The following is a 144,179-nucleotide window of genomic DNA, read 5'->3' as shown; positions in this document are numbered from 1 at the left end:
AGCGGAATAGAAAATATGATCCCAAAAAAGTGTATGTATATCACACGTACACAACCACACTAGGCCCCAATTACTATTGTTTGTACCCCTAAAAGGCTAGGAGTAGGGGGAGTATGGAACAGGCAGCACCCTCAAACCTTCAGAAGTATGAGATGAACCCCAACAACTTGGAAAGGTGGATCTCTCTCACACGTACCAACACAGACTATCCCCCAATTTAACTGATCCCCAGAGGTTTTTGATTAAATAGCGGAATAGAAAATATGATCCCAAAAAAGTGTATGTATATCACACGTACACAACCACACTAGGCCCCAATTACTATTGTTTGTACCCCTAAAAGGCTAGGAGTAGGGGGAGTATGGAACAGGCAGCACCCTCAAACCTTCAGAAGTATGAGATGAACCCCAACAACTTGGAAAGGTGGATCTCTCTCACACGTACCAACACAGACTATCCCCCAATTTAACTGATCCCCAGAGGTTTTTGATTAAATAGCGGAATAGAAAATATGATCCCAAAAAAGTGTATGTATATCACACGTACACAACCACACTAGGCCCCAATTACTATTGTTTGTACCCCTAAAAGGCTAGGAGTAGGGGGAGTATGGAACAGGCAGCACCCTCAAACCTTCAGAAGTATGAGATGAACCCCAACAACTTGGAAAGGTGGATCTCTCTCACACGTACCAACACAGACTATCCCCCAATTTAACTGATCCCCAAAGGTTTTTGATTAAATAGCGGAATAGAAAATATGATCCCAAAAAAGTGTATGTATATCACACGTACACAACCACACTAGGCCCCAATTACTATTGTTTGTACCCCTAAAAGGCTAGATGAGGAGTAGGGGGAGTATGGAACAGGCAGCACCCTCAAACCTTCAGTATGAGATTGTGTTCACTGTACCCCACAAAGATTGAGTTCACTGCACCCCACAATGATTGTGTTCACTGCACCCCACAAAGATTGTGTTCACTGCACCTCACAAAGATTGTGTTCACTGTACCCCCCAAAGATTGTGTTCACTGCACCCCACAAAGATTCTGTTCACTGTACCCCACAAAGATTGTGTTCACTGCACCCCAAAAAGATTGTGTTCACTGCACCCCACAAAGGATTTTGTTCACTGCACCCCAAAAAGATTGTGTTCACTGCACCCCAAAAAGGATGTTGTTCACTGCACCCCAAAAAGGATTTTGTTCACTGCACCCCAAAAAGATTGTGTTCACTGCACCCCACAAAGGATTTTGTTCACTGCACCCCACAAAGATTGTGTTCACTGCACACCAAAAAGGATTGTGTTCACTGCACCCCAAAAAGATTTTGTTCACTGCACCCCAAAAAGATTGTGTTCACTGCAGCCCAAAAAGATTGTGTTCACTGCAGCCCAAAAAGATTGTGTTCACTGCAGCCCAAAAAGATTGTGTTCACTGCAGCTCACACACAGAAAAATGGATGTGGATCACTGACACCTGCCTATCTCCAATCCCACACCACACAGCAATATCGATTGTAGTTTGTAGAACACAGTTTCCCTAAAATTCAGCAGACTCTGTCCCTAACAGGATTGAGAAGAGATCGTAGATCAGGATTGAGTGCAGATTCACCCCACCCCCCACACAGCAATATCGATTGTAGTTTGTAGAAGACACTGACCCTATATAATTCAGCAGACTCTATCCCTAAAATGCCTACAACTCGCCCTGCCTAAACACTCCGACCTGTCCCTCAATTCTATCCGGACACAAATGGTTTTTTCCTGCCTATCTTTCCCTAATCAGCAGCCAGCACGTTGATGTGTGCTCTGTCCCTGAATCTAAGCAGCATAATGACGCCGCTGCGGCTGCCTCGAACTTATAAAGACTTGGTCACATGCTTCAGACGGCCAATCACAGCTACTGAGACATTTGCAGGCATGGCTGGGATGGCTTAAGGCACACCAGTTAAACGATTGTTGATTGGCTGTTGAAAGCCCGCCATGAAAAGAGCGCCAAAGCATGCAAAACCCGGAAATAAAACGACCGAACACGGATTTTTACCCGAACATACAGTAAAGTGTCCGTGTCCGTGTTCGGGTACAAAAAATCCAATTATTCGGTACGAACACGAATAATACAGTCCGTGTTCGCTCAACACTAGTGATTTAGGGTTGTTTGTATCGTCCTGGCAATTTAGCACCTCACAAAATGTGATATGATATGAAAGTAGGAGCTGCTTAAAAGATGCACAAATTCCAATATTTATACCAGTGTGTAGATGCTATAATTTCCACACAAACTAATTTATATACACCTTTTTGAATGTTTTTTTTTTTTGTTACTAAAAACATGTAGAAGAATGCATTTTGGCCTAAATTTATGAAGATTTTATTTTATTGGATATGTTTTATAACAGAAAGTAGAACATTTTTAATTAATATACACCTTTTTTGAATGTTTTTTTTTTTTTTGTTACTAAAAACATGTAGAATAATGCATTGTGGCCTAAATTTATAAATATTTTATTTTATTGGATATGTTTTATAACAGAAAGTAGAAAAAAAATGTTGTTTGTTTATAGTGTAAAAAACGAATTAATACACACCTTTTTTGAATGGTTTTTTTTTTGTTACTAAAAACATGTAGAATAATGCATTTTGGCCTAAATGTATGAAGTCTTTATTTTATTGGATATGTTTTATAACAGAACGTAGAAAATATATATATATTTTTTTTTGTTTATAGTGCAAAAAATTAAAAACCCAGTGATGATCAAATCTCAATTTGTGTGAACAAAGTTATATAAATTTAATTTGAGTACAGTGTTGCATGACTGAGCAGTTTCCAGTTAAAGTAGCACGGTGCTGAATAGAAGAAAAAAAAAAGTCCTGTCATGAAGGGGGTTAAACCTTCTGGAGGTCAAATGATTAAAAAACGTTTAGTAACGAAACAAAACTTATCCAAACACCAGCAAAAAAAGACACAGCAAATGTGAAGATACAAGCGAATCATAACCAAATGATAAAATACCTAACTAGCAACCTAACTAGCAGGAAACAAATAATTAATCAAACTACCTATATACAGTATACACAGAAGGCAGAGTAAGAATAAAGAGGTGTCTTCAATAGCAGAGCCAGGGTCATGTACAGAGATTTAGGCAGGAGGAGCAGGAACAAGTCAGGACAGAAAGAGGGTATGCAGGAGCAGGTTCAAGCAGGCAGGAGAAGGATCAGGAACAGCAACAGTGAACAGCATAATAGGTCACGAGGAGAAAAGAGCAAGGGGCACACAGGCAGAACACTAAGGCAGGATGGAGTAGCAGAGAATGGACTAAATACTCTCCCAGCAGTCAGCATCAGGTAATGACTAATTTCTAGGAACTTCTGGCTGCAGAGAGACACCCACTGGTGGACACCAAAACTACAACATACAGGTCCAGGAACCACAGTGCCAACAACAGTTGATCAAATTCCTCACAATATACATACAAATTAATGAAAGATATCTGCTGTGCCAGAAGCTCTGCACTGGCACAGATAGCATATTCTCCTTTTCAATCAGTGAGGCATACATAATCAAAATGTACTGGGTTCTAATTCATGCCTGCACTCCACTGCAGATCTTCTGCAGGTGATATGTGTTGATACAGACATTGGGACAGTCTTGGATCTTTAGAGGGCTCTTGTATATGACTTCTGCATGTTTACATGATGGAAGGTAGAGTTGGAGCAGAAGAAGGAGGAGACATGGTAACTTCATGATAAGGAAATTGCACAATATTTTAAAGTGCCACCCTCCACTGTGTAATAAACAAAACAAACAAAAATGCACTGAATGGAAAAAGGCATTTTGCCCACTGAAGAAAATCAATGTTAGCGCTAGGAAAGTGGGGAAGGGGGTTTAGTGGTCATCAACACCCATGTTTGCTAAATATTCACATAACCAAAGCATTCTCTTATCATTTTAATTTCAAATATGGAACTTTATTTATTTTACATAACATTCACATCTTGTGAATGATGGTTTTCTATGTGGCTTTTTGTGTCTTGCACTCCAACATTTTCTATCTATCTATCTATCTATCTATCTATCTATCTATCTATCTATCTATCTATCTATCTATCTATCTATCTATCTATCTATCTATCTATCTATCTATCTATCTATCTATCTATCTATCTATCTATCTATCTATCTATCTATCTATCTATCTATCTATCTATCTATCTATCTATCTATCTATCTATCTATCTATCTATCTATCTATCTGTCTATCTATCTGTCTATCTGTCTATCTGTCTATCTGTCTATCTATCTATCTATCTATCTATCTATCTATCTATCTATCTATCTATCTATCTATCTATCTATCTATCTATCTATCTATCTATCTATCTATCTATCTATCTATCTATCTATCTATCTATCTATCTATCTATCTATCTATCTATCTATCTATCTATCTATCTATCTATCTATCTATCTATCTGTTTGTCTATCTATCTATCTATCTATCTATCTATCTATCTATCTATCTATCTATCTATCTATCTATCTATCTATCTATCTATCTATCTATCTATCTATCTATCTATCTATCTATCTATCTATCTATCTATCTATCTATCTATCTATCTATCTGTCTATCTGTCTATCTGTCTATCTGTCTGTCTGTCTGTCTGTCTGTCTGTCTGTCTGTCTGTCTGTCTGTCTGTCTGTCTATCTGTCTGTCTGTCTGTCTGTCTGTCTGTCTGTCTGTCTATCTATCTGTCTGTCTGTCTGTCTGTCTGTCTGTCTGTCTATCTATCTCTACATAAATGCAACTATGTATATATATATATATGTATGTATGTATGTATGTGTGCGTGTGTATATATACACCGTGTGCACAGTTATAAGGCAAGTAAGTATTTTGACTAAATCGTCATTTTGTATGCATATTGTCCAACTCCAAGCTGTATAAACGTGCCCATTGGAATGCTTATTGGATTTAAGCATATCAGGTATTTGTGTAATGAGGGAGGGTGTAGGCTAAGGAGATCAACTCCCTATTTTAAGGTGGGCATAATTATTAGGCAGCCTCTTTTCCTCAGGCAAATGGGCCAAAAAAGAGATTTAACTGACTCTGAAAAGTCAAAAATTGTAAAATGTCTCTCAGAGGGATGCAGCACTCTTGAAATTGCTTAGATATTGGGGCATGATCACAGAATCATCAAACGTTTTATTGCAAATAGAAAACAGGATCACAAGAAATGTGTTGAAAAAAAATGATGCAAATTATCTGCCAAAGATTTGAGAAGAAGCTACCAGGAACCCATTATCTTCCAATTCTGTCATATTCCAGAACTGCAACCTACTGTACCTGGATTGCCCAGACGTACAAGGTGTTCAGTGCTCAGAGACATGGACAAGGTAAGGAAGGCTGAAACTCGACCACTACTGAACAAGACACATAAGTTGAAACGTCAAGACTGGGCCAAGAAATAGTTGACCTTTTCAAAGGTTTTATGGACTGGTGTGATGAGAGTTACTCTTGATGGACCAGATGAATGGGCCTGTGGCTGTATCAGTAATGGGCACAGAGCACCACTTCAACTCAGATGCCACAAGGTGGAGGTGGGGTACTGGTATGGGCTGGTATTATTAAAAATTAGCTAGTTGGATCTTTTTGGGTTTAAGATGGACTCAAAATCAACTCCAAAACCTACTGCCAGTTTTTAGAAGACACTTTCTTCAAGCAGCGGTACAGGAAACAGTCTGCATCTTTCAAGAATGAAATTTATGCAGGAAATTGCTTTATCGCATGCGTCCATGTACTCCATTGCATGGTGAGCCAGTAAAGGCATTAAAGATGAAAGAATAATGACATGACCCCCTTCTTCACCTGACCTAAACCCTATTAAGAATTTGTGGTCCCTTCTTAAATGGGAGATTTACTGTGAATTATAACAGTACACCTCTCTGAACATTGTCTGGGAGGTTGTTGCACAAAAAGTTGGTCGTCAACAGATAAGGAAACTGACAGACTCCAGGAATGGAAGGCTTATGACTGTTATTGAAAAGAAGGGTGGCTATTTTGGTCACTGATTTTTTGAAATGTCAGAAATGTTTATTTTTACATTTTGAGTTGTTTGTTTATTATTCTCACTCTAAGTGCCGATTCACACTGGTGGGATGTGGGAACCCTACGAATCCACTCTGGGTTTCCTCATCGCACCTGACTTGCAGGTAGTTCAGACTGCCTTATGCGAACTGCTGGGAGTGTCAATACAAAGTTAACTTCTTCATGCCTTCGCTATAGCCGAAAGACCGCTGCAGCATGGGCCTTAATTGCCGGGAGGGCGTACATGTACATCCTCCCGGAAACACGATCCCCACGGGCGCGCATCAGGGAAAATCTGTGTTGGCCGTGTCCCTTGGACACAGTCAATCACAAATCGTGGTAACTGGCCAATCACAGCGGCCATTTACCACGTGATTGGCATGTCCAATGAGAGATTATCTCAAATGTAAACCCATGAGATCATTTCTTATTGACAACTCTTCTTCCTCATACAGAGACCACGTGTGAGGAGGGAGAGAGATCTGTTCAGCACAGTGAGTGATTTTACACAAAATATAGTGCCCAGACAGTGCCCCAGTACCCAGACAGTGCCCATTAGTGTCCCAGTGCCCAGACAGTGCCCATCAGTGTCAAAGTGTCACAGTGCCCTGTGTCACAGTGCCCATCAGTGTCACAGTGCCTATCAGTGTCACAGTGCCCACCAGTATCACAGTGCCATCAGTTATAAGTGCTATCAGTGTCACTGTGTCATCAGTGCCACAGTGCCCACTGTGCCATCAGTGTCACCGTGCCATAAGTGCCATCAGTGTCACGTGTCATCAGTGTCACCGTGTCAAAAGTGCCTACAGTGCCACATTGTAATCAGTGTCACTGTGTCAACAGTGTATACAGTGCCACAGTGTAATCAGTGTCACTGTGTCATTGGGGCTATCAGTGTCATCAGTGCTAATAGTGTCATCAGTGCTGCAGTGTGATAAGTGCCATCAGTGTCACTGTGTTATAAGTGCCATCAGTGTCACATGTCATCAGTGTCACTGTGTCATCATTGCCCAAAGTACCATCAGTGCCCACAGTGCCTACAGTGCCACAGTGTCATAAGTGCTACCGTGTCATCAGTGTCATCAGTGCTGCAGTGTCATACAACCATGTCTAAGCAATTATTTTCAGCTGAGGAGGAGTACAATATTCTTAGCGTGGCCGACGAGAGCAACGAGGAGTTCTCTGCTTCTGATTCTTCTTCAGATTCGGATTCTGACTCTGATGTAACTTACAAGCCAGTCTTAAGCAGTGGGACACTGACAGACTCAGAGGAAGAAGATCGTCTGCCCGCCAAACAAAGGCGTTCTGGAGAGGAGGTAGTGGCATTAACCGGTACCGCAGGGCCATCCACCAGCACCATAGTACCTCGGCAAGAAAGGCCAAGTACTAGTGGTGTGTCACCTCAGCCCCAAAGGGGCCCTTCAGAACCCCTTGTGGCTTACTCCAACTCAGGAGAAGTGATCACCCCCCCCTTTAACTGCCCAGCCAAGAGTCCAGGTGAACACTGAGAACTCCAATAGATTCCTTTAATTATATTTTTTACAGAGGACCTGCTATCATCAATTGAAGCCCAGTGAAACCTGTATGCACAACTATTTATTTTGAGTAACCCAATGTCCTATTATTCCCATCCCTATGAGTGGAGAGACCTAACAGTGGAGGAGTTTAAGGTTTTTTTGGGCCTCACATTCAGTATGGGACTCACTAAACCCCATCCACCACATGCCAATCTACTCCGCAGTAATGCCCAGAACCAGATATTTAATGATAATGAGGTTCCTACATTATAACGACAATACCCAGTGCCCTCCCCAAAATGACCCACCATATGACAGCTTTATAAAATTCGGTCACTTCTAATTTATTTTTCAGAAATATTCCCCCAGTTATTTACCCTGGACCAACATATATGCGTGGATGAGTCGCTTTTCAAATTTACCGGCAGGCTGGGCTTCAAGTAATTTATCTCCAGCAAAAGGGCCCGCTATGGGGTGAAAGTGTACAAATTATGCGACTGAGCCACAGGGTACACATATACCTTCATGGTGTATGAAGGGAAGGACACCCAGCTGCATCCCCCTGAATGCCCAAAAAAACGCCTGCAACAAAAACGCCCAGGTGTGTTGTTGCAGGCGTTTTTTTGGGCATTTTTTGGGCGTCTTTGGAGGCAGGCATAACATCTGAACTTCTGTATAGGGGTATATATACACACACACATATATGTATATATACACATACACACATATAGGTGTGATAGGAGCGGAGCCACATCCCTGCAAATAATTTCATTAGCGCATGGATGGGGTTCCGCTACTTTTACACCTATATGTGTGTGTATGTGTATATATACATATATGTGTGTGTGTATATATACCCCTACACAGAAGTTCAGATGTCATGCCTGCCTCCAAAGACGTCCAGAAAAAGCCCAATAAACGCCTGAAACAAAAACGCCTAGGTGTAAAAGTTGCGGAGCCACTACCCTGCTCTACTGCAATTCTAATACAAACAATCTTTTTTCTATGGCGGTCACCCTGACATGGAAGAGTTTGGTCACCCTGCCATAGAGTCAGTTCACCCTACACTACACTACGGTCACCCTGACACTTAACACTTTCCCTACAGAAACTAGATTATTGAATCTAACTATAGTGGAAAATAGTACCCTAACTACACTAGATATGCCTTTCCTCACACTAATAATTGCTAAATGACACTTTTGAAGCAGGAGTAACAGAACTGCTTCCACTCTCTTCCACAGCCCTGTATTAAAGTGCTAGAGATTTGGCGGGGCTATCTTATATACTGGGGGGCGTATTCACTTCTGATTGGCCTCTGGACCCCCTAGTCACTCCAATCACATTCCTAGCATCCTCCTGTCCCCTCAACTGGCTTTTACTGATGGTTCTGGTCTAATCACGGTCTTTTAAAGCCCAGTTCCTGTCCCATTGCATTTTGGACAGTTCTGGTTGCCGAATTCCGAACTTTTTCAGCAAAAAGTTCAGAATTCGGGCGAATTTCGAACAGTCAATGTTCGGGTTGAACCGATGGTCGTCCCGAACCGTTCGATCATCCCTACTAGTCACTCCAATCACATTCCTAGCATCCTCCTGCCCCCTCAATTGGCTTTTACTGATGGTTCTGGTCCAATCATGGGCTTTTAAAGCCCAGTTCCTGTCCCATTGCATTTTGGTCGGTTCTGGTTGCCGAATTCCGAACTTTTTCCGCAAAAAGTTCGGAATTTCCGACGATTTTCGAACAGTCAATGTTCAGGTCGAACCTATGGTTGACCCGAACCGATCGATCATCCCTAATAGCCACTCCTGAAAAAAAGTTACCATCTTTATGTACAGTAGATAACTTCTACACAAGTTTGCCCCTGTTCCGCAACCTTCACAGGAAGAATACTCCTGCATGTGGCACCGTCAGAAAGAACGAGAAGGGCTTTCCTCAAAAGCTCATTAATATGGAGTTAAGAAGAGGGGAGTGGTGAGTCTGCGGAACAAGGAAATTCTCGCAGTGAAGTCGAGGGAAAGAAGGGAGTAGGGTTGAGCGAACACGGACTGTATTATTCGTGTTCGTACCGAATAATTGGATTTTTGTTACCTGAACACGGACCCGAAAACGTTACTGTATGTTCGGGTAAAAATCCGTGTTCGGTCATTTTATTTCCGGGTTTTGTATGCATTGGCGCACTTTTCATGGCGGGCTTTCAACAGCCAATCAACAAGCGTTTAACTGGTGTGCCTTAAGCCATCCCAGCCATGCCTACAAATGTATTAGTAGCTGTGATTGGCCATCTGAAGCATGTGACCAAGTCTTTATAAGTTCGAGACCGAGCGCCGCTGCGTCATTATGCTGTAGTTCAGGGACAGAGCACACATCGTGCTGGCTGCTGATTAGGGACAGACAGGCAAAAATCATTTGTGTCCGAATAGAATTGAGGGACAGGTCAGAGTGTTTTAGGCAGGGCGAGTTGTAGGGCATTTTAGGGCGAGGCTGCTGATTTTTAGGGTCAGTGTTCTACAATCGATTTTGCTGTGTGGGTGGGGTTTGCAGTGACCGATCTTATCAATCCTTTTAGGGAGAGGCTGGAGATAGGCAGGTGTCAGTGTTCCACATCGATTTTGCTGTGTGTGGGGTGCAGTGAACACAATCTTTTTGCCCACTGAGGAGGAGGGAGAAAAGTATTTTCTATCAGTCACTGTGTGCAGCGTTTTTCCTTCAGTGCTGCTGTGCTGACTGTGATAATACACTGCTGTGTTCACATGTGCTATTATTGAGTGATTTCAAAAGTTATACACTTTTTTCTATTCCACTATTCAATATACACCCTTGGGTTAAAAAAATTAAATTGTGGCATAGTCTGTACTAATCTAGTTAAAAATTACAAACTTAAAAGGGGAATTTTTTTTTCCCCTCCATAGTCTGCAGCAGAGCTGGTCCACATCGATTTTGCTGTGTGTGGGGTGCAGTGAAAACAATCTTTTTTGCCCACTGAGGAGGAGGGAGAAAAGTCTTTTTCATCAGTCACTGTGTGCAGCGTTTTTCCTTCAGTGCTGCTGTGCTGACTGTGATAATACACTGCTGTGTTCACATGTGCTATTATTGAGTGATTTCAAAAGATATACACTTTTTTCTATTCCACTATTCAATATACACCCTTGGGTTAAAAAAATTAAATTGTGGCATAGTCTGTACTAATCTAGTTAAAAATTACAAACTTAAAAGGGGAATTTTTTTTCCCTCCATAGCCTGCAGCAGAGCTGACTGATATAAAACACTGCTGTTCACATGTGCTATTGATAAATCACACCAATTTTATATCATATTTTCTATTCCGCTATTCAATAAAAACCTTTGGGTATAAACAATTAAATTGCGGGATAGTCTGTGTTGGTACGTGTGAGATACACCTTTCCAATTTTTGGGGTGCATCTCATACTTCCGAGGATTTGAGGGTGCTGCCTGTTCCGAACTCCTCCTACTCCTCATCTTGCCTTTGGGGGTACAAAAAATAGTAATTGGGGCCTAGTCTGGGTCTGTACGTGTGAGATACATACACCTTTTTTTTGATAATATTTTCTATTCCGCTTTTCAATAAAAACCTTTGGGTATAAACAATTAAATTGCGGGATAGTCTGTGTTCGTACGTGTGAGATACACCTTTCCAATTTTTGGGGTGCATCTCATACTTCCGAGGATTTGAGGGTGCTGCCTGTTCCAAACTCCTCCTACTCCTCATCCTGCCTTTGGGGGTACAAAAAATAGTAATTGGGGCCTAGTCTGGTTCTGTACGTGTGAGATACATACACCTTTTTTTTGATAATATTTTCTATTCCGCTATTCAATAAAAACCTTTGGGTATAAACAATTAAATTGCGGGCTAGTCTGTGTTGGTACGTGTGAGATACACCTTTCCAATTTTTGGGGTGCATCTCATACTTCCGAGGATTTGAGGGTGCTGCCTGTTCCGAACTCCTCCTACTCCTCATCCTGCCTTTGGGGGTACAAAAAATAGTAATTGGGGCCTAGTCTGGTTCTGTACGTGTGAGAAACATACACCTTTTTTTGATAATATTTTCTATTCTGCTATTCAATAAAAACCTTTGGGTATAAACAATTAAATTGCGGGATAGTCTGTGTTGGTACGTGTGAGATACACCTTTCCAATTTTTGGGGTGCATCTCATACTTCCGAGGATTTGAGGGTGCTGCCTGTTCCGAACTCCTCCTACTCCTAATCCTGCCTTTGGGGGTACAAAAAATAGTAATTGGGGCCTAGTCTGGGTCTGTACGTGTGAGATACATACACCTTTTTTTTGATAATATTTTCTGTTCCGCTTTTCAATAAAAACCTTTGGGTATAAACAATTAAATTGCGGGATAGTCTGTGTTCGTACGTGTGAGATACACCTTTCCAATTTTTGGGGTGCATCTCATACTTCCGAGGATTTGAGGGTGCTGCCTGTTCCAAACTCCTCCTACTCCTCATCCTGCCTTTGGGGGTACAAAAAATAGTAATTGGGGCCTAGTCTGGTTCTGTACGTGTGAGATACATACACCTTTTTTTTGATAATATTTTCTATTCCACTATTCAATAAAAACCTTTGGGTATAAACAATTAAATTGCAGGATAGTCTGTGTTGGTACGTGTGAGATACACCTTTCCAATTTTTGGGGTGCATCTCATACTTCCGAGGATTTGAGGGTGCTGCCTGTTCCGAACTCCTCCTACTCCTCATCCTGCCTTTGGGGGTACAAAAAATAGTAATTAGGGCCTAGTCTGGTTCTGTACGTGTGAGATTCATACACCTTTTTTTTGATAATATTTTATATTCCGCTATTCAATAGAAACCTTTGGGTATAAACAATTACATTGCAGGATAGTCTGTGTTGGTACGTGTGAGATACACCTTTCCAATTTTTGGGGTGCATCTCATACTTCCGAGGATTTGAGGGTGCTGCCTGTTCCAAACTCCTCCTACTCCTCATCCTGCCTTTGGGGGTACAAAAAATAGTAATTGGGGCCTAGTCTGGGTCTGTACATGTGAGATACATACACCTTTTTTTTGATAATATTTTCTATTCCACTATTCAATAAAAACCTTTGGGTATAAACAATTAAATTGCGGGATAGTCTGTGTTGGTACGTGTGAGATACACCTTTCCAATTTTTGGGGTGCATCTCATACTTCCGAGGATTTGAGGGTGCTGCCTGTTCCGAACTCCTCCAACTCCTCATCCTGCCTTTGGGGGTACAAAAATAGTAATTGGGGCCTAGTCTGGGTCTGTACGTGTGAGATACATACACCTTTTTTTTTGATAATATTTTCTATTCCGCTATTCAATAAAAACCTTTGGGTATAAACAATTAAATTGCGGGATAGTCTGTGTTGGTACGTGTGAGATAAACCTTTCCAATTTTTGGGGTGCATCTCATACTTACATACACCTTTTTTTTGATAATATTTTCTATTCCGCTATTTAATCTACACCTTTGGGTAAAAACAATTAAATTGCGGGATAGTCTGTGTCGGTACGTGTGAGATACATACACCTTTTGATATCATATTTTCTATTTCGCTATTTAATCAAAACCTTTAGGTATAAACAATTAAATTGCGGGATAGTATGTGTCGGTACGTGTGAGATACATACACCTTTTGGTATCATATTTTCTATTCCGCTATTCAATCTACACCTTTGGGTAAAAACAATTAAATTGCCGGATAGTCTTTGTCGGTACGTGTGAGATACACCTTTCCAATTTTTGGGGCGCATCTCATACTGCCGAGGATTTGAGGGTGCTTCAGTCTGCCTCCTGCCTGTTCCGAACTCCTACTACTCCTCATCCTGCCTTTAGGGTACAAAAAATTGTAATCGGGGCCTAGTTTGTGTTTGTACGTGTGAGATACACCGTTTTGTAAAATTTCTCCTATTCCGCTATTCAATATACACCCTGTTTGAGTGTATAAAATTAAATTGCGGGATAGTCTGTATCGGTACATGTGAGATACACCTTTTTAAATTTGTTTGGCACATCTCCTTCTACCGCCGAGGAATGCAGGGCTCTTCAGTTTGCCTCCTGTTCCCAACTCCTCCTACTCCTCTTCCTCATCCTGCCTTTAGGGTATAAAAAATAGTAATCGGGGCCTAGTTTGTGTTTGTACGTGTGAGATACACCGTTTTGTAAAATTTCTCCTATTCCGCTATTCAATATACACCCTGTTTGAGTGTATAAAATTAAATTGCGGGATAGTCTGTATCGGTACATGTGAGATACACCTTTTTAAATTTGTTTGGCGCATCTCCTTCTATCGCCGAGGATTGCAGGGCGCTTCAGTTTGCCTCCTGTTCCCAACTCCTCCTACTCCTCTTCCTCATCCTGCCTTTAGCGTACAAAAAATTGTAATCGGGGCCTAGTTTGTGTTTGTACGTGTAAGATACACCGTTTTGTAAAATTTCTCCTATTCCGCTATTCAATATACACCCTGTTTGAGTGTAAAAAATTAAATTGCGGGATAGTCTGTATCGGTACATGTGAGATACACCTTTTTAAATTTGTTTGGCGAATCTCCTTCTACCGCCGAGGATTGCAGGGCGCTTCAGTTTGCCTCCTGTTCCCAACTCCTCCTACTCCTCTTCCTCACCCCGCCTTTAGGGTACAAAAAATTGTAATCGGGGCCTAGTCTGTGTTTGTACGTGTGAGATACACCGTATTATAAAATTTTTCCTATTCCGCTATTCAATATACACCCTTTTGGAGTGTAAAAAATTTAATTATGGCATAGTCTGTATCGGTACGTGTGAGATACACCTTTTAAATTTGTTTGGCGCATCTCCTTCCACCGCCAAGGATTGCAGGGCACTTCAGTTTGCCTCCTGTTCCCAACTCCTCCTACTCCTCTTCCTCATCCTCCCTTTAGGGTACAAAAAATTTTAATCGGGCCTAGTCTGTGTTTGTACGTGTGAGATACACCGTTTTCTATCCTTTTTCCTATTCAGCTATTCAATATACACCCTTTTGGGGTAAAAAACATAGTTTGCATATTTGACTGTGAGATACACCCGTGCGATACTGTTGTTGTTTTGTTCCGCTATTCAATAAACACCTTTCTAGGGCAAGATCATAAATTACAGAAATATGAGGAGACCGTCAAATAGGGGCCGTGGCCTGGGTTGTGGTGCTGCTGGTAGAGCTCCTGTTGCAAGGAGAGGACGTGGTCGATCTGTGCCAGCTACACGCACAAGTGAAACACCTTCCTCAAGTGTGAGTAGGCGACAGAACCTGCATCAGTATTTGGTAGGGCATCATACGCCTCTAGAAGTGATGAGGCCAGAAGAAGTAGAGGCGATAGTAGATTGGTTTGCTGCTGACAGTGCCTCCAGTTCCTTCACATTGTCTCCCACCCAGTCTACTGCAGAAAGGTCAGAGTTGGAGCCTGCAGCCAATGTCCAACCGTCTTTTACTTCACCCCCTTGAAAATCAGGCAAGCAGTCTGAGCCCCAAGCCATACAGCAGTCTCTTCTTCTTTTTGAGGACTCTGTCAGCAGGGTTTCCCATGGCCATCCACCTAGCCCTGCCCCAGAAGTGGAAGAGATTGAGTGCAGTGATGCCCAACCACTTATTTCTCAAGATGAGTACATGCAAGGACCATCGCAGCACGTCTCCGATGATGACGAAACGCAGGTGCCAACTGCTGCGGCGTTCAGAATTGTGGAGACCGACAAGGAGGGCAGGGGTGAAGACTGGGTGGAAGATGATGTGGAGGACGATGAGGTCCTCGACCCCACATGGAATGAAGGTCATGCAGGTGACCTGAGTAGTTTGGAGGAAGAGGCGGTGGTCGCACAGAGCCACAAGCACAGCAGAAGAGGGAGCAGGGTGCAGAAGCGGAGCGGCCGTGCCCTAGACACTACGTCTGCTACTGCCCAACGCAGCAAGGGAACGAGCGCAGCAAAGCCAGCTCAAAAGAGTTCTCTAGCATGGAAGTTCTTTAGAAAATGTGCTGATGACAGGACACAAGTGGTTTGAACCCTGTGCAATCAGAGCCTGAAGCGAGGCATAAACCTTCTCAACCTGAGCACAACTTGCATGATCAGGCATCTAAGTGCAAAGCACGAGCTGCAGTGGAGTAGACACCTTCAAAACCAAGAAACGTCTCTGGCTCATCCTGCTTCCTCTTCTGCTGCAGTCTCGGCCGCTCCATCCACATCTGTAGTGATACCGGCACCTGCCACCCCGCAAACAGACGATCTGTCAGCAACACCACCACCTGGGTCGCCAACCATCTCCACAATGTCCCGTGGAAGCGTTCAGCTTTCCATCTCCCAAACACTTGAGAGGAAGAGGAAGTACCCCCGTACCCACCACGATCCCTGGCCCTGAATGCCAGCATTTCAAAATTCTTGGCCTTTGAAATGCTGTCATTCCGTCTGGTGGAGACGCACAGTTTTAAAAACCTTATGTCGGTGGCTGTGCCCACAGTACATCGTGCCCAGCCGCCACTACTTTTCCAGGCAAGCCATCCCTTCCCTGCACAACCAAGTGGGGGAAAAAATCAGGTGTGCACTGCGCAACGCCATCTGTGCCAAGGTCTACCTAACTACCGATACGTGGACCAGTAAGCACGGTCAGGGGCATTATATCTCCCTAACGGCACACTGGGTAAATGCAGTGGCGGATGGGCCTGAGGCGGATAGCAATTTCGCGCATGTCCTTCCACCACCGAGGATTGCAGGGCGCTTCAGTTTGCCTCCTGTTCCTAACTCCTCCTACTCCGCTTCCTCATCCTCTACCGCCTCCTCATCCGGTCAGCGTAACACCTTCACCACCAACTTCAGCACAGCCAGGGATAAACGACAGCAGGCAGTTTTAAAACTTGCCTGTTTGGGGGAAAAACCACACACCGCGCAGGAGTTGTGGAGGAGCATGGAACAGCAGACAAATGAGTGGTTGCTGCCAGCGAGCCTCAAGCCCGGCCTGGTGTTGTGGGATAACGGGCGAAATCTCATAGCAGCTCTGGGCCTAGCCGGTTTGACGCACATCCCTTGCCTGGCGCATGTGCTGAATTTGGTGGTGCAGAGGTTCCTTAAAAACTACACCGTTATGTCAGAGCTGCTGCAGAAAGTGCAGGCCGTCTGTGCGCACTTTCGGCGTTCTCACCCTGCTGCTGCTCGCCTGTCAGCGCTGCAGCGTAACTTCGGCCTTCCCGCTCACCGCCTCATATGTGACGTGCCCACAAGGTGGAACTCCACCTTGCACATGCTGGAAAGACTGTGCGAGCAGCAGCAGGCCATAGTGGAGTTTCAGCTGCAGCACGCACGCGTGAGTCGCTTTGCGGAACAGCACCACTTCACCAATAACTGGGCCTCCATGCGAGACCTGTGTGCCTTATTGCGCTGTTTTGAGTACTCCACCAACATGGCCAGTGCCGATGACGCCGTTGTCAGCTTAACTATCCCACTTCAATGCCTCCTTGAAAAAACAATTCGGGCGATGATGGAAGAGGATGTGGCACAGGATGAGGAGGAGGAGGAGGAGGATGAAGAGGTAACATTTCCAAGGCTTTCAGGGCAGTCATTCGGAAGGGGCTCCGAGGGTGGGTTCCTGCACACACAAACGCCAGGGACACAATTGTCCAGCAGGGGCACAGTTCTGGAGGATGAGGAGGATGAGGAGGAGGAGATGGAGGAGGAGATGGAACCATGTTCACAGCAGGGTGGCACCCAGGCCAGCTCATGACCATCACTGGTGCGTGGCTGGGGGGATACAGAGGACACGGACGATACACCTCCCACAGAGGACAGCCTTTCGTTGCCTCTGGGCAGCCTGGCACACATGAGCGATTACATGCTGCAGTGTCTCCACAACGACCGCCGAGTTGCCCACATTCTAACTTGTGCTGATTACTGGGTGGCCACGCTGCTGGATCCCCGTTACAAGGACAACGTACCGTCCTTAATTCACTCACTGGAGCGTGATCGCAAGATGCGCGAGTACAAGCGCACGCTGGTAGACGCGATGCTGCTGGCATTCCCACCTGACAGCGGGGCCACAGTGGAAGCACAAGGCAGAGGAGGAGGAGGAGGAGGAAGAGGTCGCCAACGCAACCAGGTCACCGCCAGCACCTCAGAAGGCAGGGTTAGCATGGCCGAAATGTGGAAAAGCTTTGTCAGCACGCCACAACAAACAGCAGCACCAGCAGCTCATATGGAACGTCTTAGCAGGAGGCAGCATTTTACCAACATGGTGGAGCATTATGTGTGCACACGCCTACATGTAGTGAATGACAGGTCTGCCCCCTTCAACTTCTGGGTCTCCAAATTGGGCACATGGCCTGAGCTTGCCCTTTACGCCTTGGAGGTGCTGGCGTGCCCTGCAGCCAGTGTATTATCTGAACGGGTATTTAGCAAGGCTGGGGGCGTTATCACAGACAAGCGCAGCCGCCTGTCCAGAGACAATGTGGACAAGCTCACGTTCATTAAAATGAACCAGGCATGGATCCCACGGGACTTTTCCGTACCTTGTGCAGAATAGCGATGGATACCGACCTTACCCAGCCATTGTTCTATTTTTGCTCTTTCTCACTCTTTTGGGGAGTACCCTCATTTAAAATTTCTGAAAAAAAGCAGTGTTGGCTACCTCGTCCTCCTCAGGGCCAGATAAACATAGGGGCTATTGGAGCTGCAGCTCCTGGCCCCTACCTTAATATAGGCCCCGGGTTGGCCATATTCACTGTTACCGCTCTTCTGTCACTTGTAAACACAGAAGTCTAGCTTCTATGCTCGCTTCCCCAGGCAGCTCCCTCAGAACCTCCCCACACAGCACGAAGGCCGGACAAGGAGGGACATTTGCCAATGCATGGATGTGTTTATGGGCTTCAGAGACAGCATCCCATGTTGAATTAGGCATGCATGGCTTCACCCTTCCTCCTCTGGGTGCATGCCAAGGCACGGCCCTTAAGGCCCTTCAAAATCCTCAGCACCAAGCCCATGATGCTCTTAATCCGGCCCTGGTCCTCCTCCACCGCCGCTTCCACCTACACCACCCATAGGTGTGCGCAGCCTATTGCATTAGGGTGTGCACCCCAAAGTTTAAATACACATGCATGTGTTTGCCTACATGTACATGGCCCCGATACATTACTCTCCCTGCTGGCAAAGTGAAATAGAGCAGAGCAGGTCCGAGGGAGATCTTTCCCATCTCCTCACTGGCAAACAGAGCGATAATGCTAATGTACCCTAGGTGATTAGGGTGTGCCCAGGTACACCCGGCACACCCTGTGCGCACGCCTATGACACCGCCACATCCACCACCACCTCAACCTCCCTCCTACTCCATATGGGCCTCGTCCTTCAGAGATGAAGAACATTGTTTTATTTTTTTGTTTTTTTTGGTTGTTTTAAGTTATTTCCCTTTCCACATTTGTTTGCAGAGCACTTGCCATGCTCTTAACTACGTTTTGCTGCCATTTGCAGCACTCTAGCCCTTTCCATTGGTGTTTTAGAGCCATTTTAGTGCCTGAAAGTTCGGGTCCCCATTGACTTCAATGGGGTTCGGTGTCCGGGGAAAGTTCGGCAAAAGTCCGGGACACGGACCCGGACTTTTTTTTCAAGTTCGGCCGAACCCGCCAAACACGGACATCCAGGTGTCCGCTCAACTCTAGAAGGGAGGTCTACATGCTGTCTTCAATCCACAATAACACCTACGTGGAAATCTCCAGAAGGAATGGCCCAATCCAAAAGCCAACATGTGTCCACGAATACAATTTGTTCATCAGGGGAGTGAACTTCAATGACCAGATGCTCGAACCCTATCTTGCCACAAGACAAACATTCCATTGGTATAAAAAAAGTCTCAATTTATTTTTTTAATTTGGCCATATACAACTCCTATATAATCTACCGCAAATTTACCGAAACCCCCCAACTCTTTCTTGGCTACCAGGAGGAAATCATCACAGCTCCTATATTCCTGAATGGCCCACCAGAAAACATTAGATCAGAAGTGATAAGCAGACTCTCTGAACGCCATTTTCCCAATATTATCCCTCCCAGTCCAACAGGCCAAAAGCGTCAGAAAAAATGTGTGTGTGTACCAGAGGAGGAGTTAGAAGAGACACCTCTTTTTATTGTCCTCAGTGTCCTTCCCAAACAGGCCCCGGCATAGGTGATGGCTTTCGCCGTTACCATACTTCTCTACATTATTAATGAAGTATGGTAAACGTAATCCTCAATTCCTGCCATTTACCTTCACATCCCTTATGCCACTGCATGCTCCTGAACTGACCCTGGCCTGTTTTTCAACCACGCCTTTGCCTGCTGCTTTTGTACATACCTCTGCCTGCTCCAGAACTGACCCTGGCCTATTATTTAACCACGCTTCTGCCTACTGCTTCTGTACATACCTCTGCCTGCTCTGGAACTGACCCTGGACTGTTTGACCATGTTTTTTGTCTGCCTCTTGGACTGATCTTGTACCCTGCTACTGGAGTAATGGGATTCATAACACAGGGGTCTCACATATGTGAGGTGCTCCAGAATTGTTTTTTTTGGATGAACAAAAACACATTTTTTTGTTTTCTTCTTCCCAGATTATGGTCTTGAGACTGGAGGCTTCAAAGAGATTTGGGTGGGAGAAGCCTCTTCCCCTGTCCTCATTCTGTCCTGATCGAGGCCCTACTTCTGCCTGCAGGACGTACTGCCATCATGCCTCTGCCTGCCGCATTAACTGACTGCACCTCTACCTGCTACCTGTACTAAACCACATTCCTGCCTACTACCAGGACCAATATTGTGTCACTGCTGACAATATCTCTGCCTGCACTGACACTGGACTGTATATGGACAGTATCCCTGCCTGTTGCCTGGACAATTGCGTTCACTGTTGCTGACCAAATCTCTGCCTACTGCTTAGACCAGTGCTCGCCTCCTGTGGACAACTGCACTACTAAAGCCACAGGTAAGCTTTTGTTTACCCTTTGCTCAGCAGAATGTATTTTGGGGTGTAATTCATGGTATGTGCATGCTATGTGTCCCTACAACACCTGACGGTGTTCCTTGTATGTTGGGCATCTGCATGTGACCAGGCTGTGAAAAAGTCTCACACATGTGGTATTGCCATACTAAGGAGGAGTTGAAGAATGTATTTTGAGGTGTTATTTTTGCTATGTACATGCTATGTGTTGGAAATATCTTATAAATGGACAACTTTGGGTAAAAAAAACGAGTTTTAATTTTTTTTCCACATATTCCAAAAACGTCTGGATAAAAATTACATTTTCAAAAGACTCATTATGCCCCATAGATTATATGTTGGGGTGTTTGCTTTCCAAAATGGGGTCATTTTGTGGGCGTTTCCCTTGTCCTGGTTCTCCAGGGCCTTCAAAAGAGGAATAGGTAATCAACAAGTTAGATGTGTAGTTTATGCTCTTACAACACCTGATGGTGCTCCCTGCATGTTGGGCATCTCTATGTGGCTAGACTGTGAAAAAGTCCCAAACATGTGGTATCACCATACTCAGGAGGAGTAGCAGAATGTGTTTTGAGGGGTAGTTGCAAGTATGCATATGCCATGTGAGAGAAATAACTTGTTGGTAATGGCAATTTTGTGAAAAAAATAATAATTTTGCAAAGAATTGTGGGAAAAAATGTCAATTTCGAAAAACTCACCATGCCTTTTACTAAATACCTTGGAATGCCTACTTTCCAAAAAAGGGGTGATTTGGCTGGTATTTGTACTTTCCTGGCTTGTTAGTGTCTCAAGAAATTAGGCAGACAGTACATGAGGTGTGATCAATTTTCAATGATTAGCACCATAGCTTGTAAACTCTCTAACTTTCACACAGACCAAATAATATACACTTATTTTGGCTATTTTTTTTTTTCCAATAAAAGTTTTATTCAAATGAAATGAACAATAATACAGCGATAGTCAACATACATCGAATACATATAAAGTAACACTCTTCTTGGTACATAAAATTAGCATAGGTTTCTAGAACTTAATACAAATGTTGGGGGGGGGGGGGGGGGGTGGAAGAAAGGCAAGAAGAAATACAGGATCAATTTAGACCATCATTTATAAGATACGACATAGCTCTTCATATGACAGTTTGTATCAAAAATGTTTAAAACTGTGTAGCCAATTTGTTTGAGGAGAGATAGCCCCACACATCCCTGGTGTAGGGGGGGGGGGGTATCTCCCTGTAAAGATAGAGTTTGAATTTCACAAGGGAAAAAGTATACTACCCCTAATATATATGCGGATTTCTTGTAAAATGTGTTATGTTTGTTGTAAGATAGTCCCGTCTTTAAGTTCTGTGTATTGGTTTGTGGTTCGGAAGTGCAACCAACATGCTCAAGTCTGGTAGAATTTTGTTGGTGTATCTTTGCCAATATTTATGAGTTCCTCCATTTCTGCAATCTTGTTGATTTTTTTTAAACCATTCCTTCATTGAGGGAATGTGTTGTGAGCCCCAGTGAATGGGAATACACAACTTGGCAGCATTGATCATGTGTAGGGGAAGCGTATTGCAGTATGCAGATATTGGGGTGTCAGAATGGTGTAGTAACAGTTGCTCTGGGGTATAATCTAGAGCCATTGTGGAGACTTTGGTCGTTATTTGATGCACTTGTGCCCAAAATTTTTGGATATGTGGGCAAAAGGGTACCTTCCTCCCTGGAGCATCTCCAACATTTATCTGAGTTCTCAGAGTTGAATTTATGTAGTAAAGTTGGTGTTCTATACCATCGGGACAGTGTTTTGAAGTTGTTTTCTTGTGTCAATACGTTAATGGATCCCTTATGTGCAATACTGAAAATGCGTTCCCAGTCGGATTCTGATAAATCCATACTTACATCCTTCTCCCATGCGAGACACACCCTCCCTTCTTTCGAGGAAGTGTTTATGAAGAGCATATTGTGCGTCAAAGAGACAACATGTCTTAGGGGGGCGGATTGAGAGCAAAGGGTTTCAAATGGGTTGGGGTGAGTTGTCGTGACAATGAAGTGGAGTGGTCGGAAGTTGTGAGGAAATGTCTTATTTGATGGTATAGCAGGGTAGGGAAAGAGTCTTATGACAACTGAGTGGAAACATAGGCAAAATCTCGGAAAATGCCTCCTGAGAAAATGTGTTTAGCAAGTAAGTGCTTAAATGGCCAGTTATTTTTAAAGAGGGATAAGTCCATTCCTGGGGGGAAGGCTGGATTGTTATTAATTGGTGTAAGGGAACCTGGGTTAGAGGAAAGACCACATTTCTTGGAGACTTTCTTAAAGACTTGGAGTGTTGGGCCAATGAGTGGGTGTTTCTTGAGTAACGGCGGTATGTGACCTGGCTTAATCCAAGGAGTATTTTCTAAAGGAAGGTGGGAAAATGCTCCTTCAAGGGGAACCCTATCTTTGAGGGTGGCATGCACCGACCAGTCCACAATTCTGGATAGGGGACAGGCCCAATAATAGTTCTGTAGGTCAGGGATATGTAGTTATGTAGGTCAGGCGATGCCACCTTTCTGCTTAAGTCTTATCAGTTGGTCAAGGCTGATCCTTGGTCTTTTATTGTTCCATAGGAACCGTGTACACAATGAACTATTTTGGCTATTTTTACCAAAGAAATGTAGCAGTATAAATTTTGGCCAAAATTTATGAAGAAAAATTACTAATTTGCAAAATGTTATAAGAAATAGTTTTTTTTTTTTTAGTTTTCGGTCTTTTTTTATTTTTAGCGCAAAAAATAAAAAACCCAGTTGTGATTAAATACCCCCAAAGAAAGCTCTATTTGCATTAAAAAAGGACAAAAAATTAATATGGGTTCAGTGTTGCATGACTAAGTATTTGTCATTCAAAGTGTGAGAGCACTGAAAGCTGCAACTTGGTCTGGGCAGGAGAGGGGTTTAAGTACCCAGTAGACAAGTGGTTAATGACACCCCCCGGATTAGTTTGAACTGTCAATTCAGAAAGGAATCAGGTTGCCAAGGCGTGAACACCCATGCGATCCGATTCTAGTGCGGACCAAAAAAAGGGTCCGGCAAGACTTTGGTCCAAATGCAATGCAAATTCAGCCATACAATCTGTATGGCTGAATTCACATTGCACAAACATTGCATGTAATTTTCATAGCATCTCATTTCATGTGGTGCAAATCACAGGCGATGTCTTACATCGCTATAGTGTGAACCAGCACTAACAGATGAAAAGAAACAAGTGAGATAGGAACGTTTTCCTTTTTCATTTAGTTGCATAATAAATCTGCACACTAATAGTTGCCCAATAATTGTGCACACATAGATATTCTCCTAAAAATGCCAAAACCTCACTTTTACTTTTCTAAATATTCAGGTTTGACGTTTATTAACATTTTGGCTTGACCAAGAGCACTGTAGTTGTTCAATAATGAAACGAATCCTCAAAAATACAACTTATATACAAAAAAAATACAGTATATAGACATATACATACAGTATACACATTAAACACTGTTACTAGGTCTGTTAAAAGACTTACTTGTTTATAAAAAAGGTGTCTCACCTTTGTTGCTGTTCTACTAAAGAGATTTCTAATGGCTATATGCTGAGAATTCTTTGAATTGCTCTTGGAACAATACTCCCCAGTGGCATACACAAATGAGATTCCGACACAGTTAAGGGGAAAAGGGCACACTTTAAATTGGCTGGCACTGAGCTCTAACACAGGGGAAATGGTAGCCAGTTATCAGATTGAAAATCATTTGGAGCTGCCGCTCAACAAAATTATGCCTGGGGCTCTATGCGTGGTACTTTAGTACAGTGTGTTAAGCCTGGATCAAAATTTCACCTAGGAAATTTTTGCACAGCAATTATAGGTCAATATCTATTTGTGTGATTACAAAAGCTGGCAACCAATGCTTGCCATATGATTACAGTTTTCTCAAATGCGTGCATTTGTTTACTTTTTTTTTTTTAAAAGAGGTAAAATGCCAAAAGAGTTATTTTTAAATTGTGAGCAGACAAATGGCCTAAGGATTAACATACTGTATGAGCTTTACAATGCTGGGGTACTGGGTTTTATTCTCAGGAGGGACTCGTTAATTACATTTTTTTTTCTTTTGTTTTTTTTGTCATATTTACTTAAGTACAGTATATTCCAGGGCAAAAAAAATAAAAAATATTCTGCAATACACTTGTGAGACTTGTGAGAGGAAATGTGTCAGCCCTACACAGCTGTTGTTCAACCACTAAAGGCCCGTACACACGTGCAGATTGTCGGCCGAAAAGCTTCGGCAGACGACCGATCGGCCGATTGTAGGCTTGTTAGTATGATGCTTCCGACAGCCGACAGCGCACTTTCGGCCGAACAGAATCTGTCGTGCAAGCATTAAAATTGTTGTAGGCCGACACCAGAACGGCCGATTGTTCGCCAGTCAGTACAGAATTTGGCCGACACACATCTACAAATCTCAGCACGCATGATCGGAACCAAATAAGGTCCCGGAAGAATTTTCTCAAGTAAACTCAACATTTGATCCAGAAAGAACTTTCGGCTCGCGGCAGTCCAAAAAATAAGTAAAATGCGGAGCACATGCTCATCTTGATAAATGTGAGAAGAAGGAAGCTGCTGCTCATAATGCAATACTTTTCAAATAAAAAGGCATGTGTTCTATTATGATGAAGATAATGTTTGTCTATTCTATCTGTTCTATCAAATTTTAGAATTAAATAATTTTAACTCTTCACCATTATCTTTGTATTTTGACTTCAAAGATCTAACTATTGATATGTCCCTTTATTCTTTTATGAATTAATGTATAAAACATATTTTTTTGGTTATGCACAATATTAAACATGTTAACAAATTAAGATACGCCATTTTTTAAGTGCAATCTTATTTATTTTTTTAAATCAGAAAAAAAACAAACTGAAAACATTAATACTCTCCGTATTATAAAAATAAACATAAAAAAGGTCCATTTGGACAAAATTGACTTAGAAAATCAGAAACAGGGGTAAAATAAATAACAGGGTACAAAAATTATAACTGCTGATAACTGTAATCAGGCTGCCATGATGGCATGTTGGTATCATGCTGGCCATATTGCCACTGGCCATGTGGCATTTGGCGAGGTGGTGGCTGTTGTGGAGGTGGAGGTGGAGGGCACGGGTGCTCCTCGCACGCGTGGCTGTGCTCCGTAAGGAAGCCCCTTTCCACCTTTTGCAGCACATCCAAAATAATTTTTTGGGCATAGTGCCGCTGCAGTAGCTCCACCTGCCCTAAAATTTTGCCCGTCATATTCCCGAAGGACTCATGTGCTTCAGGTTTCCTACGGAGGGCTATGGTGGCCTCACTTATGAACTGGTCTGTGATCTCATCCACGTGTTTCCTTTTTTGCCTCCGTTTGGCAGGAGGTGGTGGAAATGATTCCAAGGGCTCCCCATGCTCCTGGCTGCAACCTGGCTCCTCCTCAGTGATACTTCCCTGTTGATGAAATGAACAATTGATTAGAATGTTATAGTGTATATAAAAATGCATGTTTGTTATATTATTGTGAACAAATAGCAGACTTTACATACAGTGGCGTATCTAGGGTCTCCAGTGCCCTTGTTGAGGAGCTGTATTTGGCAACAACCCCCCCCCCCCCCAAGATCAATGTAAAAATGTACCCCCCCCCCCCAAAAAAAATCTAAAAGGGCATTAAATGTTTCTCATTTGTCCCTTGTTTGCCCAGTGTAGAGCTCTCTAGTGGGCAATCATTGTTTCAGGAGTGAAAAACAAGAAAGAGAGGGGTGAGAGATAGAGAGAGGGAGAGAAAGAGGGGGTGTGAGAGAGAGAGGAGGGGGGTTGCAGAGAGAGGAGGGGGGTTGCAGAGAGAGAGGGGCCTGAACTTGCAGAGGGCTTGATGTAGGGCATTGAGGGTGAAGCATTGCAGGGAAACAGGAATAAGGAAGCCACCTGCCTTGCTGACCTGGAATGAGAGACCAGAGACATGGAAGCAAGGATGGATGTATCATTTGCAGGAGCTGTTAGTTTGTTAGTTTTGTTAAAAGAAGGTTGAGCCTGAGGAATGCTGAGGCTACAGCAGTGTTTGTTAGGACTGGAGGTGTGCTGGGGATGCAGCAGTGTTTGTAAGACCGGAGGTGTGCTGGGGATGCAGCAGTGTTTGTAAGACCGGAGGTGTGCTGGGGATGCAGTGACAGGCAGTCTCAGTCTCCTGGCCTGTTGGCTCAGCTGCTCTCAATGTTTTACACCTGCATGAAGCACCTCTCAATGTTTTACACCTGCATGAAGCACCTCTCAATGTTTTACACCTGCATGAATCCGCCTGCAAACTGGGGGTTCTGGGGTGTGCAGGCTGAGTGGATTGTTAAAAAAATCACTAAAACAATGCCAATGTTTTTGCGACCCACCCCCCCTTGGCCTGCGCCCCTGGTGGTTGCCTGTCATGCCAACCCCTTGCTATGCCCGTTTACATAAAGGGTCAATTATGGTTTAGCTTATAATTTTGTTACATGATTACATTTTTATCAGACAATATATTGTGAAATGCCAGACCTGAGTCAAATTGCCCTCCAGGATATCTTCCTCCTGGCTGGGATCAACAGAGACTGAGGCCTCTGACAAAGTTGAAGGCAGCGTGGAAATTGATGTCCTGGATTCCGCTGTATCTGCCAGGAATCGCAGGTTGTCAAAGTACCACAGCCGTGGTACAGGGAAATTCTCTGCAGCTGCTCCAGACTTTGTGGCCTCTTCAATTTTTTTGACATCTCGCCTGTAGGCAGTTCTTATGCTATTTATTTTTCTTTTTATATATTCTATATTTGCCATCGGATATACGGGCTTGTAGAAGGCCACTAGATGTTCATAGGCCTGTTGTTTAAGATGCTTATTTTTGTAGTCTGCAGATTTTACTTGCCACAAACAGGGCAGTTGCCTGTACTCCTCAATAAACTGGAGCAAAAATTCGTGGCTGGTGAAAGTGTCCACCATAATGCAGTACAGTATATGCCTGCAAGACACAACACAACACAAAACATATTAAAATAGCATGTATTTTGGGACATAATAAAGATATTCCTAATAAAAGCTGTATAGGACCCAAAACACACACTTTCTAATCAAATAGTCGTACCTTTGTTTGCGGTGAAGAGTCGTGATTCGCCGATCGATCGTGCTCCAACCAACGATATGTCCGCTAGCGAATCGTCGACCGAAAGATCTGGCATCCTTTAAATACAGCGTATGCGTCAACTCCTCCTCCAGTGGCGGGCTTGTGCAGGGGTGTGTACATGCCGAAGATCAGGCCTACATGCGACACACACACACCTGAGGCGGTGGAACAATCTTTGGCAAGAAACATGTCTGAAAGATCTGAGAGTTCAACTATTGTGGGCCGAAGTGGTTGGGCCACCAGAAAAACCAGAGCTACACCCATGACCAAGGGGGAAATGGTGGAGATGGTAGGAATCCTAGAAAGGATGGATTATGATGGGAAGTTGGATAATTACGATCGGCCCAATGCCAGGAAAGAGCGCATCATGGACAAGGTGGTGGCCTGTTTAAATAAAAAATATGGTGTGGAGCGATCCAAAGATCAAATTAGGAAACTATGGTCCGACCTCAAACATCGTGAGCAGGATCAGCTTGGGCAAATCCATCGTATTCTGAAAAAAAGTAAGTTTTTTTTTTTATCATGCAATATGTTTATTTGAAATTTGGTGTATGTTGTATTAACATGTCTAGATTATAATGTCTATATAAAAAGTACTATTACTCATTTTATTGATCATGTCGTGATTAGATCGATCTATTGTTGATTTTTTAGTATATTACATTAAAAGACAGGAAGCCATAGTTAAAAATATATGTATTGTGTTGCAACGAACGTTCTTTCCTGCACAAATTTTCTCTGCAAACATTCCTATTAATCACATATTATCATTCTATTATTCAAACCTTGAAATAGGAGAAAAAAGAAAACAAAAAGCCAAAGAATGGGAAAGGAGGAGGAGAGGTTTGGCAGCTCCATCTGCAGTGGAGGAAGAAGCTGAGGACATGGGCCCAGATGCTGGCACACATTCTCCAAAAGGTAATTGGTTCCTATGCACAGTCAAACATTAACCACTTTAGAACCGCTCACAGTAATACTACTGCTGCAGAGTGGTTCGTTATCGTCCAGCGACGTAGTATTAACGTCGTTGGACACTCCCCCTTCTGGGCGGCGCTTGCGCGCCGCCGGAGGCTCGCTCCCGCTGTTTTCATTCACAGCGGGAGTCGGGCCAGGGGAGGAGCAGCGGCGATCGCCGCTGCTCTTACCCGATCGTCGGGGATCGAGTCTGGAGATCCGCCCGCTGTGTGTAAACACAGCGGGCGGATCTCCATAGTGACAGGGAGTGACAGATCGGACTGTTCAGCATAGCTGGACATCCGATCTGTCCATGACTCACACAGTCACCTCCCCCCCTACACGTCAGTAAGCACCAGGCATACATTAACCCCTCCCTCTCCAATAAAATTAACCCCTTCCCTGCCAGTGTCATTTTTACAGTAACAGTGCATATATATAGCACTGATTACTGCAGTAATGTCACTGGTACCCCCAAAAGTGTCAAAAATGTCAGTCAAGGGTGCGATCTGTCCGCCGCAATGTCGCAGTCCCGCAAAAAAAATCATAGATCGCCGCCATTACGCGTTTAAAAAAAACACCAAAAATGACAGAAATCTTTCCCTTTGTTAGTAAACGCAATAACTTTTGCGCAAACCAATCAAAATACGCTTATTGCGATTTTTTTTACCAAACATATGTAGCATAAAACAAATTGGCCAAAAATTTTTAAAAAAATTGGTTTTTACATCTTTTTTGGGGGGAATTTCATATAAAAAAATGTTAAAAATATTGTTATTTTTTCAAAATAAACGCTCTTTTTTTGTTTATAGCGCAAAAAGTAAAAATCGCACAGGTGATCAAATACCACCAAAAGAAAGCTCTGTTTGTGGGAAAAAAAGGAGGTAAATTTCGTTTGGGTACGGCGTCGCACGACCGCGCAATTGTCAGTTGAAGTCGCACAGCGCCGAATCGCAAAAAGTGGCCTGGACGGAAGACAGCAAAATCCTCCGGTGGTAAAGTGGTTAATGTACCATATTTTTAGTAGATAACCATGTACATGTCTTAATATTTGTTCCTAAAATAGCTATCAAGCAGGGCACCATGTCCTAACAAATGTACCTCTTGTGACTTTTATGATATGGCAACTTTTTTGTATTATGTAGATCAAGACATTCTTCCAGAATTAATACTGGTGGAGCCAACAAGTGACCAGACACCAGAGCAACATGAAGTTTGGTAGGCACAGATTTTTGGGTAGTGGGATCATAGAAATATGTGTATTTGCAATGATTGTTTAACCTTATATTCTTGTATTCCCTTACAAATTTACATTGCAGATGTTCCCTCATGCGAGGATTTGGCATCTCCAGCCAGGTCAGATGTTAACACATCCGAAACCACATCTCCTGCAACTTGCCAAGCAGCGTTGCCGGCACATCAGAAAATTTGGAGGATCCTGGACCAAGTGTCGGAGAGCCAGTTGTGTGCCCACGTAGGTTTTTTCATAATGATTTTTATCAGTGTTATTTTTAGCCTCCAATTGTCAACACTAGTTCCCTATGGGAGCCTCTTTATTTGAATGGAAGTCGCACCGTAAGTCGGATTAGGATGCTCTGACTTGCGGGGCCACTTGCGCTGTGAAGATTATTGAGGGGGAACTACACAGAAAAATTGAATAACCCACCGTGGGTGTCCCCCCCAAGTTCCCAAGCAGGCCTTTTGTGTGTGGTATTGAGTTTGAGGGTAGGCCCACAACAAAAAGACAGCGTGGGTTACCCCCAAAACCCATACCAGACCCTTATCCAAGCATGCAGCTTGTCAGGCCAGGAAAGGGGACGAGCAAGCGGACCAAACCCCCCCTGGACCACAGCAGGACACATGCCCTCAACATGGGGGGGGTTTTGTTGCTTTGGGCCAGGGGGGGCTCTGCACCCCACACCCAAAAGCACCTTGCTCCCATGTTGAGGAGGCCAAGGGCCTCATCCCCACAACCCTGTATGGTGGTTTTGGGGGGGTCATGCGGCCAGGGGGTTCCCAGGACTTTGGAAGCAACCTTTAACAAAGGGTGGCCCCCAGATACCAGACCCCAATCCCTATGTGAATGGGTATGGGGTACATAGTACCCCTACACATTAACCACATAAATGGAAGTGTATGTGAATAACGACAGGAGACGTTTCTGAAATGTTCTTAACCACTTAAGCCCCGGAGGATTTGGCTGCTAAAGGACCAGGGTTTTTTTTGCGATTTTTTACTGCGTGACTTTAACGGACAATTGCGCGGTCGTGCGACGCTGTACCTAAACGAATTTGACGTCCTTTTTTTCCCACAAACAGAGCTTTCTTTTGGTGGTATTTGATCACCTGTGCGATTTTTTGATCACGCGCTATAAACAAAAAAAGAGCGTAAATTTTGCAAAAATAACAATATTTTTCACATTTTTTTATATGAAATTCCCCAAAAAAAAAAGTAAAAATCAAAATTTTTTAACATTTTTCGGCCAATTTGTTTTATGCTACCTATGTTTGGTAAAAAAAATCGCAAAAAGCGTATTTTGATTGGTTTGCGCAAAAGTTATCGCGTTTACTAACAAAGAGAAAGATTTTTGTCATTTTTGGTGTTTTTTTTTTTAACGCGTAATGGCGGCGATCTGCGATTTTTTTTTCGGTACTGCGACATTGCGGCGGACAGATCGGACCCTTGACTGACATTTTTGACACTTTTGGGGTTACCAGTGACATTACTGCAGTAATCAGTGCTATACATATGCACTGTTACTGCAAAAATGACACTGGCAGGGAAGGGGTTAACTTTATTGGACAGGGAGGGGTTAAGTGTGTCCTAGGGGCGTACTTTCTACTGTGTAGGGACATTCCTATTGGTGTAAAAGCAAAGATCAACCGTTCTACATAGTAGAACGGTCAGATCTTCACTTTTACACAGGGAGAACTGACAGGCAGCTTGTTTACACAAGCTGCTCTGCCTTTCTCCCTTCACAGGAGCGATCGCAGTGTGACTGGCGGACATCGAGTCCGCCGGTCACACGCACTGACTTGCCTGTGAACGAGCCGCGGCGGGCGCGCGCCTCGGCGGGAGCGCGCCCGCCCGCGATAGGCTCGCTAGTCAGTGACAGGCGAGTGACGTACCGATACGTCACTCTGCCTGGCCGGGGCTGACCGCCGCAGTATATAGTCGTGCGGCGGTCGGCAACCGGTTAAATATCTTCATCCGGTCTTCTCCACTCTGCTCTTTGGATCTTCTCCTCTCCACTCTTCTGCTGTCCAATCTTCTGCTCTTATGTTGTCTGCTCTTTTGCCGTAGGCTCTTCTTCTTCCTCCTGTCCTCCTCCGATGCTGTTGCCGTGGATTCTGCCCGTCTCTGGTCTCTGCAGCTTAATATATATACATTACAGCCATGCCCTCTCAATGACGTCATCATGCGTTCACACCCCTAATGAATATATAGTAAGCTCAGGAGACCGGCAGAATCATCAGCAACAGCATCGGAGGAGGACAGGAGGAAGAAGAAGAGCCTAGTGGCAAAAGAGCATAAGAACATGGTAGGTATTAACTCGAGAGTAATTTAAGATAAACTGGACCAAATGTTTCTCTATTATGACCTCATGTAGGTGATTCACATTGACTCTGTTGTATTTTTTTTTACAGATCATGTTTTACATAGTTGCACTTTAGCAAAATTGACCCGTGAGGCTCTACAATGCTGCTCAGACCTAGAATAAATAAAGGAGACTGCAACGGCATTACAGAACAAAATGCGCGATTTTGTGGACATGATTGGCAAATGTTAAACCAAAATTTTAATAAGTTTTACATTTTTTATTGGGATGTTCCTGATGTTACACATTTTTTATAATCTTTTATGGCATTTTTATTACACTCAGATGTTAAGAGTGTACCCAAGTTTGGTAAAAGCACTTTACAACACCCTAACCCTAACCCTGTGAATGTTTGTTACTAAAACATTTTTACATTCAACAATGTGTGTTCAATTCTTTATTTGACTTTCGTTGGTTGTGTAAAGAAGCACTAAATGTACGATGGCTGTCCTATTCACATATTTACATGTTAATGAAAGCATTTTGGACACTGCCATATGCGAGTTGCTGGAGGTGTCAATGAAACGTTAAAGATCCCACCAGTTTTAACGCATATCACAGTGCGATCTGACATTTCACACAGGATCGGATCACACAAGTGTGAACGACTGTGCGATCCTATCCTGATGTGGCTGAATAAATGCATCATGTGTGACTTTTGTGCGAGTGCAGTGCGATTGAGCCATACAAACTGTATAGCTGATTTTGGCCTGAACATCTGATCGCATGTAATAAAGGAGCAGTGCGCTCTGATATTACATGCCATCAGATGTGCAGTGTGAATTGAGCCATACACTTTGTATGGCTACATTTGCACTGAACACGCACACAAGTCACACATGACCCTTTATTTCTGATGTATCTGGATTGGATCGCACAGTGCTTCACACTTGTGGAATACAATCCTGTGCAAAAAGTAAGTGGCGGGTCACGCTTATGCGATGCAGGAAGGCTGCAAAGTCGCAGACTTCCCGCATCGCATAAGTGTGACTTAACACTCAAGGTATTAGCAGTCCTAGGATTCAATATGGCATTGATATTGCCAGTAGAAATCAGTGTAGGGAGATCAGTGTAATCTATAGTGTATTGCTTGTTCGTTGCTCTAGTTCACTTTCCATTATCTATATATAACACTTTGAGATGAACAATGATCAAGTTTCACATAACACTGACATATCCTAACATTGGTGGGCAGTGAGAAGGATGTCATAAATGAACACAACATAACAGGTATAGGTATGTTGTTAATACCCTAATGTATTATATGAAATATATAGTATGGGCACCTTCTGTACAATGACCACCAATGTAAGGTGACATTAGATGAACCTTGGGTGTGACCTAGTTCTCAATGTGAGAGGGTTTGTGGAAATTTTATGGGGTGCAGAAGGCCTTTGTATTTACACCACTGGCTAAAAAATAACACATGGCCATCATCACTTTGGATCAGCTGGTGAGAGACTACAGTAAAGAAACACACTGATGAATGTATTAACCCTTCCAAAGTCACACATATATAACACATGATTAACCCAAAAAATTATGTTTGGTATATGTGCCCAAATGATTAGAATCCACAATACAGAATCATTGCAATTTTGGTTTAATGTGTTGAAAAATCTGATATCTCTGACATTTATCTTGTGTGTCAAATCTTTAACAACATTAACGTGTGTGTGACATTGATTGCTGCCAGGACACAGCTCCTCTCCCCACGAAATATTCCAGATATTCCTGGCGGATCTGACGGGCCCTCTGTAATGCCAATCCTGAGCGTCCAACTTGCATTGAGGTCATGGACTCCATTTGGTCACGAGGTTGTGCCTCTCCACTTGTACCTGGCATAGCAGGGTCAGTATCCAGTTGCTGCATAACATAATTTTCTGCATTCCTTCGTAGGAAGTTGTGCAAAATGCAGCAACACAGGACCACCTTATCAACTTTGTACAGTGCCAGGTGTATGGACGTCATGAATACCCGGGAACCAGTTGGCCATTATCCAGAAGGCATTCTCCACAACTCTACGAGCTCTGGACAACCGGTAGTTGTAGATCCTTTGGTCGGGGGTGAGGTTCCTCTGAGGGTAGGGCTTCATGAGATGCTCCCCAAGTGCAAAAGCATCATCTGCGATAAAAACAAAGCTCATACCCTCAACGGTTTGCTCCCTGGATGGCAGGTTCAGAGTGCCGTTATGAAGACGACGAGCGAACTCCGTCTGCTCAATAACTCCCCCATCCGAATTGCGGTCATTTTTGCCAATATCCAAAAAAATAAACTCATAGTTTGCATTAACTATGGCTAGCATGACTATACTAAAAAATCCTTTATAATTATAATAAAATGTGCCGGAATTCGGAGGGGGGACAATGCGGACGTGCTTCCCATCTATAGCACCCCCACAATTGGGAAAATTCCATTTCTCCAGAAATTGAGCAGAAATCTCCAGCCATTGCTCTGCGTTTGAAGGAAACAAGATTTAGTGCTTGAGCACATCATATTATTAATTACACACACAGTTGTCTGTTAAATGCTTATGCACCTTTTTAAAAATATAAACAACAGGAAGGCAATCGTTTGGATTTGGGGATGTAACATCTACATACATTTATTTTACACCTCCTATTGTTCTTATATTGTAAAGGGCCATACACACTATAAGATTCTCTGAAGACTTTTTCCTTCAGATTTACCTTTTCTATGTAGTGCAAGGGCCTGCCAGATTGTATAGGATTTGAAAGTGTTTGTTTGACCTCATATTATCTGGTTTTGGTAAATCGTAAGGAAAAATTGTTTTGAAAATCTTATAGTGTGTATGACCCATTATACTCACCAGCTAGAGCTGAGATTTACAAACTACGGCCCTCCAGCTGTTGCAGAACTACACATCCCATGAGGCCTTGTAATTCTCTGACATTCACAGACATGACTAGGCATGATGGAAATTGTAGTTCCTGAACAACTGGAGGGCCATAGTTTGAAGACCTCTGAGCTAGAGCTTTGGTATATGCTGAATTTTAGATTTAGCATGTCGGTGGGGGGATGGGTAAGTAAAACTGGGCATTTATACATCAATAAGGGCTTGTGGTCAGTGAAGGTTTTAACATCATTACTTAAACATACACAATCATAGGTGGGAATGGATGGACTGATGTATTTAAGATAAATCATAAACTAGGTACTAAAACATTGGCCAAGGAATAATTGTTTGAGGGAAAGTAATAAAATGACACAAATTCAAAATACTGTTAACACGCAATGCGTTTAGGGACACATAGGAGAGAGGTTAGTGGGTAATTTTACAAATGGTTAAGATAATCTACATCTTTACTACTATGTGCATGCGTACAGAGGGTAGTTACAAAATAATGGCCTGTGTAAATTGCTGTACATCCAAAAACATCATAATTCGGGTGAAATGACTAATACATGTAATGTAATGTAAAAAATAAAACATACCTTGATATAGTCCTTCTGCAAGACCTTGATGATAGCAGAGCAGGTCTCAGGGATAATGATACCAAGTGCTTGGGGGAGATGCCTGTGGTGAACTTCAGATCCTGCAGGCTTCTCCCTGTTGCAAGATACCTCAACGTCGCAATTAACCTTTGCTCAGGAGTAATTGCAACCCGCATACAAGTATCCTGCTTCAGAATATAGGGGGACACCAGAGCAAGAAGACGGTAAAAGATGGGATCCGTCATCCTCAAATAATTCCTGAAGTCATCAGAATTATTTTCCTGGAGCTCCCTCAGCAAGGACATGTGGGAAAATTGATCACGGTTAAGCAACCAATTTTTCGTCCAGGAGGTCCGGTTCTTCTTCCTCTTGCTCATACGTCGCCTCAGAGCCAAAACTCCAACGCTAAGTACAGCAATGGTCGAATCCTCGGTCTCCATAATAAATTCTCGAACGATGTCTCGGAAAATAGCGAAATGTCGTCAACCAAACAAATGCTACCGAAATCAGAGCGAGATGCCCAGAAGGGTCACGGCCAAACACTCACTTCCTCTTTTGTAGCGGCGGACGTGCGTGGAACGTGCGTTGAACGTTCTGATGTCATTTTCTGTCGGCAGACAAAAGTCCTGGGCAAGTTTTGAGCACTTTTCAACAGACAAACAACAAACACGACAGCCGTGGACATTTGACGGCCAATCGGTGGGCCAACGATCGGTACGAGTGTACGAGGCATAAGGCTGGCCATACATTATACAATTTTCTTTTGTTTTATTACATTTCCTTTAGATTTACCTTCAACTATGTAGTGAAAGGGCCTGCCTGATTGCGCAGATTGGCAGTGGATGTGGTATGCAGGAAAACATAAGACAACATTGGAGAACATGCCTCAATGAAAAGTGAACAAGTCAATCTGTAAAGTTAATGGTGTGGTGCAGGGTTGCAATTTTCAGCTTATGGTAAGAACTACAGCATTCAGTGTTTGCAGTATATAGGCCATTAAAAATATATTTCTAGTTCCTTTACCATTTTTAAGTATGGGGATTATGAGAATTCATGATATAGGCAGTGACAAAATCTTTTTAGTTTATGAAGATGATGCAATCCCTTTTTATAAAGCTGAACACTTTTGAGCTTTAGTGGAATCTTGTTATTTGCCTTTACATTTCATTGAGCTATAGGCTTTCTAATTCTTAAGAGGTCATTATTTTAATCACTCAGCTCTTTGCTTGAAACATGTCAGATTCACTTTGGTGTAAAGTGAAAATGTGTAAGAAGAAGCCATTAAAATTGTGAAAGGCTAAGCCAAAATGAAGATACCAAACTGTAAAAGAGGGAAGCGCACGCAGACCTCGGATGTTTTATTGAAGGACAATACAATACAATAAAGTTGCACTCACATTTTAGTCCTAGAAGGACAAGCACATCAGCATCTATACGGTAGCTTCCAGGGTGGGACCTGACGCATTGTCCATAGCAACCAGCAGAAGGTATCACATCCCCTTGGATCCCTCCACTCCATAGCCCTACACTGCGTATAGCCTCGGCCGAGGCTTAGGCCAGCCTATCCAGCGGTGAATGACGGCGGGCGGGTGCGCAGGCGCACTTGTAAGTTGTGATCCGGTTGGGGGGGGGCCAGAAGCAGGAAGTGGCTGAGAGCGGGCTAGAGCGGCGTTCGCCGCAACAGACGAGTCTGGAGGTTACCCCAGAGGGACAGGAGGAGCTGGAAGCTTCCGTATAGATGCTGATGTGCTTGTCCTGCCAGGACTAAAATGTGAGTGCAACTTTATTGTATTGTATTGTCCTTCAATAAAATGTTATCATCCGAGGTCTGCGTGCGCTTCCCTTTTTCACAGTTTGGTATCTGCTATTTGTCCGCCACCCAGTGGAGCACAAGAGGAGCTGCAGCGACCTGGATATACTTTATTTCAACACACAAACTGTCACAAGTAGGGATTGGACTCAGGATCAGCGCCAATGACTGGTGAAGTATACTCTCATATACATGTTGGAGCCTGATATGTATATGGATTCTTGTTGTTTGTAAGCCAAAATGAACAAAACAAATTCCTACTAGAGTTACAGTAGAGTACCACTTTTACTCTTGTGTTAGGTATTCATTTTTTTCTTTTTATTTATTCATAGTTTGCTATCATATTCCAGGATCTTTAACCACTTTAGCCCTGGAGGATTTGGCTGCTTAATGACCAGGCCCCTTTTTTTAACTTAGCACTGGGTGAATTTAACTGACAATTGCGTGGTCATGCAATGCTGTACCCAAACAAAATTTATATTCTATTTTTCCCATAAACAGAGCTTTCCTTTTGGTGGTATTTGATCACCTCTGCGCTCTTTATTTTTTGCCATATTAATAAAAAAAGAGCGAAAGTTTTAAGAAAAAAATAAAATTTTCAAATTTGTCTTTTAAAAAATATTCAATATACTCAATTTATGTTATAAATTTTGGCCAAAATGTATTTAGCTACATGTCTTTGACAAAAAAAGTCTCAATGAGCGCATTTTTATTGGTTTGCACAAAAGTTATAGCGTCTACAAACTATGGTGTAAATACTCAAATTTATTCAGCTTTTACTTTCTGAATGCCTATCTCAGTTCATGAAGTGCTAAAATGGCAACCCCCCCCCCCCCAAATTACCACTTTTTGGAAAGTAGACATACTAAGGAATGTCCTTAGAGGCATGTTGAGCTCATTGAATATTTAATGATTTTGTCACAGGTGTTTGAAAAATGACTAAAAAAACATTTTTTTTTTTTTTTTTACACAAAGTTGTCATTGAAATGATATATTGCTCACGCATGCCATGGGTACATTACTCCCCAAAATATATTTTTTTGCTTCTCCTGAGTACAGGGATACCACATGTGTGAGACTTTTTGGGAGCCTAGCTGTGTACGGGACCCCGGAAACCAATCACCACCTTCAGAATTTGAAAGGGTGTAAATTTTTCATTGCATTTTCTCACTACCTACTTTTTTTTCTCTGGCTGCTTGCTGAATTTTAGCTATGCTGCACCTGGCACACAGGTTTTTTTCTACTAATGTCCTCCCACCCTTTTCTTATCACATACAACACTAACATATGAAAAAGACAAGTAATCTGGACACATTTTTATATATTTATATATTTAAATTTTATTTTCTTGATTAGATAACTTGGTCACTGATGTGATGAAATCACTGGCACACAGGTGTTTTCTACTAATGTCCTCCCACGCTTTTCTTATCACATACAACACTAACATCTGAAAAAGACAAGTAATTTGGACACATTTTTATATATTTAAATTTTATTTTCTTGAATAGATAACTTGGTCACTGATGTGATTAAATCACTGGTTCTTCTATTCCTTCTGTGGGATTTTTTCTCCTCCCCCCCACTCTTTGGACCAAGTGGCGTTTACCCGCCTCAGCCCTGGATCAGGCGTATATCCACGGTGTACTCAGCGACGGGAGACTATGCGATTTTTCTCTGCGATTTTCTTTGTTGTTTTTAATATGTAAGTATCGGAGCTTTCGATTTTTTGAGGGAACTTATCGGTGTGTTTCCTTTATCCGTATATGATCTTTTTAGTCTAAACTAGCCCTTATTTACAGAAAATTTGTACTAAGCTCCTGAAGAGTGGATGATAACTCCACGAAACGTGTAGAGCCATAAAATATGAAATATGAAGATTTATCAGGACATGGATTACGTAATATGTATGAAAGAGCCCATGAGCCACTGGATGTATTCTTGCTATGTATTTGATATATATATGCCTTTGTATGATATTTGTATCTGCTATTATATATCTATTTATTATGTGTATATGCCTAGCAAGACATTTCCTTTACTACCTCTTGTATGTCCATAGCTGGATTGTCTGTATCTGTACTGTGAATATGTGAGATTCTATTTATTGATTATTGCTGCATGATCCATTCTTTTATCGTGCAGCAAGAAATAAACCAATATTCTGAAACTATTTTATTTTTATTTTTTTTTATTTTCATTTGGATATCTGCAATAGCAACCTAAGGCTCCTTTCACACGGCCGCTCCGTGTGAAAGGTCCGCTGCGGGACTTTTTTTTTTTTTTTTCCACGGAGCGGATGACATTTCTGTCATCCGCTCCGTGTGCCCGCATATCATCCCATCCGTTTGCGGATGATATGCGGACATAATGTATGTCTATGGCACTGCGGGTGTCAGCGGATGACACCGCTGACATCCGATTTTCCTTCCTTTCCGTTTTTTACACGGAAGGAAAAATAGGGTTCTGTTCCGTTCATAAAAACGGAACAGAACTGACAGGAGGAAAATCGGATGTCAGCGGATGGTATTCCGCTGACACCCGCAGTGCCATTCACTTACATTGATGTCCGCAAATCATCCGCAAAAAAATAGGATGATTTGCGGACACACGGAAAGCAGCGGAGCGGCCGTGTGAAAGGACCCTACCTCATATAAAGTCCCACTATCCTTACGCCCCCCCTGTTGTATACAATATTAGGGATGGAGGTGGTTGCTGTGATGCTTCAGATCATTTACTTTTTCATACATATGTATTAGGGTGGAAGACACCCGACCCCTTCCCTTTTTCTGATCTGTAGCATTACTTTTGGTTAACACACCTATTTTTTGTCCCTGATGCATATAACTTTATATTTATTTTTTTTTTTTTATATACATTTTCAACAAACTATATTACATATGATATTTACATTTTTTATGCCGTCGGCCCTTATGGGATCGAGATTACACTGTGGCTGCTTGTTTCTGGGGCTGCGATGCTCGGTCTGCCGCCCTGTCCTCTGCTCTATATTCCTGGGCTGAGGGCGGGGCTGTCATGCTGAGCATCGGCGTCATGATGAGCCCAGCCTGTGATCCATTGGTGGATCACTGGGTTAGGGCTGCTATTCCATCTCTGGTTGCTGGGGGTGTAATATGTGGTGAGTGGTTTCCGGCCTATGCCGGATACCATGTTCACTCCTTTACCACCCCTCTCTGTGACGGCTACATGGCGCTGGCGGTGATCCGCCCTGGCTCATGGGGGTATAAAGCTGTGGAGCTTGGACACCTCTCTTTCATGGTTTGAATGCACTAAGACTATCCCTGCAGCACGGTTGTCTCCTGAATTACTTTGATATTGGTGAGATTACTATCCTGTCATCTATTGCACTTCCACTTTTTCCATGCCTTGCACTTTGCTTTTCTCTCCCCCCCTTTTTTTTTTTTTCTCTGGCTGCTTGCTGAATTTTAGCTATGCTGCACCTGGCACACAGGTTTTTTTCTACTAATGTCCTCCCACCATTTTCTTATCACATACAACACTAACATCTGAAAAAGACAAGTAATTTGGACACATTTTTATATATTTAAATTTTATTTTCTTGAATAGATAACTTGGTCACTGATGTGATGAAATCACTGGTTCTTCTATTCCTTCTGTGGGATTTTTTCTCCTCCCCCCCCCCCCATTCTTTGGACCAAGTGGCGTTTACCTGCCTCAGCCCCGGATCAGGCGTATATCCACGGTGTACTCAGCGACAGGAGACTATGCGATTTTTCTCTGCGATTTTCTTTGTTGTTTTTAATATGTAAGTATCAGAGCTTTAGATTTTTTGAAAACTTTTGAGGGAACTTATTGGTGTGTTTCCTTTATCCGTATATGATCTTTTTAGTCTAAACTAGCCCTTATTTACAGAAAATTTGTACTAAGCTCCTGAAGAGTGGATGATAACTCCACGAAACGCGTAGAGCCATAAAATATGAAATATGAAGATTTATCAGGACATGGATTACGTAATATGTATGAAAGAGCCCACGAGCCACTGGATGTATTCTTGCTATGTATTTGATATATATATATATATGCCTTTGTATGATATTTGTATCTGCTATTATATATCTATTTATTATGTGTATATGCCCTACAAGACATTTCCTTTACTACCTCTTGTATGTCCATACCTGGATTGTCTGTATCTGTACTGTGAATATGTGAGATTCTATTTATTCTATTTATTGATTATTGCTGCATGATCCATTCTTTTATCATGCAGCAAGAAATAAACCAATATTCTGAAACTATTTTATTTTTATTTTTTTTATTTTTATTTGGATATCTGCAATAGCAACCTACCTCATATAAAGTTCCACTATCCTTACGCGCCCCCCCCCCCCCTGTTGTTTACTTTCTGAATGCCTATCTCATTTCATTAAGTGCTAAAATGGCAACCCCCCCCCCCCCCCAAATTACCACTTTTTGGATAGTAGACATCCTAAGGAATGTCCTGAGAGGCATGTTGAGCTCATTGAATATTTAATGATTTTGTCACAGGTGTTTGAAAAATGACTGAAAAATACATTTTTTTTTTTTTTTACACAAAGTTGTCATTGAAATTATATATTGCTCACGCATGCCATGGGTACACCCCAAAATATATTTTTTTGCTTCTCCTGAGTACAGGGATACCACATGTGTGAGACTTTTTGGGAGCCTAGCTGTGTACGGGACCCCGGAAACCAATCACCACCTTCAGAATTTCAAAGGGCGTAAATTTTTCATTGCATTTTCTCACTACCTATAATGGTTTAGGAGGCCTTGAAATGTCAAGATACCACAAATTCCCCCCCCCCCCAAATGACCCCATTTTGGAAAGTAGACACACCAAGCTATGGGTCAGATGGTGAATGCACCGACAAGAAACAATGCGGTACTTGACCTACTGATTACCAACAATACAGACCTGCTCACGGATATAGAAATACGGGACAACTTAGGGAACAGTGACCATAGGTCAATTGGTTTCAGTATTAATTACAGTAATAGGAAACACAAGGGTAATATAAGGACACTGAATTTCAAAAGAGCCAATTTCCCTAAACTGCGCTCGCTGCTAGAAAATATCAAATGGGATAGAACCCTGGGAACAAAGAACACGGAGGAAAAATGGGAGTGCTTCAAGAGCATACTTAACAAGGGGGTGGGCCAGTGCATTCCACGGGGAAATAAATTTAAAAGAGCAAAACTAAACCCTGGGTGGCTAAACTCCAACATAAAAATGTATATTAGAGCTAAAGAAAAGGCCTTCAAAAAATACAAGACTGAGGTGTCATTGGCAGCATTTAAGCACTACAAAGAGTGTAATAAGAAATGTAAAGACGAAATCAGGGCAGCTAAAATAGAACACGAGAGACATATAGCGGAGGAGAGTAAAAAGAACCCCAAGAAGTTCTTTAAGTATATAAACAGTAAGAAAGCGAGGCCAGAACACATTGGCCCCATAAAAGATGATAAAGGAAAAATGGCCACTGAGGACAGAGAAAAGGCGGAAGTGTTAAATAATTTCTTTTCTTCAGTCTTCACAAAGGAATCGGGGGGCTACACGAACCCCGCTTGTAAGGCCGAACTAAATAATACACCTCAGGAAGTGCTGCCATGGCTAACAGAGGATAGACTTAGAGCTAAACTAGAGAAACTTAACATAAATAAATCCCCGGGACCGGATGGCTTGCACCCAAGGGTTCCTAATGAGCTCAGCCAGGTGATTGCCAGACCATTATTCTTGATCTTTAAGGATAGTTTACAGACAGGTATGGTGCCAGCTGATTGGAAAAAAGCCAACGTGGTACCAATATTTAAAAAGGGGCCGAGATATATCCCGGGTAACTATAGGCCGGTCAGCCTAACATCAGTAGTCTGCAAAATTTTGGAGGGGATGATAAGGGACCACATACAAGACTTTAGTAATGAAAACGGTATTATAAGTAGTAATCAGCATGGATTCATGAAAAATCGTTCATGCCAAACCAATCTATTAACCTTCTACGATGAAGTGAGCTGCCACTTAGATAAAGGTAAGCCTGTGGATGTGGTGTATCTGAACTTTGCAAAGGCCTTTGACACCGTTCCCCACAAACGCTTACTGTACAAACTAAGGAAGATAGGTATGGACCATAAGGTGAGTACCTGGATAGAGAACTGGCTCCAGGGGAGAGTCCAGAGGGTGGTGATTAATGGGGAGTACTCTGATTGGGCGGGTGTGGAAAGTGGGGTCCCCCAGGGTTCTGTCCTGGGACCAATCCTGTTTAATTTATTCATAAATGATCTAGAGGAGGGGATATCTAGTACAATCTCAGTATTTGCAGATGATACTAAATTAGGCATGCCAATATCTTCTATGCAGGATGTGGAAATCTTGCAAGCAGACCTGAACAAAATAACGGGGTGGGCAACTACATGGCAGATGAGATTTAATGTAAAAAAATGTAAAGTAATGCACTTGGGGGCCAGAAACCAGAAAGCAAGCTACTCACTAGGGGGGGAACCTCTGGGTGAGTCTAGGATGGAAAGGGACCTGGGGGTACTGGTAGACAACAGGCTTGGAAGTGGCATGCAATGCCAAGCCGCTGCAAGCAAAGCCAACAGAATACTGGGTTGTATAAAAAAGGGGATTCACTCCAGAAATAAAGAGATTATTCTTCCACTCTACAAGACTCTGGTCCGGCCACATCTGGAGTATGCTGTCCAGTTCTGGGCACCGGTCCTCAGGAAGGATGTGCTGGAACTGGAGAAAGTCCAGAGAAGGGCAACAAAAATAATTAGGGGAATGGAGGACATCAGCTATGAGGAAAGACTACAAGCACTGAACCTATTCTCTCTGGAGAAGAGACGATTGAGGGGGGATATGATATCAATGTACAAATACTGTACTGGCGACCCTAGCATAAGGAACAAACTATTCAGAGAAAGGAGATACAATAAGACACTTGGCCACTCACTAAAACTTGAGGAAAGGCGGTTTAACCTTAAAGTTAAAGGGTTCTTCACTGTAAGAGCGGTAAGGATGTGGAATTCTCTTCCGCAAGCAGTCGTATCAGCGGGGAGCATTGATAGTTTCAAAAAACTATTGGATGGACACCTTAAAGACCACAACATACAGGTTGAACTGGATGGACTTGTGTCTTTTTTCAGCCTCACTAACTATGTAACTATGTAACTAATTTGCTGAGAGGCATGTTGAGTCCATGGAATATTTTATATTTTGCCACAAGTCCCGGGAATATTATTTTTATTTTTTTGTTTTTTACACAAAGTTGTCACTAAATTATAAATTACACCATTAGAAAACCTTAAGGTGGTGATTGGTTTCGGGGTCCCGTACACAGCTAGGCTCCCAAAAAGTCTCACACATGTGGTATCCCTGTACTCAGAAGTAGCAGCAGAATGTATTTTTGGGTGTCATTCCACACATACCCATGGCATGTGTGAGCAATATATAATTTAGTGACAACTTTGTGTAATAAAAAAAACAAATTGTCACCTTCCCGAAACTTAGGGCAAAATATAAAATACTCCATGGACTCAATATGCCTCTCAGCAAATTGCTTTGGGTGTCTACTTTTCAAAAAGGGGTCATTTGGGGAGTGTTTGAACTCTCCTGGCATTTTATGCTCAATCTTAGCCACACATCACCCATTCTTCTAACCACTTGAAAACCAAGCCTTTTCTGTGACTTTTTGTTTACATGAAAAAATATTTTTTTTACTAGAAAATTACTTCAAACCCTCAAACATTATATATTTTTTAAAGCAGAGGCCCTACAGAACAAAATGGTGGATGCTGCAAATTTTTTTGTCACACGGTATTTGCGCACAGATTTTCCAAACGCAATTTCTGCAAAAAGAAATACATTTTTTAAAAATGTAATGCACAAATACACTATATAATTCCAAATTGTTTTGTAAAATTTAAAAGATGATCTTATGCTGAGTACATAGATACAGTGCCTTGCGAAAGTATTCGGCCCCCTTGAACTTTTCAAACTTTTGCCACATTTCAGGCTTCAAACATAAAGATTTAAAACTGTAATTTTTTGTGAAGAATCAACAACAAGTGGGACACAATCATGAAGTGGAACGAAATTTATTGGATATTTCAAACTTTGTTGACAAATAAAAAACTGAAAAATTGGGCGTGGAAAATTATTCAGCCCCTTTACTTTCAGTGCAGCAAACTCTCTCCAGAAGTTCAGTGAGGATCTCTGAATGATCCAATGTTGACCTAAATGACTAATGATGATAAATAGAATCCACCTGTGTGTAATCAAGTCTCTGTATAAATGCACCTGCACTGTGATGGTCTCAAAGGTCAGTTTAAAGCATCATGAAGAACAAGGAACACACCAGGCAGGTCCGAGATACTGTTGTGGAGAAGTTTAAAGCCGGATTTCGATACAAAAAGATTTCCCAAGCTTTAAACATCCCAAGGAGCATTGTGCAAGCGATAATATTGAAATGGAAGGAGTATCAGACCACTGCAAATCTACGAAGACCTGGCCATCCCTCTAAACTTTCAGCTCATACAAGGAGAAGACTGATCAGAGATGCAGCCAAGAGGCCCACGATCACTCTGGATGAACTGCAGAGATCTACAGCTGAGGTGGGAGACTCTGTCCATAGGACAACAATCAGTCGTGTACTGCACAAATCTGGCCTTTATGGAAGAGTGGCAAGAAGAAAGCCATTTCTTAAAGATATCCATAAAAAGTGTAGTATAAAGTTTGCCACAAGCCACCTGGGAGACACACCAAACATGTGGAAGAAGGTGCTCTGGTCAGATGAAACCAAAATCAAACTTTTTGGCATCAATGCAAAACGTTATGTTTGGCGTAAAAGCAACACAGCTCATCATCCTAAACACACCATCCCCACTGTCAAACATGGTGGTGGCAGCATCATGGTTTGGGCCTGCTTTTCTTCAGCAGGGACAGGGAAGATGGTTAAAATAATGGGAAGATGGATGGAGCCAAATATAGGACCATTCTGGAAGAAAACCTGATGGAGTCTGCAAAAGACCTGAGACTGGGACGGAGATTTGTTTTCCAACAAGACAATGATCCAAAACACAAAGCAAAATCTACAATGGAATGGTTCACAAATAAACATATCCAGGTGTTAGAATGGCCACGTCAAAGTCCAGACCTGAATCCAATCGAGAATCTGTGGAAAGAACTGAAAACTGCTGTTCACAAACGCTCTCCATCCAACCTCACTGAGCTCGAGCTGTTTTGCAAGGAGGAATGGGCAAAAATTTCAGTCTCTCGATGTGCAAAACTGATAGAGACATACCCCAAGCGACTTACAGCTGTAATCGCACCAAAAGGTGGCGCTACAAAGTATTAACTTAAGGGGGCTGAATAATTATGCACGCCCAATTTTTCAGTTTTTTATTTGTTAAAAAAGTTTGAAATATCCAATAAATTTCGTTCTACTTCATAATTGTGTCCCACTTGTTGTTGATTCTTCACAAAAAATTTCAATTTTATATCTTTATGTTTGAAGCCTGAAATGTGGCAAAAGGTTGCAAAGTTCAAGGGGGCCGAATACTTTCGCAAGGCACTGTACCAAACATGACATGCTTTAAAAATTGCGTACGCCTGTGCAGCGGCAACAAACTACGTACATTTTTAAAAGCCTTTAAAAGTCTTTACAGGTTACCACTTTAGACTTACAGAGGAGGTCTACTGCAAGAATTACTGCCCTCGAGCTGCATTAGGGGTGATACCTCACATGCATGCTGCAATTGCGGTCTACATATGACACTAGACCAACGCTTGCGTGCCTTTACGCGCAAGCACGGGAGGACAGGGGGGCTTGATTTTTTTTGCTTTTTTGTTATTTTGACAACTTTCCTTTCTTTTTTTTTTTTTTTATCATTTTTAATGTTATCACAGTGAATTTAAATATCCCCTATGATAGCAATCTGTAGTGACATGTACTCTTTTTAAAACAAATTGGGGTCTTTTAGACTGACCTTAACGAATCTAACCACACCAAGATTGGTGTGATAAGATGCTTTTCCAATTTCCCAATGGCTTGTTTATTTCTGACGAAACAGAAGTCATGAAATGCTCATAGCTTCCAGTATGTTAGGCCATAGAGATGATTGGAATCATTCTCGTCTCCAGTCAGCTCTATTGTTAGATAACTGAACCACTGGCTGCACTCTGGGACAAGAGAGCCTTGTAAAAGCAGTCTAGCGGCTAATTATCTGCTAGGTTTGCTTTTACATGTAAGCTGACCGCTGGCTGTAGAAAACGATACCAAGATGATGCCTAAATCTGCAGGCATAATCCTAGCATAACCACTCAAAGTCCAGCAATGTACCAATTGCTGTTCGTTGTTTGGCATATAGTGTAGGTTTTTTTTTTTCATGAAGCCTGTGGGCTGAATGAAAAAAGAGAACCTAACAGAAATCTCTGCAAGAAAATTGTGTAGTATACCCACCATTAGCTGCCCAAACATCCAAACCCCCTTCCTAATGATGGGTATACATGACAAAATTCCATGTATACCTAAGTGCTGCCATCAGAGATTTCCATATATGCTGAGCACAAACGCTGTTTGTATGAGAATATATAAAATCAGTGTGGCAGCCGATGAGTGTACCTGCAAGGCAAACTGGTTAACAATAGAATGAAAAACAATAACAAAGTACAGTAAAAGTACAGTAGGAAGAGTAGAAGAACAGAAAATAACTCAAACAACAACTATTTTTGGCTTTTTTATTTTATATTTTTTTGTAAATTTTTTTGTAACTTTTTGTAATTTTTTTTTGTAATTTTTTACACTTTTTTTTTTTGAACTGCAACTTTCCAGGTTAGGGCCTTTCATAATGTCGATAGCCATCGAACATCTTTCGAGACCCTGTGTTAGTGTGCCCTAAACTGTGTCGTGCTATACCCTGTGCTAATATTCCACTAGTGTGTGGTAGCGTTGGAAACATTCCCCGATGCAGAGACCAGATTGGTCAGGACAGAAGGGACAATAATAGCAGGTGTCACGCCTAAATCCATGCCTACTACAGACACAACATCTTCTTTGGGGATGTCTTTGGGTAGGGGTACTCGGAAGGACATGTGGAAAATGCCTCTCATGCAGCCAGCTCACTGCTGGTAGGGGAAGTTGGGCAGGAGCATCTCCTGGATACAGGTAGGCTCCGATGATCTCTTCCTGGAATTCTAGGAAGGATCCAGCTTGTTCTGATGCTTTGTATAGCACAAAGGCGTTCAGCATAGCCAATTGGAATAAATAAACAGACACTTTTTTGTACCAGCGTCTGGCTTTATGGGCAACTAAGTACGGCGCCAAAAGCTGGTCGTTAAGGTCCACCCCTCCCATATTAAGGTTATATTCATGGACATAGAGGGGTTTCTCCAAAACACCAGTTGCCGTAGTAATTTGGACCGTCGTGTCTGCGTGAAGGGAGGACAGAACGAAAACATTCCATGTATCCATCCACTTCACTGCAAGCAATTTGTCCGTTTTCAAGCAAGCTCTCTCCCCCCGACAAAGACAGGAATTTACAAGCCGTTGCGGGAAACCCCAGCAATTAGGTCGCATGGTGCCACATGCGCCAATTTGTAATTCAAGCAAGTGACTAAAATTTGGCACGCTTGTATAAAAATTGTCCACGTACAAATGGTACCCCTTTCAGAATAAGGGTGACACCAAGTTCCAAACTATCTTGCCGCTGCTCCCTATGTAGTCTTGGCAGTTGGGGACTACACAGTGCTATCTTTTCCCTCGTAAATCTGGAAACTAACTGTATAGCCTGTGGCCCTGTCACACAGCTTATACAGCTTGACCCCATATCTGGCACGCTTTCTGGGGAAATACTGCTTCATAGCAAGGCGACCAGTAAACTTAATCAGGGACTCATCAATGCAGACAACTTGTTGGGGGTAAACAAGGCTGCAAACTGCTGATTGAAGTGGTTTACGAGGGGCAGAATTTTGTGGAGCCAATCATATTCAGGGTCTCCCCGAGGACTACAGATTTCATTGTCGTTGAAGTGCATCTCGCCCTGGACATGGAAGCAGAGAACACATGCATATGGTAAATTGGGTTAGTGGACCAATATAACCGCAACTCACTCATTTTGGTTATGCCCATGTTTAAGGAGAGGCCCAGAAAGGTTTTAAACTCGGAAACCATTATAGGTTTCCAGCCAAATGGTCTGGCAAGGGCTGAATTTGGGTTGTCGGCGATTAATTGACCAGCATATAAATTGCTTTGGTCCACAATATATCTGAAAAGATCTTCCGTGAAAAATGGCTCAAAAAAATTCAGGGGAGTAAAATTGTCGGTTTCCATGTGGATTCCAGGTTAAGGAGTGAATGGGGGAAGTACCGGCACTGTAGTATCAGTGGGCTGCCAATTAGGATATGCCAGCGCATCAGGGAGGGCACTATGGGCTCAGTCTACGGGCCTGTCTTCGAATACGCGGTGGCTGAGGGCCACTATTTGTGCTAGCCACCGCACCAGCTTCAACTGCACTTATGGGACTCGCCATGTCACCAAGTGATACTGCAGTGCCAGTTTACCAGAAGGTTGAGCGGCACTAGTACCGACACTCTGCTCCATAAGAGCACCCTGTGATTCCTGCACCTAAGCAACTCCAGAATGGGGTCGGGTACGCCTGATCTCAACGGGACCCATCCGTCATCAGAGCTGTCTGTCAGGGAGCCACTGCTCTCTTCAGGTTCGTATACTGACCCTGATTCTGCCAGTGAGACTTCCCCATCACTCTCATCTGACATGGTCAGTATACTGTAGGCCTCTGCACTACTGTACCACCGTTTGGTCATTTTAGCAACTAAATTTACAGGTACAGTAGTGTGACTCACAGGTAAAAAAGCACCTGGTGGTCAAGGACTATTTCAACCGGTACCAAAAAAAACTGCTAGTGCTAGCAGGGATCAGGCCTGACTCTGCTAACACAGCGGTTTTGTGTTTTCTGGAAGTAGCAGTAATCTATTGATTACTGCACTTGCCTGGGTGGGGTGGGGTGGGGTGGGGTGGGCTGGGCGGAGGGGCTAAATGCAGGGGCTGGCAGGAATCAGTGCTGATCGTGCAAACACTGCATTTTGGGAACACTAAACTATGGAGACGCTAGTATAGTTCTGATCAGATCAGATATTGATCTGTTCAAACACTATACTAGCAATGGAGGTGTATGTGTGTGTGTATGTGTGTGTATGTGGTAATCAAGGGGTTAACTAATATTTCTAACTATGCACCGGGGATCTGTGCTGTCCTAGACTGACGCTAACGCTAACTAATGTCACCTGTGACACTAATAATGGTGATCAGAAAAAAAAACTGTACACTATAAAAGTGACACTGTGACAGGGCAATGAAGGGCTTAACTGGGGGTGATCGGGGGGATCAGGGGGTTAAATCTTTATGGGGGGGTGGCGGGTATCCTAAGCCTAAAAGTAACGGTCGCAAGCGCTAAACCAAGTCACAAATCACACTAATACAGAAATATAGGCAAATGCTATTTACTGTCTATAGTGTGCAATGTGACAGGCGGTGTAGGGGTTAACAGGGGGTGATCAGGTGGTTAAATCTTTATTGGGGGGTGGTGGGGACTCTAAACCTACTTGGGACAGAAATTAACTCGCTAGGGCTAACTGAAGTCACAATCACACTATCACAGAAATACAGAAAACCACTATATTACCTGTATATAGTGTGCAATGTGACAGGGGGGAATGGGTTAACTGGGGGTTATCAGGGGGTTAAATCTTTATTGGGGGTAGGCGGGTATCCTTAGCCTAAAATAAAAGGTCGTAAGCGCTAAACCAAGTCACAAGTCACACGAATACAGAAATATAGGCAAATTCTATATACTGTCTATAGTGTGCAATGTGACAGGGGGTGTAGGGGTTAACTGGGGGTGATCAGGGGGTTAAATCTTTATTGGGGGGGTGGCAGGGACCCTAAACCTACTTGGGACAGAAACAAACTCGCTAGCGCTAACTGAAGTCCCAATCAAAAATCAATTTAAAACCAATTTAAAACCAATTTAAAAAGATCTTGATCTTCATCTGTATTCAGTAATTAAAGTGCCACAGTGCTCCACACTCCACACATGTGCTCCTAGTGACTGGTGCCAAAATAGCAGCTCACCTCAAGGATAGACTCCAAGGAGTCATACACGCATAGATATTGTTTAGATCAGCAGCCTATTTACTCCACTCCTTCCACTTTAACTGCCCTCCGAGTGCGATAGGGATCATAGCAGAACTGTTTTGGGATACAAGATAAGCTACAAGAGCCCAGAAATACAGTTTCAGTCTCTGGAGAGTCCACCCTTGTTTACACCTGTGGTCCACTTCATACTAGCTCATATGAAATGAACTTATGAAGTATGAAAAAACTTTTTTGAAATTTAATGCGCAAAAACACAATATATTGCCCAATTGTTTGGTACAATATAAAAGATGCTCTTTTGCTGAGTACATAGATACCAAACCTGACATGCATTAAAATTGCGCATGCCCGTGCAGCGGCAACAATCAACATACATTTTTAAAAGCCTTTAAAAGCCTTTACAGGTTACCACTTTATATTTACAGAGGAGGTCTACTGCTAGAATTACTGCCCTTGATCTGACAATCGTGGTGATAACTCACATGCATGGTGCAATTGCTGTTTACATAAGACACAAGAACGATGTTTGAGTCCACATTTGCGTGCAAATACGGGGGGAGAAAGGGTGCTTTAATTTTTTTTTTTTTTTTACACCGTCTCTTTATTTTTATTTTTTTTATCACTTTTATAGTTATCGCAGGGAATGTAAATATCCCCTATAATAGTGACAGGTACTCTTTTTTGAACAAATTGGGTCTATTAGACTGTGGATCTCTCCTCTGTCCTTAAAGCATCTGACCACTCCATGATCGATGTGATAAGATGCTTTCTTAATTTAAAAATGGCACTGTTTATATCTGGCTAAACCGACGTGATAAAATGCCCGTAGCTTCCAGTATCTTAAGCCACAGAGATTATTGTAGCTGTTCTGATCTCTGATCAGCTCTATGGTCAGCTGGCAGAACCAAAAGCTGCATTCTCAGGTTACCCAGTGGGACAGGAGAGCCAGAGAAAACCGTAGAAGGAGGCGGAGGAGTCCCCTCCCACTGCTTGTAAAAGCAGTCTAGTGCCTAGTTAGCCACTAGGGTTGCTTTTACATGAATGTCGACTGCCTGCTAAAAAGAAAAATACCAAGATGAGGCCTAAACCTGCAGGCCTCATCCCGGTATAACCACTCAAAGTCCAGTGAGGTACCAGTACGTTGCTGGTCCTTGTTGGACATATTTTATAATGTTCTTTTTTTTCATGCAGCCTGTGGGCTGAATGAAAAAAGAGAACCTAACAGATTCCTCCATTCACATCGATAGATATTGATGAAGAAATCTCTGCCAGAAAGGGTGTGGTATGCTCACCATTAGATAGCCCTGAATTCACCCACTTGTAATAGTGTTCTTGCAGCCCATGCGACGAACGAAAAAAAAAGAACATAACAGATTCCTCCATTCACATTATTTGATGTGGATGAAGAAATCTCTGCCAAGAAAAAAGTAGAAAAATATATTGTGAATCATAGGGGAGATCTGCCCTCTGTGTCCACCCCACCCCCTATGCTTCATCATATACGCTCTTTTTTTTAACTGCAGTGGTGAAATCACCTCCTACAGGGCTGAAATCATTGACTTACATATATGCTGAAAGCAAACACTGTTGCTTTTAAGATAAGCAGATCAGTGTTGCAGCTGATGGGCATACCTGTAAAGCAAACAATGATTAACAATAAAACACAGTAACAATAAAATATTACAATATAATAGTATACAGTACAGTAAAACAGTAGAATGGGGGTATCTACCAAACAAACTATGGATAACAATGAAAAATGGTAACAATAAAACATTATAGTATAGCTTTTTATTATAAATTACAGTGAAAAGAACTGTTTTTTTTAACTTTTTTTTAACTTTTTTTGTAACTGTAAAAAACTTTAAACATTCCAGGCTAGAGTCTCTTAAAATGCTATAGCCATCTAACATCTTTTGAAACCCTGTGTGAAAGCGTGCCCTAGACTGTGCCATGATGTACGCTATACTAATACTCCAATAGGGTGTGGTAGCAACGGAAACAGTCCCTGATGCAGAGACCAGGTTGACCAGGGACAAAAATGGCGGGTGTCCCATCCATATCCACATTTTCTACAGACACAACATCTTCTTTAGGGTGCTCTTTGGGTAGAGGTACCAGGGAGGACATCCGGAAAATGCCTCTCATGCAGCCGGCTCATTGCATCTGGATTGTGAATTTGGGCCACAGCACTTTTTGGAAACAAAATGGCTGTGATGATCTCTACCTGGAATTTTAGTAAGGATCCACTTCTTTCTGACGCTTTGTATAGCACATGAGCATTCAGCAGAGCCAATTGGAATAAGCATACAGAAGCTTTTTTCTACCAGCGCCTGGTCTTATAGGCAATTAAGTAGGGCACCATCATCTAGTCGTTGAAGTCCACCCCTTCCATGTTAAGGTTGTAGTCATGGACACAGAGGGGCTTCCCAATAACACCATTCGCCGTTGTAATTTGGACTGTCATATCTGCGTGAATGGAAGACAGAATAAAACATTCTGTGTGTCCTTCCACTTCACTGCAAGCAATTTATTACACTTTAAGCAGGCTCTCCCCCACCCCATCTTAGTCAGGCATCTACAAGCCGTTGGGGGAAGCCCCATCGATTAGGTCCCATGGTGCCACATGCGCTAATTCCAGAATCAAAAAGGTGAGTAAAAAGTGGCACACATGTGTAATAATTGTCCAGGTATAAATAGTACCCCTTTCTGAATAAGGGTGACACCAAGTCCCAAACAATCTTGCTGCTGCTCCCTATGTAGTCTGGGCAGTCACAGGGGTCCAAGCTGCTATCTTTACCCTCGTAAATCCGGAAATTACATGTACAGCCAGCTGTCCTGTCACAGAGCTTATACATTTTGACCCCATATCTGGCATGCTTGCTGGGGAGATACTGTTTGAGAACAAGGCGGACAGAAAACCTAATTAGGGACTGATCGACACAAACAGTTGTTGGGGAGTATACAAGGCTGCAAATTTTTTGGTTGAAGTGATTTATGAGGGGCCAAATTTTGTGGAACAAATCATATCCAGGGTCACCTCAAGGAAGACAGAGTTCATTGTCATTGAAATACATGAACCCCGAGATTTGCTGATATCTAGTCCTGGCCATGGCAGCAGAGAACGCGGGCATATGATAAATTGGATCAGTGGACCAATATGACTACAGCTCACTCTTTTTTAGTAATGCCCATAATGAGGGTCAGACCCAGAAAGGTTCTAAATTCATAAACAGTGATACGTTTCCATGCAAATTCTCTGGAAAGGGTCAAATTTGGGATAAATTGATCGACATAAAAATTCCTTTGGTCCACAATAGATCTGTACAGATCTTCCATGGAAAACAGCTCATAAAATCCACTGTTTCCACCTGAATTCAGAGTTGGCCAGTGCATGGAGGAAGTAAGGGGCACTGCAGAAGTGATGGGCTCCCAATCAGAATTTGCAAGCGCATCAGGAAGGACACTATGGGCTCTACGGGCCTGTCTTTGAATTCTTGGTGGCTGCAGAACACTACTTGTGCTAGTCACTGCACCAGCTTGAACTGCCCTTATAGAAACCACCATGTCACGAAGTGTTACTACAGTGCTTGTTTGTTTACGGCCAGGACATACTAGGCCACTGGTGATCACCAGTTCACCAGAAGGTTAAGTGGCACTAGTACTGACACTCTGCTGCTTATGTGAACCATGAGATTGTTGCACCTCAGTAACGGAAGAACAGGGTCGGGTACGCCTGACCTTAGCAAGGACCATTACTCTGTTGTCAAAGCTTTCTGTCAGGGTGCTGCTGCTCTCTACAGGTTCGAATACTGAGCCTGATTATGATAGTGAGGTTTCCCCATTGCTCTCATCTGTCATGCTCAGCATCGTGTAGGCTTCTTTACTAGTGTACCTCTGTTTGGACATTTTGGCCAATAAATTTATATGTACCTAGTGAGACTCACAGGAAAAAAAGCACATGGATGTCGGAGACTGTTTGAACCGCTACAAAAAAATTGATCTGCTAGCGCTAGCAAAGATCAGGCCTGACTCTGCTAATGCTGCAGTTTAGTGTGCTGTGTATCAGAAGTGACAGTGATCCACTGATACTGCACTTCTTTGAGGGGGGCTGAGGGGCTAAACGCAGGTGCTGGCAGGTGTCGGGGCTGATCCTGCTAACGCTGCATTTTGGAAACACTATACTATACTATTAGGGACGCTAGTATAGTTCTGATCTGATCAAAGATATTGACCCATTTAGACACTATACTAGTAATGGAGGTGTTTAGTGTGTGTGTTACTGAAAATCAAAGGGTTAAAATGCCGCTGACACTAACTGTGCCTGGACCTGTAGATTGATCGGTTCTGAAACAAATCCGATCACTGGCGAGATGGCAGGCGCAGATGCGAATGTGCCTGCCCCCCACTTGTGGGCATGAGCAACGTACAGGTACGTCGATTCGCACAGCTTTGCCACCTTGCTGCACTAAATCTGCAGCGGGCGTTCAGCAACTAGTTAAGATGTTTTCAACATTGTGTAATTGTTACTATTTCATACAATGTATTTTTTCTCCCATGTATGCAGAGTACATGGACCGCAATAATATGTAGGTTATTTAACATATGTCAGTACTATATAATTATTATACAGGATTTATACAGTGCCAAGAGTTTTCACACTTTAAAATATAGAGTTAAACAGAACAGTTACGATACAGTTAAATATAAAAGGATTAGTAGGGCCCTACACTTGGAGCTTACAATCTAAATGGAGGGGGATGTGGTACAAATAGTATTAGCTTTGGGGGATGATCAGATGTAGGTGTCTGAAGTACAGCTTTTAGGTGGAGGTGGGGTATGCTTCCCTAAATAATGTTTTTTTAAAAGATGTAGCATAGGAGGAGGTAACAAGGTAGCAAGAGATTGTGAGGAAGGAAAGCGGACAATTTGGGCAATATATTTAAATGAGGTTGATGATATAGCAGGGGGACCAAATGATCCGAAAGCAACCCTGACTGGGTTTGCCGATGTTCCTGGCTGCATCAGAGGTAAGGACATAATTTGACATGCATGAAACTAAGGTCTAAAATGGAATCTAGCATAGGACTGTGCAATCCTCCTATCCACTTTTGTCCTGAAGCCCTCAATGATGGACATTTGGTGGTGAGTGATAAGTATATTTTGAAAGCTATTATACGGGCATATAAAAAGGCAGTTTCACTCAAGAGGCATACTTTTCTGGTGTGAGTGGCTCCATGTGGGCACACACAATTGGACACTAGTAGCTCTGGTTTCATTGGCAGCTTTTGCATAAAACACTATCTTGTTTCTTTCTTTGGAATTTATTTCTTTGCAATTTCTCTAAAGGAAAGACCTACACTTTTAAGGGTTATAATGGTCTGTCCGTCTCGCTTTTTAATTGCCTTTTGCTCACCATTTTGAGAGCAATATACAACTTCCTGCAGTACAATATTGCTTAAGAGGGTGTAGTAACAAAGAGAGCTTGTAAGTAATCAACAAAAGTTGGGACACCTGTAGAAATTGTTAGCGAAAACTTTCAAGGCTCAATATACTTACATAGCTGCAGAACAACTGTGAGTTGCTAACCCATTACTTCTTCCCTAAAAAAGGCCTTAGTGTGGAACTCTGAAATGTACATTATTTTTTTCACCTGTGGCAGTTTACTGCTTACCTTAGTATCATTTCAGGTTATTCACTAGACTTAAACTGTAAAAATGGCAATAAAAACTGAAAAATGGAGGTGTTCAAACATTTTTGACCGGTAGTATATTGCAAGCTCAATTTTAAACATATTGAGTTTTAGAAACTGGTGTGACATCAATAATGATATCAAAAACATACCTAAATCCACAGCTCCAATAAAGACTCATCCCTCCATGTCATAGACAACCTGGGTGCTGGCCACTTTAGTCAGTCTCCACTCCCCATCAGAAGTATTAAAAAATTTATCAGCTGTACTCCACTTTTAGCTCCTCTTGCTGTATTTATTGTCAACAAAATGACTGCATACAACAATGTTTCCACCTTAGAATCAACCTTCCTTTATGCATTTCACTACTCCTGGCTTGCTCACAAGTATAGGGGAACTGAATTTGTTGGCTAATAATTACAGCAAGAGGACCCAAGAGTAAAAATCATATGTTGTAAATATGTGATACGTGTGGAGAGTGAGCTGGGGAGTAAAGAGATAGATCTCGGTGTCAGCATATAGGTGGTATTGGGAACCATGAGAGGTTATCAACTGGTCAAGGGAATAAGTGTAGGGAGGGAATAGAAGTGGTCCAAGGACAGAGCTTTGGGGTAATCCAATAGAAAGAGGAAGTGCAGCCGAGGAGATAGAGTTGTAGGTGACACTGAAGGTGTAATAAGATAAGTAGGAGGGGAATCAGGAAAAAGCAGAGTTGTGGAAGAGTTGAAATGGCAAAGGTTTCTACAGGTAACTGTTTGCTGGTTGGAGGCATAGGGGGTTGGAAACTGGAAAAAGCTGAAACTGTTAAGGTTATGTGTGGAGAGAAGAAAAGAGGTAATAAGAAGGTTGGGGGAGTGCAGTGGTGGTAGAATATAGGGTTAAGGGTTTTGCCATCAGAGTGAGTAGTGGTTTGTGTCCATTGCATTAGTTTAAAGAAAAAGCTTAGGTTGAGTAGATGAGAGGTGGCTGAGGTGTTAACATTGACTGGAATGTCAAAGTCACCTAGAATGTTGGTAGGTATTTCAGAGGAGAGAACGCAGGGTAGCCAGGCAGAGAAGTCATCAAGAAAGTGCGACACTGGTCCAGGAGGCCAATTAATGACTGCAATCCCTCAGAGAAACTGGGTAAAATAAGCAAATACAGTTTGCTTCAAAAGAGCAGAGGAACAGAGAGGGAGGTGTAGGAAAAATCTTGAGTTCCTTTGTGGAGAAAGGAGAAGTCCACCTCCACCTCTTTTTTATCCACTGTTTCTAGGTGAGTCCAGTGGAGGTCATCAAGGTAAAGGACAGCTGGAGAATCCAATTCCTGAAGCCAGGCTTTAGTAGTAGCAAGTAGGTTAAGGAAATTAGAAAGTAAAAGGTAATTGATAGAGGCAAATTTGGAGACTGATCTGGCATTCCAGTGGGCACACGAGAGGGGGATTGGCTCATGGAAGCAAACTCCCAGTTCTGAGGTGAGCGTTAGATGGTTGAGAGCTAGGGTTTTGTGCAATATCCCCAGAAGCTAGGTTTAGCAGGAGGGTAATGAAGGTGAGGTAGGTGTGGGATTTATATGAGGGCACATGCCCCATTGATTTGGAAGTTGTGAAACTGTGCGGGCTCAGAAAGAGCTGTATGGTTAATAGATAAGTGTGTATACTTAGTGTAACAATCAGAGGGTAAGACCACCTGGAACTGTAAACTCAAGAACTCTACCGGTCCAATGGAACAACTAAAATGGTGTACCCGGGTACTGGTCCTCATAGATGATGGAGCAGTGTTGCTGCATGCAAACAGAGGTAAGCCATAGTCGTAGGGTCTAAGGAGCCACCAGATCATATCCAAAGCCACTGGAGCTGTGGATGTTCTGCTGCGAAGCAGCCCCCAGATTGTGGCTTCTAGCACACCCGTGCGGGCACAGTGCAACCAAATAGCATGCTGGAAGGACACGGGGTACGCAAAGGAGACTAGGAACCAAGGGAACCTACTGCAGCTAGCTAGGAAGGAACGCCAGAGGAGAGGACAAAGGGAGCAAGAGTAAGGTGCACGAGAGAGGGGGATTTTGAGCAACGGTGCAGAGAGAGAATCAGTAAGCTGGAAAGAACTGCAGACAAACAATGACAAAAAAACTTTGCTGAGAAAGACACACACAGCAACAGGAAATAAAGGGATCCACGGACAGAAACCAAAGGGAATATAACCGCATAGCCAAAGGGAAAACACTGAGATCAAAGACAGGATCGAACAACACACAGAATATAGGAATACTCAGATGCCGGCGAAAACCACAGGAACAGAAGGGTCCAGCTTCCACGTAAAGACACGTTGCTTGAACACTAACACACAGGCTCAAAGGCTTTATAATACCTAGGTTCAGGGTGGATAGGCAGGAACCCGAGCAGGTCAGACAGGAGACAAAACCTGTCACTGGATCAGTGTGCATGAAAGTGTGACATTTAGAATTTCTAGATATTAGGATTGTCCAGTGCAATGGTTGTAATATATCAGTCAGCCTGATAATGTATAGGATGAGAACAAGCTAAATATAGGTACTCAAAGATATACCCCTAATATCACATATATGTGTGAAAAATGTAAAAAAAGCCACAAAAAGGGTGGGATTATACCAGTAAAGGGCTACTGGAAACACTGAGATAAAAACTTGATTTAATACTCAACCACCCAACCTAAGCAAATATAGCGAATATAACCAACACTCACTGGGCTACAAAAAATGTATAATCTTTAATGATCAAAAAACAGAACAATTGCAGACCAAAGAGTCTGTGCAGGGTAGCAAATTCTTAAAATGGTACCAAAACTCACATCACACACACCTAAAAAACATGCACGTAACTACCCTTAACACTCCACATATACAGAAAGGCCCATATGCATTAATGTAGAAAACAATAGTAGTGGTAATAGTGAAGAGGGTAAATGTTCAATGGGTTGGGGATAGGATCCCCATACTATTGGAAAGGGGAGGGACTCAATGGGGTACTGAAAAGTCTCATTTTCACTGATAAATTGCTGTTGAAGAATATAGATGGTGACCTTGATTAGATCCTGGTTGATGAAATATATCAAATCTGTGGTAAAGGGAGTATCTGTATGTGGAACAGAGGAGGCATACCGTTCACCAAAGAACAATGTCATAAATTAAGCCAAAAAACATATGATGCGTAGTTTTCTGTGAGCTGTGTGAACAAAAATCTTCCCTCGCACATCACAGACATAATAATCCATAGTGTGTCCTCCAAACGAACAGGAAAAAGGACCTTCAGGTCACTTCAATGAGATGACTAAAAATGATGGATTAGATAAGTGAGGGTATACTCATCCGTCCAGTGATTCCATAGGGAACATCCAAGCCATCAGTTGTCATGCAGATAAGTACAAGTCCCAAATATCCGTAGTCCATTATTCCATCAACAAAGAGGGGTGACAAAAGGGGTTGATGGTGTGTACGCCTGACCGGTTTCGCTTGGCACAGGCCGGCTGCCTCTGAACAAACAGGGCAGCATTATACTTTGCTAGCATTGTAGGCAACAGGGAGACGTTGTCACTTTGCCATTAATGGACAAAAGTGGCAGTGTGTCTTTAAAACCACACATTTATTAACAGAACAATATCACAAAATACAGAGGTTCTACATTGATTGTGAAATGTAAACATTTTTAGATAGTGATCATGATAAAACATGGCTTATTGAGGAGATCTCCTGAACTGTGGGCTAGTGATAGTTATTAAAATGTTGATTATACCTTTGACCCTAGGTCTAAAAAAATAAATAATACATTCTTTTCAGGGGTATGATTTCAACTAAGAACTAAGATCTAAGATAGAAGAGACAAAGCCAAACCTGGCTGGCTAAACCATAGCGTTAGAAATCTTATTAGGGGAAAAAAATTGGCCTTCAGGAAATATAAATCAGAAGGCACAGTATTGGCTTTCGACCAATACAAGGAGGCAAATAAGAAGTGTAAACACGAAATCAAGATGGCTAAAATAGACTTTGAGAGACAAATAGCGGAGGATAGTAAAAAAAACCCAAAGAAATTCTTTAAGTATATCAACAGCAAAAAAACTAGGGCAGAGCATATTGCACACATAATTAACGATGATGGGAGGATGATTACAGAAGACACTGAAAAAGCAATCATGCTGAATGCTTTTTTCTCGTCCGTCTTTACACAGGAAAAGGAGGGGTACATTGACCATGACTGTATGGTTAGTAGTAATACACAGGACTTGCCACTATGGCTAACAGAGGGTGAAATCAGGGAAAGGCTGGATAAACTTAACACAAACAAATCACCAGGCCCGGATGGCGTACATCCGAGAGTACTCAAGGAACTCAGTAAGGTTATATCCAGACCACTGTTCCTGATCTTTGCGGACAGTATTAGGACAGGAGATGTACCAGGGGAGTGGAGGAAAGCTAACGTGATTCCGATATTCAAAAAGGGTCAGAGGCAAATCCCGGGAAATTATAGGCCTGTCAGTCTGACATCAGTAGTATGTAAACTTCTGGAGGGGATGATAAGGGACTATATCGTAGAGTTTGCTAAGGACAACAGCATCATTAGTAGTAACCAGCACGGGTTTACAAATGGGCGTTCTTGTCAAACCAATCTCTTAACATTCTACGAGGAGGTGAGCTGTGAGCTAGATAGGGGCAGACCAGTGGATGTGGTGTACTTGGATTTCGCTAAGGCGTTCGATACAGTTCCCCATAAGCGCTTAATTTATAAAATAAGGTCTGCAGGTATCGACGGCAGGGTTTGCTCTTGGATACGGAACTGGCTAAAAGGGCGTGTCCAAAGGGTGGTAATAAACAGCGCATACTCAGACTGGTCTGAGGTAGTAAGCGGGGTCCCCCAAGGCTCAGTCCTAGGACCAACCTTGTTCAATTTATTCATAAACAGCATTGAGGACGGGATCTGTAGTTCAATATCAGTTTTTGCAGATGACACAAAATTAGGCAGGGCAATAACAGCACAGCATGAAGCAGATATCCTACAGAATGACCTGGACAAAATAACGGAGTGGGCAACGACTTGGCAAATGAGGTTTAACGTGGAGAAGTGTAAGGTTTTGCACTTGGGGACTAGCAACATAAAAGCACAATACACGTTAGGAGGGGAACCCCTGGGAGAATCAAAAATGGAGAAGGATCTGGGAGTATTGGTGGATGATAGACTAGGCAACAGCATGCAATGTCAAGCGGCAGCTGCCAAAGCCAGCAGAATATTAGCATGCATAAAGAAAGGGATGTATTCCAGAGATAAGACTATAATCCTTCCACTTTATAAAACTCTGGTCCGACCGCATCTGGAGTATGCTGTCCAGTTCTGGTCACCAGTCCTCAGAAGGGATGTGTTGGAGCTGGAGAGGGTCCAGAGAAGGGCAACTAAACTAATTAGGGGATTGGAGGACCTTGATTATGAGGAGCGTCTGCAATCGCTTGATTTATTCTCCCTGGAGAAGAGACGCCTGAGGGGGGACATGATAGCAATTTTTAAATATCTCAATGGGGATCTAGGCTTAGAAGAAAAGCTGTTCAGTCGCAGGGATTGCATGAGGACTCGGGGGCATACAATGCGATTAGAGGAGAAGCGTTTTAACCTCAGGCAATGTGGGGGGTTCTTTACTGTTAGGGCTACAAGATTGTGGAATTCTCTACCACAAGAGGTGGTTTCTGCAGGTAATATGGTGGCTTTCAAAAGACTTCTAGACGTACATCTCAAGGATCAGAACATTCAGGGGTATGCGAGATGATTACAGCCACACACACCTACACAGGTTGAACTGGATGGACTATTGTCTTTATTCAACCTCACCTACTATGTAACTATGTAACTAAGTGGCACATCATAAAAAGGGAAAGTAAAATCCCCTGATAAAGTCACGTGACGGTGACGACATGCGTAGGGAAGCTGATTGAATCAGAATAGTTGCCGGAGGACCAGCCGACTGTCTTATGCGTTGTATGCCGATGTGCGGCTTCATTGATTGTGAGTTTTAGCATTTTTTACTTAATACATTCTGTATAAAAACAATATTACACTATTGGAGTCCCTCTTCCTCCCCTATACCTATCCGGGAATCCTCCACTCTGGAGCACACACTCGCCACTAGGATAGCCACATGTAAACCACAGAGGACATCCCTTGGAACAGCGAGGAAAAAGCGTGAGGACCTTGGAGCACTGATCTATTGTGGTGCTGGAGTTTATGCTGTTAGCTTACAGCAGTAAGCAGGGCTGCTGATAGGGGGGGACCACCAGCCCTTTTGTAGGGGGCCCGAGCACACAGGGGGGCCCACACAGAGAGGGGGATTAATGATGGACAACAAATACAGAAATCTTCCTCCAGCACCTGAATCTGATCTGTCCCTCTCCCTGCTATCAGCTTTTATCTGTTGAGAGACAGTTGTCCCTCACTAATCCCATATGGAAAGAAAATATATTTCCAATATATTTAGGGAACAATTTTTAGAAATATATTGAATATGGCCAAAATTGTAGCATTTCAAATATATTTCCAATATATTTGGGGGAAAAAATATTTTTTTAAACAAAATATATTTTAAATATATTTTTCTTCCATTTGGGAATCCCCCTCCCTTGTGTGGGCCCCCCCTCCTAGCACTTATCTCTGCTCAGGAGTTTATTTGTAAATTGTAACTTTGTTTCTCTCTCTCTCTGTCTCTCTGATCACAGAGCTCCAACTGCCCAGCCTGTATATTTTTCTCATCTTCTTTTTTATTTAACATAATTTTTTTTTTTTTTAGATTTAGCAGGAATTATGCAAGTTATGTTATATTTGTGTCTGATAATAGTGATTTTGTTGTAATTTTAGCTAAATATATCTTTAATATTTTCTTGGGGGGGCCCTGCCAGGTAGTCTGTACGGGGCCCCGCAATTTCTAACAGCAGCCCTGGGAGTAAGGTAAGCAGGTAGTGGGGCTACACTTATCCAGGATCCCTATGCCCTCTCTCCCAACCCTTTGTCTAGTCTTCACTAGAGATGTACCGAACTGTTCGCCGGCGGACAGTTCCCGGCGAACTTCGCATGTTCGCGTTCGCCTCGGCGGGCGAACATATGCGATGTTCGGTCCGCCTCCTATACATCATCATTGAGGCAAACTTTGACCCTGAACCTCACAGTCAGCAGACACATTCCAGGCCAATCAGCATACCTCCCTCCCAGACCCTCCCACCTCCTATAAATAAGCAAGGGCAGCATCCATCTTAGATCATTTCTGAAGCAGTGTGTTAGTGAGAGCAGGGAGAGTGCTGCTGCTGCTGCTGTTAATAGCTAGGGACAGTTGTTAGTCAGTGTTCCCGGTCTTGTTAGTCAGTGTTCTTGGTACACTCCTGCTGTAAGGACAGCACCCCAAAAAGCCCTTCCTAGGGCTGGTATTTGAGGGTTTTTTTTGGATATATATATATATATATATATATATATATATATATATATATATATTGTCCCCAAAAAGCCCTGTTTAGGGCTGGCATTTGTGTAATTTTTTTGTTCTGTGATATATATATAGATATATATATATCTATATATATATTGTCCCCAAAAGCCCTTTTTAGGGCTGGTATTTGAGTATTTTATATATATATATATATATATATATATATATATATATATATATATATATATATATTGTGCACTGCAGTTGCCTGCCCGCTGTGTGTGAGAGGCCACAGACCCACCACAGACTGTATTGTGTGCACACCACACTCATTTCAGGTGGCACAGGCACAGTACCTTGCATTTTAAAAAATATTTTTTTTTTCCTCTGTCATAATTGCAGTGAGTGCTGTGTCAGGTCCACAGAGTGTACTGTACCCACTGCAGTGCCCACCACTGATATATATACGGTGGCACAGCATCTTGTTGCAAATTGAAAAAAAAAATATTTTTTATTATTGCAGTTGCCTGGGCTGCCAGTGACTGTCAGGTCCACAGAGTGTACTGTGCCCACTGCAGTGCCACTGCCCACCCACCACTGATATATACGGTGGCACAGCAGCTTGCAAATTAAAAATATATACATTTTTTTTATAATTGCAGTTGCCTGGGTGCCAGTGACTGTCAGGTCCACAGAGTGTACTGTGCCCACTGCAGTGCCACTGCCCACCCACCACTGATATATACTGTGGCAGGCATGACTTTTTTTAGATTAGTGTCTGGGGGGGGGGGGGGTCTAAAAAGCGTACCTGTGAAGTTTCAGCTCTGTAGCATGTCCAGAACCAGAAAAAAAAAGATCATATAGGTGTAAAAGGGGTTCCCACCATCCCTGCTCTACTGAAAAATTATCTTTTTTTCTGGTTCTGGACATGCTACAGAGCTGAAACTTCACAGGTACACTTTTTAGACCCCCTAGACACTAAATCACACAAAAAAGTTCTTAAAAATTGTAATTTTTGATAGAGAGCCAATTATTGGAAAAAAAAAAAACATTCTTTGGATTTAGTGTCTGGGGGGTCTAAAAAGTGTACCTGTGAAGTTTCAGCTCTGTAGCATGCCCAGAATCAGAAAAAAAAGATCATATAGTTATAAAAAGGAGGGTTCCCACCATCCCTGCTCTACTGAAAAATGATCTTTTTTTTCTGGTTCTGGAAATGCTACAGAGCTGAAACTTCACAGGTACACTTTTTAGACCCCCCCAGACACTAAATCACACACAAAAAAAAAGTTCTTAAAAATTGTCATTTTTGATAGAGAGCCAATTATTGAAAAAATAAAAAAAAACAAAAAAAAATTTCTTTGGATTTATTGTCTGGGGGGGGGGGGGGTCTAAAAAGTGTACCTGTGAAGTTTCAGCTCTGTAACATGTCCAGAAACAGAAAAAAATAGAATTAGGGTTAGGGCTAGGGTTAAAGCTAGGGTTAGGGTTAGGGCTAGGGTCAGGGCTAAGGTTAGGGTTATTTTTAGTGCTTAGGGTTAGAGGGTTAGGGTTAGAGGGGTAGGGGTAGGGTTACTAACTCTAACCCTAAGTATCTCACCGTAACCCTAACCCTATCCCCTAACACTAAACCTAACCCTAACCCTCTAACCATAACCCTAACCCTCTTACCTTAACCCTAACCCTCTAAGCCTAGCCATAAAAATAACCCTAACCCTAATCCTAACCCTAACCCTAACCCTAACCCTAGACCTAACCCTAACCCTAGCCCTAACCCTAATTCGTAATTTTTTATTTTTATTTTTTTTAAATTTTTCCAATAATTGGCTCTCTATCAAAAAGGACAATTTTTAAGAACTTTTTTTGTGCGATTTAGTGTCTGGGGGGTCTAAAAAGTGTACCTGTGAAGTTTCAGCTCTGTAGCATGTCCAGAACCAGAAAAAAATTAGAATTAGGGTTAGGGCTAGGGTTAGGGTTAGGGTTAGGGCTAGGGTTAGGGTCAGGGCTAAGGTTAGGGTTATTTTTAGTGCTTAGGGTTAGAGGGTTAGCGTTAGAGGGGTAGGGGTAGGGCTACTAACTCTAACCCTAAGTATCTCACCGTAACCCTAACCCTATCCCCTAACACTAAACCTAACCCTAACCCTCTAACCATAACCCTAACCCTCTAACCTTAACCCTAACCCTCTAAGCCTAGCCCTAACCCTAACCCTAACCCTAGCCCTAACCCTAACCCTAGCCCTAACCCTAATTCATAATTTTTTTCTGGTTCCGGACATGCTACAGAGCTGAAACTTCACAGGTACACTTTTTAGACCCCCCAGACGCTAAATCCAAAGAAATTTTTTATTTTTTTTATTTTTATTTTTTTTTAATTTTTCCAATAATTGGCTCTCTATCAAAAAATGACAATTTTTAAGAACTTTTTTTGTGTGATTCAGTGTCTGGGGGTCTAAAAAGTGTACCTGTGAAATTTCAGCTCTGTAGCATGTCCAGAACCAGAAAAAAAAAAATAGAATTAGGGTTAGGGCTAGGGTTAGGGTTAGGGCTAGGGTTAGGGCTAGGGTTAGGGCTAGGGTTAGGGTTATTTTTAGTGCTTAGGGTTAGACTGTTAGGGTTAGAGGCGTAGGGGTAGGGTTACTAACTCTAACCCTAAGTATCTCACCGTAACCCTAACCCTAGCCCCTAACACTAAACCTAACCCTAACCCTTAAAGCCCAGTTCCTGTCCCATTTTGGTCGGTTCTGGTCTGTTTGCGGTGCGTTAAACGGGGAGTTTGGTCTGTCACTGTGAAGCGGGCGTAACCCTTACACTACCTGATCGATACAACATCATACCTGATCGTATACACACACTTGATGTTTTAAAGCACATTATTCCAAACAATTTAGGAATGTTAGGTGATTTATTCCCTTTATGGATTAAAACCCGACTCTGCGTCAACTACGTAATTTTCCATGGGAGTTTTGCCATGGATCCCCCTCCGGCATGCCACAGTCCAGGTGTTAGTCCCCTTGAAACAACTTTTCCATCACTATTGTGGCCAGAAAGAGTCCCTGTGGGTTTTAAAATTCGCCTGCCTATTGAAGTCTATGGCGGTTCGCCCGGTTCGCGAACATTTGCCGATGTTCGCGTTCGCCGTTCGCGAACATTAAATTTTATGTTCGCGACATCACTAGTCTTCACCATTATTGGAGTGAGAGATTTATCAGTTTCTTGAAAGAGATAGCCGGAGGGTGCTTCATCTATTTAACCCTTCCAGAACTGCTTTCTATGAACTTTTAGAGTCATCAGTGCAATTTATTATATATTTTGTCTAATACCAAGAGGACTCTGTTGACTGGTTATTAGAAATCATTTTAGCTGCCCTCTTAGCGAAATATGTGATCCATCTACCAGTCCCAACATTATTTGTTTCAAGTGAATACCTGTTAGAACTTTTAAAATTCACTGCCACTATTATTGAAGCATTATCAGAATACTTATCTCTTGGTTATTCATTTCATCTTTATGTATTTATGTCTACAATTTAAGTCTTTTTATATGTATTTTATTCACAGGATTTAAGATACAAATATTTCTTATTCCATTCACTGTGCCCCAATGTTTCACTTACATCCACAAGGTTTTAAAATATAACTCCTCTTTTAACTGTACTGGTACACTTCCATCACATCTATATACTTTTTGGTCACCTTTCTACTCTTAGTAGTTCCTGCACCAAAGCACTTTTATATATAAATTGTTTCACTGTCCACCACATATATTGTACGTTCCTTCTGCAACTGCACTAGAAATCCTTTATTTGATTGTATTAGAAATCCTGCACATCTGTCTTGAATAGCGCAGCATCATTTTTTTTTCTATTTTGTCTGCTTTATTTGACATTGGGGATTTGTCAATCTTGGTGTTTGCGGCTGTTCTCATATAAATACTCTTGGAGTGTGATAGCGCTGGGTACCCCCCCCCCCCCCCATTTTTTTAAAGTAAAATCTTTGTTTTAGCTTACATTACGATTCCAACTTTCCTTGTTAGTAATTTGAAATTCCGTAGGCTTATTATAATTGTGAGGTTGTTTATGCTAAGGTCCCTGCAGCATAAATAAACCAATACAATAAAGTAGATTCAATAAATCGTGCAGGCTTTTGCATTGTTATACTGATACAGAGTTCTGTGGATGTTTTACACACACTTAGGTATACTGTACATTTAATGTGTATTTACACTTTTGCAGTCAAATTTGAGAAAATCCCACTATATGTTTTATGTATTCCATTCACATCACATAACTAAAAATAATTCTAAAGATAGATCTAGATCTTTAAGCTTTTGTAGGACAGACAGGGGTTGATTTACTAAAACTGGAGAGTGCAAAATCTGGTGCAGTTCTGCATAGAAACCTATCAGCTTCAAGGTTTTTTTTCTGCCAAAGCTTAATTTAACAAGCTGAAGTTAGAAGCTGATTGGCTACCATGCACAGCTCCACCAGATTTTGCACTTCCAAGTTTTAGTAAATCAACCCCACAGTGTTGGATGACTCCATGCTGCTCAGTGTGGGATCGATACACTGATCCCTGCTGAGCAGGCAGGTGACAGCTCCCTCTCCGCTCTGTGTGCGGAGAGGGAGGTGTCAAAGCCCCGCTGCTCTCTATGGGGGAATCGGATGAGAGCGGACCTATTGTCCACTCTCATCCAATCCCATCCGATCTGATCCGATCCCCTGGACGGATGGAAAATAGGGTTTCCATCCATCCGGATTTCACGGACAGACATGTCTCCGCTGACATCCGCTGCCCCATAGGGATGCATGCAGGATCCGATCTGATCGGATAGTTCGTGTGAAAGGGGCCTTAGTGTACAACCAATAATGAGATCTGCCAGCACAGTTTGGACAGGGTTAACTATGGTAAACATTAACTGCTGAACCCCTGTCCTCTAATGCTGAATAGCAGTGGAAAGCTTTATTTCTGGAGTTTTTTTGCTTTATGAAAGAGAACATGTAATACATGCAGTACAGATATTACCCCAATGTGGCTGCAAAAGTTTAAATACACTTTAGGGATCTGCCACAAAGCACAGACTATTTTAATGGAAAATGATAAACCTTGCACCAATAGAATAAATCCAGACAATTGTTACCAACATGTTTTGCATCCAGCTCATCAATTTCTGAGGCATTTCTATAAAAATTAATTGGTGTCAAATAATGTTCAAAATGGTGTATTATTGCAAAGAACTTTAAAAAAGCGTTAAGCTGCTGAGCATTGGTTTCCACACCAATTGGAACACTGTGAAAAACTTATTGCAAACAGATTAAAAGAGATGCTGCCGGGGGCGTGGACTGGAGCGGCATGAGGTAGGACGCTGTTGAGGTAAGCTCCGTCGGCCGAATCTCCTAATCTCACTAATCCTGCACCCCGATATCCTGAACCGCTTCCCGGCACCTCTTGAAGCCCCGCTGAAGCCGCAGACCATGTCGCCGCTGAAGAAATCCACGGATGTCACCGCTAAACTTGACAAATTCCGCCGCCAGCACAAGTGTGACCAGGCCCAAGATGGCGCGGGAGCGGGAGCCGAGACAGAGCGGGTTCTGGACGCTATAGCACAGTGTCAGGCATCCCTCACCACTAAAATCGAGGAGGTGAAAATAGACATGTCTCTAGTCCTCCAAGATCTCCAGAAGGTGAGGGAAAGGGTGACCGAAGCTGAGCAGCGGATCAGTGGGGTGGAAGATGCCCTGCCCCCCCTTCAGCACACCTCTGATGCCCTCCAGCTCCAAGTGACCCAATTGCAATTAAAGCAGGATGACATGGAAAACCTTCTTAGGAGATGCAATATTAGATTGATTGGTCTCCCTGAGGGGGCAGAGGGGTCCCATCCATCAGACTTTCTTGAACAGTTGCTGATAGACACATATGGCCGTGAAGCTTTCTCCCCCACTTTTGTGGTGGAGCGGGCACATCGCCTTTCAGGCAGACCACCGCCCCAGGACAGAGATACTATCCTTAGGCTCACTAGAGAAAAGGGTAACATCCCCTATGGCAATGGCAGGCTAGCAATCTTCCCGGACTTTTCTGCTGAGATCCAGAAGAAACGTAAAACCTTCATTGAGGCTAAACGACGACTCCGCATACGACACATAAAATATGCTATGCTGTACCCAGCCTGCCTCCGTGTTGAAGGGGATGACAGAGTGCACTTTTTTGATGACCCTGAAGCTGTTATAGCATGGCTGGAGCGCCTTGAGGCTCGAGCTTGATTGCACCTCGTGCCTCCCCCTGAGGATTTGCTTCCAAGACGCTGTTCTGGATTCCTGGATGTATCCTGCATTCTAGCCTGCCTCCTCCTGTTCTCCCTGGACCCTGCTGCTCCCTTCCATCTTTGGATTCACCCCCTCGGATGCCTGTCCCGTTCACTGTGACCACCTGCAACAGTCTAGGCCCCCCTGTTGGGAGGCAGTTTTTGTTTTCCTTCTTTTTCTACATTTTTCTGCACTGCCGGGGACTATATACTGCCCTTCTTACCACCCCTGGGAATACCCTGACCCGGCAGGCTGTGAACAATCCTTGCAGGCCATTGGAGCACCTGCATCAACCTTCCCCTATTGTGTATCGTTCTTCCCCTGTTCCCCCCCAAGGTTGTTGTTTTTTCTTCTGCCCTTTTTCTCTGTTTTTATTTTTGCTGTGTCCTATTTGTATGCCTTGCTGCCCAGAGAACTTTCGCTCCCAGAACTCCCCAGTCATGGACACGCCAGCTGTCCAGTCTGCTGTTGCCGAGTGGGGCAGGAGGCCTTCCTGGTCGTGTCGGTGTTCCCTACCTGGAACACCGACACGACCAACATCGGTGTTCCCTACCTGGGACGGAGATGGCTTTCCTGTTTTCCTGATGTTTTTCCTCCCTGTGCTGGTCTTCATGTTTCCATGTTCCTGGGGATTTGTCAACATGGTTGGTTGACTAGTTGGATGGGGTTCTCTTAGGCCCGCACAGGTTGGGGTTTGTGCAGGGCGGGGTGGGTGGGTGTTCAGTCTTTATTAATGCATTTTCCTTGTTGTTTTTTTATGCCTTTTGATCTTTTGCCATCTCTACTAATGTGTGTAGTGCTTACTTGTCATTATATATCTAGCAGTTTGTGTAAGTTACATGTGGGTGCCGGCGGTGGAGGTGGGGGAATATGTACTGTAATCACTGGTCGGGGGGTATCCCTGGAGCTCATGTGCCTGATTATGTTTGTCCCTCCTGATGGCCAGGCTTAAATTTCTTACTTGTAATGTCCGTGGACTCAGGGATAAGATCAAGCGCTCACTAGTATTTGCTGTGCTCAAACAGCATAGAGCTGATGTGATTGTGTTGCAGGAGACGCATCTGGACGGTGCTCTGCAACAGGCCCTAAAACGCCCGTGGCTCGGCTGGACGTTTCACTCCATGTATACCTCCCACTCCAGGGGAGTTGCGGTTTTAATTGCTAAATCTGTCCACTTTGAGCTCCGGGGATCCCTCATAGACCCTGCAGGAAGATTTGTTTTTCTGAACGTGTTGCTTTTTGGTGATCCCTACCTGCTTATGGCGTTTTATGTCCCCCCTCCCTTTTCATCCACGATACTCCTTGAGGGACTGGATTTCATGGTTCAACACCCCCAGGTCCCTGTGATCTGGCTTGGGGATTTTAATAACACCATGAACCCCAGCCTGGACAAGATGCACGTCTCTGGACCCCCTGTGCCCCCTCCCACTACCACAAGGTTCGCCCGCCTGATGGCGGAATTTAATCTCATTGACTCCTGGCGTGTCAAATACCCTTCCCTTCTGGCCTACTCGTTCCACTCCTCTGCCCACGGCTCAATGCCCCGCATAGATCTTATTCTAATTTCCTCCTCGCTGCTACCTAGATTGTTAGACGCTGGCTTTTGCGCGCGTGGCCTCTCTGACCACAAGCCCTACTGGATCACAGTGGGTTTGCGGACTGATAGGGCCAGACCTGCTTGGCGATTGAACCCTTTTTGGCTTTCACTGATTCCTGAGGAGGGGAACCTGTCTGAGGTCTGGCAACACTTTTTTGGCGATAATGCTGCCTTGGCCTCCTCCTTGTGGTATGGGAGACTTTCAAGTTACATGCTAGAGCCACTTTAACCCACACTATTAATTCTATTAAGGCTGACTCTGCCTGGGCGTATGAACAGGCTGAGCGAGCTTTGGTTTCAGCGGAGGCGGCTTTTCTAACTGACCCGACGCCTTCTGGCGCGGGTCAGTTGAAGCTCCTTACCAGGGTGGTGGAACACCTTGATTACGAGAAGGCACGTAGGTCCCTTTTTTTTCAAAAACAGAAATTATTTGAGCATGGTGAGGGGGCGGGTAGACTGTTAGCATATTTAGTCCACAGTAACGACAGACCCCCAGTGGTGATCACCCTTCACTCTGCTGATGGCAACCCTGTTTCAGATCCAGGCGCTGTGGCAGATTGCTTTCGTAGCTTTTTCCTAGACCTCTACTCCTCAGTGGCCCCTGATGGCGACTCCCCGATCTTGCCCTACTTGTCACCGGACGTCCTACTTCAATTATCCCCTGAACAATTGGCCATGTTAGGGGCCCCCTTGACCCAGGATGAATTAATCAAAGCTATAGCTCAGTTCCCCAGATCCAAGTCTCCTGGCTTGGATGGTCTGCCTATTGAATTTTACTCTACATACTCTGAGGTTTTAGTCCCGCACCTCTTAAATGTGTTCACCATGGCCTTTGACACCTCTTCCTTGCTCCCCTCTATGCGGGAGGCTCTCATTGTCCTTATACCCAAGCCAGGCAAGGACCCCCGCTTCCCAGCCTCTTACCGCCCTATTTCCCTTTTACAGGTGGACGTTAAGAGATTCTGGCCAAGGTGCTCTCCCTAAGACGTAATAAAGTTGTACTCTCCCTGATTCACCCGGACCAGTCGGGTTTTATGCCTGGTAAAAACACCTTGTTTAACCTGTGACGCCTTTTTATGAACCTCCAGGCGCAACACAGCAACTCCGGTTCTAGAGTCGTGGTGTCCTTGGATACAGTCAAGGCATTCGACTCTGTTGAATGGAACTTTCTCTGGCGCTGCCTCGAGGGTTGCGGTTTTGGGCCTAACTTTATTCAGTGGGTCCGTGTCCTATACCAGGCTCTGGTCGCCAGGGTCTTAGCCAATGGCTGCACCTCGGCGGCGTTCCCGCTTACCAGGGGGACCCATCAGGGCTGCTCTCTGTCTCCCCTCCTGTACGCCCTGGTGGCCGAACCCCTGGCGATTGCTATTAGGTCGCACCCGGGTATCCGAGGCCTGAGAGCCAGCAATTTGGAGGAAAATATAGGCATGTATGCAGACGACACTTTACTGTACTTGTTTGATCCGGGTGAATCACTCCAGGTAGCTCTATCTCTCATAGAACACTTTGGCCGCTATTCCGGACTGATGATTAATTGGGATAAATCCCAAATTTTACCGATAGATGACATCCCTCCCCGCCCTTCTGACCCACGTTTTCCCCTTCAGGTGGTGGGCCGTATCAAATATCTGGGGGTCCTGGTCACCAACTCACCTAAAAACTATTTGCCAGATAATATCCAGCCTCTCTTCAATTTACTGAAGTCTAAAACCCAAACCTGGGCGCGTCTCCCGTTAGGAGTTCAAGGTAGGGTCAATCTAGTTAAGATGGTGTTACTCCCTAAGTTACTTTATACGTTTTGGCACTCCCCGAACTACCTCCCTCTTAAATACTTCTTGAAAATTGACTCCATTCTCAAACCCTTCATATGGGGCACCAGCTGCCATAAATTGGCCTGGAGGAAATTGAAAAGCCCTACGGATTTAGGTGGCCTTGCACTCTCCGACTTTAATATGTATTACATAGCATCGCAACTGTCCCACTTTTTCCACCTCCATAACTCAGACAGAGAGAGGTTCTTGGCCCTCCTGGCTCCGTCCTGGGCCCCGGCTGGCGCTGACCCCTTGTCCCTGATCTTGACGGAGGTCAGGGGGTCTAGCCATGAGGGAGATAGAGCGAGCATGCTGTACCACTACAGACACCTTTGGGATGTTGTGTCCAACAAGTTGGCATTTCCCTCACTGCATAATCATACTCCGCTTTGGCATAATGCTCACCTCCCCGAACTAGCGTCTGTTCCTGATGCGCACGCCTGGGCCCGGCACGGAATTCACTTCTTAGCCCAACTGTCAGAAGGAGGCACCCTTAAAACGTTCGAAGCTATTAAACGACAGTACGATCTTCCCAACCAGCCCTCACATTTTCCACTCGCCTCCTTGCATTTTGCGAGTTGAAAATGATTGAAGGCGAGCGAGGAGAGGAAGAGACAGAACACTGTCTGGACATGCAGGGGTGGGCAGTGTCAATATCTGTGATGAGGGGGGGGGCGCACTAGGAGCTTCTGCCTTCACCTGCCTGACAGGAGTGAATGTCATTCTCCCTCCTGTTATTGCAGCAGCACAATGCATGATTTCTGGACTCCTCCGTTCCAGCCACTTATCTCTCCTGCAGCCGTTAATCACTTCTCTCCTTCCAAGCTCCCCTCCCCCTGTTGGTTTGTTCTCCTCGGCCAGGTCACTTTCACTTTCTCCTCGCACTTGTCTTTATCTTCCCTGCACAATGGTAAGTAAGCAGCGATTCTTGTATTCCTCTGTTCACATTAACCCTTCATCTACTTCTATCTTTCAGCTGTCCTCTCCATAAATCTGTACTGTATGTCCTGCAGCCTCTGGTCCCAGCTCTGAGCATTCCAAGGAGCCATTTAGCTGACCCTGTCCTGTCCCAAAATACAGCCTTAGCACTTTCTCTACAGCCCTTCACTCTGCTCTTCATTAACATATATTATTACAACCCAGACCCCCCCCCCATTCAGTCTCTTATCCCTAATAACTGGTGAACTGTGGTTTGGCCAGTGTAATTGTATGTGCGTTTTTTACCTGGATTTTAGGTGCATTTCTATTGAATTTCTATTACAAAGTGCGTTTTCATGAAAGCGCTTTAAAGTCCTGCATGCTGCATCTTTGATGTGGCTTCAGAAAATGCACTGTGTAATAGAATTCAATAGAAGTGCACCTAAAATCCAGGTAAAACGCACATACAATCACACTGTTGTTATTAATATTTATTTGTGCAACTTCTGCATTCATGCAAAAACATTTAACAGTGTAATTTTATAAAATAATTTTTTGAGGGCGCATTTAGGGGCGGGGCAGGGTAGGGGTTAGGTGGGGCAAGTAGTGGCGAGTAACCCTTAAGGCCTGGCTAGTAGCTCAGGACTTGAAATTTTGAGCCCTGTTCCCAACCACATGTTTTTTAGATATCTTCAGGTCCGGCACGCTTTTTCCTCCCAGTTTCCTCACCCTTTACCTGATATAACTCCGATTTCTATGATAGAAGTACTCAGAGGATCTGAACCCAAACAACTCATCTCTCACCTTTATAATGCCCTCATCCTTCCCGCATCTACCACATTGGCCTATGCTATCAAAACCAAATGGGAGGGTGATGTGGGACCCCTGGAGGATGAGGAATGGGAGGATGCCCTTGATAATTGTAAATTGGTATCCCCAAAGCTGTCTGACCGTTTGACTCAGTTGTATGTACTCCATAAGGCCTACCTGACCGCTCTTCTGAAATCTAAATTCCAGGCAGATGCTTCCCCTGACTGTCCTATGTGTGGGAGTGAACAGGGTACGTTTTTCCACCTTCTTTGGAGTTGTCCTGAACTCCAGGGATTTTGGAAACAAGTGGTTGGATTCCTGCACGACACCATGGGCTCCCCCCTGATGCTGACCCCGAAGCCCTGCCTGCTTGGTATATTTCCTGATGTTAACATAGATAAATCAACTGCTCACTTTCTACACGAGACTCTGTTCCTCGCTAGGAAATGTATTGCGCAAAAGTGGATGAGGACCACCCCCCCGTCCTTTACAGACTGGCTTAGGGCAGTCAACTCCACTCTACCCTATAAAAAACTGATCTATGCGCACCGAGGCTGCCCTACTAAATATAATAAGATATGGGATGGGTCCAGGCCCCGGAGACGTGTGTCTAGATTGCCTAAATTGTTTACCTTGTCTATGCCATGTATTGTCTGTATTGTGCATATCCTACCATCTGGTGCCGGTTGACACACCTTGAGGCCCCCTGAGGCCATGGACTGTTTCTTATCTGAGACTGGAATTGCTCCCTATTCCTGGACGGTTGGTGCTGTTGGTGCTGCCTCCTGCCTCCTTGCCGCAGACATGTCATTGTGCTGCGCTTTTTATCTGCTGCTGCTGGTATTGCACTGATGTATGCTGGAGATGTGGTGCATTATGTGTATTGTTTTTTCTTTCTTTCTGTAAGCACTCATGTTCCTTGTTCAAGTGTTCATTGCCCTTTTTAATAAAGACTACTGTTTAATTGAAAAAGAGATGCTGCCATTTGACTATTTTTTTGCAAAAATCTAACTACAATTTTACAATCTAACTAGTTATTATTTGTATGGTATTGCAATGTAATAAATTTCACAATATTAGTAGTCAGTCATTAATCACTTCCATACCAGAAACTTTACACCTTTCCTGCCCAGGCCAATTTTCAGCTTTCAGCACTGTCACACTTTGAATGACAATTGCACGGTCATGCAACACTTGGCATTTTTTTCACACAAATAATGCTTTCTTTTCTTTTTCTGACATTTAATTACCACTTTTATTTTTTGCTAAATAAATGAAAAATAAGTCAAAATTTGTTTTAAATAAAATGCGTTTTTCTTTGTTTCAGTTATAAAATTTTGCAAATTAATAATCTTTTTTCATAAATGTATGCCCCCCCCCCCCCTCCTCCAAATCCAAATCCAAAAATCCAAATAAGTATATATTATTTAGCCTGTAGGAAAGTTATACTGCAGAGTTCACAAACTATGCTATATATCTGAAAATTGATTAATCCTGATATACTGAAGGCCTCTCTCATTTCTTGAGATCCGAAAATGTCAGGACAGTGCAAGTATCCCCCAAATGACCCCTTTTGTAAAGTAGACAGTCTAAGGTATTTAGTAAGAGGCATGACGTGTTTTTTGCAGTTGTAGTTTTTTGTCACAATTTTTTTGAAAATTAAGGCATTTTAAAAAATTGTGTCTAATTTTTTAAAAAAATGTTTTACATATAGTCACCAGTGCAGTAGAGTGTCTACATAAAACCAGGTGACCAGGGACACTAACTGGTGACCATGGGCTCCTTTCACAAAATTGTATCTTACCACAATCAAGTATGCTGTAAGATACTGTACAGCGTTTTGAAAATTTTTTTGGAATCCACTAAAAACGCTACCAAAATATTGCACTATTTTATGAAGTCATGTGGTATTTTAGTATTAAAAGCACGCTGTAATTTATTCCTGGCAGTAGCTGGCATCCCTAACAAACAGTGTAAATAGCTATAATGATAAAGGAGTGAAGAGATTGCACAAACCGCTAAAATTGCAAAGTAGTCACTCACACTGCGCTCTAATTTTACCAGAGATATGAATGTATAAACATACAAGACCTGTAAGGTCTCAGCTGCTGTTATATTAAAGAATTTATGACAAAGGTGTAATAGATAATCTAAGAACGTATAGATAAATTCACAACACTAACAGCGCTAATGAATAAAGTCTGCTAATATCAAGGTCACTCCCGTGTGGGAGGGATGATGTCAAAAAATGGAGTTTTCCATCACAAAACAATTCCAGTAAGTGACAATCCAAATCCCAGGGAAAGTGTGTGAAGGATTTCTTAATCATCCACCAAAAATCCACCAATCACCGGTGCTCCCCCCTCTCTCCTGGAACTCACCAGATAAATGATCAAAACTCTCCCTCAGAGTATACTCCGATCACCATATATATATAGTGTAATTCCGCAACTTTAATGGATTAAAATATGACACAAATAGCCCCGCTCCCCTCAAGGTTTCTACTTACAGCAATAGATTGGAATGAAGGCATTCAATAAAACATGTACGCTCCATGACCCCCACTAGATCGGACCTGTATTCTCCAGGAGACCGTAGCGTGGCCAGGCGTAGCAATGGTATGAGGCGACCGCGCACACGCTCTGATGCGTTTCGTCGTAAGGACTTCCACTGAGAGTGTGTGTGCGCGGCGAGGTCGGCCGATATTTGTCTACCTTGAGGGGAGCGGGGCTATTTGTGTCATATTTTAATCCATTAAAGTTGCGGAATAACACTATGTGCCCCTACTCTTCATTTACATGCTACCATGAATGGAGTTCTATATGAAGGCTAATAAGGTTCACACAGAGTTTCGATCTTACGAGTTTGGAGACATATATATGGTGATCGGAGTATACCATAGTATAGGGAGAGTTTTGATCATTTATCTGGATGATTAAGAAATCCTTCACACCCTTTCCCTGGGATTTGGATTGTCACTTACTGGAACTGTTTTGTGATGGAAAACTCCATTTTTTTACATCATCCCTCCCACACGGGAGTGACCTTGATATTAGCAGACTTTATTCATTAGCGCTGTTAGTGTTGTGGATTTATCTATACGTTCTTAGATTATCTATTACAACAGTGTAAATAGCTAGTTGTTAACCACTTTACCACCGGAGGATTTTGCTGTCTTACGTCCAGGCCACTTTTTGCGATTCGGCACTGTGCGACTTTAACTGACAATTGTGCGGTCATGCAACACCATACCCAAACGAAATTTACGTCCTTTTTTTCCCATAAACAGAGCTTTCTTTTGGTGGTATTTGATCACGTGTGCGATTTTTATTTTTTGCGATATTAATTAAAAAAAGCGACAATTTTGAAAAAATAACAATATTTTTCTACTTTGACAGTTAAAAAAATATCCAATATATTAAATTTTTGTCAAATATTTAGGCCAAAATGTATTTAGCTACATGTCTTTGACAAAAAAATTCTAAATGAGCGTATTTTTAACCGTTTTATGACTGGAAGGTTTTACCCCATTCCTGACCAGGCCATATTTTGCGATTCGGCACTGCGTTACTTTAACAGACAATTGCGTGGTCATGCAACGCTGTACCCAAATTAAATAGCGCTTTCTTTTGGTGGTATTTGATCACCTGTGCGATTTTTACTTTTTGCGCTATAAACAAAAAAAGAGAGACAATTTTGAAAAAATAACAATATTTTTCACATTTTTTTATATGAAATCCCCCCCCCCCCCAAAAAAAATGTAAAAATCTAATTTTTTTATCATTTTATGCCAATTTGTTTTCTGCTACATATTTTTGGTAAAAAAAATCGCAATATGCGTATTTTGATTGGTTTGCGCAAAAGTTATTGCGTTTACTAACTAAGGGAAAGATTTCTGTCATTTTTGGTGTATTTTTTTTTAACGAGTAATGGCGGCGATCTGCGTTTTTTTTTTTTTGCGGGACTGCGACATTGCGGTGGACAGATCAGACCCTTGACTGACATTTTTGACACTTTTGGGGGTACCAGTGACATTACTACAGTAATCAGTGCTATACATATGCACTGTTACTGTAAAAATGACACAGGCATGGAAAGGGTTAATTTTTATTGTAGAGGGAGGGGTTAATGTATGCCTGGTGCTTACTAACGTGTGTGGAGGGAGGTGACTGAGTGACACAGGGACAGATCGCAGGTTCAGATATGCTGAACCCTGCAATCTGACCCTGCCTGTCACTTAGGAGATCCGCCCGCTTTGTTTACACAAGTTGGCGGATTTCCACACTGGATCCCCGACAATCGGGGAAGAGCAGCGGTGATCACCGCCACTCCTCCCCTGGCCTGACTCCCTCTGTAACTGAATACGCCAGACGATAACGAGCCACTTTGCCGCAGTACAGTCAACGTGACTGGTCGGCAAGTGGTTAAGGAGCGGTGTTCTTAATAACTGATGAGTCATCAGCTGAATGTTAAAAGAATGGCCGGCAATGACAAATTAGAAAAAAAAGGCGTGGGGTCCCACCAATCCATACCAGGCCTTTTGGGTCTGGTATGGATTTAGAAGGGAACCCCCACATAAAAATTTAAAAAACCTGGTGGGGTCCAAATCAAAAATGTGATAAAAGGGAATAAAAATGTAACAAAGGTTTTTGACAAGTCCTTTATTAAAAAAATATTAAAAAAATAAAAATTGTCCCCTGGTGTAGATACCACATCAATCATGATAAATGCTGGCTGCCAACCCAAAAAAAAAGCTCTGCTCCCGATGAAGTCTCCCGCCGAATGACAGCTCCCATAGCTAAATAAACAAAGGTGTGGGGCCATCCGGGGACTACATCGGGTGGCCCCACACCTTTTGACTTCACCGACCTGAGCATGCTGGGTCAGTGGTGTCACAAGGGGATGGGGACACCTGGTAACATTCCCAAGAGGCCCCACCACTTTAGTTTATTTAGGGGAGGCGGCAGAGCTGTCATTCGGAAGGAGTCTTCATCATGAGCAGAGCTTTTGTTTTCTTTTCCTTTTTGGGTCAGAGGCCGGCATTCAATGAGATTGATGTGGGATCTACACTGGGGGGCTTTTTTTTTTCAAATAAAGGACTTGTCAAACACATACTCATTCACATGGGGGCTTCCAGATTCTGATAAGCCCCTGCTCACAGACCCCCACAACCACCAGTGAGGGTTGTGGGGGGAAGAGCCCTGTGTCCCCATCAACAAGGGGACTAGGTGTTTTGGGGGGACAGACCCCCCTGCCCAAAAGTATTCCTCCATGTTGAGGGCATGTGGCCTGGTATGGTTCAGGAGGAGATTGGGGAAGACCCCACACTGTTTTTTTTCTTACTTTTCAGCTGATTACTCATCAGTTGTTAAGGATTCGGTGGCCTCCCACTCCTTAACAATCATGTTGTTTACTGGTTGTTAGGATGCTGGCAGCCGCTTGCTCCTTGACAACTAGTACACATTCCTTAAATACTGCATGCCTCGACCACTACTCATTTACTGCATGCATTTAATCAGTTATTTCCTTCCCTGAATTGAGTTTAACGCCTGTTCATTTGGTATTTTCCAAGCATTTTCAGCATTTTGCGGAGAATACCGCGGATTGTATGGTGACTTGACAGTTTCAGGATCACATACAGTATTTAGGCAAAATCTGTCTGGACACCTACATACCGAATGCAATTTATTTCTGTGAATGGAGCCACATATGTAAAAAAAAAAAAAAATTAAAAATAAATTTTATTATTTTTTTTCTTGTATTATTTTTATTTTGTTATTTACTTTTTTTTTTTTTTTTTACATACTGTGACTAGATCAATGCAGTGTTTCCAAAGTAACACTATACTACTCTGGGGAAGAGATCAGGATTTTTATTTTTTTTTACACACTATGATTGCTTATAGCAGTGTATTTCACTGCTATAAGCAAATATTTGTACTGAATGAAAGTGTGTGATAGGCCACAGCTAATCATATGGTACATATGGGCTGTTATTACCCTGTTTGTACCATGTGATCAGTAACACAATTGTACACAATGAACAGCATGAAAGGAAGTCATTAATTGTTTACAATTGTCATGTGATCTGCTGTGATTGGTCACAACAACCACATATTACCGACAGCGGACCAGTATACTGATCAGTTATCTGCTGTGCTTGGTGGAGAATGTCATTTGACGTCCTCCCAGAACAATAGAGTTCGCTCTGGTAGTCATTTTACAATGGCCCGGATGGGAAGCAGTTAAAAACAGATTTTAAGGTTCAGTAGCAACAGACACATTTTTTTAGTATGTAACCCTATCACATTGTAACAATTACAAGATTATTATTTAAAACGGTTTTAAGAGTTCAATCAATTTAATACTCCAGCTATGAGTCTGTTAGCAAGTGCAGCTGCCCCCACCATGCCTATATCCTAATAATAGGACACAATCAAGGTAAGTAAAGACAATATGGTGCAACGCTTGCAATACTACAACACAACAACTCCCCTATACAATAATTTAAAATAAATTGCCTTAGGGGACACCATACACATAGAACTGCACTATAACGCACCTCCCCTTCTTCCGCTCCTTCTTTTCCTTTTGTCCCCCCCCTCTTTCTCTCCTTTTTTCTCCCTTTTCACATACCTATTTTTACTCTTTCTATTATCATTACTATATATTATCTTATTCTTGTAGCCACAGTGGGGTTGTTCCCTTTTAAAGTTGCCTCCATGCCTGCCCGGGAGGCATTGCCTTGATGCCTCCCTCTTCTGGCCCGGCGGGCTTTGCTCCTTTGCAAGGTAACACTGCTGTTTATATTCGCTTATGTTTAATTATTTCTTGGTCCCCCTGGGACAAGCTTTCCAATTTGCTCTCTTGTTAATATTTGTGTACATTTTCTACATTACAATCATGTTTTCTTCTCTTTAGTTTTTCTCCCATTCCCTTGAAGAAGCGGTTCATCGCAAAACATGTCGGGAATTTTTGGGAATTTCTAGCTTTCCTACACCTGGGGGAGTTAAAAGAGGAACATTACCTCCCCATCGGGCTGTATAGTATTTATTACGGGTCTCATTGTTCTCAATTTTATATGTGCTTTCATTGTAATTTGTTGATTTTGTATGTGAATAAAATTTTGATATATTTTTATATGTTTTCTGTCTGTTTAACTGTCCCGGGCGGTACCATGAAAATCCCCTTTTCCTGCCCCTAGCTTTCCTGTTTTGTTGTTCGCCTGTTGTGAACGATATGTGCTCCCCTTGTGAATGCCACTCTCACTAGATCCCCATGACCACCTAAAAATTTGTCTTTTGCTCTTTAAGAGTATATCTTCCCTCCCCAGAACCACTTCTTCAAAAACTTTCCCCCAGTTTGTACTGTATATGCAAAAGGAAAAAAAAGAAAAACAGGGGGCAGCCTCCAATAGTGTAATTCCAAATGTATTGGCAATTTAAAACAATTTAAAAACACCTACTCATGACTGTGATTATATATACACAAGCTACAGTGCATGTAAACCACTTTCTGGAGCCACCTAATTTCCACAGACCTGAAGTATGAAAGCAGAAGTGACGTAGGGTAGGGTTGGGCGGGGCTTACTACATCACTTCCGTTTTCATACTTCTAGTCTGTGGAAAGCGGGTGGCTCCAGGAAGTGGTTTATATGCACTGTAGCTTGTGTATATTCAAGCACTGTTATGGAGTAAGTCCTGCCTCCTAGTTTTTCTCCCTTTACATATACAAACTGGAGGAAAGTTTATGAAGAATTAGTCCTGGGGAGTGAATCTGGATGGGAAGATACACTCTTAAATGACTAAAGAGCCTTTTATAGGGGTTCATGTAGATCGGGTGAGTGTGGTGTTCACAAGGGGAGCACATATCAATAACAATAGGTGGAGATACTGGATTTTCTACTTCTGGGCACAAGACAATTTATTTACATTATTGTATGACGGAGTTGTTGTGTTGTAGTATTACCAGCGCCATACCATATCATTTTTAAAAAAAATGGATATTGTTTAAAATTTTTATGCACTATGTTGCACAGTGATTGTTATAGTTGAAATATTGTGCATTATTAATTTATACACTTTACTGATATGTGTATGGTGTCACTGAAGGCAATTTATTTACATTATAGTATAGGGGAATTGTTAGGTTGTAGTATTGCACGTACCTTACAATATTGTGCTTACAAGTTTTAAGAGTTGCAGCCACAGGATTTAATCCCAATACCCCAGCTATTACTAATATAGTGTTGCAAATGTGTACACGTAACAGGCCATTCACCAATGTCATGCTACTTAAAAACATACATTTTGCAAAAACAATGTTTCTTCTGCCAAAACACAGCTTCTTATTTCACTCTTCTTTGATGCACATTGCTTGTGGTGCATGTGCAGGGCTCAGTTGAGCCATGTGTCAGGGAAAATGTAGCTCCTGGGTACATACACAAGAGTTGATTAATCAGAGTCATCTCTCAATGGCCATAGATGATCATGAAGAACCTGTAAATATCAATGAGGAAAGGAGCAACGACTGACAGAATAGATCAGGACACACTTAGGTAAATGTGCCATAATATATATGTGAGTTTATATATATATATATATATATATATATATATATATATATATATATATATATATATAATATACACACACACATAATGGCAAGAACCAACCCTCCACAGCAGGCTTACTTTCACTTTAATATAGCACGATTATGAGTACTGTTGTGTTGAAGAGTGAGGTCCCCAAAATATATTTTTCATACAAAAATATTCACAAAGCCAAATCTATGCAACATTCCATAGGACTGAAATAAAAATAGCATCACATCTTTTCTAGTAGCAATCCAGCAAAAATGGCATGTCACTTTAAAATGGTACACAATACTGATATTTTCTACCTGAAGAAAAACATCTATTTTGCCCAAAGAGCAAAAGTTCAACTGACATTCACAAATAGTTTACCTTTTTGTATTACATAAATAACACAGATGTTATGAAATGTTTATTGCTTAAAATTGAATTTTATTAATAAAGTTGTATTTTTATTTTGAGCATGCACTTTGCAAACATGTCTATTGTTTTTTCGATAAAATCTGTTATCTTCAACTAAGCTCACACTAAAATTAATTTCTATCTAATATTGATCTGGCTGAAAAAACAGTGACTAATTCCCAGTGGCAGCTATTCAAGTCACAACGGTTTCTGCTTAATTTAGGCGCCAGCAGCATTTCTCTTTATTGAACCAATGTTCTTTATTTTCAGTCCATGTAATTTGCTATTTTAAAGAATATATTTTTTCAATTATACATTTTCTTAAATGATTGAATGAATTTCAGGTCTGTGAAAAACAAATTTAAAATTAATCTGTTTGGTTACCTAATTTCTTTGGAACTTTAATTAGACTAAAAGCACTCTATTTATATTATCAAGTGATAACCTTCAATTTTGTTGTTTATTGTTGATATTGGTAATTCATTGGTTTAAACTTACTGTACAAGATAGATTAGTCATTACAGAATAAAAAAATCCATAAATTTCTTAGAAAAGTTAAAAAAGGATAAATAAATAGCCTATTTCTAATTTATGGCTAACTAATAGGCACTAGAATATTGTATTGCTTGTTAATAAATGTACTTTGGTTGGTTTGTTGGTTGATTTTAAAAAGGCCAGGTTTGCACAGATTCATTTAAAGTTATGGTGTATTGGTGTTCTTTCTCTCAAAAACATACTGGTTAATATGACATCAGAAACATTAAATTTGATTAGAAAGCCACTAATGTATATATATATTATAAATAATACTGGGTATAGAACCTAGCTGACACCCAGTCCATCTGAAGCTATCATTCTACTCAAGACTAATTATCTATATGAAAAAATTGCTATCTCTTAGAATAACCTTGTATGCCACATTTGAGAAACCATGACAACCTTGGGTTAACTGGTGTAATAACTAAACTTGTAATATTGTACAACTATTGTGAAATCTACTGTAGTATGATGTTATTTCTCCAACCAAGTTTCTGGCGCTCTCTGTTTGTATTTTGGCAGTGAATAGTTTAAATAAAAATTAATTGACGTAAGACTGGCTGTACAGTGTTTCCAATGGCATGGGAACACTAAACTCAAGTAAATTCTGCATCTATAGCAGCTAGAAATTGTTTGCTTCCACGTTGCTTTAGAATTTGATAGTTATAGGAAGATTTTGCTTTTTATGCATTTCTATAAAATACTCTTGCCAAACCTCTGAAAAATTTAGAAAAGAAAAGTAAAATTAAAGTCTTTAGCCAGTCTATAGCCCTACTCCAAGCACAGCTATTTGTATGGTTTTCAATCTTTAACAATTTACAAAATACAGCACATTGATGGTGTTTGTGCTGTGCTGTGTAAATAGCAAAGTACAGGAAGGAGTAGATCCACAATGCCAGAAATTCTGTTGATCATAGACACTGTTCCAATGAAGCTTTACATATCAGAAAAAGCAGAGCTTAGAGAGCTCCTAAAGTGGTAAAAAATGAGTCAAAGATATTGAGGCTGATTTACTAAAAGAGTTGAGGATCTTCACTCAATAGTTTGTGTAAATATTTACTTCAAATCTTCAATCACGTGAAAAGCAAAATTTTGTTTATTTTGAATAACCAATCATGTGCAGATAAGTTTGTTACCAGAAAGTTGCTTTTCATATGATTGGATAACTGACATGTACATTTTACTAAGTAAATATTCTCAAATCCTTTAGTAAATCATGCAAAATCTTAGTTCCATGCATATATACAAATATCTGGGAATTTAGTATTTTAGATAATATTTACAGTATATAACAATAACTTATTGCTGTTCGAATTCACTCAACAATCTACAAATTATCAGACTATCTGAAATGAGAAAGGGTCATACAACTATATGTAGTCCTACAAGTTAAAAATCTTGCACTATGGAAATTAGTTCACAAAATGTGTCCTCCCAACTCATCCTTAACCACTGTAAGACCGGAAGAATTTGCCCCCTTAATGACCAGGCCACTTTTTTCAACTTGGCACTGCATGATTTTAACTGACAATTGCGGGGTCATGCAATGCTATACCCAAACAAAATTTACATCTTTTTTTTCCACAAATAGAGCTTTCTTTTGGTGCTATTTGATCACCTGTGCCATTTTTATTTTTTGCCCTATAAACAAAAAAAGAGCAACAATTCTGAAAAAAAACAATATTTTTCACATTCTGCTATATGACATTCCCAAAAAAAATGTAAAAATCAAAATTTTTTAACATTTTAAGCCAATTTGTTTTCTGCTACATATTTTTTGCAAAAAAAATTGCAATAAGCATATTTTGATTGGTTTGCGAAAAAGTTGTTGCGTCTACTAACTACGGTAAAGATTTATGTCATTTCTATGTTTTTTTTTTTTTTTTTTTTACTAGTAATGGCGATTTTTTGTGGGACTGCAACATTGCAGCAGACAGATCGGACCCCTGACTGCCATTTTTGACATTTTTGGGAGGACCAGTGACATTACTACAGTAATCTGTGCTAAAAATATGCACTGTTACTGTAATAATGACACTGGCAGGGAAGGGGTTACCATTGTGGTTGATCAGGGGGTTATATGTGAGCCTAGGGGAGTGATTCTAACTGTGGGGGCGTGGCTTGTGAAATGACCATTGAGACCTGTGTTCCTATATAGAAGGATCACATGGGCTCTATGATCATTCCAGGGAGAAGAACGGTCAGCTGTGTTTACAACAGCTGACCGTTCTTCTCTCTCAGCGGGGAACAATCGTGGGTATCAGGCAGCAATCGGAGCCGCCTTCCCACTGCATTTGCTTCCCCACTGACGTATAGCCTCCTGCGCACGACCGACGTATAGTTAAGGCGGTTCACGCAGGAGTGGCTGCCTGCCGCAGTACATCTGTGACGGGCAGTCGTAAAGAGGTTAATCTACCCTTTCCCCCTGTTTTCTACCTTTTTCTATCTTTTTGAGCACCATATTAGCACTCCCAACATTGCTTAAAAAATCTCCCTGCACCATACACTGCCAATTACTCAACTAATCAATTCAAGATTTGATTCCGCCATGTTAATCTTCTGAAGCTTTGGAGTCTAATTACTTGCAAAGGAAACAGAATAGCAAGCAGGGCACAGGGATTAAAAGCTTGTAACACTTTATTTCTAAATCAGTGCAAGGAATGGCCCTTCAGAAGCGAAAAACAATCCCGCAGCTCACCCAAAAGCTCAGTGGGTGATCTAGCCAGTAATATGTAAAGAAAACAGAGGAGCAGGGTGTAGGGAATAAAAACTCATAATACTTTATTTGTAAACAATAGTATCACTTATAGGGAGGTAGACTGTATTAGGTTAAGAGCCAGTTCACACTGGGGCGACCTAATATACCTGCTGCCTGATATACCAAGTCGCCTGACAAGTCGTGGCAGTGTGAACCGGCTCTTACTGTGCAGAGATGATGTGTCAACGTTGCAAATTGGAACAAAAGGATTGATGTGATCAGTATACCCAGGACTAAGCACAGGACCCACCAGTTTATGGTGAAATCCTGCTGGTTGTCTGGTAAGTGTGTTGGGAAATCTTTTGTTTGTTTGTGATGTGCATTGCCCTTCCATGTGCACCTTGTTGCAAAGGCCAGTTATAGGTTGGGGTGATTGCTACTTTTTTGTAGAGTGGGTTAAATTGGGTGCAGGAACGCAGGGCCGAAGTGGGACTCATTTTCAGGCCTAGAGTTTCATGCCTTAGACCGGCCCAGTTTAGTTCATGACTGACTATATTAAAATAATGTAATTAAAACCTCAGAATATGACTTTGCAATGGCACACTGTTCTCTACAGCCTTGTAATTCATTGGATGGGTGGAAAGAAAGAGGGAAGGAGAGGGAGAGAGAGAGAGAGAGTGAAGGAGGGTTGAAAGAGGGAAGGAGTTCCCTCGGGTACTATTGGTTGTCAGACCCTGCTGAAGAAGTGTGCACATCTCTGTCACAGGATGAAGTGATGTATTCTTCTAGAGAAACATATAAATACATGTAACCATTGCCACTGGTCATTCCCCCTCTAGATAGAGATCCTATGGTATGGGACACTCTACCAGTAGTGAGGGGTATGGGTTCTGACTGGTTGCTATGGTTGATAGCCCTATGCAGAACAAGCCTTGTATTATGGGATAGGTGACCCCTCCATCCAGCCATCCTCAGGATGAGAACAATACAATTGGTGACCCCATTGCTGACCACTGGCCCCCCTGTAGGAGGCGCTCTGACAGCGGACACTGTGTGTTGGCCTATTACTGCAGCAGCCAGGTCCAGAGGGTTCTCAGGGTTTGCCATGGGTTACAGCACTCTGCAGACTCAGGCAGGACATGGGATAAGCTGACCCCTGAATGTTATGCTCCGCCCCCGCACAATGAGAAGGGGTGCCCCCTCACCTCATAGTGCTCCCAGGCTCAGGGCAGGCGGCTCTGGTCACACATTGCCCCCTCCATCTCGCTCCCTCGCTGGCAGCTCTGGTGTGTAGAAGAATCAGAGCGCCAATCACCCATAGCGCCTCCTCCCAGCCATTCACTGATGCCGCACCTCAACTGGCCAGTCGGACACGCTGCCAGCCACACCCTCTTTCCCACCCCTCCACCTATAAGGCAGCTTGATGCATTCTTAGCGTAGATGCTGTGTGGAGAGGTGACGTCATCAGTCAAGAGCCCAGGAGACGTGACTGCAACAGACATCAGCTAGTCCCCTGACCATGACAACGGCTCTCACGGCCAAAAAAGCCGACCAGCCCACCGGGAATTCTCCCGATTAGCCAATCTGGGCCTGCAGGGATGCATTGGATGCCTTTGCTGCCATTGTTCTTTTGCTGGGTGTCACGTGTGTCCCTGTGCCTTTAACAAGGGGTGTGCTTCCTCCAGGCACACCTGCATCAATTTTTATATGTGCTCCTACTATGGAGACTCTGGAGATTTATATTTAGGACAGAAGTATATAAAGTGGGCACTATGGCCTTATGCATATATTTGCAAATGTGTGCAAATGAAACCCTTTGTTTTTAACATAAACTGTTAGACAGGGACAATTTGGTTGTTTTTCAGACTGGCTGATAAGTGTGCTGGGAAATCTTTTGTTTGTGATCCGCATTGCCCTTCCATGTGCACCATGCTGTGAAGACCAATTATAGGTTGGAGTGTTTGCCAATTTGTATGTATAAGTACTGTAATATAGCTAATACAACAGAACAAAAAAGAACAATAAGAAGGATTTCAATCTTATAATGGATTATAATGCTCAGAATAAACAATTAGAAAAAAATGAAAAGAAAATACTAGTCTATTGTGTTAGAAGTCAATGTATTACTCCCTAAAAACAGTGGAAATGATCCCCCTTAAGATGTAAACTAGCAGAATTACAGTAAATCCTAAAAAGGATAGGAATTGAGAAAATAGATTTTTGGATTTTGAGAATGCGCTGGACGTGTACAGAGTATTAATAGAGAAATAATATAGTGAGCGAAGAGTAATACAACAATAATAAAAGAGTCAGGGAGTCCTTAATTTCTCAAGTCACTAAAAAAGAATATGAGATTAAAAAAAGTTCATATTATGTCACACTAAAGAGGTAAATAATGTGTTACAATGACCCTGTGGTTACCCGTATGTCAGATTGACCATTCAGACATTGTTAGAGTGTATTAGGAAGCATGTGATAACATCAAAGTGGGTTTTAAACAATACAGTGTATTAGTCTATTTTAAAAATGTAATACATTTGATATATTTTGTTTGGTACAATAAAAAAATATATAAAAATAATGTCTAAACCGCTGGCAACATAACTGAGTACACCCCTAAGTTAAAATGTCCAAATTTGGCCCAATTAGCCATTTTCCCTCCCGGTGTCATGTGAACCGTTAGTGTTACAAGGTCTCAGGTGTGAATGGGGAGCAGGTGCGTTAACTTTGGTGTTATCGCTCTCACTCTCTCATACTGGTCACTGGAAGTTCAACATGGCACCTCATGGCAAAGAACTCTCTGAGGATCTGAAAAAAATAATTGTTGCTCTACATAAAGATGGCCTAGGCTATAAGAAGATTGCCAAGACCTTGAAACTGAGCTGCAGCACAGTGGCCAAGACCATACAGGGGTTTAACAGGACAGGTTCCACTCAGAACAGGCCTCAGTATGGTCGACCAAAAGGAGTTGAGTGCATGTGCTTAGCGTCATATTCAGAGGTTGTCTTTGGGAAATAAACATATGAGTGCTACCAGCAACAAGTGTGCCTTGCCTACAGTCTAGCATAGTGGTGGGAGTGTCATGGTCTGGGGCTGCCAGCACTTGGGAGCTACAGTTCATTGAGGGACCATGAATGCCAACATTCACTGTGACTTACTGAAGCAGAGCATGGTCCCCTCTCTTCAGAGACTGGAGGGCAGGGCAGTATTCCAACATAATAATGACCCCAAAAACACCCCCAAGATGATCACTGTCTTGCTAAAGAAGCTGAGGGTAAAAGTGATGGACTGGACAAGCATGTCTCCAGACCTAAAACCTATTGAGCATCTGTGGGGCATCTTCAAATGGAAGGCGGAGGAATGCATAGTCTCTAACATCCACCAGCCCTGTGATGTCATCATGGAGGAGTGGAAGAGGACTCCAGTGGCAACCTGTAAAGTTCTGGTAAACTCCATGACCAATAGGGTTAAGGCAGTGCTGGAAAATATTGGTGGCCACACAAAATATTGACACTTTGGGCCCAATTTGGACATTTTGACTTAGGGGTGTACTCACTTTTTTGCCAGCAGTTTAGACATTAATGGCTGTGTGTTGAGTTATTTTGAGGGGACAGCAAATTTTCACTGTAATACAAGCTGTACACGCACTACTTTACATTGTAGCAAAGTGTTATTTCTTCAGTGTTGTCACATGAAAAGATATAATAAAATATTTACAAAAGTGAGGGGTGTACTCACATATGTGAGATACTGTGTATATGTATGTATATATATATATATATATATATATATATATATATATATATATATACAGTATCTCAAATGCAAATATATATTGTATATATAATACATTTATGTTTTAATGGTATGCATTTATGTATTTTTTTACATTAACATATAACTATACATTATATGTGAGATTTTTAGTGCATGTTTATGCTATTATGGAGCAGGTTATTTTTAGCATGTTCTCAGTAGAACTTCAGGGGGTTAATGTGTATTTAGAATCTATGAGAAAAGTGCATTTAACTGGGAGAATTTGCGTGCACCAGCCCTATCCTGTGACAAAGACCTCAGGGCAATAAATGTTGAGAGGAGCCTGTGCATGCAAACTATACCCTCCTATACTGTGGGCAGGAGAACACATGGCGCGGCTGTTCTTCTCAGCAGGTGAGAGATGCTGTAACAGCGGTTACAGATTCAATGGAATTAATTTCAGATTATTTGTGTTGTATTTAGATTATCACATATTTAATGAGTGTGGATAGCATTTTTTTAGAGTTGCATTCAGTGTGTATTTAGGGGAGACAGCACAAAATTGTTTTGCTTTAATTTGAATAGAGCATTGCTCTTGCACTACAATTACACCCCATGCAAGTCAAATTTTCAAAACAAATTAAAAAATGTCTTACACAACATTCTTATTTTTTTAACTACTGTATATACTATTCCAAAATTAAAAAGGAATTATTCCCCAATTTATTTTGTTCTTTGGAGGTTTTAAAACAATTTAGACTTCAGATATATCTAGCACAGGATTTGTAGGTCAAAATTTTGTTTAGTTCCCAGGTTGTAGACAGTGCCCATTTCAGAAAAAAATAAGTAAGGAAGTGAGGGGGAATCCACCGTTTACTATTTTAAGGGGGCTAGGGGGAGAGACTTAAAAATGCAGATTTTGTTTTTAATTTTTGACCTTGTTCTTTGAAGAGTTTGTTATATATGAACATACATATTAGAAGCTGTTCATGGATTCCAATTACAAAAATAAGTGAACCTCTAATAAATTTGTCTAATAAATTCACTCAGACATTACATTAAAAACCTCTGTTTTCATAGGCTTCACTTCATTTTCATTTTACAGCAGTTGTGCAAAGTGCTTAATAGGGATGGGCAAACGATTTAGCCCAAGCATGAGTTCAGATCGAACATTTGCCTGTTCAGCTGTTGGCCAAACACCTGCATGGTGTTCACAAGGTGTTTGTCCTGACGTACACCCTGCAATACACTGAGCACTGCACAGTGCATTCTGCCCCCTTATTAGGCGTCCTTAACAACCCATGAGTCATCAGCTGTCAATGGGTTTCCCAGCTAACAGATAAATAAATAAAAAAAAAAAAGTGCCTGTAAAAAAATAAAGAAAAAAAACGGTGTGGGGTCCCTCCAAAGTCCATACCAGAAAAATAGCAAGGGGTCGCCCCCAAAATCCATACCAGATCCTTATCCGGACATAAAGCCTTGCAGGTCAGAAAATTGGGGGGGGGCGAGAGCCCCCCCTAAACCATACCAGGCACATGCCCTCAACATGGGGGGGTGCACCCCCACCCAAATGCACCTTGTCCCCATGTTGATGGGGACAAGGGCTTCTTCCTGACAACCCAGGGGTCTGTGGGTGGTGGGGACATATTGGGATCTGGAGGCCACTATCCATCAAGAGGGCCCTCAGATACCGCCCCCCCCCCCCATGCCAATGGGTATCATAGTATTCCTACCCATTCACCAAAAAGTGTACAAAAGTAGTAACCACACAAATAGTTTTTGTCAAATACTTCAATTAAAAAAAAAAAAGTGTCTCTCGATGTAAATCCATTGTCTATCACGCCGCCCAATGACCCTAAAAATGGAAAAAATCAAAAATGCTCTGCCTCCTAGGAGGCCCCCCACTGTATGCCCGCTCTGTGCTATGACATTTCTTATATAGGCAAGGGGCGGGCCACCTGGCTCTTTTACATGGTGGAACCGCCCCTTCTGATGTCACGTGATCATAATTAAAACTACTGCTCCTGAAAAAAACTTTTTTTTTTTTTTTTTTTTTTTATTGTTACATGTCCCCCAGGGCAGTACCCAGACACCCATACCCCTTTTATGGCCAATTACTTACATATAAACCTTCAAAATGGGCACTTTTGATTTTTCTTGTTCCGCTCCCATAGACTACAATTGGGTTCACAATTCCTGTTAAAACATTTCCCCTGTTCAGGAGCTCTGCTGTGAACCGAACAGGGGGGTGTTCGGCTCATCCCTAGTGCGTAATATTACTTTTCAGTCCTATAAGCACCAGTGGCAGACTAGTGCTGTTAGTAGTCAACACTCAGTAATAGGCCTAGTCAGGCATTAATCCTCTCTTCCTCTGAAATAAATGCATGTATGAAGACACCAGCATTGGATATTACACAGAAGGACAGAAACCAAAAGTTATTGTACTGCATTATCAAGCAAATGCCAGTCATAAATCATAACATGCAGCATACAGCACTATAAATAGCATGAGGCTTTAACTGGGCTTTAACCATCTCTTAGAGATTTTTGTCCCCTGCTGTCACATCCCAGCTGCTGTTGCCAGCAAATGCCAGCTGCCAAAATGATCTTCATGTGACATTGTTTTGCCAATGAAAAAAGGTTCTGTGATTTTATATAAATTTAGTTCTTGAATTTTAATGGAATTTTGGGAGGTTGCGTGCTGACTAAGTCACTTTATTTTCTAACTATTCCGCACAGCTTCTGTACTTAGAAATGTACCAAGAAAAGACTGGAGTGAGAATTTTGAAAATAGAGGGGAAAATGTTGGTGACAACACTGCTGGTGGAAGCTACCATATATCGAATGAAAAGAATGGCATGAGGACATTAATTAGAAAGTAGTTAAGCAGCAGTACCAACACTATTAGTTGAAAAACAGAAAACTAATTAAAATTTTTAGTACGGCAACACTTTGTAAATTTCAAATCGCAAAATGACAATTTATCTAGAGTTGCTCTTAGACAAACTTAGCAATAGCATGTAATGCCAGGCTGCAGCAAACACACTATCAAAACACTCTCATGCATTAAAAAACAAAAACTGTGTGCAAAAACTGCACCACAACCCCTCATGGACTTAACAGACAGACCAACATAAATAAAAAAATGTATTTATTAAATTGTAAAAATATATAGAAAAACATACAAACATTACATCCGTATAAAAGGAAGATACAAATAAAAACTAGTACCCATTACACCACAAAAGTATGGCAAAAGTGAGGCCACCTGTAGTGAACCATCAGGCTGGCTGCCATACATTATGCATGAACACCTGACATGTTTTGGATCAATACTATGGAGTCCTTCTTCAGATGTGCAGCAGTGGCTACTGTTTTTTTCTAGAACATAAATGTCTACTGTTAGTAACATAATTCTAACTAACCTAAGTAATAATGTAAATGTATCATACACATATAATAATGTCACAGTCAAAACATTGCCTTGGGACCTGCTGGTTTACACCTACAAGGGGTCTTTAGATCATGCATATTCATCCGTTTCATTTAGAATAGTCATGCTCTATCTGAGTGTGACAACCAGTGGCCAAATGAGGTAATGTATAAGCAAATACAGATGTGATGAATTAATAAATTCACCAATCAGAAGAGCATCCCACCTTCTAGGCTAGGCTTGACTTGGTAAAGTTTTTATGAGCATATTGTTTGAAACTGAATACATAACAAGTCAGGTAGACAGAGAAGGGGATATCACCTAACATCATCTGAACATAAGAAAAGGATCCCTGAGACATCCCATCGTCTGACACCTCAGTGACGCCAGGACATAGATCCAGCATAGCTAGATGCCATCTTGGGAAGGCAACTACAACCAGTAATTGGCAGCCATCATAGGAGAGCATGGTAGTGACCATTTTAAGCCAACAGCCATTTTAAAAGGCTATCTATAATATCTTCTGTTGATTTGTTTACTTAGATTGATAAGAAAACTGTTATATTTCTTTTGGTAACTTAACCTTTTACCCCCAGGATAACATACCCATTTAAATTAATAATTTTTATTTATTTTTAATAATAATTTTTCTGTTCTTGGGCCATAGTGGCGTATCATTTTGCATTGTTTGACGCTTATTCCTTCAGTAGGGGAATAACAGTTGAATTCTGTGAAACACAGACTATTATCTGATAATTCATTATCATTGGTTATTTTGTCTACGGGGAGAATTTAATTTTGAATTTAATTCATCCTATAAATGTATATATGTAATCTATTGCTACAGACAATCTTGGAATTTTTATGCAAAATGGTATTGTCTGTGTCCACATATTAACAAAAACTATTTAAGATGTATATGTGACTTATTGAATAAATATTATTTATTGTCAATAGCCCAGTCCATATTTGCATTGATATTATTTTGTTCTTAACATTGGCTAAAATGAACTCAAATGAATTAATCATTCAGGCATTCCCTGACACAACCCATAACATCTTGAGTATGCAGTTCAGTTTTGGTCACCAGTCCTCAGGTAAGAGGTTGTTAACCACTTTACCGCTGCTCACTAGAGCTCTACTGCGGCAAAGTGGCTCGATAACGTCTGGCGACGTAGACCTACGTCGCCAGACATTCCCCTCTCTCGGCGGCGCGCGCATTCAGTCACAGCGGGAGTCGGGCCAGGGGAGGAGCGGCGGTTGTACGGCGTTGCATGACCGCACAATTGTCAGTTAAATTTGCACAGTGCCGAATCGAAAAAAGTGGCCCAGACGTAAGACAGCAAAATCCTCCGGTGGTAACGTGGTTAAATTAGAAAACATTCAGTGAAGGGCAACAAAATTATTAAGGTGGATGAAGGACCTCAGCTATGAGGATTGATTACAGTTATTCACTCTGGAGAAAAGGCACTTAGGAGGGGATATTATTACAATGTACAAACCTATAAATTGTGTCTCCAGTAACTGAGATAAACTGTTTACTCGAAGGTCCCAAAAGGGGATACATTGCCACAATTTAAGGTCGGAAGAAAGTAGATTTAACCCTAGACTGCACAAGAGGTTCTTTGTTTTTGTAGCAGTTAAAATGTGAAACTTTCTCCCCCAGGAAGTAGTACTAGCTGAGAGTATTGGCAACTGTAAAAAAAACATTTCTATGTCTTTCTCAGTAAGCAGAACAATTTGTGTTTTTTTAATCCTATAAACTAAGTAGTCCTCCCAGGCCTTGAAACAGATTGGCAGGTCAGTCTCTCTCATTTATTAAGGTGGTGTAGGGATTTTTGGAAGCATTAACCGCTTAAAGACCAGCTGCAGCGGATATAATGTGGCAGGCTGGCTTTCCTGCGCAAACCACCGTACCTGTACAGCAGCGTGTGCCCGCTCTCTAGCCCTTCAGCTAAGCAATGGGTCCAACCCGGAGATCGCTGCAGGGACTGACAGAAGGCAGGGTGCCATTGTAAACACAGGACACTGCTCATCTGTCACTGATTGAAACAGGGCTCCTGTGTTCTTGTTATTTCAGAACACAGGAGCCCTGTTTCCATCCACCAAGTCTGGCCCCCATACAGTGAGAATCACTCCCTAGGTACACATTTGACCCTTTGATCGCCCCTTGTGTTAACCCGTTCCCTGACAGTGTCAAATTTACAGAAACAGTGCATATTTTTAGCACTGATTACTGTAGTAATGTCACTGGTTCCCCATAAGTGTCAAAAATGTTAGTTAGGGGTCTGATCTGTCTGCCGAAATGTCGCAGTCCCGCTAAAAATCGCAGATTGCTGACATTACTAGTAAAAAAAATAGATAAATAAAAATGACATAAATCTTTTCCCTAGTTTGTAGACGCGATAAACCAATCAAAATACACTTATTGAGATTTTGTTTTACCAAAAATATGTGGCAAAATACGAATTGGCCATAAAGGGGGCCCCCCCAGGCATGATATTTAAAGGAATTTTTCATTTTTATTGTTTCACTTTAAGAATTATTAAAATCACTGCTCCTGTAAAAATAATCATTTTAAAAATTTTTTTTTGCATTGAATCATGTCCCCCAGGGCAGTACCCGGGTCCCCATACACTTTTTTGGGCCAATAACTTGCATTTAAGCCTTTAAAATGAGGGCTTTTGATTTTTCATGTTTATGTCCCAAAGACTTTAATGGAGTTTGCATGTTCGCTAGAACATTTCCCCTGTTCGAGATGTTCTGGTGCGAACCGAACAGGGGGTTGTTTGGCTCATCACTAGATGAGATTTGAGCCTTCCATGTGGAAGGTTCTAAAGCAATATAAAAGTTCTGGTAATAGGGTGATTTTTATCAAGGCTGTTCTGCCCATCCATAAGTGGGAATAAGTATACCATAGTTCTATCTATCTTGTCAATTTGGCATCATTCAATTTATAAAGTATGGAGATGTCAGAGGTAAGTGTAATTCCCAAATATGGCAAGGCACCGGTTTGGCAAGAAAAGGCAAAATAATCTTTTAAGATGTTTGATTGTGGAATTGGAGAGACTTACATCTAAATCTTTTGATTTTCTAGTATTAACTTTAAGTCCTCATATTCTCCAAAAGTGCTTCAAGATCTTAAACAAATTGGGTAATGTGTTAATTGGTGAGGTGACGAAAACTTATGCCACCTATAAAAAGTGCAGTAATTCCCTGGACAATTAGATTCATACAACATGGATTTAGGTAACGTTTCTATGTACTATAGTTAAAAACAAATAAAAATATTGCTGCTCAGAGCTCCAGGTTTCTATCTCAGCTGGGTGGTTACATTGTTCACTGGTGCTGGTTGGGGTGAATCCCGACTTGTCAGGCTCTTTTTCCTGGACTACAGGAAAATGGCACCTGTCTGTTAATTAGGTAATAATCGCTTTAGCTTTGTCCGCCATACATAGAAGAACCCCCTCTAAATGCATTCTACCCATGTGGGGCCTAATCATAGAGTACCTATGACTGTGTGCAGACAGGTGCCCTTTTCCTGTAGTCTAGAACATTTCTATGATTATGATAAGTAGGAGGAGTGACAAGGGGAACCATATCTCGTACAGATGATAACAATAATTGTATCAGATTTGTATTCCTTCTCTATTGGCTATTGGGATAGAAGGTCCAAAATGCCACCTAATCTAGTCAAGGTATAAAAAATATAATCCCAGCAGCATGTCAAATGACTTTCTTAGGGAAAATCCAGGAAAATTAAATTTCCTTCCAGTTTACATTTATTTTGATAGTGCAGTGTACTGTTCCCCAGGTGGATCAAACAATACCTGTGCTAATACATCCAAAATTGTAGCAGTAACACCTCTAAAACTACAAAAAGTGTAACGTGCCTGCCACTGCTTCTAAATAAATACTGTCAAAAGGTATGTAGGTAAACCCAATACTGCTGCATGTATATTGAAACAACTGACAATTTAAGTGTATTGAAACCCAAAACAAAAATTAAACATTTTTCAGCTTAGCAGTCTTTAGATGTGGTAGTTGCATATGTATTTCTTCATGCACTTTACCTTTTTTTTTTTACCTGATCATGAAAATAATACAGTTTCAGTCCCTTTGTGTCTAAATTCAATTATTCATATCAACACTTACAGTATTTATGAGCCAGGTCTCCTCATCTGAAATCAGTAGATGACAACACACATACTTTCAGCTGGTTGTGCTTGCATCCTCCCAGGCACACCCCAAAACTTGACAGCCTTTTTTCGAGCATTGGAGGCTGTTGTGGCCTCAAAGGTTTGGAAGGGAAAGGGGGGGGGGGGTCAAAACCATCTCCATGGTTTCGTATTTGGATGTCCAACAAGCTCATATAGTGAAATAAAATCACATTATCCCCTTCCACCCTTTTCCCTCTACACAGTACATGAAATGGCAAACTATGCATTTTTTTTTTTTAGGTAATGCCTATACACTCTTCTGCTGCTGACTGTCTGCTGCCAAGCCGATGCTTACATTAGAATGTATACTGAAGATTATAATCAGAAAAAAGTACCGTGTAGTAGGGCCCTTACCCCTAATTGTTATACAAAATAGAAGGACAGAAAAAAGTGGGACTTTGCGGACCAGTGGGAGGAGAAGGATCACATCAAAACCAATATATAAAAAAATTTACATTTTATTAGATTTACAAATAAAAAACATGGGCGGTCACGCACATGTAAGCAAAGACAAAACACATAGAAAGGATTATGTATAAAAACAATTAATACGAGTCATTAGGGTAGAAATACATCCCAAAGAGGGAAACCAAAAGCCTGTGTAGGATGGAGAGTAGGTCTCAGATGGAGTGCGGTCAATGTAGGTCCCCAGCAATCCGACGCGTTTCGCTCAAGGCTTCCTCAGGACCAGAGAGACCATGACAGACCGGTATTTCCTTTTTAATGACTCAGGAGATGGCAGACTACGGCAAGACGCAGGACAGAAACATTGATGACTTAATACTCATATATAGCAGCCAAAATTCATATCTGTTCTCATATGTATACGTAGGTAGATATCCAGCACCTTAATCAATGTCGGGAAGCCACTTTATATACTATACAGGGTAATAATCCATTATAGCCGAGTAGCGGGGCATTCAATCCGGAGGATTCACTGATCAACACTCTGGTGGCAACACTTCATATGTCCAATTTCAGCCACCTCCTCACTCAGGCAAATCGAGTAGAATAGTTTTTTGTGTACATGCAGAGAGGAGTATGCGATGATTACAGCCTATCTACAGTATATGACTGGCTTCAGGCAGGTACAACACACCATCACAGCATCCTATTATACGGAGGCGGGGGTACTCACATGTATCGAACCATCAATAGTCCTTTAGTGTAACCCACGTCGACGAGGCTTTTGTACATGTGAGTACCCCCGCCTCCCTATAATCGGATGCTGTGATGGTGTGTTGTACCTGCCTGAAGCCAGTCATATACTGTAGATAGGCTGTAATCATTGCATACTCCTCTCTGCATGTACACAAAAAACTATTCTACTCGATTTGCCTGAGTGAGGAGGTGGCTGAAATTGGACATATGAAGTGTTGCCACCAGAGTGTTGATCATTGAATCCTCTGGATTTTTGGACGTAGCAGTGAATGCCCCGCTACTCGGCTGTAATGGATTATTACCCTGTATAGTATATAAAGTGGCTTCCCGACATTGATTAAGGTGCTGGATACCTACCTACATATACATATGAGAACAGATATGAATTTTGGCTGCTATATATGAGTATTAAGTCATCGATGTTTCTGTCCTGCGTCTTGCCGTAGTCTGCCATCTCCTCAGTCTTTAATAAGGAAATACCGGTCTGTCATGGTCTCTCTGGCCCTGAGGAAGCCTTGAGCGAAATGCTTCGGCTTGCTGGGGACCTACATTGACCACACTCCATCTGAGACCTACTCTCCATCCTACACAGGCTTTTGGTTTCCCTCTTTGGGATGTATTTCTACCCCAATGACTCTTATTAATTGTTTTTATACATAATCCTTTCTAAGTGTTTTGTCTTTACTTACATGTGCGTGACTGCCCATGTTTTTTATTTGTAAATCGAATAAAATGTAAATTGTTTTATATATTGGTTTTGGTGTGATCCTTCTCCTCCCACTGGCCCGCAAAGCCCCACTTTTTTCTGTCCTCCTATATGGCAAGATTATAATCAGACAAATAGTACTTTTTAGCATGCAAAGACAAGCACGCATGACAAGTAGACTAGATTCATGGCAAACTGGAACTAATATGGATCAGCTCACTTACCCCTTCCCCTGGAAATTGTATCACAGTTGGAAATATGTTTCTGAGTACCAATACATCCTTCTTCAAAACAATTCGCACATGCACATACATGCTGGTATAATAGGAGTTTTCATGTCAAAGTAAGGATTTTGACCCAATTTTAAAACTTCTACCCACCCTTTTGATTTGTTTTTTCTCTACACAGTAAAAGTGTGCAACTCATTGATCATCTGATATCTATTTACACATTTTTGGTATTTCTTCTGCTAGTTGCCAGAAAGTGAGTTACACTGCTCCCACTGACCACCTACAAAAGGGGGTGCTCTGAGCAAAAGGAGGGGTACAGACACTGACCGACAATGTAACAAGGGGTGCTACACTAACTACCAATGTAACAAGGGGTATTTCCATATTCAAGTGTAAAATAGGGCAATACACTGGGGCACTACATTGAGCACCAATGTAAGAAGTGGCAATACACTGACCATCAGTTACCAAGGTTCACTACAGTGGCCACCTATGCACTAACCACCAGTGTAACAAAGGGTTTCGCACTAACCATCAATGTAACCAGTGTAACACCAATCCACCAATCCAACCAGTGCAACAAAGGGCATGACACTAACCAGTAATAGGCATTACACTAACCACCAATGTAATAGGGGCACTACACTAACCACCAATGTAATAAGTGGCAGAGGCACTGACCAATGACTCCAGGCAATATTACCTCCCTATACTAGTCTTTTTTTTCTTTCCACTGATCGCTGATACCCTTTATTTTTTCTCCACATGTTCACCAATAGTAGGCATATTTTCACCTCCTGACCACTGATGCCAGACTTTTTTTAATTCTCATGTCCATCAATGCCAGGCATTTTTTTTTTTACCACTGACACGGCTTTTTTTTTTTTCCTTCTACTGATCACAGAGGGTAGTAATCTTCCACTCCTGCTGACCAGCAATATAAGAGGCACTATGACATATACTTCTGACCTCTTCATACTGTACATTGTGCTACACATAACAGAGTGTTTTTACACACAACATTTTATATGTTAGCAAACGCATTGCACTAACCACTACATCTAGGGCTTACAACTTACTTAATACATTTTGGCAGCTTCTCTTAAATCACTTAAATACACTTTTTCTGCTTATTACTATGGCTGTGTGCCTTATCACACCCCTTCCTATGTGCAATTTTCCATCGTATTCTGCAAAATTATTGTAATATCTATTAGCACATGGTAGCCTGTAAAGTTTTACCCTTCTTGAATGCTAAATAAATGGTTTAGCTTGCTCAAACTCTGGTCTGCATTCATCCACTGTTATATTAAATGTGACTTGCATTCTGATGTGCTCTTTCATCTGGATCCAAGGATGGATAGAATGCTGAATAATATAGACAGTAGTCCCCTTTGCAAACCTGTGCTATTACCAGCTCACGAATCAATATACTGTTTGTAGTAATTATAAAGCTTTCACAAATGACTTGCTTATTTTAAAACTGCCTAGGGCAAGCACTGTAGTTCCATCTTTTAATCTTCTTCATCATCAAGACATTTTAGTTAGAAGTAAACAGGTTTCTTCAGTAATAATGACCCATTTAGTGGATTGCAATCTCAGTGTCTAATCATGCTGTAGGCTAAAATATACAGAGATTATTTTAGGCCGGATTTTATCCTATACTTCAGTATTTAAATTGGTAGAAATAAATGTTATTAAAACTTGGCTTTTTATATTAATAAAGAAAACAATCTGTTATGTTCTCAGTAGTTTAAATAATAATTAGAAATACCAGAGGGGCTACATGACATCCAACAAAGGCCCCATGGAAAGATCATCTGTGTTTGCATCATGATGTTACATGTGCTCGAAAACAATTGAGTACTGTTTTTGAAACTTTTTTTTTTTAATACTATTTAATTTTTCAGGACAAGCGTTTGAGACATTTTCTTCTCTTCAGTCCAAGCTTGGACCCAGAAGACAGGGACACCCTCAAAGTTAGTGTTATTAAAAAAAAATATCCTGGACAGTACTGGTTTTTTTTTTTTTTTCTGCTGCAAGTGCACTAACACAACTACAAAGCATGGTGTGTGGTCCAAGCATTTTACTATGAATTACAATACATAAGTCAAGCCGTTTCTCTCTCTACTATCCCAGTGGAATTCGATGAAATACACATTTCCCTAAAACATGCATCATGCCTCCCCACTGGTTCTAGACAGTTTAAATTGACAGGACCAGTCAACCCCATGCTTATAGACCTCAGGGGACAATAAACTCAGACTATGTCTCAACTCAACTTATACTGTGGAAAACTTCACCTTCATTTGTATGCTATATCCTAGATGCCCAGGAGCATCTGCAGTTCACATAGACTTACATGTCTACAGTATGAGCTTCTCAGGTGTAAAATAGAACTTTTGGAAGTTGGTAAATTTCTAGCCATTTATTAAAATCTATGGACATCTTGGCTATCTTAGCACCCCTAAGAAATATGTAGAGCCTCGCCATTTAGAAAATGTAAAGTAGACATGTTGCCAGGCTATGGATAGTACAGTATTTACATATTCCTAACAAGCTGTAAAAACACTCTAACCTTTAGTTGCCATAGACATAAGGCTTACACTGGTAGCAGTGGCAACATTTGAAGCTATTGGAGCCAGATGTGTGTGCATTTCATCAGCCAAGTATTAGCTTTTATGCGGAAGTGATTCCACACTTCCATGGGTGCAGTAACATGCCAGTCCCACCCCCCAATATGCATCCTTGGCTCTGCTGCCCCACCTGGGCCCCTGGGATGTTATAATGGGTGTCAGTGGGCTGAGGATGATCACAAAACATCCATTTGAAAATTATCTCTGTAACAAATGAAGCCAGAAGATTTCATCAACTTTTGATTTCACTGCTGTCATTTTCTGGTTGCTAAGGTCGGGGAAGAAGCTAATTAAGCACAATCTGTGCTGGAGTAGCTTCTATGGACTGCAAAAGAGACCCCTGATTTCTCATTTACCACTTGCCGACTGCCCCACATATATATACTGCAGGGTGGCGGCTCTCCTACGTGAAAGCATATATGTGATTTCAGTCTTCCGGGTCTGTGGAACGCACGTGCACTGCTGGGACCCGCTGATCATTCCCAAGAAAGGCAAAATGGTGGTCTGCCTATGTAAACAAGGCAGATCACCATTCTGTGACAAGGGAGGACAGAGATCCTGTGTTTCTGCTAAGCAGGAACACAGATCTCTGTCTTCCCACAGTTAAAGCATCCATACACAGTTAGAAAGAATGCCCTAGGGCCACATTTAACCATTTGATCACCCCTGATGTTAACCCTTTCCCTGCCACTGTCATTTGTACAGTGTCAATGCATATTTTTTAGCACTGATCACTGTATTAGTATCACTGGTTCCCAAAAAATGTGTCAAAAGTGTCAGTGTCTGATCTGTCTGCCGCAATGTCGCAGTCCCGCTATAAGTTGCTGATCGCCGCCATTACTAGCAAAAACAAAAAAAAAATTTGTAGACGCTATAACTTTTGGGCAAACCAATATATGCTTATTGGGATTTGTTTTACCAAAAATATGTAGCAGAATACTTATTGACCTAAATTAATAGGGAAATTAGATTTTGTTTATTTTTTTTTATTGGATGTGTTTTAATGCAGAAAGTAAAAATGGTTGGGTTTTTTTTTCTGAATTGTCGATATTTTTTTTGCTTATAGCGCAAAAAATAAAAATGGAAGAGGTAATCAAATACAACCAAAATAAAGCTCTTTTTATGAGGAAAAAAGAACATCAATTTTATTTGTGTACAGCGAAGCACGACTGCATGATTGTCAGTGAAAGTAACACAGTGCCGTATCGCATAAAATAACCTGGTCATGAAGGGGGTAAACATTCTAGAGCTAAAGTGGTTTAAGAAAACCTGTCACTATTACTGTGCTGTTACATAAGGGGTTTTGGAATATGTGATACCAATAAAGTTAAGATGAAAAAAGATTTTTAAAAAATCACTGAAAAGCCCACGCGTACACATACACACATAATAAAAGAGAAACGTGTCTCATAAAGTGCATAGAGCTTTACATTTTGCATAAATAAGCAGAATGCATGATTAATAAATATCTAAATATAACAGTATCAAGAATAAAAGTGAAAAAAAAAAAACAATAGTCCCATAACTCTAAAAAACTTGTGCAACTGTCCAAAGAGAGAAATGAATCACAATGGAATAATAAAAGAAGTGTATGCAGTAATATAAGGTGCTCCATTTATGTGTTTCATACAAAGATCCAGTGCTTCCATTGATCACTGCAAAAGTGCTCCACGCAAGAATTAAAGTTGCCTGTTACCAGAAACAAAGACCTTTTTACAGGTCTAGCTGTGCCTTAGTAATAGACCCTCAATTGGATTGAAGAATGTAATACAGCTTACTCCAACCCAGACAGATCAGAGCAAGCTCGGCAGCCATATACAGTCTCCTCTAATACTTCTCAGACCACCTCCAGCTCGCAGCTATGAGTAAATTCAAACATTCATATGCAGAGAAAAGAGTAGTGCTTCATTGTGCAATATTTTAAAACCGCATTTATTATAAAAAGTAATCTACGTACTCTACTTTAAAAGGGGCATAACAAAAGCATCAAATACATTAAAGCATCTGGCGTCTGGGCGGGCATGATGATGTCATCACTGAATTGCTGCCCTACTAATTTCGTCCTAACAGACGTAGTCACTTGGGCAATGGAGATAGCGGTGGAAACCAAAAGGTGAACTAACTAGGCTTACAGTGATCCAAGCCTAGAGGGTGCTGCCACCTCTCTTATATCTGATTTAAAAAACACTTGAAGGCTACCATATTACTGAAGACAGAAGCAATCGTAGAGGATATTGACAGCAACCCAGATAAATGAAAACAAGACCTTCCAGGTATATAGAAATAACATTTTCAAACAATACATTTCCATATTAGAAGTATATAGACTGAAAAACAATAAAAGTATATTACTAAAAAATAATAATAAAAATTTAATAGAAGTAGCAGCTCTGTCTAGACTGACCTGTAAAAAAGATGAATGTGAAATAATCCATATAAAAAAGTAAAACCTAACTCATTTTATATCATAAGCTCAGATTCCCCACATAGAAAATTCTAATGAAACTCAAAATCAATAATCTATAGTCATAATATATAGTGAACCCCTGGGACATATATATATATAAAAAAATAATATATATATATTCCTTCACAATCTCCTGACCTCAACATAATTGAAAATCTATGGATAAACCTTAAAAGAGCAGTGTGAGACAGACAGCTCAGAAATCTCAAAGAACTGGAAGACTTTTGTAAGGAAGAATGGGCAAAGATACCTCAAACAAGAATTGAAAGACTCTTGGCTGGCTACAAAAAGCGTTTACAAGCTGTGATACTTGCCAAAGGGATAGATAGGCTGATAGATAGATAGATAGATAGATAGATAGATAGATAGATAGATAGATAGATAGATAGATAGATAGATAGATAGATAGATAGATAGATAGATAGATAGATAGATAGATAGATAGATAGATAGATAGATAGATAGATAGATAGATAGATAGATAGATAGATAGATAGATAGATAGATAATATCCAAACTTATAACAGAATGTAAAAACACCTACGGTAAGTATTGCTAATAAAGCAATTAATGTCCTATTCAATGTTAAGCCCTGAGGGCAATGGGTTTTAAGCTAAAAAAATCCAGCGGGTTTCCTGCCTGGAAATATGACAAGCAACATTACTGCCCAGCCAATGAGGTACAAAGGACTCAATACCAATAGGACAAGATGGATCCCTATTGTGTTTCTGAGAAAAATGCTTTGACAGGCTATGCTTGGGGAACCCTTTTCTAAAGTTTGCAAGATGCTCACCTATCCGCACTTGTTGGGTTATTTTGGTCCTCCCTACAAATTGCAGACTACATTTGCACTCTGAAAGGTAAACCACATTTTTTGGTGGAGCAGCTTATAAAGCCATCAATCCTGTAAGTCCTACCAGTAACTGTGGAATGAAAAGTTTGGGACCTCACTGTATTTGTACTTACACATAAGACATTTACGGCATGGGAAGAAACCCTGCAAATTAGCAAAATAAATAAGGGCAGCGATGGTGGCTCAATCACATTGAGTGTCACAAAATGTCTGAGATCAGGGGCATTTTTTAAGATGACCCTGGGATGGTCTGGGAGAACTGAACCTAACACTCCCTCATGCTTCAGAACTCCCTAATGTTTTTTTTAGGAGTCTGTTAACAATATAAAATTGCTTTCATAGCCCAAACCATTATTTCTCTTTTCCTTGGAGATCAGTAGGCCACTTGTTGGATAGTATCATCAAGTGAAAGATTGGATTACCCCTTATCAACAAAGTGCTGTTTAATTACCATTGACTAATTCCTAAAATCATAGAAACTAGAACAATTGCATTGGATCCTTTAAAAATTGTCCCTTGAGGGCACCACACAACCAAGTAGGTTGATGACAACTCTGGGATGGAACATACCCATTCCTATCCATTTTTTTTTAAAAGGTTTTGGTACTGAAACCATTTCTATCCCTCACAATTGTGAGGTCTAAGAAATTAATCTCGGAGGGGCTGTATTCATAATTGCATTTAATACATAAAAAGAGTTGCAAATTCAAATTCATGGTAAACTGGTGCAATCCCTCCTCAGAACCTTTCCAAATCAGTAAGGAGTCATCAATATAGTGACACCAGAGGAGAAGCTCCTCCCTGTAACGTCCCATAGATAGCATCCTCCTCCCATTGGGCCATAAATAAATTGGCAACACTATGAGCAAATTGTGTTCCCATGTCAACTCAAGTTTTGTTTAAATCAAAGTGACCACCATACCAGCTATGATAGTATAGGGAGGAGACATCAGCCGTAACGAGCAAAAAATTCCACTCCACCAAAATCTCTTTTAAAACCTTGCTAGTGTCACAGGTATCTTTAAGATAGGCTGGAGTATTCATCACTAATGGTTAAAGATATAAATCAATTTCTGGCACCCTGTGGTGGATGGCTGGCTGGCTGGCACCCTGTGGTTGGTGGCTGGCTTTCTGGCACCCTGTGGTGGTTGGCTGGCTGTCTGGCACCCTGTGGTGGTGGGTGGCTGGCTGTCTGATACCCTGTGGTGGATGGCTGGCTGTCTGGCACACTGTGGTGGGTGGCTGGCTGTCTAGAACCCTGTGGTGGGTGGGTGGCTGGTACCCTGTGGTGGGTGGCTGGCTGGCACCCTGTGGTGGGTGGCTGGCTGTCTGGCACCCTGTGGTGGGGGTGGCTGGCTGTCTGGCACTCTGTGGTGGGTGGCTGGCTGGCACCCTGTGTTTTACTTTATAAGGCATGTGCTTCACATAGTATCTGGTTTTAGTAAAGTAGTTGTAAACCTCAGACATAAAATATGAACAATGGATATCTATAGCAGGGGTGTTCAAACTATGGCCCTCCAGTTGTTCAGGAACAACAATTCCCATCATGCCTAGTCATATCTGTGAATATCAGAGTTTTACAATGCCTCATGGGATGAGTAGTTCCGCAACAGCTGGAATGCCGTAGTTTGAAGACCCCTGCTCTAGAGTGTTTTCGTCTCAGTCCAGAACACTAAGTGTCATTTTTGTCTGCTGCTTCATTCATCTGTTATCTGCATGAGTCAGTTCTAAAAGTTTTCCTGACACCAAGAGAAAAAAGGTGACAGGGAGAGATCTACAGCTGATTGACAGCCTCAGCTCAGTTCCTGTGTGCTATGTGAAGGGGGAGGGTATCCCTTCCCTTCAATCAGCTTTTACAACTCCCCTCACTAAGCTCAGCAGTGTGTGACTTAAGCTCTCTGCCCCCTTTTCCCTGACAGCTCAGACAAGGTGTATGAATTCTCCACTTTAAATGGCTGTAGAGGAGGGGGCTGTAGATAAACAGGTTCAACTTATGTAGAAAGATTGTTTTTATCTCTATGTATTACCTGAGGCCAGTCACTTCACTGGGTATATGTACAACCACTTTAACCACCTCCCACCCGGCCACTGTACATATACGGCCGGGGTGGGAGCTTCCTCCTTCTGAGTGGACGTTCCGGAACGTCCTTCAGAAGGAGGGTGATCGCGCCGCTGCACGTGCATGTGGACGCATGTGGACACAGAGCATCTCCGCTCGGCAGGAGGGCTCTCTGATTGGCCCTCCTGATTACATGACGGCTGTGTCCAATCACAGCTGTCATGTGATGTCAACAAAGCCGTTCTGGTGGTGATCGGCTTTGCTTCTCCTCTGACAGAGGCTGTCAGTGAGGAGAAGGAGAGCAGATCTCAACTGCCAGCCAGGGATCAGTGAGTCTACAGCATTTTTACTGCTTTTTACTCACTTATCTGGGTAACCAGTGAGTAAAAAAGCAGAAAAAGTGCTGTATACAAACTGATCCTTGGCTCCTCTCCTCCTCACTGACAGCCTCTGTCAGAGGAGAAGTGGATTGGATTGCTGTCCCCAGTGTCCTGCAGTAAAAACACCTGTCCCACACATGTCCCACATCTTTCTCACACATGTCCCACACATGTCCCACATCTGTCCCACACATGTCCCACATCTGTCCCACACATGTCCCACATCTGTCCCAATAAAATATTATATCCCAGTAAACATCTTCCACATCTGTCTGATCAACTGGTGCACACCTGGCGCACATCATCTGACACATCTGTCCGTGATTCTCTGCCGCACATCTGTCGCACATCAGTCCTTGATCTGGTACACATCATTTACCACATCTGGCGAACATCTGTCTGCGATCATATGGTGCACATCTGGAACATTTGTCCGTGATCATCTGGTGCACATCTGGCCCACATCTGCCACATCTGGTGCACAACTGGCCGTGATCATTTGCCACATCTGGCGCACATCTGCCACTTCTGTCTGTGATCATCCGCATACATCTACCACATCTTTCATCCCAGTGATCAATCTGCCACTTCTTTCGTGATCATCCGGCACACATCTACCACATCTTTCATCCCAGTGATCAACATCTGGCACATCTGTCCATGATCATCTGACACATTTTTCAGTGATCATCTTTCACACATTATCTGCCACATCTGTCTGTAATCTGGTGCACATCTGGTACACATCTGGTGCACATCTGGTGCACATCTGCCACATATGTCATCCCAGTGATCAACATCTGTCACACATCTGTCCCAGGAATCATTTGCACACATCTGTCTACGTGGCTAAAAAATGATCCAGGGCCTTCAAAAATGTGATAGGTACTCAGGAAATGAAATGTGTAATTTATGCTCCTAGAACGTCTGACAATGCTCCCTGCATGTTGGACCTCTGTATGTGGCCGGGCTACGTAAATGTCTCACACATGTGGTATCGCCATACCCAAGAAGAGTAGCAGAATGCATTTTGGGGTGTCATTTTTTTCTATGTACATGCTATATGTTATAAATATCTTATAAATTGACAACTTTGTGTAAAAAAAAACTACGTTTTCATTTTCTTTCAACGTTTTCCATAACCTTGTGGAAAATAATGACATGTTCAAAAGACTCATTATGCCCCGTAGAATATACGTTGGGGTGTTTTCTTTCCAAAATGGGGTCATTTTTTGGGTAATTCCATTGTCCTGGTGCTCCAGGGCCTTCAAAAATGTGATAGGTACTCAGCAAATGAAATGTGTAATTTATGCCTTTAGAACACCTGACGGTGCTCCCTGCATTTTGGACCTCTGTATGTGGCCAGGCTGTAGAAAAGTCCCACACATGTGGTATCACCATACTCAGGAGAAGTAGCAGAATATATTTTGGGGTGTAATTGTTTAATCTAAAAAAAAAAAGTTTATCTATGCCATTTGAAAGAAATAACTTGTTAATATGACAATTTTTTAGGAAAAAAAAAATGTTTTCATTACCCAAACTATTGTGGGCAAAAAAAATTGCAACTTCAAAAAACTCACTATGCCTCTTACTAAATACCTTGGACTGTCATCTTTACAAAAAGGGGTTATTTGGGGGGTATTTGTACTGTCCTGACATTTTAGGGCCTCAAGAAATGAGATAGGTAGTTAGTACATCAGAATTGATCAATTTTCAATGATACATAGCCTAGCTTGTAGGCTCTATACCTTTCACACAAACCTATTATCATACACTTATTGGGATTTTTTTTATCAAAGACATGTAGCAGAATACATTCTGGCCTAATTTTATGACAAAATTTGATTTTATCAGATTTCTTTTATAACAGAAAGTAGAAAATATTGGTTTTTTTTTTCAAAATGTTCGTTATTTTTTCGCTTATATCACAAAAAATAAAAAACCCAGCAGTGAATAAATACCACCAAAAGAAAGCTCTATTTGTGCAAACAAAATGATAAAAATTTCATTTGGGTATAGTGTAGCATGACTGAGTAATTGTCATTCAAAGTGCGAGAGTACTGAAAGCTGAAAATTGGTCTGGGAAGGAAGGGGGTGAAGTGTCCAGTATTGAGGTGGTTAAAGAAGAATTATGCTTATGTTGTGAATCTGATCATTAAATATTCCACAGTGCCTGCAGTTTTAGAGGTCAGTGAGGTCACCTTTTAAATCTTATTTACTGCTTGTTTAGTACATCTATATATCTAAATGTTTATAACATGATCACAAATACACTCCAAAGAGAAATACTCAGTTATATTGCCAAAAAATTCAATTTGTAGTAATTTGGTAAAAATACTTTAAAATTTAAGATGGAGAAAAGATGGAGAATATATAGTATGAATATAAACCCTAAATACAATTTATAGGTTTCTATGTAATCCACAGGCACTACCCATATAATACCCCAGAGTTTCAATACATGAAAACATCTTGATGGAGAGGTACAGTATATTCCTTTAGATTATATAGCTGAGATTTCCAACCTTGGGGTATGGATTTGTTAATCCTTGATGCGGTTCAGAGGTCCTGCTTCATGAGAAAAATGTGACTGGGGTGCAGGTAAAACTATGACCGGTCATTCCCATGGCTTTATTTTTTGAATTTCTACCGGGTAAGACCAGAACTATTATGCTTAGTGTTAGAGTTCAAAGTGTCTCGCACAGTACACAGAATGTGGAAATGTAATTATTTTAGTAAATATAAACTGCTAAATACCTTTTCTCATCAGCAGTTAGAGCAGTCTTGAGACTTCTATCAGTGTCCAGCCAAGCACCGGTTAAAGCTTGTAGGAGGAATTTTCTTACTGTCCTTATGAGGCTGTAGGAGCTCTGACCCTCTGTCTGGACAGTGCTGATTGGCCCTATGCTGATCACATGTATCATCCCAAGGGAAAAAAAAAAACCTCTCTAGCAATACACACCAAACTGAACATGTTTAGCCTGACTCTATAGACTCTGTGTTATCAGGAAAATATTAGGGGACAATGGAAAGAGAGGAGGATCAGAGAAGACAGGATCAAAGAGCCTTTTACAAAATTCAGAGGATTAACCCCTCAGGGTCCACAGTAAGTAAACTAGGCATGCTTTACTGCACATACAGACTGATTTTACTGTTATGGGTTTAGTAACACTTTAACAATGATATGCCCAAACCCTTTCATTGACATTTGTGTTTCCAATATTTCCTTAAAAATTACTTGAATTTACTACAGGAACTTTGCATTCTTTGTGCAGAGCCACTGCTTATGTGTACTGCCTATCTATTAGGTGCTTGAAGACAAAAAGATGTTATATGAAGAGAAACATGTGACTTCTCTATTAGACTGCTGAGCTTACAAACAGTTTTACAGTGGTGAACACACATTAATAGTGATTTACTAAAACTGATGCACACAGAATCTGCTGTTACTGTGCATAGTAACCAATCAGCTTCCAGGGTTTATTGTCAAAAGCCTAATTAAACAAGCTGAAGTTAGAAACGGATTGGCTACCATGCACAGCTGCCCCAAATTCTGTGTGCACCAGCTTTAGTCAATCTCCCCCATTGTAATTTGTCATTACTGATTTGGTTGACAAACTAATGCCAGGTAATACATTCTGGCAAACTGTGGTACATAGTATTGCATTACTGATTCTGGTTTCCTAAGATATAGTACATAGTCATGAGGCTTCCTTCTATCTGCTTTTAATTTGTGAAATTAAATATTTAAAATAGTTATTGTTACATCCCTTTGCATATTACACCATTTATGACCTTATAAAAATCAATAAAGAACATCTGCTCATTTTCAGTGTAATATGCTCTTTGCAGTAATCTTCTCAGCATGTTTCCCAAATTGTGTCATTTGAACAATATTTCACATGGCTATAAAATTCACTTATCGTTCTCACTTGTACTTTTCATTAGGGACAATGGGAACAAGGTAATATTATCAAGTAGCACAAACAATACCAAAGCACAAAAGAACATATAACAATTTGATTTCACCTTTTAAACATATCCAGAATTTATAGTATGTTATTGTCATTCATTTAGGATGTAATATACTAAATCATGAGTATCATCTCTCATATCAGATGAACTCTATTCCAAAAGCCCAGTTAGCTTTGGAACTGAGGAAGTGGGACAGGTCATTCCCCAAATTGCATTGATCCTGATCATAGGTGTGCGGAGTCTATTGCATTTGGGTGTGCATCCCAAAGCTCAAACACACATGCTTGTGTGTGTGTATATATATATATATATATATATATATATATATATATATATATATATATATATAGATATAGCACCCTACAGGTAGGTGCTAGGTAAAGATATAGTGGGCCTTGTCTGCCTAACAGCAGGGCTGTGATTTAATAGCCAGGGTGTCATGGTTTCCAGGTGTGCCTGCTGAAGGGGAAGTCTCCCCACCGGCTCCTGTGAGAGGCTTCTCATAGGGCGGTGGAGGAAACCCAATCAGGGGACACATCCAGGCTTGTAACTACCCCAGGAGGTAGATTGTGCTGCAAAGGATTCTGGGAGTGGATATAAGTTTGGGGGTGGCACATGACACAATGTCTTTGGCGGGAGCAGAGTCCCAGAAAGGAGAGTTCGGCTGTCTCTCCTCCTGTCTGAGGAAGGTGGATGTCTCGGGGTGTTGCCTGAGTGTCCAGAGTGTGCTGAGTGAACTGATGGGATCTGGTGTGCCAAGAGCCTGTGGAGAGAGAGAGGGGTCCAGTCCCAGGAAAGCCTACACAGGTCGTGTGAGTACTGAGGATTGCCCCTGGGTGTCTGTCTGAAGTTAGAGTGGACCACTACAGAAGGGGATCCAGTGCCAGCTAGTTGGAAAGGGGGTACCTAGGTTGAGAACCCTCAAGGGGTACATAGTCAGTGGACTCTGAAGAGCTGAAGTTAAAGGGGGCACCTGCGGTTGGGCCCTGAATTGTACAGAGTGTGTCAGTTGCAAGTACAGCTATAAAGAGTTCGACTTCATGCTACCTCAAGCTAGTCAAAGCGGGGGACAGTATTCAGTGACTTCTACAGCACAACAGTGTCAGGAATTCTACAGTTCTCAGTCCTGTATCTTCTGGGCTAATAGTCGAGGATTCAGCACTTCTGTGTTCTACAGGATATTTACAGTATTACTGAGCGTTGGCTGGCGCCGGCTGGCGTCAAGGAAGCGCCAATGGGCATTTTTCAGGAGTAAAGTCCCACATGTAATTAGTTCAAGCCTCAAGGAGTATCCCACTCATTCCCTTCTCCCATCCCCTTTAAACCAAATAAAAACCACAAACAAAGATGTCGGAGTTGTCGCTGCTTCAGTTGTCCCACCCAGGGTCACAGCTCACATGGGCTGAAGAGAGTACCGGTACTGATGGCAGACCCACATCAGGCCACAGGCCTGGAAACCTTGCTACATATATATATATATACACACTCACTCTTATAAATAAATGTAAACAAACATTTTGTTTGTTTTATTAAAACATAGGAGTGTCAGTAGGCCAGTGGGCAGTGTCAGCAGTAGAGCAGTGGACAATGTCAGTAGAGCAGTGGGCAGTGTCAGTAGAGCAGTTGTCATGTCAGTGGGGCAGAGGTTGGTGTCAGTAGAAAAGTGGATGGTGTCAGTCAGTAGAGCAGTAGATAGTGTCAGAAGGGCAGAGATTGGTGTCAGTAAGGCAGTGGACAGTGTCAGTACTTTTTTTTTTTTTTTACAAATTTTTTATCCCTTCTGAGAAACAGAAGGGGACTGAAGACAGAGATTCTTCCGTCCTTTTCATTGAAGCCTCATGCGATCGATGGGTTGCCGACAACTGCATTAGGATGTGCCCAGGCCAGCCGGCACACCCCGTGCACATGCCTATGATGTTGATGCTAACTGGCTACATACATGTTAATCCTCCATGTGCATGTGCAACTATTCTGATGAATTTCAAAGCAATTAAAATAATGTTGTATACTGGCTAGAAATAGCAATTACCAAAATAGATAGAGCATGAGCTCTAATATTACTGAATACATATGCCCTAAACAAGTGACAATTAAAGTGTATTTAAACCAAAAAAACACAATTTAAAATATTTTAGCTTAACCATCCTGATATCAGACATTGTAATTTCACTAGTTTTCTTTTTTAGGCTTTTTTCCCTTATTTTCAGCTTGTAATCTAGTAATTGCACACTTCTTTTCTGTTGGTGGCTATGCCCACTCCTTCATTGTATCTATAGCAGAAGCCACCATGGTCATCCAAGCTGCTCTTCTGATTTGGACTACAAATATTTTGTCTCCATTACATAGAGGGAGAGGAAAACGTAGTTTACAGAAGACAGCAACGAAGACAGGCAAGAATGTTTGTGATTTTAGTTCATCCTACAGAAATGAACAAGGTGAATTTTTGGCAAGATCAGCAAGTATTCTCTGTACCCGCTGATGTTCTTAGCTGAAAAAAGAAATTGAATGCAGCCAAAAATGGAAGGTCTGATGAGCTGCAATTTATTCATTCTTTGTTCTTTGATTTATGTATCCTTTAAGGCTGGAATAATGTAAATACACAAATACTTAAATATAGACTTTACAAAGATTATGTGGATTATTGATACCATACAGTAACAAATCACGTAGAAACCTGACATTTAGCCTGCCTAGCACACAGCTTGGACTGCCTACAAAGAGGGGGTGATTCATCCATTTATTACAATGTAGAATGTATAAATTACTAATGTATATGTAAAGCGCTGCGTAAATTAACAGCGCTATATAAGTACCTGAAATAAATAAAATAAATAAAAATAAATTTATATTTTATTTGCATATAATATTTCATTTATGAGATGAATGAACTGTATCTTTGTAGAATGTGTTAAGCATTATTGAACTAATAAATTGGCCTTTTTTGTATTATAATTAAACATAAAGGTAGTAATAAAGGTTAGTGAAAAGTATGTAAATGTAAGGAGTGAAATCAAGAGAACAGGTATTGCATTTGCATTTTGTAGGCAGAGAGAAGACTCAATGTTCTGTTAAATCGGTTGCGCACTTTCTATTAGGTTTAATGATTATTAACATGGTAATACAAGTAATTTAGTAATATACATTCTGTCTAACAATGTAGCCTATACAATAATTGTTTCAGTTATCAGATCCAAACTGGATACCTGCCTTTGATGAACTTAACTCAAAACGTCTCTAGTTTTAGTTGCAGTGGAGTAGTGTTTGATTTCTCCATCAAAAAAGTGACAAAGATTTTCAAGGGGAAGCCTCATAGTGATAGAATATTGCACTTCAATATGTGCTTTTATATAATACTGACTGCTAGGTTAAAGCAAAAATACACAAATTACAGCATTTGATTTTTTTTTATTAATACATCCTTAAAAGTATTTTTAATGCAAGCAATGTAATGACATACATTTGACTTAATAGGTGTCTTTGCAGTCTACTGCACAGCAAAACTAAGTGGGAGAGGAAACGGCAACACGAGGATCTGTGTTGACAAGGAGTATACTAATAGGAGGAAAAATCAGAGTGACCGGAAGATGAGCTTATCTCTGTGCTGCTTCTGATTCACTGTCTAGTCACCAGATAGGGACGGGACCATAACAACCTGGGCTCAGAGGGAATGAGTTGACTTATACTGGCCATTATACTATTTCAAAAAAGACTGGGATAATCTTGAGACAGAAAAGAAGTACTGTAAAGGACAACAAAATCTGTTTTTCTTTGTTCATCATTTAATGAGCTTGTCACATACCGCATAGCAAAACGTTATATGATGAGGACACCTCTGACTCGAGGCCCCAGGTAGTGTAGACAGTAGGCGCAGGAGTGCAGAGTGGCACGAGTGTCTGTAGGTCTTGCTAGCAGCAGGGCAGGAGAAGTCGTCAGATGGCTCCAACAAGCAGGTGAGTAGGCGGGCAGCTGGAGGATGGTAGACCGAAGTAGGCTGGTACTGGCGAAAGAGGGCAGTTGAGGCATGCACTAGTAGCAGACTGTAGAACAGCAGGCACATCTGGTGGTGTCAGGAAGCAGAGTCAGGCAAGCCAGGTCATACACTGGCAGGAGAGATCAGGTACAGAGGAGCAGGCATCAGTGTGGTCTGGGTACAAGCCGGATCAGGAACCAATCGGTGCAATAGAAGCCAATGGAGCAGACAGAAGCGGAGGTCAAGGACAAGCCAGGGTCAGTGCAGATGGAGTTCAGAGAATGGTCAGATGAACTGGGTCAGTAAGTGGATTCAGGATACAGGATAACAGGAACACAGGATACACAGGAGGCTGAAAAACAAAGCAGCACTAAACCTGAGTTTAAATAGCCTGGTTGGCATCAACATCTGTCATAGGTGCACGTGTGCGCCATCACGCATGAGAATACGTGACGGTTAGTGTACGTGCCCAATTCCTGCGAGCACGAAAAGAAACCTGTTTTAGCCTGTATTTTATATTTGGCTGGAGTTAATTATACGTAGGAAGTATATTGCAGCCTAGGCAGAAATGGAAAATAATTGTTTACTGGCTTTGTGCACTTTTTGTACTGATCTACAGTAGGATAGTTACATAATACCAGCAGTTAAACTAAAGCTACAGCATTCCTATTCAGCTCACACAAAATTGACTGCTTTTTGTTGCTTTTCTAAAATGATTTCATTCTCTACCTGCAATCTTTTTCTTCCCCTCTATGTTTCTGTCATGTTGTATTATTACCAGATACAAACTTAGCATAAAATGTAATCAAGGGGTATGCGCTCTTTAAATGTTGATGTTTGAAACACTGCTGAGATAAATTCACAGCTCTTACTACAATATTATCAATAATCCTATATTGCCTATACAACCACTAACTAAACTGAAGCTTATTAAAATGCTTGCATATGTCAATACTCACACAACTTATTGAAATTAATACAATTTTACAGTCTCTGTCCACATTGGATAGATTTTTCCCCCTACTTTTAGTAATGGACAAATCAGCCAAAATTTGATCAGCAGCAAGACAGTTTTGCATAAACTTTTCATTGCCTGAAGCACTGACAGACATCATCTTTCTTTCTTTGCCATTATCAATCTTCCCATGGAGAAGAAAGGAATATTATAATATTTCCAAATTTGGTTCCTCCTGTAGTAAGATAAAAATGGAATGCAAGAAAAGTTCCATTGGTTCCTCATGTCCGGTTTGTAGGGTTATAGTGAACGTAGTAGAGAAGAAGGAAAAGGGTATAAAAGCAAAACAGGCTTGGTAATGTGTACCCTATGCCTGGGAAGAGAACTGATATTAAAAGCCAGTAAATTGAATATCCTGCTTTAATGCAAAATATATTACAGGCCATGCATTACCACACCACAATGAACTATAGAGATATGTGGGCCTCATTTTTTTTAACAGGTATTTTTTTAAGAGTTTTTACATAATTAAAAAAAAAAAATCACAACAAGGTACATAAATCAGAATTATTATCACAAATAATCAATCAAGTAGTGGCACAGAGAGTAATTTCATGAGATATCTGTAAGCCATACTACATATATACATAGTAGATATTCCACATCATAAAAATATGGGCTACGAGTTGGTTATAGGTAATGGGGAGAAAAAAGAGGGATTGAAGGGGGGAGATATGGTAAAGGTGAGGGAATAGAAACTTAAAGCGGAGTTCCATCCAAAGGTGGAACTTCCACTTTAAACACTCCTCACCCCCTTACATGCCACATTTGGTATGTCATTTTCTTTTTTGGGAGGGAGTGGGTACCTAGTTTTGACACATACCTGCTCCCACTTTCGCTTGGGCCGTCTAAGCAGCTTAAGCAGAAGTTCTCCTCTCCCCCTCCCTCCAAGCAATTTTCTGGGATGCATCACAGGTACCAGAAGTTTGCCCAGCCACTGAGGAAGTGCAGTGTGACTCATGCATGTGCAATGCACAACTGGCTGTGAAGCCGCAAGCTGTCACAGCCGGGTCCCCACACTTGTGATGCCGGCGCTGGGGAGAGGCGAGAGAGAGAGGAGCGAGGCTTTATGGGACAGGTGAGTGTGTATTTATTAAAAGATATCACTGCCAGGTGCCCACACTTGTGATGCTGGCGCCGGGGAGGGGAGAGAGAGAGGAGCGGGGCTTTATGGGACAGGTGAGTGTGTGTTTATTAAGAGTCAGCAGCTAAACTTTTTGTAACTGCTGACTTTTAATAAACCTAAAAATGACTGGAACTCTGCTTTAACATCCAAAAAAGAAGCAGAGGCCTACTGCAGTGGTTACCTAGATAATGGACATGTCCCTAAAGCATATCCTAAAGCCTCGTACACACGCGTCGAAAATCGGCAGGGAATTTTCGTCCGACGACCGATCTGCTGATTTTCGGCTTGTTAGTATGATGCTTCCGACAACTGACTCCGACTTTTCGGCCGAAAAAAATCTGGTGTGCAGGCTATAAAATTTTTGTCCGCCGTCAAAACACGGCCGATTTTCGTCCAGTCAGTACAGATTTCGACAGGGAAAAATCTAATAAACAAGTCTGGGCATGCTCAGAGAAGAAAGAACACAAAGAAAGCAAACCAACACATGACATCACTTCTGAAGTAGAATTTTGTCGGGCGAGAAAATTAGTGTGCAGTCTAGGCACATTCCAACCAACAAAACACCACTCTGGACAAAAGATGGACGATCGGTCGGCCGATAATCGTTGCATGTGTACTAGGCTAAAGACATCTGCCACAAGTGGCCAGAGCAAGTGACCAATACAGAGCTAGATGGCTAGTCCTTGTACAGCATCCCGATTTGCCCATTTGTGGGGACAGTTCCAGCTGGAATAGGTAGGTTTGTATAGTGGTAGGACCCCACTGACCACTGCTTTCCACATATGTATATGGGTGGGGTGGAACATTTCCACTGTAGCTGGATTTCATGTCTGGCATAGAAGGGTTTGTAAAAAAAAAACATGGATTGTTTTAGGTAATAGTCTCTAAATAATTTGCCATTATGCCAAATAGCAGAATAACTTAATAAACTCCTAGTGTCAACTCCTAGACCATGTTTGGAGTGTCTATTACATCCCTTCAGAAAGTCTGGAGCTCAGGAAATAAACATACCATGTGGGTAGAAGTGCTCATATCTACACAACACCTATGATATGTTGCCCTATTCAATTGATAGATGGTGGAACATTTTTGTGGAGTGTAGTAGGGTCAGTAAAGAAACTTAAGCTGTATAAATCTGTCCCTAAATTAATTCTGGTCCTGTATTCAGGAACAAAGCTTAGATGTGTGGGGTTTTTATTTTGCATATACAGAGAAAAGATAAACGCAATATATGCAATAAAACCTCAAGGCATAAATAAAATGCTCAGTGTAGCATAGGGAAATCACAACTGTTGATGTTGTCTTTCTAAAGTGTCAGTAACGATAAAGGTCTTAACAATAAAAAACAGTTGTGTCATTTAAAAAAATCAGTTACTTTAATAATCAACTCCTGTTGCTTCTATTCAAAGCTCTTAGTCCACCAAAATGTATTCACATTCTACAGCTAATTAAATAAACACATAAAAAGCCTGGTTCTACTACACTTTGACTATGCATTTCCAATGAAAGACCAAGTGGCTGAAAGTGAGAAAAAAATGTTTGAACTTTGTCAAAAGCAATTAAGCAGCTCTTGAACTAAGCAAAGGCTGTGGAAAATTTAGCTTTTAAATGTATGTGTTTTCATTCTACAGCAGCACATACGTTTCCTCAAGGGTAGCACAATCCATAAAGCAAAATCACATACATTAGTATACATACTTCTTCTGAAGAATGATATACATCACTCAGTGCCCAGTCTTCACCATACTTTAGTGAGAAAGTAGGGTCAAATCTCTTAAAGACCCTGTAAAGTGTAACACCATCTTGCAAGCATGCTTTTTGCGAACTGATTGTGACAATGAGCTGCCGTAGATTGACTTAAGGAGTAGGGTTGAGCAAACCCGGACTGTATTGTACCGGACTTTTGGGTATTCAGTACCGGGACACGGACCCGAACATTTTACTGTATGTTCGGGTACTGTCCGTTGTTCGGTAATGTTATTTGATTTTTTGGCGCAGTTTTAATGCGCGGTTTCAACAGGTGCAAGGCAGCCAATCAGCAAGCGTTTAACTAGTGTGCCCTAGAAGCCATCACAGCCATGCCTACTAATGGCATGGCTGTGATTGGCCAGTGCAGGATGTGACCCAGAGTCTATATAAGCTGGAGTCACATAGCGCCGCGCGTCACTCTGCTCAAACTATACTAAGGAGAGGTTCCTGATACTTTTGCTGAGGGAGAGATAGGAGATTAATGTAGGGTCAGGCTGGAGATTGCTTTGAGGGAAAGCATAGGAAAAATCTTCTTTAATCAGACAGCGATCTACATTGATTGTATCGTGTGGGGGTGCAGTGCACGATCTTTTTGCCCGGAGGGAGAGATAGGAGATTATTGTAGGGTCAGGCTGGAGATTGCTTTGAGGGAAATAATAGGAAGAATCTTCTTTAATCAGACAGCAATCTACATTGATTGTATTGTGTGGGGGTGCAATGCAAGATCTTTTTGCCCGGAGGGAGAGATAGGAGATTATTGTAGGGTCAGGCTGGAGATTGCTTTGAGGGAAATAATAGGAAGAATCTTCTTTAATCAGACAGCGATCTACATTGATTGTTTTGTGTGGGGGTGCAGTGCACAATCTTTATGCCCTGACTTGAGCCCAGTGAGGAGGAGAAAGGAGAAAAAAAATCTGCCTTTAAAAAAGACCTTTTTTCCTTCATATTTTACTTTGACATACAGTGTTTAGACAGACACTGGTTTTCAAACCTGCTGTTCAAAAAGCACCAATGTAAGGGGAAAATAATTATTTTTCAGTATTTAGGGAAAAAAAAATATTTCTCAGTTTTTCATTCAAATGGGTTTTTTTATATTCAATAGCGGAATAGAACAACAACAGTATCCAACCTTTTAGGCGTGCATTTAAAAAAGAAAAAAACTTTTTTCCTTCATATTTTACTTTGACATACAGTGTTTAGACAGACACTGCTTTTCTAACCTGCTCTTCAAAAAGCACCAATGTAAGGGGAAAATAATTATTTTTCAGTATTTAGGGAAAAAACAATATTTTTCAGTTTTTCATTCAAATGGGGTTTTTTTTTATTCAATAGCGGAATAGAACAACAACAGTATCCAACCTGTTAGGCGTGTGGTGTGTAGTGGCCATTTCATGCAAGCTCAGTGCATATGTGTCTGCTTAATCTGCATTTAAAAAAGAAAAAAACTTTTTTCCTTCATATTTTACTGTGACTTACAGCGTTTAGACACTGCATTTCAAATATGCTATTCAACAAGCACCAATTAAGGGGACAATTATTTTTCAGATTTTCTTTCATACGTTACAGTGCGATACACCCATTGCATACTGTTGTTGTATTCTGCTTTGCAATAAAAACCCATTTAGGGGATAAAAAGTTAATTGCGGCCCTGTCTGCATATGTTACAGTGAGATACACCCATTGCATACTGTTGTATTCCGCTCTGCAATACAAACCCATTTAGGGGGAAAAAAATAAATTGCGGCCTAATCTGCATATTTTACTGTGAGATAAACCCTTTCTATACTGTTGTTCTATTCCGCTATTCAATAAACACCCATTTAGGGAAAAATATTACATTGCGGCCTAGTCTGCATATTTTACTGTGAGATACACCCGTTGGATACTGTTGTTCTATTCCGCTATTCAATAAACACCCATTTAGGGAAAAAAAATGAAATTGCGGCCTAGTCTGTATCTGTACGTGTGAGATACACCCGTTGTATTCTGTTGTTCTATTCCGCTATTCAATAAACACCCATTTTAGGAAAATAAAATTACATTGCGGCCTAGTCTGCATTTTTTTACTGTGAGATACACCCGTTGGATACTGTTGTTTTATTCCACTATTCAATAAACACCCATTAAGGGAAAAAATATTAAATTGCGGCCTAGTCTGCATATGTTACAGTGCAACAAGACACACAGGTCTCACATGGAGGCCCAGTTACTGGTAGTGAAGTGGTGCTGTTCCGCAGAGCAACTCATGAGTGCGTGCTGCAGCTGAAACTCCACTATGGCCTGCTGCTATTCATACAGTCTGGCCAGCATGTGCAAGGTGGAGTTCCACCTTGTGGGCACATCACATATGAGGCGGTGAGCGGGAAGGCCGAAGTTATGCTGCAGCGCTGCCAGGCGAGCAGCAGCAGGGTGAGAACGCCAAAAGTGCGCACAGACGGCCCGCACTTTCTGCAGAAGCTCTGAAATATCGGGGTAATTTCTAAGGAACCTCTGCACCATCAAATTCAGCACATGCGCCAGGCAAGGGATGTGTGTCAAACTGGCTAGGCCCAGAGCTGCTACAAGATTTCACCCATTATCGCACACTGGCTCACTGGCAGCAACCACTCATCTGTCTGCTGTTGAATGCCCCTCGACAACTCCTGCGCAGTGTGTGGTTTTTCCCCCAAACAGGCAAGTTTTAAAACTGCCTGTTGGCGTTTACCCCTGGCTGTGCTGAAGTTGGTGGTGGAGGTGTTACGCTGACCGGATGAGGAGGCGGTAGAGGTTGAGGAAGCTGAGTAGGAGGAGTTAGGAACAGGAGGCAAACTGAAGCGCACTACAATCCTCGGTGGTGGAAGGACATGCGGCAAACTGTGCTCTACCTCAGGCCCAGCCGCCACTGCATTTACCTAGTGTGCTGTTAGGGAGATAGAACATCCCTAACCGCGCTTACTGGTCCACGTATCCGTAGTTAGGTGGACCTTGCCACAGATGGCGTAGCGCAATGCACACCTGATTTTGTCACCCATTTGCTTGTGCAGGGAAGGGATGGCTTGCCTGGGAAAGTAGTGGCGGCTGGGCAGGACGTACTGTGGGACAGCAACCGCCATAAGGCTTTTAAAACTCTGCATCTCCACCAGACACAATGACAGCATTTCAAAGGCCAGGAATTTTGAAATGCTGGCATTCAGGGCCAGGGATCGGGGGTGGGTGGGGGGGGGTACTTCCTCTTCCGCTCCAGTGTTTGGGAGATAGAAAGCTGACCGCTTCATTGGGACATTGTGGAGATGGTTGTTGGTGACCCAGGTGGTGGTGTTGCTGGCAGATCCTCTGTTTATGGGGTGGCAGGTGCCGGTCTCACTACAGAGGTGGATGGAGAGGCCGAGAGTGCAGCAGAAGAGGAAGCAAGAGAAGCCAGAGACCTTTCTTGGTTTTTGAGGTGTCTACTCCACTGCAGCTTGCTTTGCACTTAGATGCCTGGTCTTGCAGGTTGTGCTCAGGTTGAGAAGGTTTATGCCTGGCTTCAGGCCCTGATTGCACAGCGTGCAAACCACTCGTGTCCTGTAATCATCACATTGTCTGAAGAACTGCCACGCTAGGGAACTCATTTGAGCTGGCTTTGATGTACTCGGTCCCTTGCTGTGTTGGGCAGTAGCAGGCGTAGTGTCTAGGGCACGGCCGCTCTGCTTTTGCACCCTGCTCCCTCTTGTGCTGTGCTGGTGGCTCTGTGCGACCACTGCCTCTTTCTCCAAACTACTCAGGTCACCTGCATGGCGTTCATTCCATGTGGGGTCAAAGACCTCATCGTCCTCCACATCATCTTCCACCCAGTCGTCACCCCTGCAACCCTTGTCGGTCTCCACAATTCGGAATTCCGCAGCAGTTGGCACCTGTGTTTCATCATCATCCGAGACATGCTGCGATGGTCCTCTCATGTACTCATCTTGAGACATAAGTGGTTGGGTATCGGTGCACTCAATCTCTTCCACTTCTTGGGCAGGGCTAGGTGGATGGCCCTGGAAAACCATGCTAACAGGGTTATCAAAAAGAATTAGAGACTGCTGCATGACTTGGGGCTCAGACTGCTTGGCTGATTTGCAAGGGAGTGAGGTGAAAGATTGATGGACATCGGCTGCAGGTACCAACTCTGACCTTTCAGCAGAAGACTGGGTGGGAGACAATGTGAAATAACTGGAGGCACTGTCAGCAACCCAATCTACTATCGCCTGTACTTGTTCTGGCCTCAACATTTGTAGAGGCGCATTAGGCCCTGCCAAATACTGCTGTAAGGTTCTGTCGCCTACTCGCCGCTGAGAAAGGTGTTTCACTTGTGCGTGTAGCTGGCACAGATTGACCACATCCTCTCCTTGCAACAGGAGCTCCACCAGCAGCACCACGACCCAGCACTAACCTGGTGGAGCAGTATGTGTGCACACGCCTAGACGTACTGAATGACAGGTCTGCCCCCTTAAACTTCTGGCTCTCCAAATTGGGCACATGGCCTGATCTTGCCCTTTACGCCTTGGAGGTGCTGGCCTGTCCTGCAGCCAGTATATTATCTGAACGTGTATTTAGCACGGCTGGGGGCGTTATCACAGACAAGCGCAGCCGCCTGTCCATGTGGACAAGCTCACGTTCATTAAAATGAACCAGGCATGGATCCCACAGGACTTGTCCCTACCTTTTGCAGAATAGACATGTATACCAGCCTTTCCCAGCCATTGTTGTATTTGATCTTTCTAGCTCTTTTGGGGTGTACCCTAATATAAAAAGAAATAAAATTAAAAACAAAAACCAGTGTTTGCTACCTCGTCCTCCTCCACCGCCGCTTCCACCTACACCACCACATCCACTGCCACTTCAACCTCCTACTCCATATGGGCCTCGTCCTCCTCCTCCACCGCCACCGCTGCTTCCACCTACACCACCATATCCACCGCCACCTCAACCTCCTACTCCATATGGGCCTCGTCCTCCTCCTACATCATTCAAGATAATTATTTTTTATTTTTCTGTTTTTTATGTTATTTTAAGTTATTTCCCTATCCACATTTGTTTGCAGAGCACTTGCCATGCTCTTAAGATGATTATACTGCCATTTGCAGACCTCTAGCCCTTTCCATGTTTGTTTTAGAGCCATTTTAGTGCTCAAAAGTTCGGGTCTCCATTGACTTCAATGGGGTTCGGGATCGGGGTAAAGTTCGGGTTAAGTCCAGTTCACGAACCCAGACTTTTTTTTCAAGTTCGGCCGGACCCGCCGAACCCAGACATCCAGGTGTTCGCTCAACTCTACCCCCTACGTATTTTAAGGTTAAACTGTTTTTCCTCAAGTTTTAGTGATTGGCCCCACGTCTTATTGTAGTCTTTCTTTGAAAAGTGTGTTCCTTATGCTAGGGTCGTCAGTACAGTATTTGTACACTGATATCATATCCCCCCTCAATCGTCTCTTCTCCAGAGAGAATAAGTTCAGTGCTTGTAGTCTTTCCTCATAGCTGATGCCCTCCATTCCCCTAATTATTTTTGTTGCCCTTCTCTGAACTCTCTCCACTTCTAGCACATCCTTTCTGAGGACCGGTGCCCAGAACTGGACAGCATACTCCAGATGAGGCCGGACCAGAGTCTTGTAGAGTGGGAGAATAATCTCTATTTCTGGAGTGAATCCCCTTTTTTATACATGCCCGTATTCTGTTGGCTTTGCTTGCAGCGGCTTGGAATTGCATGCCACTGCCAAGCCTGTTGTCTACCAGTACCCCCAGGTCCTTTTCCATCCTCGACTCCCCCAGAGGTTTCCCCCCTAGTGAGTAGCTTGCTTTCGTATTTCTGACACCCAAGTGCAATACTTTACATTTTTCAACATTAAACCTCATTTGCCATGTAGTTGCCCACCCCATTATTTTTTTCAGGTCCGCTTGTAAGGTTTCCACATCCTGCATAGAAGATATTGGCATGCTTAGTTTAGTATCATCCGCAAATACTGAGATTCTGTTAGATATCCCCCTCCTCTAGATCATTTAATATTAAATTAAACAGGATTGGTCTCAGGACAGAACCTTGGGGGACCCCACTTTCCACACCCGCCCAATCCGAGTACTCCCCATTTATCACCACCCTCTGGACTCTCCCCTGGAGCCAGTTCTCTATCCAGGTACTCATACCTACCTTCCTTAGTTTGTACAGTAAGCGTTTGTGGGGAACGGTGTCAAAGGCCTTTGCAAAGTCCCGATACACCACATCCACTGGCTTACCTTTATCTAGGTGGCAGCTCACTTCATCCTAGATGGTTAATAGATTTGTTTGGCAAGAACGATTTTTCATGAATCCATGCTGATTACTACTAATAATACCGTTTTCATTACTAAAGTCTTGTAGGTGGTCCCTTAACATCCCCTCCAAAATCTTGCAGACTACTGATGTTAGACTGACCGGCCTGTAGTTACCCGGGATATATCTCGGCCCTTTTTTAAATATTGGTACCACGTTGGCTTTTTTCTAATCAGCTGGCACCATACCGTCTGTAAACTATCCTTAAAGATCAAGACTAATGGTCTGGCAATCACCTGGCTGAGCTCTTTAAGAACCCTCGGGTGCAAGCCATCCAGTCTCGGTGATTTATTTATGTTAAGTTTCTCTAGTTTAGTTCTAAGTCTATCTTCTGTTAGCCATGGTGATACTTCCTGAGGTGTATTACTTAGTTTAGCCTTACAAGCTAAACTAAGTAATACAGGCCCCCCAACCAGAGGGAGGAGGGGAAGGCGGACCTCCTTTTACAGATAGGATTGGCAGCAAGGATGGGAAATGTCATTATAATGGGGGACTTTAATTATCCAGATATAGACTGGGCAGAAGGAACTGCGCATTCAGCCAAGGCTTGGCAGTTCCTAAATGTTTTGCAGGACAATTTCATGGGTCAGATGGTGAACGCACCGACAAGAAACAATGCGGTACTTCACCTACTGATTACCAACAATACAGACCTGCTTATGGATATAGAAATACGGGGAAACTTAGGAAACAGTGACCAAAGGTCAATTAGTTTCAGGAATAATCATAGTAATAGGAAACATAAGGGTAATATAAGAACACTGAATTTCAAAAGAGCCAATTTCCCAAAACTGCGCTCTCTGCTAGAAAATATCAAATGGGATAGCACTCTGGGAACAAAGAACACGGAGGAGAAATGGGAGTGCTTCAAGAGCATACTTAACAAAGGGATTAGCCAGTGCATTCCAAAGGGAAATACATTTAAAAGATCTAAACTAAACCCTGGGTGGCTAAACTCCAACATAAAAATGCATATTAGTGCTGAAGAAAAGGCCTTCAAAAAATACAAAGCTGAGGGGTCATTGGCTGCATTCAAGCATTACAAATAGTGTAATAAGAAATGTAAAGACGAAATCAAGGCGGCTAAAATAGAACACGAGAGACATATAGCGGAAGAGAGTAAAAAGAACACCAAAAAATTCTTTAGGTTTATAAACAGTAAGAAAGCGAGGCCAGAACACATTGGCCTCATAAAAGATGACAAAGGAAATATGGGCACAGAGGACAGAGAAAAGGCGGAAGTGTTAAATAATTTCTTCTCTTCAGTCTGCACAAAAGAATCAGGGGACTACACTAACCCAGCTTGTAAGGCCAAACTAAATAATACACCTCAGGAAGTACTGCCATACCTAACAGAAGATAGACTTAGAGCTAAACTAGAGAAACTTAACATAAATAAATCACCGAGACTGGATGGCTTGCACCCGAGGGTTCTTAAAGAGCTCAGCCAGGTGATTGTCAGACCATTAGTCTTGATCTTTAAGGATAGTTTACAGACGGTATGGTGCCAGCTGATTAGAAAAAAGCCAACGTGGTACCAATATTTAAAAAAGGGCAGAGATATATCCCGGGTAACTATAGGCCGGTCAGCCTAACATCAGTAGTCTGCAAGATTTTGGAGGGGATGTTAAGGGACCACATACAATACTTTAGTAATGAAAATGGTATTATTAGTAATAATCAGCATGGATTCATGAAAAATCATTCTTGCCAAACCAATCTATTAACCTTCTATGATGAAGGGAGCTGCCACCTAGATAAAGGTAAGCCTGTGGATGTGGTGTATCTGGATTTTGCAAAGGCCTTTGACACCGTTCCCCACAAACGCATACTGTTCAAACTAAGGAAGGTAAGTTTGGACCACAAGGTGAGTACCTGGATAGAGAACTGGCTCCAGGGGAGAGTGCAAAGGGTGGTGATTAATGGGGAGTACTAGGATTGGGCGGGTGTAGAAAGTGGGGTTCACCAATGTTGTGTCCTGGGACCAATCCTGTTTAATTTATTCATAAATGATCTAGAGGAGGGGATATCGAGTACAATCTCAGTATTTGCGGATGATACTAAACTAAGCATGCCAATATCTTCTATGCAGGATGTGGAAACCTTACAAGCGGACCTGAACAAAATAATGGGGTGGGCAACTACATGGCAGATGAGGTTTAATATTGAAAAATGTAAAGTAATGCACTTGGGTGCCAGAAACCAGAAAGCAAGCTACTCACTAGGGGGGAAACCTCTGGGTGAGTCTAAGATGGAAAAGGACCTGGGGGTACTGGTAGACAACAATCTTGGCAGTGGCATGCAATGCCAAGCCGCTGCAAGCAAAGCCAACAGAATACTGGGATGCATAAAAAAGGGGATTCACTCCAGAAATAAAGAGATTATTCTCCCCCTCTACAAGACTCTAATCCGGCCACATCTGGAGTATGCTGTCCAGTTCTGGGCACCGGTCCTCAGGAAGGATGTGCTGGAACTGGAGAGAGTCCAGAGAAGGGCAACAAAAATAATTAGGGGAATGGAGGACATCAGCTATGAGGAAAGACTACAAGCACTGGACTTATTCTCTTTCGAGAAGAGACGATTGAGGGGGGATATGATATCAATGTACAAATACTGTACTGGTGACCCTAGCATAAGGAACAAACTATTCAGAGAAAGGAATACAATAAGACACATGGCCACTCACTAAAACTAGAGGAAAGGCGGTTTAACCTTAAAATACGTAGGGGGTTCTTCACTGTAAGAGCAGTAAGGATGTAGAATTCTCTTCCACAAGCAGTCGTATCAGCAGGGAGCATCGATAGTTTCAAAAAACTATTAGATGGGCACCTTAACAACTTGCCGACCGCCGCAAGTACATATACTGCGGCGGTCAGCCCCGGCCAGGCAAAGTGACGTACCGGTACGTCACTAGCCTGTCACTGGCTTGTGAGCCAATAGCGGGCGAGCGTGCGCCCGCTGAGGCGCGCGCCCGCGCGCCCCGGCTCATTCCCTAACAAGTCAGTGCGTTTGACCGGCGGACCCGATGTCCGCCGGTCACTCGCAATCGTTCGCCGGGAAGGGAGAAAGGCAGGCGGCTAATGTAAACAAGCCGCCTGTCATTCTCCCCTGTGTAAAAATGGAGATCAGACGGTTCTACTATGTAGGACCGTTGATCTCTGTTTTTACACTAGTAGCCATGTCCCATCACAGTTAGAAACACGCCCCTAGGACACACTAAACCCCTCCCTCTCCAATACAGTTAACCCCTTCCCCGCCAGTGTCATTTTTACAGTAACAGTGCATATGTATAGCACTGATTACTGCAGTAATGTCACTGGTAACCCCAAATGTGTCAAAAATGTCAGTCAAGGGTCCAATCTGTCCACCGCAATGTCGCAGTCCCGCAAAAAAAATCGCAGATCGCCGCCATTACTCGTTAAAAAAACCCACCAATAATGACAAGAATCTTTCCCTTTGTTAGTAAACGCGATAACTTTTGCGCAAACCAATCAAAATACGCTTTCTGCGATTTTTTTACCAAACATATGTAGCATAAAACAAATTGGCCGAAAATGTTAAAAAATTTTGATTTTTACATTTTTTTGGGGGGGGGGAATTTCATATAAAAAAAATGTGAAAAATATTGTTATTTTTGCAAAATTTACGCATTTTTTTGTTTATAGCGCATGATCAAAAAATTGCACAGGTGATCAAATACCCCCAAAAGAAAGCTCTGTTTGTGGGAAAAAAAGGACGTCAAATTCGTTTAGGTACAGCGTCGCACGACCGCGCAATTGTCCGTTAAAGTCATGCAGTAAAAAATCGCAAAAAAAACCCTGGTCAGGAAGGGGGTAAAATCTTCCGGGGCTTAAGTGGTTAAAGACCACAACATAGAGGGGTATACAATGTACGGTTAACAGCAAACACACACACACACATCATAGGTTGAACTGGATGAACGGATGTCTTTTTTCAACTTCACTAACTATGTAACTATGTAACTATGAATGCTGATGACCGGGGACTGTCAGAGTGTCCGAAATGTCCGTGAAGGGAACTGAGGGAGTAAAACCCAAGGGCACAAAATATACAGGTACCACACAAGGTAAAAATCTCCATGAAGATGAGTAAGAGAGTAGAATGGTACATGACAATGAGGAATCTGGGGGTAAAACAGCAAAGTACAAGAATATATACATGTGAATGTGTCCATATATAGAAAATGCCAGAAGGCATGTAGAGGGTGACTGATATATTCTGTCAAAGGAGATGGATAAGAAAGAATCCATACTAATGGTATAAAAGTTCACCAAAGGAAATAACACAGTGTACCCGTGAAAAGATAATGAATAAGAGTAGAGTACCCGATGAAGCAGCATGCAGGGTGTGAAAGGAAATGCAAAGACTGAAAGAAGTACCCAGTGTGGATGAAAGAGTACTGAAAAAGAAATGAGATGCCAAAGAAAATGGAAGTGAGTGACCATAAATAAAGTGGTTTGAAAGAGTTGCATGACCACCAGAATTACCTGTTGCCCATAATTATGTCCATTGATGCAGAGAGTTCCTGAATGGAGGATGATCAAAGTAAAGTGTGGTCCTGAGAGAGGAGGTGTATAAATACACCCCCTCATAACGAGCCCCAGGTGACTCCCAGCGTCACGTAAGGCGCTCTGCACAAGGGGAGACGTCACCAAAGGAGCGGCGAGAGCCTTCTAGATGTGTGGCGCCAACACCCACGTGCACTGAGAGGCCGATGGAAACCTCCACGCCGGTGCGGTGGCGCCCACAAGTGACGTCACAACAACCGCGTGGGAGACGTGGCACCGATGCACTGCGGAACAGTCCACCTCCTCCTCCAAAGGGGTGAGGGGAAGGACATCCAGGATGCATCGCAGTTCCCAAGACTGAACGGCGGACGCAGCAGCCCTGGGTGTGCAGCGCAGCCCAACAAAGGACTGAATCCTGACAAAAACAACAATATACTAATGTTACAATTGTATGTGGTGGAGGAGGTGACTCCTGTGGGAATAGATAACTGTGGGCCAGAAAGGGATAAAAATAAATATGCTGCAAAAAATGTCACCTGACCCTATGTAAGGGGGCAGTAACCTAAATAAAGGCTCAAAGGCTAATATAAAGGGAGGCGTATAATAGCAAAGCTCCTCCATCCCTAAATCAGGTACATAAAGGGGAGGGGTTGAGACTTCGAATGAGACACATGTAAGTGTCTCCATCTTTAATTCAATGAAACATAAAGAGGGGGTTGGGACTTTGAGGAGCAATGCACAAAATAGGCCAAAAGTAGGAAAACACCCCCCTTTTCGGTTTGCACCAGAACATCTCGAACAGGGGAAATGTTCTAGCGAACATGTGAAATCCATTAAAGTCTATGGGACACGAACATGAAAAATCAAAAGTCTTCATTTTAAAGGCTTACATGCAAGTTATTGGCCCAAAAAAAGTGTATGGGGACCTGGGTACTGCCCTGGGGAACATGAATCAATGCAAAAATTTGTTTTTAAAACAATCCTTACTACAGGAGCAGTGATTTTAATAATGCCTAAAGTTAAACAATAAAAATGAAAAATCCCTTTAAACATTGTGCCTGGGGGGGTCCCCTTAATGTGCCTGTAAAGTAGCGCATTTGTGCGATGTTTGTAGCCTGCTGCAGCAATACTGACATTTCTAAAGGAAAAAATGTAATTTAAACTTGCTCGCGGTTGTAATGTATTGTTGACTTTCGGCAATACAGATAAAAAAATGAAAAAAAAAAAAATAGCGTGGGGTCCCCCCCCCATAGTCCATACCAGGCCCCTCAGGGATGGATTTTAAGGGGAACCCCAGGCCAGAATAAAAAAAAACGGCGTGGGGTTCCCAAAAAGGGGAACTGCATATGGGGGGTCATAACTACATTCAAGCAGGTATATGATATACTGGACCTTTAAAATCCCCCTTTTTCCTTTTTGGGTTTTTGTTTTATTTTTTTCCTTTTTCTGGTTATTTTTAAATTTTTCATCTTTTCTTTTCCATATTCTTTCTTTTTTCTTCCTGTTTTTCGCCCTCATCCCCCTCCTCTTCCACCTTGTGTCTCTACCAGGTTCGCCTTCTGTCCACGGTTACCCCTGCCCTTTGTGGTCCTGGGGTTGGAATCCGCCTGTCCATGAGCTGTCCCTGAACAAATGGGTTAATACCACTCACATGTTTGATTCTTGGACAAAATGTGGATTCATAAATGTAAGTGTATGATATAAAATGTATCTTTTCTATGGATTATGTATACCTCAGAGGAAGACTAATTCAAGTCGAAACGTGTAGGGGTCTGGGGTCCTATATTCAGTTCCTTGCTACATATGCATGTATGTGATTCTGAACCTTGCTTGTTTCTTGTTCTCCATCAAGCATATTGAGGATTTTTCTTTATTGGTTATTTTATATGTGAATATGTCTATATGTTTTCAATTTCTGTATCTGTGAATTTATGTAATAAAAGATATTTTTATTTACATCCTCTGCTTCACTATTACCATACTTTATACCAATATATGATCTTTATATGATCCATACTTAAGCATAACAAACATCCCATTCCCCTGTTTTTTCTTGGAGGCTGCCCCTAACCGGGAGTAGCCCTCCATGTGTTGTTGTAACAATTCAGGGATGGATGCCATTTTAACATAGACCCTCAAATTATCTAACTGAGCTTCCAAGTTATCTGAAAAGCAGAAATTGCCCATTTCTCAAGGAACCCCTAGCAACCTCAGGAGGAACCCTGGTTGAGAAACCCTATGTATAGTCACAATTCCCAATACACAGTAATTCTTCCAAGGCGTACTTTATTGTAAAATATCAAGCACCCTAGAATACAACTTCTGATTGCGTTTTTATCTCAAACAGCCTTAGTCATACCTACTTGCAATTCAATGAGCAGATATTAACCACTTGAGCTCTGGAAGATTTACCACCCTTCATGACCAGGCCATTTTTTACGAAAGAGCACTGCGTTACTTTAATTAACAATTGTGCGGTCGTGCAACTCTCTACCCCAAAAAAAAATGTCATTTTTTTCCCACAAATGGAGCTTTCTTTTGGTGGTAATTGATCACCACTGTGATTTTTATTTTTTACTTTATTAAAAAAAAAAAAAGGCTGACAATTCAATTTTGAACAAAAAATAAATATTTTTTACTTTCTGCTCTAAAACTTTTAAAAATCAAATGTCTTCATAAATTTAGACCAATATGTATTCTGCTACATGTTTTTGGTAAAAAATCCCAATAATCGTTTATTGATTCGTTTACGTGAATGTTATAGCGTCTACAAACTATGGGAATATATTTATTTAATTTTTATCATATTTTTTTTTTAAACTAGTATTTGCAGAAGCCAATGATACTAATATAGTGATCAGTGCTACATGCCCTGTCACTGTACTAATGGCACTGACTGGGAAGTGGTTAAACTTCTAGGGCGATCAAAGAGTTAGAGGTGTGCCTAGCAAGTGTTTTTGTGTACACAGTGTGCTTCTTTTACTAGGGGAAAAGATTAATTCTAGTCCTTGCTTTGCCAGAACACAGGATCAATCCCTTCCCCCTGTCAGAACTGAGATATGCCTTGTTTACATAGGCATATCTCAGTTCACTGTGTTTTACCAAGGATAAATGGGAGCCAGAGGGTATTGAGTGTCCGGAACCCGCAGATTGGCTTCTGCAGTGAATTATCACAGCAGAAGCAGCCTACTGGTGATGTGCATGCCCCCTGCAGGGAGAAGTGCAGGTTTAGTTATAAATATATACCTAATCCTGCGCACAGCTGCCGCCCTGTAGCAGTAAAAGTGCTATAGGGCGGTCAGCAAGTGCTTCTAATAGCCTGCTATATGGGGAGCACAATAATTATTGACAACATAGGACACACATTTAAAACCAATCACATAAACCAACCCTGACTAGCATATTGCAGGAGGTAAAAAAAAAATGGGTGGAGAAGAGCTGCTTTGTGAAAGCATTTCTCATATGAATTCACCTAATGTGGCAACTTTTGTTACTGTTATTCATGTAAGTTTAATACCATCACAGATATCAATTCTTCCTATCTCGTTTAATTATGAACAAATGTATGGTATCCTAAAACAGGGTTGCAACTTTGCTATCTGTAGAGCACCTACCCTTGCCTTTATGTTTTCAACTTGCTTATTTGTGGGTCAAAATGTAGTCAATGAAAAAAACATGGCTGCTTGTGTATGTTTCTTATAGGTGCAGCAGATGATATTGTGCAGTCCATACCAAAATTAAAACAGTTACTTTGACTGTGTCTGGTGCTACTTTCCCCATTAAGGATTTCATTATTTGTGGAACAGAAAATGTGGTGTACAGTATGTTGTATTGTGTTTGGAATGCAATTTACAATATGCAGGTTGTACTACCAGACACTCCTGGACCAAAAAAGGGGGACAGAACCGATCTTTGTTTATTTGTAACCTGCCCAGCCACATGGTGATGACATGATATCTTCTTTTCATGCCGTAGCTAGATTTATGCCCCATCTCAGAGGTGGAGATTTTTATAGGAAATTATTAAAGCAGGAAACCCTCTGGATTTTTCATTTACCAACAAGGATTCCACAGGGATGTAACCATAGTTTGAATGTTACTTTGCATCTAAAATAGGTTAAGGTTAATATAGAATGACTCAGGTGGCAAGAGGTGTGATTGCCATCATCCCCGGTAAATCATCAATGAATATTTGAAATCTCATTATGTGGGATGTTGGAGGCAACCAGACAAATTTATATAAAAATAGGTATTGTATTCAAAGCTTTTTTGTTAAAAAAAAACAAATTAAGACAATTTTGATAAAGAAGCACATGTGTTTGTAGACATAGAAAGCAAAATAATCAAGAAAAAATTATTATATATAAGGTCAGTTACAAAGTGGCATTCTCCAACTGGTTGCTGTAGAGATCCATATAGGGTAACAGCATATATGTTTCCACAGTAAGACCCCGTTCACACTGGGCGACGCTACTTGCCGGGGCGACCTCACAGGTCATGGTGCGCAGCTCGCACCGCGACCTCGGAGCAGCCGGCACGGACTTCATATCAAGTCAATGCAGGTCGCTCCAGGTCGCCCAAAAGAAGCTCCAGACCCTTTTTCTAAGTCGGAGCGACTTGTGTCGCTCCTATTAGAACGGGTCCACAGCTACTCTATGGCAGGTGACCTACGGCGACCTGTCAGGCGACCAGGTCGCCTGACAGGTCGCCTGACATGTCGGCCATGTGTGAACGGAGTCTAAGGGAAATAACCAGCACGTTTTAAAATATGTAACAGATTCTTCTTCAGGGATTTCTGTGCCACTTCTGCAATATATAATAAATACATTAAAGTTGTGTGCTATAAAAATATATTTACCAACATTAAATTGACATTTAAAGTTGAAAAAAGCTTACATAGTATATATGACCCTTTGGTTTGAGTGCTTCCATAGGCTAAAATACCTCCAAGCTGCGATTAACTCATAGTGTCGCAACAAGGGTCGCTGGAAAGTACAGTATATTCACTTCCAATGCCTAACTTAAAAAAAGAAAAGAAAGTTAAAGGGGAATATTAAAGCCTCATACACATATATATATATATATAGGGGTTCAGGGCTAAGGATGTAAGGCCAGGGTGCAGGGAGGAGAGGATGTGCCCAGTACTCAAATGGCAATGTAACAGATCAACCGACACCCAACCTGTTACCTCAGTTGATGGATGCTCCTAGTGCTTCCCAAAGGCTCCAAGCACTCCACCAGACACCATAACCACCTCAGACCCCACGAACCGCCGCAGCTTGGTTGGGGTCTCGCCGTCCCCTACCCACCCTGGACCTACGACAAGGCTCCAGACTCCAGTGGATAAACCTCTCTTTACCCAGAGAGTGCAGCAGGAACAAGGTCTTACACAAGCTCTTACAAGAGCTTAGTGATTAGTCAAGGGAGTATGGAGAGCATAGCAATCCCTTGTAGCAGCTTCCCCCAATGAGAGACAGGATTCTAGGTTGAGGGTGAAGTATAACTCAAACTTTAATGGTACAGCTACTCTTTTATACAGTTTTCCCCCACAAGGTTACCGCCCAGGTGGACCTTGTTGGGGACAGGACATGACATTCACAATCCAATAGAAACAGGGTTTTACACTCAGTCATTCCCATACAGTGTACACAATCCCTCCCCTCTTGCTGTTTACAGTATCATATGCAGATGAAAGTGTATACAGGAACTAAACTAATTATCTAGCCATCTGGACAGAACAATGTGAGGTCATTAACATTTAACAATGGGACAGACACAATCCACATTCCATTTCAATACACAAACAATAGGGAAGCCTGTCAATGACAGTCTGTGTGTCTCTCTCACAGACAAGCACACATAATTTAGGAGGCAGACTTCATGGAAATGGTCTATAACAGTTTAAGTCTCTCAGTGTAAAGTGGGAATAAATCTTCATATTTCTATATTAAGATATTGTTGACAAATATTACTGTCCCATCTGAAGCAATACAAACCATTAAGTATCTGTTTTTCACTTCCAGTGACGGTGAATACTGTCACAGGCAACATCTCTTAAATCCTTCTATGCCTGCCGTCAATTCACCAGGAGGCAAGAGGAACTGCAACAGCTATCCCCAAGATTATTCCGCTGGTACAGAGCGTAGTTCCCCTCATCAACGTGTGGAGGGGAAAGGAAATGGCATCGGAGGCAATGCCTGGCAAAAAAATCCCTGAAGAAGAATCTGTTACATATTTTACATTTTAAATTGGATATTTCCCTTTCTGTGGTAACATCTATGTTGTTACTCTATATGGATCTATACAGCAGCCAGTTGGGGAATGCCACTTTGTAACTGACCTTATATATAATAATTTTTTCTTGTTTCTATGTTTTTGTTTCCTATGTTTTTGGTTTCCAATGTCTATAAACGCACATGCTTCTTTATTCTTATTGTCTTTATTTGTTTTTTTTTACCAAAAATGCTTTAAATAAAACACCTGTTTTTATATAAATTTGTCTGGATTGCCTCCAAAATCCCACATAATGAGGTTTAAAATAGGTTAAGGTTTGGACATGATATTCAAGTGTGTGCAAGGCTAGCTATGACTAAGGTCATTTGAGGCACAAACACATCAGCGGTTGTATTTAAGTGTGCTGGATTATCTACAAAAAAACTATGCCTTGGAGGAGCCTGAAAGTCCCTCCCCAATTGCTATTAGAGTATTCCAGTTCCAGTGGCTTAGCCTATGTCCTTAGGGCTTAAAATGATCTATTTCACTGTGTTACCAGAGCTAATCTGGCATTTACCAAGAGGGATGCTGGACAATATTCATAGCAAACCCCATCAACCTTCAACAAGCCAACAGCTCCAAGCTGATTCCCACACATATGGGTGAAGGTTGCCTGTAAATAAATAGGCAGGGTACTCAAAGGCTGGCCCGGGAAGAAAACACTGTATAATGGGTACATTCTTGATCTGGGGAAGCTGGTTGGGGAGGGAGGCAGAATTAATCTGTAATAGTTTACTGTTTGCCGCCTATATACTGTACATATATGGCAGCAAAGCCACTCTTCTGCGCAGGATCAGGTACTGGTACGTGATCCTGCTCTTCCGGGTCTGGGGCGCGCATGTGCGCTGCCAGTGACCTACTCCTGCTTGATGTCCACTAGGACCCGCCGATCAGTCAAAACACAAGCAGAACGGCGGTCTGTAAACAAGGCAGAGCGCTGTTCTTTCAGTAGGGAAGGTAGTGATCCTGTGTTTCTTCAAAGCAGGAACACACATTTCTGCTTTCCCATAGTAAAAAGCACCTCCCACACAGTAGCCAAGCACATTTTAGGCGACATTTAACCTTTTGATCGTACCTGATGTTAACCTCTTCCCAGTCAGTGTCATTAGTACAGTGACAGTGCACATTTTTTGCACTGATTACTGTATTGGTGTCATGGGTTACCAAATAAGTGTCAAACATTTCACTTAGTGTCCGTTTTGTCTACCGCAATCCTGTGATAAGTTGCTGATAGCTGCCAATACTAGTATATAAAAAAATACATAAATAAAAATCCCATAACTTGTAGGTGTTATAACTTTTGCCGTACCAATCAATATACGCTTATTGGGATTTTTTTTTACCAAAAATATGTAGCAAAATGCATATTTGATTGTTTACATTTTTTTATTGGATGTATTTTGTAGCAGAAAGTTAAAAATATGTTTTTTTTTTCAAAACTGTCTGCCTTTTTTTGTTTATAGCGCAAAAAATAAAAACCGCCGAGGTGATCGAATACCACCAAAAGAAAGCTCTATTTGTGGGAAAAAAAAAGGACATCAATATTATTTGAATGTTGTAGGACTGCGCTGTTGTCAGTTAAAGCACTGCCGTATCGCAAAGAAAAAAAGGCCTAGTCATGAAGGGAGCTGAAGTGGTTAATAAAAGTTAAGTAAAGGCATAACTGGCTGAACACCAGCTAATTAACAGACACTTGGTACGGCTTAGTTTGTATACTGATCACTATGTTGCTTTTTTAGTCAAACCATTTCAAGAATTTAAATTTTAATCCGTAGACTATATGCAGCAAAAAACAGTGCTTTTTTAATATGCATAAGCAGCACAGACTTAAATTACTTTTTCTTCTCAATAGCTTTAAGATGTTTGTGAAATGAATGCAAATAGCACTACAAGGATGCGTCCATGCATACAGCACTTCAATAAATCATTTAGACTCCAGTTGCATTTAATATGCAGCATTGTCTGATGGTTCCAGGGTTAAAAATGTGGTTATGATAAACAATCACAATTAACTTTGAAAATAAATGAGTAGTGTGACTGCAGCACAGTGCAAGTAGAAATGATTTATGAAAGACAGCCACTTCTAATATCTGCCTGCTAATGTATTTCCTCTATACAGCTCATGAGCTGGGGTCCCATGGTGATCAGCATTTTATTTTGCTCAACAACTGTTGTGCTTTTTTGTTACATCGTTTACATAAACAAAAGACAAGAAATGAATTGCTTAGCCATTAAACGATTTCCTTTTATGGAGGCAAATTTAAAGCAAAATTGTAATATGAACTGTTCAGCGGACCGAATGCTATAATAACCACAAAGCTTATGGCAACATAGTGATTGTGCAAAACTGTCCTGTTTAGTTTAAATCTTAAAAAAAAAAGATAATAATAATAAAGCTAAACCTCTAGTTAAACATACTCTATTTCAGCTTGGATTAAGATAATAAAAAGCTAAATCAGTAGGGAAATAAGATATATTTGTAAATGAGAAACATGAAGGCATCCTCTTGTAGCGTGGCAGTGTTGTGGCAATCACAAGAGTGAAAATGGATGGTTAACCTCGCGCTTATGGTAAGGGGTAGTGTAACTAAATGAGCGTATAAATACAAATGTGTAATAGCTGCTGCTGAAAAATAAAGTGCAAGTGCCTTGAAGTGCTCAAGAAAACAAAGTAGATCAGCGCTGCTATCTATAAATAAATATCTCTAGAAAATACTCAATTGTGCAAAGGGATAACACAGATGACGCCCTGGGAGGAGGGCGAAACGCGTCTAGCGATTGGCTGAAGCGTCCCGCGTCAAGTACAACGTCATTTCCGGCACGCTGCGAGAGCAGTGAACCACCGAGCCACACACAGCCTATTTTAATGCATGTTTGTAAGTAAGTTTCTTTCATTAATAAATATACATTTTAAAACGTACTTCACTATGGATGGCCCTTTTATCTCTATGAGGACACTCCGGGATTGATGACCATCCAGTTCAAGGATTACTCCCAGCTACATATTCGGTGAAGGCTGCATTCAGAAGGATCTGTGGACACACAATGAAAGATCACCAAACATCGTTTGATATACATCTACTTGTGGTAAGTAGGGAACCACAAGGGTGAGCATCATCATTGGACTCAAGGAGCACAGCAGCACTTTCTAAGATGGTTTGCACTGAAAGACTGTTTATTCAGATATTTATTTATTTATTTCACTCCAGCTCAAAGGACTTTATTGGTTTTAATTTGATGGTTATGAAATATTGATATTAAGATTGCTATTTTGCACATTTTATATTTGCACAAGTTTAGATTTGATATTTGCACAATTATCACTTTGCACAATCACAAGAGTGACTGAGCAAAATTAGAAAATCTTTTTAAAAGTTTTTTTTTTTTTTATATACATTTTTTCCTTTAACTATTTCAATACAGGGCACTTTCACCCTCTTCCTGCCCAGGCCAATTTTCAGCTTTCAGTGCTGTCACACTTGGAATGACAAATGCGTGGTCATGCAACACTGTACCCAAACTAAATTTTTAACATTTTGTTCACACAAATAGAGCTTTCTTTTGGTGGCATTCAGTCACCTCTGGGTTTTTTATGTTTGCTAAATAAACAGAAAAAAAAATGAAAGTTTTGAAAAAAAAAAAGCATTTTTCTTAGTTTATGTTATAAAATGTTTCAAGTAAATAATTGTTTTTCATAAATTTAGCCCAAATTGTAATCTGCTATATTTCTTTGGTAAACAATAACTCAAATCAGTGTATATTATTTAGTCTGTGTGAAAGTAGTAGTGTCCAAAAACTATGGTATATTTCTAAAAAATCATCAACCCTGATGTACTGATGGATTGGTCTCATTTCTTGAGACCCTAAAATGTCAGGACAGTAGAAATACCCCCAGAATTACCCCTTTTTGGAAAGTAGACATTCAATGGTATTTAGTAAGAGGCATGGTGGATTTTTAATTTTTTTGTCACAATTTGTTTTTTCTACATACTGTCATCACTGCAGTACAGCATCATCATATACAGTAACTGGTGTGGTAGTGATCAGGGACACTGACTGGTGACAGTATGAAAAAAACAAAAAAACATTATTTTTTAATTTTGTTTTGCTTCTTTATGATTTTTTTAACACACTGTGACCAGAAAAATATAATGTTACCATAGTAACTGCTCTAGGAATGTGACAAGCGTTTTTTTTTTTAACATTATGTTTGCTTATAGCAGTGGATTACATTGTTATAAGCAACCATTTTAGTGAATGAAACTGAATCATTGAGTCTGTTTTGTTGTGATTAGCTCTGATTGTTCAAAGCTAATCGCATGGTGCAGATGGGCTGTGATTGGACCTGTCTATACCATGTAATCAAATTGATCAATCACAGCTAGCAACATAATTGTACACAATGGATGGCATGGAAGGAAGCCATGTATTGTGTAAAATTGTCATGTGATCTGCTGTGATTCATCACAGTGGCCACATGGTACCAGCAGGGAGCCGGTACTCTGATCACTCATTTGCTGTGTCCCATGGACATGGCCGGTAACAGATCGCTCCACTGCGCAGCCCTGTGGCCATGCAATTGGGGCTTCCTGACAGGACGTCATATGACATCCAGTCAGGTAGGGAAAGCCACCACCCGGCCATCATCTGTCTATAGGCCATGTGAAGTGGTTAATTTAACCTATTGATCTGACCAGTAACACATTTCCTGTCCTGTGATCTTGCCACCCTGGATTGAGGAGCAATGGGGCACTTTTAGACAGCAGCATTGTCAATCTGTGGAGAGGGATAGTGTTCGATGTACTAGCAGATTTAGCAATATAAGGCAACATATG

This window comes from Pelophylax lessonae (assembly GCF_965119305.1).
Source record: "Pelophylax lessonae genome assembly, chromosome: 2".
Classification (NCBI taxonomy): domain Eukaryota; kingdom Metazoa; phylum Chordata; class Amphibia; order Anura; family Ranidae; genus Pelophylax; species Pelophylax lessonae.
This window is presented reverse-complemented; position numbering follows the sequence as displayed.